This window comes from Carassius auratus, chromosome 13 (genome assembly GCF_003368295.1).
Source record: "Carassius auratus strain Wakin chromosome 13, ASM336829v1, whole genome shotgun sequence".
Classification (NCBI taxonomy): Eukaryota; Metazoa; Chordata; class Actinopteri; order Cypriniformes; family Cyprinidae; genus Carassius; species Carassius auratus.
In genome coordinates, this window is record NC_039255.1 from 12505347 (window position 1) to 12648229 (window position 142883).

The window sequence follows — 142883 nt, forward strand, 5'->3', positions numbered from 1 at the left end:
CAGGGGTAATTGTTTAAATATTAAGATACTGTCATTTTTTACTTCTCGTGTTGTAATAATCCCGAATGACTAAAACATTTTGATAATATGCAGAATGACAGCCTTCAGTTACGGTTCACTTTTATCGAATGTAAAAAAAAAAAAAACACTGAAAATAAATAATGATCAAGGCTGACAGTTCTTCACTGTCTGCTTCATGTCTCAGATTGTGCTCCACGGAAGAAAGTAAGTCATAGAGTTTTGGTAAAACATGAGAGTGAGTAAATGATGACAGAATGTGATGTAGTACTATCCCTTTAAGAGGCGGGTCAAGTGATTATTGACAGATTATACAGCCAACCGATTCCTCGAGAGGCCGAACTGTTTCCTTGTGATTGACACTCCGGTTATCAAACCAGGGGTACGTATTTGCCCTTTCTAACCAATATTAAAGTTTCTTGGGCGGGACCGTCTTTGTGAAGGTAAGGTTTAATGAGACTCCATTGGGTTGTAATCAGTGTCATGTCGGATTCATGTAAACTACAACATTGTAACAAAATGGCGTCTGTTTAGTAACGCGAACGGGCAAAGCGGCGAAGTCACCTGATCTGTCCAGCGTGTTAAAGCGTCCAGAAAACAAGGTTAGCGAGACCGTGGGTTAATTGATTTGTTGACTTTGTCATCATAAATTATAGATAGTCATCTGTCGGAAGTAGTCATAAAGCATAACCTAATTTAGCCAGCTTTAGCTTAGCGTGCTAGACTTGAGCTCCGGGGCTGTTTATAAAGCCGATGCTGGAGATATAAGACGCTGAATGCTTTTGAGATTCGCCTGACTTTAGCTCACTATATCGGCTTTAATAAGAGGACTCGAGCTGAAGTACGAATGTCAGGACGAGTTTGTGATACGTTGTTTTATTTTAGCTGTCAGCATTGCAGATGATGTTGCTAGACTCTTAATGTGAAATGTCATGGCCAAGTCGTAGTTTGTGACCAAAACTAGGAGAGTGTTTACGTTAGACGAGGTTTAAAATGGATTAAATAAGTGTCAAATCTTAAACAGCGCTGTATGTTTAGTTTTTAAGTTTGTTGAACACCCAAGATGAGTCAGTTGATAAATGAGACTTTGTTTTACCATCAGTTGTCTTGTTTCTGTATGTTCTTCTAACACTCTGTGTGTTGTCAGTTAAACTCGAGTTATTTGGTGGTTATTTAGCTGGCTAACCGAGTTGCGTCGTTCAGTTATTTACCGTAGTGTTTCTTGGATCTGTTTAGGCCGGATTTAATGTCTCAGAGGAATGGGTCAAGTGTTCCCCTTTGAATGTGTTAGAGGGTTTTTATGTAACAATATTATGGCAGATAAGTTGTGGTTGTTTACACGGCTGCTGCTGGGGAGCGGAGGGATTCTTGAGAACTTGTTCACTGCGTGTCACCTGCTGGCTGCTCGCAGCACTGTTCTTCCCTGCTTTTTACACCATCATAAATCAATGAGCTTAATGCAACGTTATGTTATCCATGGTGTACTGTTTTAGCTAAGAGCTAAATGCAAAATATATATATATACATACATACATACATACATACATACATACATACACATATATATATATATATATATATATTATGAAAAGTATGTGTTTTGAGATGAATGAATGTCAATGTAGTGAGCTCCTTAGCTAGACTGCATACATGGGCATCAGTAACACATGCAGTATTTTTGCTGTCAAGTTAAGGAAGGATTTGAGTAAATTGGCTTGCATTTGATCATAATGTGAATTAACATGTTCATTTTAATATCATGGTTGGGCTGGTTTGTCTGGTTTGGACTGGTGATTTCCTTTTATGGAATGTGTGCACCCAACAACAAAGTCACATGTTCTATTTATAAGAATATATATAATAAATAAATTGTATGCTATATAAGGGGCACTGTAGTGTTTAAATAAGCCAATACACACACACACACACACACGCGCGCATGCATGCATGCATACATACATGTATGCTTGTGTGTGTGAGAGACTCTGGACCACAAAACCAGTCATAAGTAGCATGGGTGTAATTGTATCAATAGCCAAAAATACATTGAATGGTCAAAATTATAGGTTGTTCTTTGAAAATGTTATGTATATATATATATTAGCATTGCTACTTCAGTTGGCCACCTTTTTTCTTTTTTGGCACTCTCAGATTCCAGAATTTCAAATAGTTGTATATCAGCCAAATATTGTCTTATCGTAAGTTAACCATACTCTGATGCAAAGCTTATTTATTAAGCTTTCATATGATTTATAAATCTCAATAAAAAATAAAAAAATGACCCTTTGACTTATGTTTTGTAGTACATGGTTATATATACAAACACGCACATACATACGCACAATAATTTATATATTCATATATCAGATGTATAGTATTGGTGTATAGAAGAACCTTTTTAACCTATTTTACATTGTACTTGTGTAAAACAGTATGACTAAAGTAAAGGAGTGGTAGTGTTGGTTAGCCTAACCCCTTGGATCACACAGCCATGCCTATGTAACTAGTTCTGGAGTGGCTCTGGAGAGAGCGTTTGTTTTGTTGCAAAGTAACGTGTATTTTCTGTTTTTCTTTCCTAACACCCACAGGTGTAACACAAAAGGATTTTTCAGCGAGTCTTCTGACTTTGGATTTACAACCACAAGGGATTTTTCTTTTTTTTCTGACAAAAGGGAAAATAAATGAATAGCCAGTCTGATCTTTGAGGAGTTACATCAGTCCTGTATCCTGTTTGGCATAATGTACTAATGGCTGGCTTTTGTTTGTGGATGCGTTTTGTTCGCTCTTAAAAGGAAAGGAATGTATTCATGGATCACACCTTAATGAAACAACTTATTTCACCATGGTGAAACTGGCCAATCCCCTGTACACAGAGTGGATTCTTGAGGCTATTCAGAAGATCAAAAGGCAGAAGCAGCGGCCTTCGGAGGAACGGATTTGCCATGCCGTCTCAACCTCACATGGACTAGACAAGGGCGTCGTACTCCAGCAGCTGGAGCTCTCTGTGAAGGATGGATCCATCCTTAAGGTTACCAGCAAAGGATGCGCTTCATACAAAGACCCGGATAACCCGGGAAGGATTGGGGCTTTCAAGCTGGGAGGCTCTAGCCCGGTCTCACTTGGATCTGTGATACCTGCAGGAGATCTGCGTCATGTGGATTGGAATAAAATCCTTAGGAGGGCTATCGAAGGTCTGGGCGTCCCGGCTGGCTCCTCTCTAAGGAACATCGAGAGATTCCTTAGAAGCCAGGGCGACCTGGTGAATGTTGTGGCGAACCCCAGGTTTCAGCAGAGGCTGAGGCTAGCTGCTAAGCGAGCGGTTAACAATGGGCGGCTGCTCAAGGATGGGCCACTCTACAGGATGAACAGTGGTGGGCTGGGAGGCAAGGCTTGCTTCAGGAGCGTGGGGGTCTTTGGTGTTGACCTCCCACCTGTGACACTACTTCCTCACGAGAGAGACCAGGTACTTTTTGTATCCAATCAGGCTCTGTGTGCTTGTCTGAAAAGCTGTGAATGTAATAACTTGCTTTATGGTTTTTGCAAATTCAAAGTCGCACAACTTATTTAAAGCTCTGTTACCAGTTTTTAACCATAAAAAGTTTTGGGAACTTATGGTTGTTAGGGAACCTCTTCATTCACTACCAAGCAGATTTGTGGCATTTTCCAAACCGTTTAGCTTGTTAGCTTCGAATGTTGTTTTGAGACCTCGGCACGGTTTTTAAATCTAGTGAACAAAACAAGTGTCAGGAACAGAAATACTCGTATGTTGACATGCGTACTGGAGCCACCAGTGTCATTTAGAGGTTGTAACAACTAGGAAGTCAGTAGTTTAAGTCCAGTGTTTGTAGCTTTTCAGGGTCTAACTATACAAAAGTGGTTGTCCTGTTGTCCTGAATTGTTGAAATATCTTGAAACCATAGCCTAACTCATTGTTTAGGTAAAGGGTTTCTTCCCAATTCAACCCAAACCGCTGTCATCCACATGAGAGAACTTGGGATTGATTTTTAACATTGTGTGATTTGAAATGTTGTGTGAAAAATGAGTAGACCATACTTTATTCCTAAATCATCTTTGGTTTTCTCCAAGATAGTTTTCTAAATGAGGGCATGATGCTCTGCAGATGTTGGAGTTGCTGTGCGTTATTGAATGGAGGAATTTTTTTTTTTTTATGCAGTTACTGTGTTTGTGTGTTCTGTGTACTGAAGCTTCATCATCCAGACCTTGCTGGGTTGATTTCCATATTTAAAAATCTTAATTAAACACAAAACAACACAGGGCTCCAAACAAAAAAATGGACTTAGGAGCCATTGGCTCCTATAAGAACAAAACGTAGGCGCCAAATGATTTTTTTAGGTGCCCCAAAATAAACATGTTTTATGTGTTTTATTTAAATTTATTTTACATTTTAACTTTTTAATCATACTGACGTATTTATGTATCATCTTTTGTTGACTTTATCAGAATTTTAATCCATCTTGTAGATGACCTGGGAATGAAGGTTCACTTAAAGTGGGAGCTAAATGTCTTTTCCAACTTGAAATATAGTGTCATGCGTTATTACACACAATCTGTACCAATATCATGGATCATAAGCATCACTTGGCCCCTAAGTATAGTTTGGGGTCCTCCTCAATGCATCCTGTAAATGTTGTCATACTCTCTTAAAAATAAAGGTGCTTCATGATACCATCGAATAACCTTAAGTTTTTTTCCTGTCTAAATGGTTTCATAAAGAACCTTTAACATTTGAAGACAATAACAGATTATGAAAAGGTCAGAAAGAGATTGTTCTTCAAAGAGCCTATGACTGAATGGTTCTTTGTGGAACCAAAATTGTTCTGTGAAGAACCTTTTAAGCTCCTTTATTTTTAGGACTGCATGTCTTTCTAACTTTCAGTCTGTTTTTCTTAATTAGTAAAATAAAATTTTATAGGAGGAGTTGAATCATTTAGACAACAGGTTAAATAAAAATAAAAAAATTCAATAGCTCATAAATATAGCAAAATGCTCCTTTATATTTATTTTTCTAGCTGACTGATGATGGACACCGAAATGTTACTGAGGTTAATATTACGTAGCAATGTTAACAAGCTTTACAGGTTTTCCGCAGTTTGAAAGTGTTGTACTGTATAATCTCTTATAAAATAGTCTACCCTTTGATGTTAATTCATGTTCATTATGTACTCTATTAGTAAAGAGCAAGGTATGATAGGTTCACGAGGTGCTTGAACTGAGGTACTACTCGCGATCGCGCCTGCCGCATTAGGGACCATTCACATGTCAAGTCTTTTGCGCGCTAAAGTTCGTTATTTCAAATGTAGTGGTATGCATGCGTGCTCATAATGGAAGCGACGCGGTCATTTTTTTTCCAGGCTCGCCCGCACCCCATTGAGTTAAAAACATCTCAACTTAACTTCAGAATCCCGCAAGCGCGCACCGCAGGTCATGTGACAAGAACCAACCAATCAGCTTCATCCTTTCCAGTACCAAAGTTGAAAACTCAGCCAAGATGAAGGAAGAGCTGATCATAGCTGTATGTGGATAGCCATTTAAAAAAAAAAATTAGTAACAGAGCTACTGCAAGCAATTTTTAGTGCTGCAAATCCATTTATCCTTTGCAGAAATTTACGCGTCTTCATGGAGAGAGCACGTCATGGTAGCTTAGCAAAGGCCGACGCCTCAGGAGCGCTTCTGCCCGAGCGCTTTGGAAAGGAGAAAGCGGCCTGCCTAGCGTTTTCCACACGTTTTTAGTCGCAATATGTGAACGGCCCCTTAAAGAGCACTAAAACTGTATTTATTGTTTGAATTTTATGAATTTGGAATAATTTTAAAGCTGATACTTTGTAAATTAAAAAGTAACAAAGCACAAAGCGATTACTGGACTGCAAGTGCACTTCAAATAATTAAGTTCATGCATTAACAGAACACAGCATGGACTAAGATCTTTTTAAGAACAAGCCTTATGATTATAAATGAGAACTGTTAACGATATTGCTTTACTTGTAGTTTGTTCAAGTTATGAACGAAATAGACGCTGTTTTTCTGCACTTTCTCTTCAAGTCTCCATCATTTCTCTCTCTCGCGCGTTTATCAGGTGTGTGTCAGCGCTGCTGCGCGGTAGAAGAGGACTGTTTAAAACGCTTTCCCACTAAAACTTCGATGCGCATTCACTCAATTCGCGAACATAAAAGGTGTGAATGCAAAACAATCAGGAAAAAAGGCATTACATGCAATTTTTTAAAAGATAACATGTAAATACATAGGCCTAGTCGCCAGTGGCGACCTCAGCAAAAACTTCACTCGCATTTTAATATTTATGTTTTAGTCGCAGTTTGGAGCCCTGCAACATTTACAACCCATTCCACATCTGTAGTGTAAAACATTTGAAGTAGATTTAATCGGTGAAAATTTAGGTTTTGAACTAAATGTATAATTTAGAAAATGTTTGGATTGTGAAATGTGCCTATTCATAGTTTTCATGTGACGTGACGTCACACCCCACAGGAATGTTCACATGGAGGGCAAAACAAGGCTTTCCTCCATTGACTGCCATTATTTATACAAGGTGTACATTAAAGGGGTGGTTCACTGGCTTATTTCTAGGCTTGATTGTGTTTATGGGCTACAGTCTAACATGTGTTAATGTTTAGTTTAAAAAAAAAATTCATTTTTCACATTTACCTTCATTCCTCATTGCTCTTTCCCTTCTCCAATTCACACGCTGATAATTTCCTTCTTTTATGAAGCCCCTTCCTTAGAAATAGGTGATGGACACTGAATAAGAGAGAGATGCAGAGCATGTGCAGAGCAGGAAGACGTGAGGAACAGGATTAATAACCGCTGCTTTAGAAGATTGATTTTGAAACTTGTGAATCCATAATATTTGTTTCAAGACAATCGCAATACAAATATGAATAGATTTGTACCTGCACCTCTAGTTTTCTCTATACTTGTTCCGATTCCGATACTAGTGGTAGTACAGGAACCCATATACTGATCCAATGGGGGTTGGAGGAGCGGATAGCGTGTTTCATTTTGTTTCATATTGTCTCACCACCATGCTAGTGGATCTGCCATGCAATTGGTAAATCTTGGAGATAGTGGGTTAACTCCGTGTCAGCGCGCGCTCTGATCGGTAAAGGGGCAGAGATTTCAGACCTCCGTTTATTAAGGAGATCGGTCACAAAACTCATCATCCGAGCCAACGTTTTTGGAGCAAATTTCAAAGCCGCACCCGCCCGCCATCCGCTGTTAGTTTGCGGTCTATGGCCATGCAATGCTTTGCTGATGCGAGTCGCAAAAAAAATGCCATTGTCTGTTCTGGAAAGGATGCAGCAAAAATATTTAATGCTAGAGTATGAGGCATAGGCCTACGCTAGGTTTCATTTGCGATGAGATGCGCTCTAGTTCACAGTGCAGTGCAAGTGAACGCGGCACGCTGGTGCTTCCATGTCACGGTTATCATTGTCTGCTATATTTGCTTTTTATTTATTAAAATACACGCAATTGGTTGATGAAACATTTATTAAAATTAAGACAAAATTTTTACAAAACGAAATTCGTTCTTAAGAAAGGTTTTCTACAAAGCAAAATTTTATGAAGTGGTAAATATCATGTCTGACGATTTACAAAACTTCATTAAGTGGTAAAAACCATGTCTCCCGATATATTGCGCATCTTATGATCCTATCTAAAAAATGTTTGTAAAAAATATTTTAATGACACGGTCTCACGGTTATATACGAACCGTCACACCCCTAGTTCAAATATGCAAAGATGCTGGAAAACTGAAGAATCTGCAGGACCTTAAAGATTTTTCTGAAGAACACTGCTCAGTTTAACTGTTCAGAACAAACAAGGGACTCATGCACAACCATCCCAAAACAGAAAGACAGTCGAGGATCATCAGGTAACAGAACACAGTACTAAGAACCAAGGGTTCCCAAACTTTTGAGTGGGGTTATTTTAATAATTTCAGCATTTTTTTTGTCTTGTGGACTGAATGTTAATATCTTATGTACAATATCTTACTCAGGACAGTACTAAATAAAACATAACATTCATTTAGTATGATCTATCTTATTTTTTTTAAATTACTCATATTTTCATAGATTCTGTAAGGGGTGCCCAAACTTTCGAGCCCCACTGTAAATTTGTATAAATTAATAACAACGCTGTAAACTGTAAAACTGTTTGCACTATAAACCAGTGTGTTCATAATTAAGAGCTCGTGCAAACATCCACATCGCTGTAATCAGATGTGTTTTAGATTGCTGCTTTTACACTGCGGTAAGTTTTTGTTTATTTCGTTATTGAGATGAAAGCTTCAAGGTCGGCTCTGTTGCATTTGCTCTGTAGTGCTGTCTTCTTTTGAATTGCATTCATGCGGGCTGAATTACAGTCTTGTCACACTGGTCAAACCATGTTATTGCAGGCTCTTACAAAGATAAAACGACTACTCAACAATGTTTGTTGACAATTTTGATGTTGTTTAATGTCGACTAATAATTTCAGCCCTATTTGAAGGGTGATCTAAATATTTTTGGATTGGAACAAGATAGAAAATTTACGGGCTTGTGCTGCAGTTCTATGGATGTTTTGTCCGCAAGGTCTTTGAGCCGGTTATGTGACTGAAAACTATGAATTACGTGCCGAATGAAACTGGTCGGAGGAGATGGGTTGATTCAAAGTAAGAAGGTTTTGTGACATCAGCTGAAAAGTTTCAGAGGCTGAGCAATAGATGAAATATTACGAAGATAAACATAAATGATTTCCACCATTTACAAGGGTAGTCTGTGATTTAATTGCCGTCCAAATCCAGGATGTCGGTGTTTTTCTCTCACCTCCCCCGCAAAAATTCCGGCCAAATTACCTACTGTTACCTACCGAGGTCGTGTGGTAATTTAATTGCCATCCGAATCCACATCTCTTGATTTTACAAGAAGAAATCGATTCAAAATTCAGTGCTTAAACCTTTTTTGAGCACTCCCGAACACCGGAATGTACTGTTGTACTTCGGTGTAATTTGCTTGCATATTTATTTCTGAAATGCTGGAAAGTAATTAAAAGATGAAAAGATCAATTCATAACTGCTCACAGCGACTGGGAGCAGAAAGAGAAGAAAAGCACACAAACATTGGAAATGGGTTTTATTATGGCAGCAGCATTAGCAATACAGTTTTAAAATGTGTAAATTATAAACGGATATATAGGCTACATAACTATATTGCATAATATACAACTATAGCGTGTATTTTTAAACAGGGGAGATAAATAATCAAATAATAAATAGGATTATGTATTATAAAATATGCTTGGAATAATAAGAATAAATTTTACACAAGTATTTGAACAAAAAATTTGCACAATAAGAATATTGTGACTAGTGCCGAGAGCCGTGGGAACGGGGCGAGGCCGGTGGAGTTATTGAGAAATGAGCGACACCTGCTCCACCCACCGTTCTCAAGTCCTACGGAGGAGATGGAAGGATATAAAAACCAAACACAACTAAAACCCAGGCCTGGTCCTCTCTCGTCCTTCACTGTCGTCGCTCCTGTTTTATATCCTTCCATCTCCTCCGTGGGACTCGAGACCGGTGGGTCGAGCAGGTGCCGCTCATTTCTCAATCACTCCACCTGGCTTGCCCCGTTCCAACAGCTCTCGGCCCCGCCCCACTCGTCACAAAAACATTTGTAGATAAAATAAATTTTATTTTCAGCAGACAATCATGTGACTGGCCACGTGAGCAGCGCGTTCTCAGGTGCGTAGGATGATAGGATCACAGAACTCGCTCCTGCACCGTGAACAAATCGCCATCTGAATCCAGGAGTTTTATCACTGAGGTGATATGTAAATTTGTTTTTTACAGACATTTATATGAGAAACAGTTACTGTCCGAATCTGGCTTTAAGGTCCATGCTTTGTGGCTCTTAATGCTCTCTTTTCCTGCAGTGTTCTGCAAACAATCGGAGGTCGTTTGGTAATCAAATCTTGGAGCACATTCCCTTGTCCACTCTTTACTGAGTTGCTCTTTGAAAGCTAAAGCTTTTGGTTTCCATGCATTGGGGGCTTGACTGTTGCTAAGCAATGTGCTTCATTGACCCTAGGACATGATAGCATGGTGCCAGTCTTTTTTCACAATCACAGAGACGGTCTGCCGTCTTGCAGATGGTTCAGGGGGACTGCAGTGGTGGGCTGGCTGCTGATTAGCTCAATGCATTAAAGGGCTCTTTTGTTGTTAATTGTGTGCTTGGGGACTGGTCAGTCTGCAGCTGCTCCAGGCCTCTTTATCATATTCTGCGAGGGGTTAAATTATGAGAAAGGAGAGGGCCAAATCCAGCTTTCTTTTGTCCCATTAGCTGGCAGGATTCGATTTTGTGTTGAAGGTGTATTAGGTCTCATGGCTGGCCTCTCTTTTTGACGTTCTTGTAACTCTTGCTTAGTTTAAAATACAGTAATTCAATGAGGATCTGTTAAAGCTTTGCTGATTACATCTGTTCTTCAGTAATGGTGTTGAAACAGTACTAGACTGCTGTTTACCAGCTGTGGCTGATGCAATTTGCTCACTTTCTAGAAATTTCATTATGGTCTTAGCTGTGCATTTTTTACCTGAGTGAGTCTGCCTAAGAAACGGCAGATTGTTGCCATAAAAAAGTGACCAAATGTATATGAATAACATAAGATTAATCAAATAGTCCAGTTGAAACCATAGAGGGGGATTCCTAACCAGGAGGAGGAGGTGGTCTTGTAATCATTTCAGTTTTACTTTGATGAACGTTAACAGCAAGGTCTGTTAATAGATTCATCTAATTAATGATTCATTCAATTTGTTTTTGTTTCTTTTACCCACCATAGTGCTTTCTATTTATTTTATTTTTTTCTATAAAAATGTTATGTACATGTAACAACACAGATTTGCAATAAATATTTAATATTTAATCAATTTCTTACTGCTAAAAGGATTACATTTCTGATTGGTGTTTAAGCGGTATATCACCAAAGACATTTTTGCATTTGCATTTTTCCACTGGTTAGTCACAAGTTGATGTTCCTAGTTGTGGCTTTGCTAATAATGGTTACAAACATCATTTCACTGTCTTCACAAGTTCCTCTGCATTTCTAGAAAGTTGTTTGGGTCTGATAGGGTACACTAGTGTTTACTGATGTGGCTGTAGGAGTACAGAAGACCAAAAATGCAGAAAAAAATACCTCTGTGAACCTGCAGTTGGAAAATTACTTGATATGCATGATTAAGTCCGCTAACCCACATGGGTCAAATTTGTTTCTGTTCTTTTCAGTTGAAGACTGTTTGTTCAGCTCAGTGTGAAGTTTGTTGATGTAATCTCCATCCTCTGTGACTTCTGCTAAATGCTCCTTTCAAAGCAGTACCACTTTCTTTCGGTGTATCTAGTGTATTTTTAACTGTTCAGTCAGCATTATTGTTTGCACAGCAGTGTCAAAAAGCCTCCAGCTTATGTGAAGAAACTCATACTCGCTAATGTTTTTGAGATGCATATTAAAGCCCAAGTTGGACTAGGACAAGAGGGGAAAACAAGAATTGTTTTTGCTGGCCTGATCAAGCCTGGAGTTCAGATTTGTATTTGCTGTTTTGGGTTTAGTGGTTTCCTCTAAGTCACTATTGATAGGCTAAGATTGAGACCTCTGTAATTTTAGAAACCTGGATCAATTTTTGTTGCTATTGAACCTGTTTGCTGTGTGTTAACAAAGTCCCTAAGCATTAAGCCACTGCCACCACATATATGCATAATTAGTGAGGGTCAGACATGGAGATGGCTTCATTAGTGCTGGAGTAATTGTCACTTAGCTAACCAGAGTCTCCGATACCTGAGTGTGTGCCATGTTGCTGTTCCTCAGGCAGAATGACCTGAATGAAGTAATGGTAATGTAATAGCTCTGCCATCCTCGTTAAGTTCCTTGGCTTTAGAGGCCTGGATGAGCTAATAGAGCTGTTGGAAAATGTAATGGGACGAGTCACGGGTCAGCGTTAGAACAGATCTGTCCTACATTCCTCTTTCACACTGAAGCATGAGACGTCATCAAGCTTAAATAAAATCTTACTTCTTTCTCTCTGGCTCTATTTGGTCTCAAACCACTTGAAAGTTGATGGTGATGTGCATATCACTGGATTGGATCACAGAAACTGTGCCAAGAGAGAGATGATTTACATGTCAGTTACTGTCTGTGTCTAGTTATGGGATGAAGGCAGGGCATAACCGCATACACGCCACCATTCAAAAGTGATATGCCCCTACTTGTGGTTATCCAAGGTAAGATCTCAGGAAGCGTATGTAGATAAGAGGCACAGCAGTCACGTTTAATGCGGGAAGAAGCCCATGTTTGCTTTAAGTGATTTTATTTTATTTTTTCAACGATTATCATTACTCTGTATCTGTATGTAACAGATAATGGCTCACATAGCCTTAATGTTAGTTATGCATTGAAGTTTTGCATTTGACACATTTTGCGAAGCATCCTAGGCCTATATTACAGTTTGTCTTTCAGTTCATGCATTAATCATTTACAATAATTCTGCTATTTAGTTTTGTGCATACTAGTATTTTGACATTATTTCTAAACCAGTATTGATGTAGAAATAATGCCACTACCCTCACAATGTAGTTATAACTTTAATACATCATGTAAAAGGCTTATTGAATAACAAATGTTGAAGGATTCATTAAGGCAGTGACAAGCCACAGATTTAATTGATCTGTTTTCTGTTGGTTTGTAAGCTAATTCATTTCATGAGAACTACTTCACACTGTAGTTTCTTTTGGTTTTCATTAGTCCTGAGTTTAATAAAGTGAGGCCAGATGTATTTTTAGATTTCTTTTGAATTAATATAAACTGTCGTTCAGAATTTATTATGCCAATTATTATTATTATTATTATTATTATTATTATTATTAATTTAATTTCTATTTTTCACATGCCTCTCACTTTGAATATAGCCTCAGTAGCTAGCACAAACAGTAGACCTTGCACCTGTAGCACTTGCCTGTTCCCAGTGCAACCACTGCAGTCAGGAGGGATTCTCTGGCCTTTAATTCGGATCCAGACATGGCACAGGACTTTGTCATCAGTCTTGTGTAGGTGCACAATTTCTCCACTTAGTGGACAAAACAATTGAGAGAAGTATGTTTGTGGTGGAGCTTTGTGCTGTTACTTTAAATGGAAGGATATTGTTAATTAATGAGCGGAATGCTTCAGGTAAAAGTGCTTGTGTCTCTCAGTGAACTAGACCTGTCTCAGGGTAACACGCTATTATTAAGACACTTGTTTTGTTGCTAGGTTTGTGGACATTCAGTCAAATATGTAACCATAGCTAGGATTTGACTGGAATACTAAGGCTTATTGTAGGATAGGGTGAAGTGACGTCTACAAAATTGGCATTGGATGATGTCTACAGTGAAACATCACGATGGACAATGACATTGGGGGGAGAGGGGGATTTAAGGGTTATGTTCATAGCGTGAATCCGTATTCAGAAAAGCACGGAAAACAAATAATGATTGTTAACAGTTGCCTGTTAAATTACAGTAGCTACATAAAATTCCACTCTTCTTCAATGTACCATTATTTTTCTAGCATATGGAACTGACTAACTTCAGTGATTGTGTGTGATTTAGTAGCAAATTGAAGAAAAGATTTTGACTTTTTTTCTTCATACACAGTGTAAAATCAGATTTCTTGATGATTTTATATTTTATAATAGTGATTTTATAATTTCAAAATATAGAGAAAAGGTAGAACTGAATGACCAATAAGTGCTCCTCTGCTGCTGTCTACTGGTTATTGTATAATATTTTTTCTAACTGAAGTGTTTGTTTACCACAAAGTAGACTATATTTTGTTCTTCCCATTAAAAATAACATTCCAACCGGATCATCTTAGAGCCTTAAAGTGCTGGAAATAGTTGTGAAATGCTTGAAAATTTTTCTCTCTCAAAAAGTTGTACAAATCCTGAAATGAATGAATGATGTCACTATGGTTACAGTTAGCATTACCACTTCTGGTTTCCTGATGTGTGTCAGCGCTATTTATAACAGATTTCTGTGCAGAATTTGAATGATTCTCATTAGATCTCGCAGCAACCTTATTGTGTGGTGAATTCAAACGCTTCTCGCAGGATCTCGCAGCATTGTTGCATCTGTATAGTAACAGTGTCGCGAAATCCACTTTGGCTCCCGAGTAAAGCTGTTCTGAACTCGGACAAGTTTCTTAGCGTCGCAGTCCAAGCTTTGCAGCTGAAATGTAGCACGGTTTAGTTTAGCTTTTGTTTTGTTTGCCGTTTGTTTCTCAAATGCAACAGAAATGGAAGGGCTAATAGATGGGCAATGCGGTGGTTGCACCAGTGCGACAGCTCACAAAAATGAGTTGCACTGGCAGAACAAATGGTTGCAAAATGTCTGTCTGGAGCCCTGCATTGTTGCCACATGTCTCACAATTTAATTTAACAGTAAATGATGAGTCAAGAAAGTGGTTAAAAAATTATAACTGTCATAATGTCTGGTTAATCCAGCACACTGAATTGGAAAGTCTAGTCAGTGACAGTGCACTGTGGGTTACTGTATTCTTTTCAGTTACTTTGCTTTGAATCAGTTGCGGCCAGTTTAGTGTAAACACTGCAGCAGTCTTAAAAGAAGTGTGCTGATATTCTACATATCAAGTAGCTTGCATTCAGATCATATGTAACTCAATGTCAAACATGCCAGGCTTCCAAGTAGGTTTTTTTTTTTTTTTTTTTACTTTGTGCACGTGAACAACACACAATCTGTGTGAAGTAAGTAAATGTTTCATGTGCTGCTGAAATCCAGCGAGAGGCAGTGGAATTCTGCCATTGAAATCAATTTAGCGCTAATGTTATTGACTGATGTGATGTGTAGAGCTGGTTTATTTGTATTTATATGAGGCAGCAGTTCTTGTGCTTTTCCCCTCCTGTGCATGAATACAGATGTATTATTTGGAGGCAATTGAGGTCAAGCATTATGTGCATGGTGGGATTTTTGTAGTGTGTCATGATTGTTGCCCTCGGGGAGAGAAGCCCTTTATTGACATTGAGCACACATTTATTTTTGAGCGCTAACCAACTCATCATTTGTATGAAGAGCTGTACATATCTTTCACTGGCCATCGATTGGAGCCTTTCAGTTGGCACTTAAATGAAAACTTACAATGTTTATGAATAACCCATCTGCAAACTGATGGTCTGCCAAAATGATTAATAGGCTAGGGATTGATTGATTGCCTGTTGCATAAAACAATTAGTCTGGCATTACTCTCAACAGGTTTCTCACCAGAACAGACACTCAATATTTATCAACACGGCACAGCGGGAGCTCAGCCTGAAAGGCTCTCTTGAGATGGTACAGAGAACATACCCACTAGATGTAGTTTTACTCCGTCTTCTAATGCCCCATCTGCATCGAATATACACCATCCCCCAACAGAACGCACGGTCTCTTGCTGACAAGCCTTTTGGGAGAGAATCGAGCCGAATTGCTTGCTTGTTTACTCTCAAGTCCTACCAGTTCCTGTTCACAGGAGAATGCTGAGTTTTTTGAGCATCTGATGCTGAATCTAAGGACTTGGGCTTGAATGGACTTATGTAATCCGTACAGAGATTTAGACACAACTGTTTGGAGATGTAAAGGTGTGGTGGAAGACGTTCTCTGTGTAACCTTTTTCTGATCTCCACTGCACGACTCCTGCATGCAACAGGCTTTACTGGGAGGAAAGATACAGTCTTCTCTCGAGAGCTATTCACTGAGCCTGTTCGGTTCCATCTAATCTTATTTTGGCATCAGCACCTTGCGTTAACCTCTTTTAGAGGACACTGTCTACACCTCTCACAGTTGTATAACATCCCATTGCCAATATTTACACAGGCTCAGCATTGTGTATCACAGTGCTCGGTGATACGGCAAGCCGGGGTGTGTGTGATGACGTGCACACACATCCTGCTGGGCATCCTTTATCCTTCATCAGTAGTGCCAGATTTATTGCACGTATGTGTGATTGATGTTGTCTTTTAGAAGACTTCTATAAAAAGAATGTAAACATTACAGTAGTCTGTTGCAGCACACCTCCTTAGTTCAAAGGAGACATTTGGGTTGAATTTCCTGTTGTTTGTGATATCAGGTCTCATGGTTTCTGCATCTAGATTTGATCCTGATCTCCAGAGATCTTGGATACCTGAATGCTCGATACTGTTCAGTGTAAGAAACTACTATAGCAAGAACAATAACAACATGTATCCCTATTGATTATATTATGCTCACCAAGGCTGAATTTATTTGATCAAAACTGTTTTCTATTTAAATATATTGAAAAATGTAATTTATTCGTGTCATGGCAAAGCTGACTTTCCATTACTCCAGTCATGCCACATGATCCTTCAGAATTCATAAAATGCTGATTTGGTGCTCAAGAAACATTTCTAATCAATGTTAAAAACAATATTTTTGTGGAAATTGTTTTTTTTATATTTTTTTTACTTTTTGATTTAATTTTATCCCTGCTGATTAAAAATGTTAATTTCTTAAATCCTGCCAATATTCTAAGTTGCATAGTCTTTCTAAGTGAGAGCAATCGGGTTTTTTTTCTTTCTTTTAATTGTATTTATTGTTTTATTAATTTATATTTTATCGTTGTTTGGTTTAATTTGATATAATTGACAAGCATCACCACTATTAGGTTGTATTTACACTGCAATGCCAGGTTCACAGACCTGATCTGTTGGTTCAGCAGCCATTGTCAGTCAGACAGCAATACTAAACAAAGGCTGGTACTTTTCTTACGAATATCTTTATTTTCATATTGGTACATGGTACTAAAGCATCGGTAGACTACATCTACAGAGCAATTTGATATTTATTTGACTTGGTTTGGTACCCTTCTTTTGCCAGAAACTGCTTTATTTCTGGCACCGCATATCTGTCCTCTGTAATCACATGCTTAATAACTATCCGGCTCCCTGGGTTTGTAACCACCTGTCTAGTTTGACACCCGATATTCAAACAAAGCTAATCAAAACACATGCCAAATCTTTTATCTTCTAATCTGTACTCATGGTCGATGCCACTCATGTGCCTTGTTTAATAATAGTCGTACTGCGTTTCAAACCTTGGTGTGTGTGTGTGTGTGTACATATGATTTAAAGCACTGCACTCCTTCAGCTGTTGGAGGTTTAGTTGGAGTACATCTTTAGTGTTTTGTTTTGTCAAACATGTAGACCTTGTAAACCTTTTTTAAAGAACCTTTTGAAAGCACTTAGTTGCAAATTATATTCTAATCGGGTTGGGTATCATTTGATTTTTATCAATTTCGATTCTTATCGATTCCTAGTTTAGATTCCAATAAGAAAAAAAAAATCCAGTTTAGATGTCAAACATTTATTCTGGTTTTTTTTTTTTTTACAAAGCATTCTGTTGCAGCTGAATAACCACGAGCAAAAATCAGCAGCCTACAGAACACTGCAAAAGGAATTTTGTCTGTGCTTTTGAAAAAAATAATACAGCAGAAGCAACTAGATTAATATAAATTTAAAATATTAAAGTGTTAAAAGACAAGTAAACCGTCAGGAATAAAGTAGGAACAAATAAATTAATAGTATAAATACAACTCAATCAAATGTAGTTAAAATTTAAAAAAACATTGCGTAGTTTTTTTCATAAAATATAGATTAAATTTATTAAATATATTCAGTCAATATCTGTGAATGATTTTCTTTTGTTCTGTGATTAACCTTAATGACAGGCAGCGTGTTTATAGGCACACGACGCAAAAAATAATGTACATGCGTTTTCTTATCCATTTACGTTCACTTAAGATAAAAACACCTGTGTTTATGATAATATACTAATGTAGTTTTCTGCATACTGGTTGACATATATGAAAGAAGTAAATTTTTCGTCTGGAACAACCTTTTCTAAAGTGAAAATACATGTAATGGTCTTAGGACGGACACAAACCGGGAACCCACACCACGAGCGCTGACTGCTGTTCTCTGTTCACGCGCTCGCACTTCATGTGCACTGCATGAAGTTTTAAATCACATTTAAATGTGAACGCAGGAATCTTTAAGCAGAATCAAGTTTGCATGTTTCTTATCGAATGCCCGGTTATTGGAAATTTGGAACCGGTTTTCGATACCCAATCCTATATTCAAATGAATGTTTACATCAATTAAAAGCATGTTCTCTCTCTCTCTCTCTCTGTCTCTAGCCACGTGCTGATCCCATACCCATATGCAGTTTCTGTTTGGGCACAAAGGAGTCCAATCGAGACAAGAGGCCAGAGGAGCTGCTGTCCTGTGCTGACTGTGGGAGTAGCGGTAAGACCCATGTCTGAACTCTGTCTAAACACTGGCTATATATGGCCAGTGCATCATCTGAACGTCTGTGCCAAATAGCCGAAATCAAGTTATCATACAACTAGGAATGTTATTGGTTGAAGTGAATCAAACTTTGTAACTAACCATTTAGCTTTTACTAAACCAGCAATTTTTATTTTGGACACCTGCTCATAATTGTCGGTTGTGTTGAAATAATAGGAACACATTTTTAGCTTAAAGTATTTCTCTTTTTTTTTTTCTTTTTTTTTTTTCTTTTTTTTTTTTCTTTTTTTTTTTTACAGTACTGGTATTTCAGTTATCAGCAGTGTCAATTGATATCACATGGTCATGTGATTGAGTCAAATCCAGAAGGGAGTTTGTCAGAGGTAGTGTTGTGCCAAAATGAATGTTCTTGGCCAAAACAGAAACTGTACATTCTGGACAATTTGAATGAAAACCAAAACTTGGTTGTTTGGGACAACTATAAAGTTATGTATTTTTTTTTCACTAACTTCCTTCAATTGGTATCATCTTTCAATAACACAAAGGCTACTTTTGAAAATGTTGCTTAAATAACTGTTCAAAACAGAGATTTTACTTTTTAGTCTTTTTTATGTGTGTAAAATGTTAAATAACTGCCACACATTGTGCATGCACAATTAGGAAAAACAAATCTGAACAATGGATTTAGAATTTTTGAGTACAATATGCGTTCAGTATCTTGTTTAGGACTGATGTACAATAGTGTTTGTTGTCCATCTGCATTTATCTGTGCATCTTTTATCACGCATCAGAGCGGGTGTGTGCCAAGAACATACCTTCATTAGCCAGGCTTTGCATTAAATGTTTAAACCTGGATAATTTTATATGCAGACTGTTTTTTCCATTTCTAAATTTCTGTTGTTCAAGTCTACTTAATTTGGGGTTCATTTTATCAGCCCAGATTCAGTCAGTTTCCTTTTTGTCTTTGGCCATAAAACACCATTTTCAGTGAAGAAAATTGGTACATCGTAAGTCAGAGTGCAATGAGAATGATGTATAAATCTTTGAAACAGCCCAGGAAATGTCAAGACAGATGATTAGATGGGGGAAAAAATGGTCATCGGTAAATATTGAAATATTGACTTAAAAATGTTGAGAATATTGGCTATATATGAATGTATTGTGGAAAAAAAGAATTTATAGTTATAATGCAACTTGAGTAGTTATTGATGAATGTTTGAGAAATGTGGTAAAAAAAAAAGGCAAACAAAATAGTGTTGGGTTTTTTTTACTATAAAAATAGTCTATTCTGTAAAAGTATTGGCAGAAGGGTTTTACACAATCACAGATGGATTCAAGCTAAAAGGTGTGCAGTTTTTCTCCCCTGCTTCAAGTTTGCTTGCTTGTTTCTTTTAAACTAATTTATTTATTTTTCCCTCCTCCAGACAGAATTGCCATGTTCCTGTTAAATTACCTGCTCTTATGTTGTAATTTGTTTTGAACAGTGATTTTGAAATGCCACAAGGAATTGTTCTCCCGGTGACATTTTTATGACTGGGTTTGACTTAACAACGCAGAGGTGGTTTTCATTAAGTGTTCGTGAAAGTATAGAAAATGTGCTCCCACTGTAAACCGCAGCTGGTTCGCAGCCCTCAGGGACAGGAGTACATGCTTTTACATGACTATAACGGATCGACTGCCATTACGGTGTACGCGCATACCATTTCTGCCTCGTTAAGATCAAATTATCCTTAATTAGCCACTCAGAAGTGTTTTGATAATACAGTGCTTTTAGACTCCGATTTGGAAAGTCTTCACGCATGGCTTTTCGCATTGTTGATGCCACGTGTAAATATTTAACTGATCCACGGTCAGGGGAATCTTTCATTTGTTGCTTTTTGATGTTCTCTCTCCGCTTGATTAAGTCTCTGTTAACATTTATCCTGTAATATTTCAACAAGGGCTTTTTTGTTTCCTGCCAAACTTAAAGGATTAGGTAATGTCGCTCTTTTAATTGAGCGTGTTTGGAGACTCTCTCTAAAGCCTGTTTGTTTTATTCCACATTTCTCCTCAAAGGCCATCCATCATGCCTGAAGTTCTCCGCTGATTTGACTGCAAATGTCAAGGCCCTGCGATGGCAATGCATCGAATGCAAAACATGCAGTTCCTGTCAGATTCAGGGAAAGAATGCTGTAAGTCTCTTTTCAAATGCACTGATGGCATTGGCCCAGATCCTGCTGACATCTTTTATAGTGTCAGAGCGCTGCTTTTGTTCTGACACTTTTACTGCAGGATGTTGTTTACTTGTGTTGTGTAGATTGCATCTTATTTTTTGCTTGTCTGACATGTTTCTCTCTCTGTGTGTGTGTGTGTGTGTGTGTGGGTTTGTGGGTCCAGGACGAGATGCTCTTCTGCGACTCCTGTGACAGGGGTTTCCATATGGAGTGTTGTGACCCACCGCTCTCCAGAATGCCAAAAGGTACATTAGGCTTTTGTTTGCCTCTGTGGATTTTTCCATTCTCAAGGTGAAGCTGTTAAATGTGCCATTACACAAAGGCTTCTGGTTACATAATAGTAAGATGATATGTACTTTACGTCATGAACTATTTAGTGGCTGTCTCGCTCTCCCTCTCTTTCCAGTCTCTTTCTCATTGTTAATGATTTCGCCTCTGGCTTGCAAATGACTGTGCTTGTCCTTTTCCGTTAATGGCAGTTTGTCTGAAATGGGCATGTAAGTGCCAAGATAAAAAGAAAGCAGCACCATAAAGTGTTTCAACAGAGCAGAACAAGTTCATTTCACTTAATTTTACAGTAGCCTTCAGTGCTGAATGTCTGAAACTGCTGGAGGGAGGTGACATTCTGCCATGGGAAATCCCATCAAATTTCATTTGGGCTTTGTTATGGGTGAAAGAAAATGCTTTAACTAAAACTTGAATGTTAAGGATGTCAATTAATTTAGTGTGATTAATTATAGCAAAAATAACACTGTTAATCATAGCGACCCACAGAACAGCGAGACCAAAGATGTCTGTCTGCATTTCTGCAGTAAGAACGCTTCCTGTGAATGCCCCTGTGGGAGTATGTGACCGTCTACTGCAGACAAAATGACAAACTTGCAGTAGACCAGCAAAAGACGTTTTTAATTGTATGGAAAAAGCCAAACAGCATAATGACTAAGGCGATATTTCTAATATCAGGCCTCAAATAAATTAGTCTGTCTGAAAAGCTATTGATTTTTGGTTTTTTCAGTATAACATTTATCAAGATTTTGATTTGTGCTCTGTCAAGATCACAAGAATACAGAAACTTAATAATGCTTGGCCCCTGTCAGCTTCTGTATCTTTACATTTTTGCAATTCCATTTGGTCGCCACTGTGATTCTCACTGATGCTTATCTTGTGAACCAGTGCCACATACTTTTGCACAAGATATCTTGGAGCTTCGGATCTATACTAAACATTGATGAAAAATTAGCATTACTTTTAAAATTTGATAAACTAAAGTTCAATCATTCAGTTTGTTCATTTGCTATTTTGCTTTCTAAAGAGGATGAGAAGGCTGAAGCCATGTCAGGAAAAGAGCCCCCCACACAACTTCAAAGCCATTTATTCAGTGTTTCCTTGTTGGTATGTTACCTGTAGAAAGTTTGTTTTTCTTGGCTCAGTTTCTTTTCTTCTAAAGACAGTGGAAATGAAGGGAAAGGCACAGCGGGTCGTCTCTGCTCAGCACTATAAAGACATACCTGAAAAGTGTCACTGCTACAGACTTGATGAACCATCCTTGAAATGCTTCTCACTTTTTGTGCCTCTGTCTCTCTCTCTCTCTCTCTCTCTCTCTCTCTCTCTCTCTTTTTTTCCCTGGACCTCCCCCAGGAATGTGGATCTGCCAAGTATGCAGGCCAAAGGAGCAGGAGGGAAAACGGTTGCTACACAAGACAGCAGCCCAGATCAAAAGGCGATATGCAAAGCCAGGAAGACCAAGAAAAAATCTAGCACATCCAACAGTGTACGAGAACTCATTTCATCTATCTTGTTCATTATGCTTCAGGCTTAAGGTTACAGGTCTCACATCAGTATGTTGCCTAAACTGTAAACGCTCTTTTTGATGGCCTACTCTGATTTTTGTCCTTCACAATCTTGCCTTGAGAGTATATGTAGGTTTTCACACCCTCTCATCCAAAAGGTTTAAAATTAGCATGGCTTCTATGGTGTACCTTTCGCCTGGGGCATTCTTTGCTAGTCTATTTTTATCCTATGGCTGTGTAGTAAAGCTCAGTTGGAATGCTGTCAGTCGGACTGGGTGAGTCTGGGTCAGCAAGCTTTTAAATGTGCCGTACTTGAGGGATTATATCTTTCCTGAAGGCTTGATGAGCACTGATAGACACAGTGAAATGTGTTGCTGAAACTGTGAAATCAGGCTCGGGCTTAGTCACAGTCTAGATGATCACAGAGATTCTCATTCATTTTTGGCTCATGTTTTTAATGCAACCATTGTCTGCGTTCACAGGTCTGACAGTGGTGGTCCGGGATCCGTTGAGCTGTCTGAAAAAGCACGGCATGGTAGGGGTTCCATAAGCACTTTCTGTACCCCACCCTCATCAAGCACCTTTATACCCACCACAGATGCCAGGAGTCTCACAGACCCCCTCACATCCACACCCACCCTCACTACGTTACCCCCAATCAACAAGAAAACCAAAGGTCTCATTGACGGGCTTTCCAAATTTTTCACGCCATCACCCTTGGGTCGCCGGTTGCACGGTGGGACATCAGGCTCCTCAAATCAGCACAGGCAGAGGAAACGGGGCTATCGGAAATGCCATGCCAGCATGACGACGCCAGGTGTGAGGTTAAATGCCCCGTCTAGTGTTCTCCTTACCCCGTCCCCTTCACAAGGACACAGCCCCATCTCGCTGAACCCCGCCCAGTCATCCTCACCCTCCTCCGCCCACTCCCCCCACAGCTCCTCCTCCCAGTCTAGCGGCCCGTCCCTCAGTAGTCTCCCAGGCAACAACCAGCTGAAGGGACTCTTTGATGGACTGTCTCACATCTTTACCACTCAGGGACAGTCCCGGCAAAAGGGACTCCCCAGCTACGCACCACCCAAGCGAGCACGCCGCAGCCAGGACATTTCCACCTCACCCAAAATGTCCCTGCAGCTTCAAGGAAAGAAGTCTGTCAAGGGTTTCGGTAGTAAATTAGCATCCCTATCCGGTTCAGCCTCAGGATGGGCGCCCAAGCGGGGCCGGCCGTTTAAGTCAGCACTCCATTTCAAACGAACTCCCTTCTTGAGAAAGCACAAGCTGCTAGGCAGGATTAGGTTTAAGGCCTCCCCAAAGAGGGAGAACACCACACCAGGGAAGGGCAGATTGGCAGATGGAAGAGTAAAACCAGACCCAAACTATGGTAAGCACAGGGGCCTAAACCTCCGAACGACCGACTGGCTTTTTCATCTTCAACCGTTTTAATCATCTTCCTTATTTCGAAGCCAAATAACATGGATTTTTGTTTTTCAACTAATACTGCATCTCTACATTTTTGGTTGTAACCCTTTTATTCAGTATTTTTTGATTAATTCTGAAGCCACTAAAGCCTTAGATTTCTGCTCTTTGCTCACGTCCTCATGCTGCTCACACCTGCCTCTCAAACCAAAGTTATTAATGCTTTTTCCCTTTAGTAACAAGCGCTTTAATGTAAAGTGTTTGCATTTCAAATGACCCTTGCTCCTGGTTTGGTTCCCTCTCAACCTCTGCACAAATGGAGTATTTGTTTAGAGGGCACTGTTGCCTAGAAACAAACTGTGATGTGTGGTTAGAGGTTTGAGGTTAGTGTGTTGGCCAGCAATGTTGATATGAGCCTTTCCTATCAGCCTTCCTTTTCCATGACCGTAGAGATTTGCATGCCAGCAGTTGTGATTTTGAATGCCATGTTATCAAGTCTAAGGTTAGTGCTTGCTTGTATTAGCTTTGGGTTTTGTTGTGTCAGCATCTTTTCAGTTTTTTTGTACTATATTCTGCAAATATAGACTCTTAAAGGGCTTTTTTATGACCTCTCACAGCCTTTAATGCCAAGAGATGCCCAAGAAGAGAACAGCAGGAAGGAAGGATGACTTTACTCAATGACCATGTGGCTGAAGAGGATCTGAAATTGTTCAGACACATCAAGGAGATCACAGCAAAGGTGAGGGGAGTGAGCCACCTGTTGTCAACAGAAGATGTTTAAGAGCTCACTGCAATTTTTCACCTAAACAAAAGCTTGATAGTTCAAGAAATCAAGACCTAAATATTGCTAAATAATATAAAATAATGATATTTTTGCAATAGTATTATTTCATTTTGTTTACTGATTTTTAGGGGTGTAACGGTACGCAAAAATCACATTTTTATAGTCTAGGTTCCGTTCATTTTCGGTACAGTAAAGGAAAGAAATGCAAAAATTAAACAGCAGGTTGTTTATTACTATAAACTTTTAATAACAATTTGTTTACACTTTTTTTTAAAAAATACTTTTTAATAAAATATATATAAAATAAAAAAAATAATAATAAAAAAATTCTGCTGCAAAGTTATCCACTAAATAAAATACTCTGTCTCAAACCAATATCATATAATAAAATATAATGAAAAATATAAATAAATAACTATGATTACAGGGCAGCATTACCAAACCCAGCTTGTAGGTCTGCTAATATATATAAAAAATATATATATATATATATATATCTTTTCCAAAGTGTAAAGTGCAGCATCAGTTTCAGTTTTTAGACCTGCTCAGATTTTGTTATTGCATTGGACCGATCGGAATGAAGAGCAAAGGTCTGTTTAAATGCCGACGGGAGCTGCGTTTGAATTAAAATCATTTTTTCCCTAGTTGTAGTGATGTTCACACTCGCGTGATGCCTTTTGAAAACCTTAGGCCAGTGACACACTGGCATATTGCACCTGTCAAATAGTCTATTTTGCCGTCAATACTGTTGACGGTGTCCTTTATCAGTAGGCTTTATATTTATGCTCAGCTTGAAATATAGATATTGTTGTCGTGAAGACAAGATCCTGGTCTGTCGGCGGTCTCCCTCTGTCACCTATAGCAGCAGCAACGCGCCAGGCACGATTCTGGTGTGTAAAGACACAGAAAACGCAAGGCAGCAGAAACGCACGCTCATGCCATGCAGCCAGTGTGTCACATTAGAATCAACTGCAGTGCGGGATTTGCGCTGAACGCGGAGACTACCGCAACTTAATATGTTCGTTTGGAAACACGAAAATGTACTTATGTTCCGCGAACAAAATATTGCATTCATTCATTCGGTACACACATGCACCGTACCGAGAGCCCTGTACCGAAACGGTCCAGTACGAATACACGTACCGTTACACCCCTACGATTTTATTTGTATTACTATTATTCAACCTATGTTGTGCTACCCTATTACCTGGTCTCCCAGTCTGGTCTTTGGCTGGTTTTATAGAGGTTCTGTGTATTTTTCCTTCCGGGATTCCATCTTAAGTCACATTAGACCAGCAAAACAACCTTGGCTCGATTAGGTGGGTTTAATTAGAGCATTAATTCGGTTTCTAACTTATAATTTATTTCAAAAACAGAAAACTGGTGGTGATCAAGGACAATCCCCTCCTTTGATTGAGTTTGGGCAATATGAAATACAAACTTGGTATTCCTCGCCATACCCTCCAGAATACTCAAGGTAAGTCTAAAATTAAAAAAAAAAATTCCCATGCAGTTTTAAAAATGTTTGCCAGATACAGGCTTAAGCAAATGTAAACTAGTGTGTGATTTAGAGTTTCTCCCTGCTTTTGTAACTTATGCCACATTTTTCGTTATAATTAACTGCTGCTCACCTTCTCAGATTACCGAAGCTTTATCTCTGCGAGTTCTGCTTAAAGTATGTGAAAAGCCAGGACATTCTGCAGAGGCATTCAAAGAAATGTGGGTGGTTTCACCCTCCAGCTAATGAGATCTACAGGAAGGATAACCTCTCTGTGTTTGAGGTCAGTTTATGCTCTAAATTCTTGCACAAGGGGCACATGCACATCTTCATCCGCTTCCTAATTCATCATCTGCATTTGCAATTAAAACAAGAGCGGGTTATGTCCAGAGATTAAAGGCTATGAAGTGCGACGCTTGTTGAAAGACACATCTCAGAACTGGATTTTTGTGGATTAATCATGTCAGATTAAGCCAATTCCTCAAGGACTCTGTATCTTGTTTGTCTAGTGAACAGTAAATGCATCAAAAACCTAGTAGTCCTCCCAAAAGTGTTTTAAGTCCTTTCATTGCACTCCGTTTATGAATTGTGAACTTGACATGTAGATTTAATTGTTTTCTTTTTTGTCCTCTTTGCCCAGGTTGATGGAAATGTCAGCAAAATTTTCTGCCAAAACCTTTGTTTGCTTGCAAAACTTTTTCTGGACCACAAGACATTGTATTACGATGTGGAGCCTTTTCTCTTCTATGTTCTAACACAGAATGATGAGAAGGGTTGTCATCTTGTTGGATACTTCTCAAAGGTATTGCAACATTTAAATAGATGCAATATGAATTATATATGTAATCCTATGACAGTGAAGTACAGTAAGAGTAACAGTGGGTTATCTAGTGGGCTTCTGAAGAATTTCTTGTACGGTGCCTGTTTTGGATCTGAACCTTTTCTGAAATATGTTTGAAGGGTTTTGTGTGGTTGTTTGGTTCAGTTCAGGACAATGGCAGGTGCAGTGAATGCATGCGTTGGCAGTGTGCTGACACACTCTATCTTTCTCTCTTTCTCTCCCAAAGGAAAAGCTTTGCCAGCAGAAGTACAATGTCTCCTGCATAATGATCATGCCTCAGTACCAAAGGCAAGGATTTGGGAGGTTCCTCATTGATTTCAGTAAGTTATTCGTTAATTGGTTTGGAAGTTTTAGGAAATGTGAGCATTAAATTGTTTGCAACATGAAAGGTTGCTTCTTTGCATGAAAGCAAAAAGAGGATCTGTTCAGACTAGACAGTCATGATAGAAAGAATAGTGTACTTGGTTTGTATATCTTTTATATGCTGTTGAATGTACTACATGAGATCATTTGTTTGCTTGTGAATGTTTTGATTTGCTCTCTGTGTAGAATTAGCATACTTTAATGCAAAAGTCTTGGAAAAAATACTTGAAGTATAAGTAATTATCTAAATCTGACTTTGCTTAGTGCAGGATTAGCTCAAACTTTAACCAATAATTGCATAATTTGATATGTAAATTAATAACTCTTACGAGTCAGTGTACAATTTAAATTACAAATTTATATTTGTGTGCGTGTCTATCGGTACTTGGACTGGTTTGTAATGGTCTTCTCTATTTTTATCCATTAATAAAATACTGTACTGTAATACTGTTTTAATGTAACACTGACATCACAATAACTGAGGCAAGTCTTTAGCCATTAGAATCAAAACTATAATTGTTAAATTTCTTACAAATAACACCAATTTTGTTTTTTTTTTAAATATTATTTAATCCAAGCTTGTGAAATATTCCTCAAAACCTTAAGAAGCTGCGTAGAACCATCACTACTTGTCGTCATAAATTGTGATTGAGTTGTTTTATGTTTTGTCTGAGTGACACTCGATCCGATCTGACAACAATACTCATAAACAATCGTTTCTCATCTCCTCTCTTTGTGTCTTTTTCTGTCTTTCCAGGTTACTTACTTTCCAGGCTAGAGGGCCAGGCTGGCTCCCCAGAGAAGCCTCTATCAGATCTGGGTCGTCTGTCCTACTTGGCTTATTGGAAAAGTGTCATATTGGAGTACCTGCACAACCACCCAGATAAGAGTGTCAGCATCAGGGGAATGAGCCGAGCCACGGGCATGTGTCCACATGACATCGCTACCACACTTCAGCAGCTCAACATGATTGATTTCCAGGATGGCAGGTGGGTTTGACTGTGGTGGTATCGGTCAATCTCACATGCTTTCAGTGTACTGCGTTATCTCTGAAGACATTATTAGATTTCAATATATTTAATTAAAGCCACAATTATATCAATTTTTGCATGTGCATCAATACTGAATTATAGTTTTGCCTACTTGTTTCACAAAAACAGTTTTTAGTATTATATATAATGTTTAAAATGATATGTTTGTCTAGGTTTATAATCATCCGGAGACATCAGCTAATTGAGGAGCACATGGACAGACTGAGAATGAAGCCACGGCTTCATGAGGTTGACCCTGACTGCCTGAGCTGGACACCAGTTTCAGTCTGCAGAAGCCCACCAGGGGAGCTGAAGAGGGCTATAGCACAGGGCTAAAGGTCTATTCACTATTTGATCAGGGACTGAACACAACTGATTTTAGGGAACCCAGTTTTTATTTGTTTGTCTGTCCAAGTACAGAGTGCTCTAATACTTAAAGCCAAACTATCAAGGATTTTTCTTTGCTAAATTTCCCTTTATTGAGCCAGTACAAATAAATCGATAAGTGAAATCTGGTTAAAACCATATTTTTGTTTTACCCTGCAGTCGCTATGATGATCTTTTAATACTGATTTATATTCAGAGCTTTCAAGTTTGATTTGACAGAAAATCAGGCTTCTCTCATTCTTCTTTCTATTGACTTTGTCCACAGACAAAGAAAAAATCTATGGCAGTGTGCTACTTGATGTACTATTTGCTCAGATTACTTATTTTTTAATGCATATCTTGTAAGACTTTCTACTCCCTATCAGTGCTCTTGGTGTAGCTAATCACAGACACCTATATGTATACCTATATTGTTTCAAATGTCAAAAAAGCCCCCAGAAGTAGGCACTGTGCATTAATACTGTTTCTTAATCCATAGAGAATGAATCCTCTGCAACAAGCTTTATATAACTCTACAACAAATATCTAGGTGGTTTTCTTGACGCATACAGAGGCGTGATCAGTTCATTCCACAGGATGACTTGAAGTCCACACTACAATTACAGTCTCGCATTAAATCACTGTTTTGTCTGCATTATTAATGTTTGCAGATATCGCAGTGGAAACAGCAGATTTTGTTAAATGCCCCTTTATTGTTTCCTTTTATTGACACCACCTGACTCTCTTTGCATAATGCTGAACTCGACTCTTGTTGGTTAGATGATCAAAGACTGCTCTGGTGGCTGTCTAAAAGCAAAGCTTATGTTTTAAAATTCAAACCTATTCAATAAGCAGATCATGGTGATCACTCATTCCTTACTTGGCTCTGCATTATTAGCTAAAAGATGATGCCTGCATGAAAAGTGAGCTAAATTTATCCCATCGTTTGCCTTTCAGGAGTTCAGGGTGAGTTCACAGAGATAGCTGAAAGCACTTTCAACAGTAACCCAGCTTCCTGAGCGACCTAAATCAAAGCCCTGTATTATTAATGCCTCTGAATATCCCATGAAATGTAATCTTCCACAGCCGCTTAAAAATAAATGTTGCTGAGATCAACGGCTAATCAAGAGACAATCTCTGCACTGCAGGGGCGCTGCGGAAGCAAAATGGATAACTGAGATGTTATTTGTCTGCTTGGCTTCAGCCTGTACAGAGTGACTCAAACAAGCGCATGTTTGTGTTTTTGTGGCGTAACAGGCGGACCGTCGTGCGGGGTGTAGTGCGTCAACCAGGAATTTGACAATGGGGATGGGCTACAGTAGCACAAGACCTCCACTAACCAAATGCAAGAACGTCAGCAGAAGATACTCAGACCCACTGTTTGCCAACAGTGCTGGGAAAGATTTCAAAGTGAGTGAAGAAAGCAGTGATGATGATGACGATGATGAAGACAACGATGGTGAAGACAGTGCAATCAAATCCCAGTCGGGGCAGGGGCTCAAGCGAAAGGTAAAGATCAGAATCTTCTAGTTTTCTTTGCATCTACAATTGTTCACATTGAATTTCCTTCATCATTTGGGAGGCGTATTTAGTTGGATGGAAAAAGATCCAAAGCTATCCATTTGCCAGAAATTTCCATCAGTCCTTAAGTCCATAATTATAAGTAATATAGCTTTCATGATTTGTGTGGGAGATCTTGGTTCTGTATCACCAAGTAATACTGCAGATTATTTGCACTGGGGTACTGCTATCCCAGAAAGCCTGGGGGAGAATATGTTGTGAGGAACTTGCGGTCAGCTTGATTCTGCACACACTCATTTGGGGTTTTGGGCAGGCTAAGCTTTCCAAATGAATGGCCTGTGGTGTAGGCACTGAGGTCTAAATGATGGGCTTTTGCATTTAGATCTTGAAGCAAGCCATTCACAATGGAGCCACATTTCCCTATGTTTAGCATCACCCTTGACTATCTGTCTCCTCCAAACCTCTGCTTTTTGGATTAAAGGGCATATGGGACAATTTGACAAAAAAGTGGCAGTTGTTAAGTCTAACGGTCTTGGACATCTCACTGTATTTATTCCATTCTCAAACAAACATTAGTCAGTTCTCCGTTTAGTGAATAGCCCCCTTAAATTTGTTTGTTTGTGTTTCTTAGCATGCACCAACTCTTCGACGGAAGAGAGGGCGAAGGAGAACACGAATCAACAGCAGTGTCACAACCGAGACCATCTCAGAGAGAACAGAGGTGTTAGACGAGCCGTTCGAAAACTCTGATGTGGAAAGCCCTCTGCCGCAGCCCAGCAGGAGGGGTGGCAGCGAGGATGAGGAAGAGGAGAAGAGCCAGAGATTACACATGCGTCGGCCTGGAAGACCAAGGAGATATGAAGATGACAATCACTCCAATCAATCTAAAGAAGCAGGGAATGTGGAAGGTAAAACCATAAATGTTAATATTTACAACATACTGCTTTGTTTGCATATTTGAAAGAGAAGGTAACATGGGACATTTTTTTTTGGTGTTTCTGAAGCAGTGAAAAAGGACAATCCTCGACCTCTAAAACGGAAGAAAGGCTGGCCCAAAGGTGTCAAGAGAGGCCCTCCTAAATGGAGACTAAAGGAACGCAAAATGGGCTTTAAGCTCAACCTCTACACACCTCCTGAGACGCCAATGGTCACAGTGGAGCAGGAGCAAGAAGAGGAGCAGGATGCCAGCCCTGCTTCCTTCTCAGGACAATGCAAGTCGATTAGAAATCCCAGACCAGAGGACCCAGAGCTGGACCCCTGCGATTCAGAGCCCCACAGTCCTGAGCCATCTGAGTCTCACAAAGTAAATGAGAACGGGTCATCAGACAAATCTGACTCGGTGGAAAATTCACCCTGTGGTGATGAGACCAGTGAGAGAAAATCAGGTCCAATAGACGATGCTGAAGAGTCCTCTCAAAATACAGAGGAAGTCAAAGACCTGAAGCCAGAGGGTGAAGCAGAAGGCAGGGTTGGTAAGGGCTCAGGTAAACGAGATGAAGAAGAGGATGAAGACGAAGAGCCAGAACCATCTCATGTGGATGATCATGATGCGGATGATGAGGATGACAGCCATGAGCAGAGAATAGACAACCCGGTGCCACTACCAGAAAGAGACCTTATGGAAGACCCAGAGCCAGTTCCAACTCCTAGTAACAACAATAAAAATCCTGAATTGCAGCCGAGCCCTGTGGACCCACCGCCTCATTGCTTAGAGGAGCTTGGAACTGAAAGCACTCTCTTGAACTTGGACGTGCATCAGGGTGACACTGTGGACTCTGATCATCCTCCAGACTCAGAAACAGAGGAAGAGGATAACAGTCAGAGGCCTGAAGAAAAGCATATGGGCCCGTTGACCCCAGCAATAAAGGAGGACCATAACATTTGCCCTGAGCTTGACATGGAGACTGCCCAAGCAGTGCAGTCTCTGACTCAAGAGTCTGAGCAGGAGAGGCACTTTCAGGATTGTGTGGAAACTCAGGAGGCCTGCCACAGCCTACAGCGGTATGTTCATGTTGAGCAGAGCCCTCAGATGACTCCCGTGGATGACTGCCAGCAGTCTGATCACAGCAGTCCTCTGTCTTCTGTCCATTCTCACCCGAGCCAATCTGTACGATCAGTCAACAGTCCAGCAGTGTCCATTTTAGAAAGTGGTTACACACAGATCAGTCCTGATCAGGGCACTGTCTCCGTGCACTCGCTTCATAACAACATGGAGACTAGTCCAATTATGGATGTGCCCTCTGTGTCAGACCATTCTCAGCAGGTGGTGGACAGTGGCTTCAGTGACCTAGGTAGCATTGAGAGCACCACCGAGAATTATGAAAATCCCAGTAGTTACGACTCAACACTGGGTAACAGCATTTGTGGCACGGGAGCAGGAGCGGGCGCCTCCTCTCAGAGCAGCTGTTCCTATGGCAACCTCTCCTCCGGTGGCAGCCACAGTCAGAGCAGCTGTGCTGTGTCCCAGCAGATGGCCGGTCCTGTAGTGAACAATACTGGCTCTTGCAGCATGCTCCAGCAAGCCAGCATGAGCTCCCCTCAGGGATGCAGTGTGAAGTCTCCGCAAGGCTGCGTGCCGGAGAGGCAGCCCAGCCATCCACACGGCCATGGGCACGGGCATAGCCACAGTCACCACCACAGCCATCACCAGCACCATCCACACCATCAACATCACCAACACCCACAACACCAGTACCAGCAGCCTCTGTCGCACTGCTCCATGCCGCCCAGTTTCCCTCCACCCATGCAGCTGCCAGACATCCCAGAATCCAACAATCCCTCCAGCAACCTGGGCCTGTACGACCGAATGGGCCAGGGAGAGTATGGCGGTGGACACTATGGTCAGCACTCAGCTACGTTCAGCCTGCATAAGCTACAACAGCTCACGAATACTCTCATGGACCACTCTTTGCCCTTCAGCCATTCTGCCTCACACACCATCTCATCCTATGCAAACAACAACGGATCATTGTCCACACAACTCGGTCCTCACAATCCCTCGCTGGTGTCACTGTCGCAACCTGGTGGAGGTCCTCAGTCACAGGCTACTGTGACTCCTCCCCCCAACATGACACCGCCGCCCATGATGCTGCAGCGCAACATGGCTACACCCAACATGAACATGGCCCAGTCTCAGAGACTGCAAACGCAAATGGCCCCCAAGAATCACCACCACCACCCCGTGTCCATCCGCTCCAAATCGGCCCCTCTGCAGCCCCACCACCAGCAGCAGATGTACGGTAGGGGTCCTCAGACTGTAGCCATGCAGGCTCCTGGGCGGACGCTGGCTATGCCGCCGCGGATGAACATGGGAGTAAACCTCATGCCCGCCCCGGGTTACAATGTCAACTCGATGAACGTGAACGTCAATATGGCGATGAACACTTACAGAGTGACGCAGCCCATGATGAACGGAGGCTACCATGGCAATCCTACCTATATGAATCAATCTCCACAGTACTCTATGCAGATGGGCATGATGGGTACTCAGCCTTACCCACAGCAGCCCATGCAGGCTCCTCCTCATGGCAATATGATGTACAGCCCAGCAAGTCATCATGGTTATGTGAACACTGGCATGTCCAAACAACCCTTAAACGGGCCTTATATGAGACGATAATCAGCGACCTGAAAGTGAAGGGTCATGATGTTGCAAAGTCAGCTAGTTGACTTGAGTTATTTAGTTTGTTCTTATTTTCATAGTCAATGTTCGCTTTTATGGATCTTTCTGAAAGAACCAGCACTTGGTAAGAATGCAAAAAAAGTTTTGTTTATTGGCTAAATTTTAGCTTTTTTCCCCTGTTTAGGGGAAGCCTTACAGCATCAGATTTAAAATGTAACATTTATGTAAGCGTAAATCTCCCCCGAACTGCATTGCAGTTGAATGGAGGTTACATTTTCTTTAAGTTGGAACCTGCATTATGGAACCTTTAAATGTGCCTGCAATGTATGTTTTTGGACAAAAGAGCCTTTTCAATGTACCTTTAGCAATCGCAAGGTTATATATGTAAGTCTGTACTCATGCCTTCCTATTATTTAAATTATTGTAAATCTACTTTTATATTTTTTTAAATGTAAGGTTACACTTAGCATGCTATAATGTCTTTGTTAGTGACAGTGCATCAAAGTAGTACTGTACAGTGTTGTGCTTAAATAGCAAGCAATTTTATATTAAATGTATGGCCTTGGTTAGGTTTGCCTCATATGGAAGGACAAATTAAACTCTATTTTTGTTGATTCTAATACTGTAAAGATTTGAAAACATTGTCCCGTTTGGCTTGGAAGATTCTATTGCTAATTGTGTATAATTTGTTACTTTATAACAAGTTTCTTTACCTGAGGCAGCTTTCTGTTTTTATACAACTTAAAGCAATTTCTGTCCCAATAGCAAAGAACAGTCAGTGTCAGTATTTGTACATGTAGAAATCTAAATCAAAGGCGGAGGGTAAACGCAAACATTTCAAATGGGGCAGAGTTGCAAAGTGATTATGAGTGTCAATTTACTCCAAAGTTGGTCTTTTATGAAATGCCTTTAAACTTTCATTCCATCTGTAGATTTTTTTTTTAATCTTTATAAAACATCTGATTTATATTTTACTGAAATGTAGAGCAGTAGCCTTGTTGATAGACAAAACAGATGGCATGTAAAAAGGTAAATTGTATCTGTGTCTGTTTGTATAGCTTATTTTGTAGCCTTTGTACCTGTACAGAATGGCAGTTTGACGTAAGAGGGATATCCTGATTGTACTAATTAACAGAGCAACAGTCCTGTATTTATGAGTTACCTTTTTAGTTGGTCAATTAAATGCTGTACATTTTAGCAGAAAATAAATTATGATGAGCCACTGACAGACTTTAAAGTGTGTATGGGCTCCGTTTTCATCTCCTGCTCATTGTGACTCGTACTTTCTTTCTTGAAAGGATCCGTTACAGCCAACAGATTTTCAGATGTATTGTTATGGTTGGAAGCAATCTTGTAGAGTGCAAGGACTACTGAATAGAGAAACGAATGCTTTTCTCTGTAGATGGATTGATCAATTTAGCTAGAAATCACTAACATGTATCTAATGAAACAACACAACTGCCTTTGCATTAAAAATGAACCAGTAATGTCCTTGAGGACAAATAGAGCCAAAGGAAGTACCTCTTTATTATTTAGACCATTTTATCCTGCCATACAAACATTACAAATCATTAATTACACCCCAGAAAGTATCTGGCTGTGTGTCTGAAAGAAATTGCTGCATATTTCCTTATGTTTAATCAATAAACGAACCATTCCTTAAATCTTGAACTAACTTGACTTCAAGTCAAATGGCCTAAAAACTAAAGAACAGCAATAATAATCCAATTGAATTTGAGGTCTCCTTCCATTTTCCGTTGGGTTATAGTATCCATACACAAAAGAATGTATCTCAGTCACTGATATTAGTGCTGAGCATGCTAATAATCCATCAACAGAGCATCAGTTCGGCTGTTTGGGCAGCTCATTTAAATTCTATAGAGCTCACTTGATAGAGTCCTTGAATACCTGTTACTTCCCTCTTATCTAAAGAGATTTAACATGCCCCGTCTCTCTCTTTACTTACTTTCTGCTTTGCTGAGTGCATGGTCAATAAATGGAGCTCCAGGGTAGAGAAACTCTGAGAGGTTTAATGTAGCTAAGTCTTTTGTCTCCTCTCCAGTCCATAGTAATCAATGTTCAAGCCTAGGTAGCATTAGCAACGTTATTCCGTTTCCCCTCTGCTGCGATGAAACTGATGGCAATCTAGAGCTGTCTAACATCGAACCAGATACTTCAACCTCCCCAACTTAAACGTTTTACATAATCTATTTGACATAAGTGATGCTAGTAGCTTTAATATCTTTTTTCTAATTTAGACATTGACCAGATCTATGTATATTCTCCTGGCCATGCAGCTGAAATGCTCGTGTACAGTCACTTTTTTAAAATGAATTTGTACTAGTGTTAGTGTTCTTTATAGGCCATCTACTTTATTTCCTGTTGCTTAACATGTATTATTATGCCTTGGAGAGTAAGAAAAAAAAAGAACATGCAACATTTGTCTTCTAATTGTATGTTACAGTTTTAATGCAGCTAATAGGGGACCTGTAAAAGCTATCAATGCTGTTTTTGATTAGTTCAGCCTGAAAGCAAGCACTTTACTTATTATTTTCACAAGGCTTCTGTTTTCAGTGTCTTAAAACATTGTCATTGCGGGTATGCATGATTGATTACACAGATATAACAGTTGAAATGCTCTGTCAAAACAGATGTCAATTTGCAGTAGATTGTGCATTTTAAAAGCTAGTTGAAACCTGGCTTTCTATATTTAGGGGCTGGTTTACAGGGCCTGTATTGCCTGTGATCTGAACAATTGCTCTTCTCTCTTCAAAACATTCAAAAGATTGGATTTCCAAAGTACCACTTAGTATATCAGTGATCGTATGTGTAAAATTGAAAAAAGATTACATTTGTCCCCATAATGGTCTAGTTCTTGCCTCCAATATTAACAGCCTGGGGTGGTCTGTTTGTACCGACCAGACGCTGCATGTCTGCTTGGCCCAGAATAGCTTGCACATTTGAAATGATATTTTTAGCCTATTGATCTATGAGTTGTGACCTTAGCAAAATGCAGTGCAGGAGCTGATGAGGGGAGTGGCGCATTTGCGACCCCCGACTATAGACACAAATACAGCACCATGTATTCGGTCCAAAATTCTGTTTCCAGCAATGATAATAAATCGGCTTACTAGAATGATTTCTGAAGGATCATGTGGCACTGAAGACTGGAGTAATGATGCTGAAAACTCAGTTTTGCATCACAGAAATAAAATATATGTATCCAAAAGTTTCACACACACACACATATTTGAGCCCCTGCCCCTGAGGAACTATCTGCATCTCCCTGCTGTGGATCACTTTCTGCGTTCACACTGATCGTCCCCTCACAGCTGCTTGTTTGCATGAAGTTGAGCCTGTGTTGCCAACGCTCGCTGTCATGATTTCATGAGAAATTGGGTGTCCATCATCCATTAGGTATTATTTATACCAAGTACACACAAGTTACATTAAAATATACATATAGATACTATATAGTGCATACTAAAATTTGACTAATTTCTTGCACTAGATAAACTTAATAAATGAATAATTAAACCTCATTCATTGTAATAAGTGAAATTACATAATTACATTAAAGAAAGTTGTGAATACATGCAGGGTAAGTACAAATGTATATCAATTAAGCTAATCAGGCTTATCGAGTAATTGTAATAAGCTAACTAAAACAGACATTAATTGGCATAAATGGTATTTCTAGGAGAAGGTTGTTTTTGGAGGTTTTTTAGTGTTTTTTTTTAGAAAGTATTTATATTTGTGACACTATATTGCTTTATATTCCCATGTTTTTGGAATATTGAAGCAATGGGAAAAAAAAAAGATATTTGCCCTCCCTCAAATGTCTGTAGACATTAACCCTGTTCAAATTTATTTAGAACATGCCAAAACCAGAAATGTGAAAATGGTCCCTCACTGTGAGTATAAACCTTTGTTATGAACGGAAAGCTTGTTTGTATATCTCTGTGCAGCATGCTAGCTCCTGCTCAAACTTTTTATCAATAAGACACCCCTCAAACATTCCCCATAGCCTTGAGGAGTGGAATATCACATCATTATGCAAATATGAAAAAAAAATCATGTTCTCATCACAGATCGTGCTTGTGTTGTCATGTTTATGGTTCGTGACAGATACAAGGGAGGAAGATGGCAGCTTCAGTCAAAGGCCAGTGAATCTGACTTTTGTCCCAGAGGAGATGGTACAGCCAATTATTCCCTCCTTACACTGCCTGCTGCGAGCCCTCCTACAGGCAGCTGTCCTTCCTAGCGCCCAGTGACTACATTTGACAAAAATAGGAAATCTCTGTAGAGCTGTGCTTGTAATTTAATCCAAAAGGTGTTTCTTTTTTGAACCGAGTTTAACACAGTCTCTGTAATGCGAGCTTGGCTGCTGCAAATGGAATGGTAATTGCTTTTCGCTTCCCAGATATGTGAAAAGGACACATGAATCATCTCCGGAGAGGGATGGTTTTCAAAACCATCAGCACTGGATGTTTTTTTTCTCCACTCCTCTCATACTCAGTCACCACCATCACTCACCTTGACAGGGAAGTCATTAAATTGGTGATGTTGAATTCCTTTTACTGTTTTGTCAGGTTCACTTATTTCTTCAACCTTGAAATCTTATTTTTTTTCCACAAAAGCAGCTGTATTACTGTGAGACGAGGTCTTAATTTTCATGAATTTCAAATCATTCCAGCACGTTCCAAAAAAAAAAAAAACTTAGTCTCTAGCTACATTTCCGTTAGACATTGTTTTATATACATCTTTAAAGTATGTTATAGCATATGTGTGAAATGCAGAAAATGTAAAGAAATATGTGCTCAGTATGTGGGGAGTGACGTTCATTCTTCATGCCCGAGATAGCAGCACAATGATCTTCTAAATATTTATAGCTTCTCTCTGTTGAAACAGCATTACAGCCACACTACATTACAGCAGTTCATCTTCCATGAAAGTTGATTCATAATTTGATATGGAGCTAAATTACTGCATACATAAAATCATTAAAAGATCTTACCAACCCCAAATTTTTGAGCATTTTTTTGTTTTGATTGTTCAGTGCTTTTGTTCACATTAAAAGGGTGTCACCAAAATGTCATCATATTTACTTTCTCATATCACTCCAGACTTATATGACTTTCTTAAAAATTAAAATTATATATATATATATATATATATATATATATATATATATATATATATATATATATATATATATATATATCCTGTACACTTTTTCTAAACTTTCTTTAATAATTAAATTAAATGAATGCATTTAGCAGACGCTTTTATCCAAAGTGACTTACAGAGCATTCAGGCTATCAATTTTTACCTATCATGTATTCCCGGGGAAATCGAACCCCCAACCTCGTTAACGCAATGCTCTACCACTTGAGCTACAGGAACACAAGTAAATGACAGAAGCTTCATTTTTGAGAGAATTATCTCTTTAAATTGTTCTCCAAAGTTCTCAGCTGCTCTAGAAAGCCTGAGTTGGGACAGATGTCTCTGTTCAGCCTGACAGCAATGATGGCGTCCGTAAGAGTGAGGTTCTCGCACATCATGAGGAAGGCCAGGACCAAGGCTCCGGAGCGACTGACTCCCATTGCACAGTGAACCAGCACTTTGCCTGCAGCACACAAATAACTTCCTAACTCATTCAGCATCTCTGACACTGGTTACCATTTACATATTTCACTTATTAAAATGACTGTATTGCCGCTGACCTTGCACTGTTACATTTATTCTTTTGCTCGGCTAATTTTAATTTCTATGCAATCACTGACAAAATTAGCCTGAAAAAGGTCAAGGAAGTAAGACTTGCCATTTTGAGTGAGTGCGGCTTTAATGAAGGATGCAGTGGAGCAGAAATACTGGCTCAAATCAAACTGTGGGTGATCTGAAGCCTCCACTCCACAGTAACTTATTCTCATGTCTGAGTAGAACTGGGCACCCGTGTTGATGCGATGTGGCCCGTCGGCACAGTTTACAACATGAGTGATTCCCAGATCAGCGAGGAGTCCTTTATCACGAGCCGTTGACCTGAAATGAGTGGCTGTTTAACACGTCTTTGTGTTTTTAATTAGGCCTACATCATTTACATACACAGAATAAACTGCAGACACAGGCAGCTATAGTTTAAGGCTGTGACTGCTCAGTACTTACTCATCTCCGATGTACAGGCCGGGCCAGATAAGACTGACAGGTCCGAAAGTCTGTCTGTCTGTCAGCAGCAGACTCCGCAGATCTGATATAGATGGCGCCTCATACACTGCCTGCATTTGAGAGGCCGACGGTTTGTCTTTAGGAGCTTTCCTGTCAAAAAAAAAAAAAAAAAAAAAAAGAGTTAGAAATCTCTGGAATCAGTGATAGCCTTATATTCTGTTAATTCAGTGCATGTGTTCTGAGTAGAATGACCAGTGCACATTTTCATGGGATAGTGTCATTTATTTCCATTGTCAACAAGAAAAGATATATTTCAGATGGAACAGTGTGACATTTTTGGTCTGTTCCACTGGTCAGAGAAATTGTAATTCTTTTATCACGTTGTTTGGTCACCAATTTCATAAAAAAAAAAAAAAAAGGTGGGTTACAATACAGTGGATTTGACCAGAAACCATAAATATGTTGACGCATATGATACCCATTAGAAACTCACAACAGGGGACCGACCCTTTAGTCATGTAGCCATGAATTCATCTTCCCATAATAAAAAGCAAGCCACAACGTTTCATTTCCTTCCAGAAAAAAAAATAAACTTAACAAACACGCTTGCTGAAATATAACTCATCTGAAAGAAATGTAAAAACCTGTCATTTATTTCGCGACCCTGCTACCCTTCAGTTTTGCTTTTTGATACCCACTTTGCCATTGCACTACAATGGATATAAGCAAACAAGATCTGGCCCAATAGAACTGGGTCAAGGCCATGGGGAAGGAGGCCCTTAAGGGATGTGCGCTTGAAATGGGATTCATCACATTGTTACCAAGCTTTCAGTTACAATTTGTAAGCTTCCAGTTTTTTCTTCCTTTCTCGGACGAGGCTCATGTCAAGATGTCGAAGCTGGTTGAGAAAGCCAGGATTGGGACAGATGTCCCTGTGTTGCCGTACAGCTTTAATGGCCTCCATTAGTGTAAGATCCTCACAGATCATGAGGAAGGCCAGCACCAGGGTGGCAGAGCGGCTCACTCCCATCAGACAATGGACAAATACTCTTCCTGAAGAGCAGAACAGAATCATTGCATGATATCTTTACTGTACAAATGCGTCCTTTTAGTATAGGCTATAGCCAAAAGAATGCTTCAGTGCCATTAGACATGATGTTTTTTTACATACCTGTACAGTTAATTACATTTGTCATTTCTGAAGACAACTACAACTATTTGAAAAGGAGTAAATAAAAATAGAGAAACATGGAAACATGCCATTTTTTTTTATTAAAAAGGGCAATGTTCGTTGTGTTGTGGAAGTCGTAGTGCACGACTTGGGTGGGAAAATAAAGCATTCCCCAAGCAGGGGAATTTTTTTATATTGTCCATAGTTACAGACTTGCCAGTGATATGGTATTGAATATTGCATTAAGAATGTCCATGAGAATGTTTCCTCCAATTTATCTCACCGTTTTTCGACAACGCTGCTCGTATAAACCTTGCTGTGGGATAGAAAAGCACTCTTATGATGAAATCCGGGGAATCATCAGCCTCCACTCCATAGTAATCAATATCCATGTCTCTGTAAAAGCGGGCTCCAGTGTTTACATGAGGGGGTCCACTAGCAGCATTCACGATGTGTGTGATCCTCATATTATACAACATGGACTTGTCTCGTGCCGCAACCCTGAGAAAACACAAACGCAGCGAACATCCGTAGTTCTGTACGTTTTCATTCAATTTCCATTTGAACAGAAAACATAATACATACTCATTGCCAATGTACACATTAGGCCACACTTGGTTGACATGTCCAGTGGGCCGTCTGTCAGTCAACAGGAAGTTCTGCATTTCGGCAACGGATGGTGTTTCATAGGCACACAGCTCCTTGAGAGACATCCTGGCCCAAAAATATTTTAATAGTACATTTTATTATTTAAAAATTGCAGTAAGGATTTGGATATTATCACGTTGGCTTTCTCCAGTAGCCCATCAAACTAGCTGAGCCCACCTGAGGCCATCGCTCATGAAATCTTCTTGTTGCTAAGAGGCTGAGAGCACATTGACACTCCACTTCAGCTCTTAACATCATTCAAATGAATACTGAGGGCTTTTTATGGAATATCATTCCACTTAGGATTTCTTGACTGTTGGGGCAAATGTGTTTACAGCTCAGGTGTGGGAAAGAAAACGTGCGAAGCCAGAGCCGTGAGCGATTCAGTGAGGTTAGCTTCCATAATAGCTGTCCAAAACACCAAAATGCTACATTCTAAAAGCCTCTAAAATCTCCTTTCCTTTTGTGAACTTACATTTAGCAGCCGGTGGCCCTTTTTTTTCCCCTCGTTCTCAGATTGCCTGCTCTTCTCTCCTTGGTCAGGGACGCTGTAGACAGCCAGTCCACAGATATGTCTCTGGAGGCTGTTTCTTTTTTTAAATGGTGTATAATTATAAACCTCCCTGGATACAAAGATCTCTTCCAGGTCTTAGTGGGCGGTCAGGTTTGCTTTTAGAAGACATGTCTTTCCCTAGACAATGATCTTTTGAGCATGTTCTGCACAAAATGTGTATATCTTGGATGGACTCCCAATATTGTAAATCACTCTTGCAGTGCAGATGATGGTAAAGGTGGGTCATCAGTGGCTTTCATTGCATGCATCTTTATCATGAGTCATTGTGCAGGGAAATACACATAATCTCACGAGGCCTCGCCAGCTGCTAGGTTAAACAATCTTGAAATCCAGATGTTCCTTTCATTTGCCTTGAGGGCGAGTCTTTGATAAACGGTGAGATCTTTGGACATGCAAGTGCAGTGACATGTTTGTAATTGGAGCGTGTCAGATACCCCTCTCAAAGCTCCGCTGTCTTCTTTGCACTCCAGCTGAAAGTGTTTAGTTAGTGCTCAAATGCTTCGGTAAATTGTGTAAAACAGGAAAAGACTTAACTAAGAGTTGTTCTTTCCATGCCAGTAAAATAAGCTTTGAGCCCCGTAGTAATTATGGTTTTATGAAGCTAATAAAAAGGAATTAATGGCCTGGGTGTGAAAGCCACATACACCTGTTCCTCCTCAAGAGGTGATTATTACTTACTATTATCGAAACCTCATACTGTATCACAAAAACACACAGTAGTATGTTTCATGGATTTCAATACACCTTTCTGTATCTTTCTTTATCTTTTCTCAAGTCCTTGTCCTGGTGAATCAAATAATACCCTGAAGTGCATTACAGTGAGTACTCTTGGCTTTCTTTAATATTTATTTGGAAAAGCAGTGTATATCATTTGTATTGAGTGGTCCAAATTTGCCAATTTCGAAATACTGTGGTAGATCCAGTTTTTAAAGTTATGGAGACTTCCGGATTTCAAAGTAAATCATCATACAATGACATGAACTCTACTGTTTAAAAGTTTTAAAGGGAGGATGCATTCAATTGATAAGTGACCACAAAGACTTATAATTTCATTTAAAATAACATTTTATCAGTCTAATATCAAATAATATTAGACAACACAACTGTTTTCAACATTGATAATAATAAAAACTGTTTCTTGAGCACCAAATTAGTATATGAGAATGATTTCTGAAAGATCATGTGACACTAACAAATTACATCATAAGACTAAATTGCATTGTAAAATGTATTAAAATAGAAAACAGTTTTATTTGTAATAGTATTTTTAATTTAAAAAATGCAGTCTTGTCAAGCATAACAGACATTTAAATAGTTCAATTTATGTATTTAGCTATGCTTTACTATTGCTATTTCTTTAAAACAGTTTGTTTTAGCCAAAACATATGCTGCTGCTAGGCTGATTTGTTTGTTTGTTCTTTTTATCCATGATATCTTAGGCTTGACAGTCTTCCCTGAGAAAACACTGACACAATGTCATCATGTACAGATGCATCTGCTTTCCAGAGCACTTGTGTGACACTAATGTGGTCATCAACGTCACCCCCTCTGTGCCTCTGGTTTTTCCACAGTCAAATCTGGAGATGACTTGGCTTAGATGGAAATATATACGCACACTTTGGCATAGCTGCTCACATCTGTTCACTTTTCTCTTCTCAACTGCTTTCATGATTTATCATCGTTCAGTGTATGCCAAGCAGCTAATCAGGAAGCAAAGTAGTGTCTTAATTGAATGTTCTCTGAAAGCGATGTGTGTCCGGGGACTGGTGTTTGTCCTGCTTCCTCTGACTGCACAGCTGCAGGTCACGCTGTCAGGGTGACGACAGGAAGAGCCAGTCCTGGAGAATTACTTGTTTCCTCGTGGTTTTTTGTGGGTTAATGCAGTTAATGCTGTTAGAGTTTTGGTAGGTCGTGTTATGGGGACCTTCAAGTACATCTGCATGAAGAAATGTCATTGACAATGTCATTTTCTTTGAATGTGGTTGAACTTAAAAGAAGAGCGTGTTAATGTAGCATATGAAGGATATCAGATGTCAAGAAAGAAAAATATATTATGGAAGGATACTCAGCATAAAAAACAGCACGATTTTAATTCATCTAATTACACTGTTGGAAGAATACCTTGTGTGCAAACATTTCATGGCACAGCACTGCTCCCTGCTGGACACAGTCAGAAGCACAAGGGAAAATAAAGCAAGACTACAGAAATAATATTGTATTATAGACAGGGTCATTTACAGTTTATATACACCTACACATACATTAAGTTATATTATTTGCAGTGGGAGGAGCATGTCGCTTTCCATAGAATATCTATCTGAAAGCGAAATAAATCAATAGAAATATATTACATACCATAAAACTTTTTTTAATTGTAGAAATTGGATTTAGTTTGTTCACAACTATTATGAGAATACAAGTATATATAAAAAAGAACTTCCACTTTTATTTTATTTGACACATACATATGAATAATCAGTATATTTGGCACCTTGTTTCTATGAAACATCTGAATGTAAATCCACTATTGCAGTTACACTTTCAGAAATACTTAACATAGGCCAACATATATCTAACAGTAAAACAAATTCAATATTAATCCTGCTCATGGTTAATTGAGTATAATGTGCAATTAAATGTAAGTATACAGTAGTACATTGAACAAAACTGTGCATTTATTCACCATAAAATATCCTCCAATATAATTCTGTGAATCAACAAGCTGAATGAAACATTATTCTGCTATTGAAACAAAAAGGTGCACTAAAATTAAAACAGCGAATGGTGCTCAGTCATTTAAACAAGGCTTTTAGGATCGAGTCAACAGAAGAGTGTTGTGCTTGGCCTGCATATTTCTCCAAATGCCACTGCCAAAAGCAATGTAAAAGCTAATACTGCTCACAGTGTGGGTTTTCTCTGCAGCTGAATAATAAACCATAATTCAATAATTTAATACTGCTTAATTTGGCATGCTATGCTGAATGCTGACTCCACTGTTAAATATTATTGGAGCATGTGGCACTTGTTTGCTGTCGGTCATATACAGTATCTGCAACTTTAATATAAACAAACATTCTCATTTACTTTATTTACACTACATTGAACATCAAAGTCGCCCATGTTAATATAAAGATGAAAACATTTCACATGTCAGTTAAGTTAAACATTTCTTAAGTCAATATTTAAAGCTTTCATTGAATATTAAAGTGTTTTATAGGTAAATTCTTAAACTATTTAATAAAATTCAATATATAGCTATATATATATGTATATATATATATATATATATATATACATATATATATCGTATTTTACGGACTATAAGTTGCACTTTTTTTTCATAGTTTGGCTGGTCCTGCAACTTATAGTCAGGTGCGACTTATTTATCAAAATTAATTTGACATGAACCAAGAGAAATGAACTAAGAGACATGAACCAAGAGAAAACATTACCGTCTACAGCCGCGAGAGGGCGCCCTCTCGCGGCTTTAGACGATAATGTTTTCTCTTGGTTCTAAATAAATGTGACTTATAGTCCAGTGCGACTTAAATATGTTTTTTTCCTCATCATGACATATTTTTGGACTGATGCGACTTATACTCAGGCGCGACTTATAGTCCGAAAAAAAAAAAAAAAATATATATATATATATATATATATATATATATATATATATATATATATATATATATATATACACACATACATACATACATACGCGCACACACACACACACACACACATGCCACTTTTATTAGTTACACCTGTTCAATTGCTTGGTAAAACAAATTGCTAATCAGCCAATCACATGGCAGCAACTTATCGCATTTAAGCATCTAGATGTGGTGAAGATGTTTAAAACCGTTCAAGTTCAAACCGAGCATCAGAAATGGGGTAGAAAGGGGATTTAATTAACTTTGAACGTGGTATGGTTGTTGGTGCCAGATTGTTGGTCTGAGTATTTCAAAAACTGCTGATCTAATGGAATTTTCACACACAACAAACTCTAGGGTTTACAGAGAATGGTCCAAAAGAGAAAATATCCAGTGAGCGGCAGTTGTGTGGATTACAGTGTACCCATCCTCTGATGGCTACTTCCAGCAGAATAATGCACCATATCCCAAAGTTCAAGTCATCTCAGACTGGTTTCTTGAACATGACAATGAGTATACTTTACTAAAATAGCTTCCACAGTCACCAGATCTCAATCCAATAGAGCAACTTTGGGATGTTGAGGAATGGGAGATTTGCATCATGGATCTCCCATTCCTCCACAAATCTGCAGCAACTACGTGATGCTAAGACCAAACTCTCTGAGGAATATTTCCAACACCTTGTTGATCTATTTCACGAAGAATTAAAGCAAAGGGGGGTCCAACCTGGTACTAGCAAGGTGTACCTAATAAAGTGGCCTGTGTGTGTGTGTGTGTGTGTGTGTGTGTGTGTGTGTATGTATATATATATATATATATATATATATATATATATATACACAAATAAGTAATGTAAACATACCTCCTCACCCTTTAGTTATATAAAATAAATGCATGTGCGTTTGTGTGTTCATGACATATGTTTTTCTGTCAGAGAATAGGACACAGCATTCGCTTTCTCTGTAGCTGTATGTCCAAATCCAAGAGAAGGCTCAAAAAGTTCCTGTTAGGATAGACTGCTCGTCGCAGTACAACTGTTTGGATGGCAGTGCGGAGAGTAAGACGCCGATGCAGCATAAGGTATGCTAGAACCAGAGTGGCAGAACGACTCATTCCCATGATGCAATGAACAAGCACTTTTCCTATGGATAAAAAGACACGGTAACTGTCAGAAGCTGTTAATATTAAACCATTTAATTTTTCTGAAATATGGATTTCTCCATTATAATTCATTTTCTTAGAGTATTAACAACAGAATGTCTTTTTTTTTCAAAATAATGTAAAAAAAAAAAAAAAACTTGTTGCATAACAACAATTTTAGTACAAAACCTGTAAACTGATGGTTTTGTTGTCATATGGGTTAGTTGTAAAAATACTTATTGACTATTAATACGAATCAGTGTAGTAGTTTCAGAGTGGACTTCAGAATACTCCACATGCATAGATTCCCATTTGTATTTTAGCATTACATTAATATCACTGACTGTGGTCACTTACCGTTCTTCTTCTTCAAGGCTTTGTGGATGAAATCAGCAGCCGGTTTAAAGTACACACTCAGATCAAATGATGAAGAGTCTTCTGCTGGGATGCCATAATACACAATTGTATTGCCGTAATAACTCTGGTCCCCAATGCTCCCTTGCTTGGAATGGGCAGCATTTAAGACATGAGTGATACCCATTTTCATCAAAGCATTTCTGTTTTGAGCAATAGCCCTATAGAAAAGTGAAAGATGTGTTATGTAATGTAACAGGGCAACCACTATGGCAGTCATTAATAGTGATTTAACTGCAGGATCAAGTTCACTGGAGGGAGTGTATGAATGATTCTCAAACGATTAAGTTACTTTGGTAGAACAGCTTATTTTAAAATAAAAATAATGTAATAAAAGTACATATAAACAACACAGACATTGCTCGCGTGCTATTAAACTTTAAAGAAGCGTCATTTGCATACGCTACAACACCACATGATGAGATTTTATGTAGTAATACGTACACGTTTCCGATGTACAAATTCGGCCAGACCTCGTCGACTGGATTCAGATCAAGTTTACATGTGTCCAGAATATTCTCTAACTCTTTGATAGCCAGGAGTCCGTGTTTATTTTTCTGAGCTGCCATTCTTCTGACGCAGATCAGACTAATATGCCGTTGAAGACGTGTTTCTGCTGGTTTCGCGAGGTTTCAGTACACATAACGGGTTTGGCACGTCGTGAATGATCCACACAAACAGGTGCTCTTTGTCAGAGTATGTTAGGTCACTAGACACAGCTGGGTCGTACTATGTTTACCTCCTCCAGGGGGCGCCTGTTGACTCAGAAAGTCAATAACATCAAGAACACTTTTTTCTTAATGGATATATTTTTACGCGAAAAATGTAAAATATACCAAACCCAATTCATGGTATCAGACAGCAAATTCAAATACATTACAACATTGCTATTATTAAATAAAATGTCTGAGCCAGTAATCACAAATTACTCTAATTAATTAGATATGACTAGCGAGTGATGTGTTTCATCGTCGTCGGGTTTACCATAAACAATAACATCGAAACCTTTAATAACTGATAGCCTACTGTAAAGCGCTCACATTTGTTCCTTATTATTTACACACTTACACAGCCTATTTTTAGATGCATTTGATGTTAATTTCCATTCTAGCGTAGTCCATTTCTGTGGTAGGACACTTTGGTTTGTTCCACAAATCAAGTTTGGAGATGATTCATCCGATGACGAGAGAACAGAACAATAAGAAACAATTGTGTTGCTGAACATCAGTGAACATTTGGAGTATTGTACTACAAAGTGGAACATAGAGGGAAACAGAGTAACATTGTTTGCTGATCAGCTTGGTTTGAATAAATTAGCATAAGGCCTACTTTAGTTCAGTTTAAGATTCAAATCCTTGAAAGATTACAGTCCTTAACCTTTTTCTGAGAGTTTCAGTTTTGATAACTGACATGAAACATACAAATGACTTTAAGGTTTAATTGCCCGATGTTGTGAGGTATTCAGTAGTTAAATATTGTTTAGGATCAAATAAAAATAAAATAAAGAACTAAGTCATAAATTTATTAGTTAATACGTAGGCCTACACTGACTACTTTGGACTACTTACATATTTTATTGAATTAAGTTTAGAGAAGTATGACACAAAGGTGTTTTTATAAATAAGATCAAATGTTTATAATACTGTTAATTGTGGTTGTTGATCCTGCGGTTTAAATGCAGATGTTATTTTTATTTTACAGATTTCTAAATTGCATGTTTAAAAAAAAAATCAGTTACTTTGACTGCACCTTGTAGTTTAATTAACTGTTGAGTGTTATAAACTCCATCTGAAACCCTCGGTTTGGAAAAATCCATCTTTTTTCTTTCACTTTCAAGATGGCATCCACATACTGCCTGTTGTGCTGAGAGCATCATGTGCTGAACGGTAGAAAAATGATGAAATATCAAATTAGGCAGGTCATTTGCCGGCACACCATTGTACTTTACGGTTGTCCCATAAAAATCATTACCTCCTTTGCAACACATTTTACCATGTGCAGCATTTAAAACATGAGTCATACCCAGTCTCCATCGGCCACACTGTATCTGTGTATTGATTATACAACGAGTTCATGAGCACGGGCTGTGAAGGGACAATATCAGTGGTTGAAAAAAATAACAATAATTGAAAAAATATGAAAGTATTGTATCAACCTAATAAAAGGCTTCTCAAGGTATTCATGAAAAACGATGAAATTGTAAATGATCAAGATTAATCACAAAATAATGCACTAGTAATTTAACATCTGTAACATCTGGAATCTGTTTATTACTTTCTTCCCTTGAAATCAAAGTACTCCAAAGTCATATTGCAATACAGCAGTAATAGAAAGAAATAAGTGAATCCAAGTGCCCAACCAAAGAGAATGCTAATCACTGTGATTTGCTTTGTTCTCTCAAATATTTCAGTTGTATTGAAGAAAACGAGTGAATGCAACTATTGAAAGATAACTGCAGACATGGAGGAAATGGGTGAAAAGTTTATTAAAACTCTTTTTGTTTTCTTCTTCTGTTGGTTTGTTGTACATTAGCAACAGGCACTGCTGCCACTCACTGGCTTATTAATGTCATTGTTTCTTTGGCTACTAAATATTTCAAGTGTCAAAAAAAAAAAAACTAAGTAAATTGTTTTATTTGCCTTGAAAGAAGCTGCAACTTAATAAAACCGAGTAAGTATAACAACTAAATAAAGATAACTAAATCTAAGTGGAAAATACCTTAAGTCCTCTTGCTCTTAAGTACTATTCAATAAAGTTGTTTTGTAGTAACTATTGCATCTACCTGAAAGTTCACATAACACAGTGTAATTAAGTAAATTCAACAAATTTAAAAATAAGTTATGTTTAATTGTTTTTCTTAAGTAGATTCCATGATTACTTTTTACAGTGTATTTGTGTAAATTATTAATTAGAAAATATGATCAATCAATTAGGTGCAAAAAAAATCAAAATATTGAGAGAATCGCCTTTAATAGTTGTCCAAAATAAGTTCTTACTGTACCAAAGCATATTACTGAAATAATTGTATCCATTTTGAATATATCAAAAGTTATATATTCATGATATAAAAGTTTTGATATATTCATGGTTTTACAAAATATCTTAATATTTTTGGCATAGATTTTTTTTAATTAACATTAGTGGAAATTTATGAATCTATGCAAACTTGTGTTGTGACAATACAATTGAAGGAGGAAGAATCTGAGACCGTAATGTCCAACCGAAATCAATTCATTCACTTTAGCAAACATTTTTGGGGAGTTTGTTAAAAACTGTCCAAATATGTTTCACTCAACCAACATAAGGATATTTGTTTCAAGCAACTCATTTAAATATGGACAGTGGTTCTATCCAATTAGTTCTACTTTAACTCAGTGTTTTCTTTTTAAAGTTACTGCCCACATGAAAGTGTTTTTTTTTTCTTTTGCATGTGATTGTCTTGTAATGAGTTATAAAAAATATGATGTGTCACAAGTGATCAAAATGTACTTGTTTAGCAACAGTTAAATGCAGTTGAAACCACATTACAAAATGGAATTACACATAAATAGCAGAGATTTCTAATTATTGTCACTTTCTACTTGATTACTCAGAAATTCCTGTGTATTTACTTCATAGCATTTATCAAAACAACAAACAAAAAATACTCACCATATACTCTGTAGTAAGGATCTTCATTTAGGTAGTTAAATGTCATCAGTCTAAAGATACAAATTTGGCCTTTACTTTTTCTTCTAAAATAACACATTAAAAAAGTCTGTCGTTCTTCTATTATTACTCTGCCAAACCATTCCATTCTAAGTAGCACTGTTATCAGCATTACAGTGGAAAAATAAACCATATCAGTACTGTCTGGGCCAAAATAAAACGGGGAGCCACTGTACTGCAAAGTTTAGCAATAATACCAAATCAAACACAGCTGAGGCCCGTTTTAATAAGGAGGTTCAACCAACTGAGTTAACTTACAGAGGTGAATTAAATAAAGTGGAATTAATTCAGCAGAACAATTAATACATAAAAATCTTCATATGTAAAAAATGCTAGGCATTGTGGTTTGATGTCTTTTATTACTTTATTACTTTTATATTTTTTCATGACCAAAACAACATATTCACAGAGATGTTACAACACATTACAAGAACAGAACAATAAAAACACAACTTTCAATTATTTTTATAAATAGATTTATGCTTAACCACAGATTCGAACCTGAAGTCACAGGATCTGACATCATGACAATCATGCACACTAACCACTCCTTCAAGTCACACTTTATATTGTCTAATATAATTCATGCATTTTAATATATCAATTCAGTCTGCTTTATCAATGTTTCTAACATTTGTTAATGGACACCGGATATCATTACATATGCTAATATTTGAAATAATTGGAATATAATTGGAATATTGCATAGGAAGTCTCAGAAGCAGAGAACTCTCTGTCCAAAGAGGAAGTGTCTGGAGCAACTGGCAGCAGTTAACCCTGTTGGCACCATGATCTGTACAAGACATGCAATTAGGAGGAGAGTATATAATGTTAAAGGACCAAATCATCTCCGGTAATTATTACAATGACATTAGTAAGTATCAGTCACATTTTGTTTTTATCATGCCAGTTTGAACATATCCTTCTCCTTACTTTATTTTATCAGTTATTTAATCACTTTATGCATCACAAATGGCCCTGGGCCACAAAACCAGTCATAAGGTCAATTTGTTTAAAAATTGAGATTCATATCATCTGAAAGCTGAATAAATAATCTCTCCATTGATGTATGGTTTGTTAGGACAATATTTGTCTGAGATACAACTATTTGAACATCTGGAATCTGGGGATGTAAAAAAAAATCTAAATATTGAGAATATCGCCTTTAAAGTTGTCCAAATGAAGTTCTGCATATCTAATCTAACTCAAAAATCCATCAACTAATCAAAAAAAAATGAAGTTTTTATATATTTACGGTAGGAAATTTACAAAATATCTAATGGAACATGATCTTTAATGATTTTTGGCACAAAATAAAAATGGATAATTTTGATCAATACGATATATTGTTGGCTATTGCTACAAATAACTGTGCTACTTGTGACTGTTTTTGTGCTCCTGCATGGTCACAAATTACTTTATTAGTAAAAAGGGCTGTGGTTTAGAATGAAATGAAATGAAAATGTTGGGAACATGAGTCAGACAAGTTTAGAAATTTTTGGAAGGATAGCAGAAGAAGAAGCCCATGAACGCTTATAAAAATGATTTTGTGGTGAAGTAAATACTACATAAAAACAAATGTAATTCCTATATTAAATAATTAAATTCAGGCAAGAATTTTAAAAATAAAGTAAATTCTATATTAATAATCAATTTAAGCTTGTAGAAATTAAAGTTTGAAATTATAAGCATATTTTACTTGGAATTGTTTGCTATGTTTACAAGGAGTTATAATGTTAGGACTTGCTTGATTATTGTTGATTATTGTTGCTTGCATGATTATTTACATGTTTGTAGATAAATTATGTGCTTAACAGCATGATTGTCTCCAGTGTCATCTTGATGGAATAATAACTGAGAGTAATGTATTTAAGGAATGCATTCATTTGCGTATTAAACGAAGTAACTAAAAAAAGAAAAAAGTTTATAAGCCGTCATTATTTTTACTACTCAAAACGGTTTGGAATAGTAATAGCCCAACATAGAGGAGTGCAAAATCAGAAACGCTGAAATACAGATTCTGCTCGGAGTGAACCAAGTGATTTGGTCCTGGTCCCCCGGGGACAAATGAGAGGGCAATGGCAACACCCACAATACACTGATGCTTCTCATCATGACTGTAAGTTCAGTGCTTACTCAGATGCAGGATGAGTAGGAATGTGTAATTGCTTATGCCAGTCATGTTGTCACTCGGTCAGAAAATAAATGGTCAACTTATGACCATGAACTTTGGGCTGTGGTGTGTTCTGGTTGACATTTCAGACATTTCTTGTCAGGGGGCCTCATTCAAGATTATCATTGTTAAATATAAAAGGCAGCAGCTGATAATGATCCGACTGGTAGAAGAGTACATTCAATATTTGAAATGGATATGTATGACTCTACCATTCTGCACAGGAAAGAGTAATTTTTTTTGCTGAAGTGCCACTGGTTTGTGGAGATCTTCCTGATGCGAGTCCAACATTTTCTGTTGATTTTGCTAAATTACAAGCTCAGTAAAAGGCTGACCTTTATCTTAGTACTGGCAGGGACTGGAAAGACACTGGATATCGAATTAAGATCACCATTAGGCAGACTGAAATGTTCCCCTGCCACACTGAGGAAACTCTGGCCAAAAAAGAACAAACGTAAAAGTTTAAAGATTTTGTTTGTTTATTATGTGCATATTGGTTGTCTTTACACTGTGCTGGCACTGAACTTGCACTGGAATATGAAGGAAAATGGATATCCTGAAACAGCATTGGGCACCCCTAATGTATTATGTGCCTTTTATAGAAATAGTAATGTATTTTTTACAGCTTATTTTGCTAAATATAATAACATTTTTCGGTCGGTCTCTCTCGCGCACTCTCGATCTCTCTCGGACGCACTCGGACTCTCTCGCGCACTCTCGATCTCCTCGACCCTCGGACTCTCTCGCGCACTCTCGATCTCTCTCGGACTCTCTCGCGCACTCTCGATCTCACTCGGATACTCTCGCGCACTGTCGGCCTCTCTCGCTCACTCTCGATCTCACTCGGACTCTCTCGCGCACTCTCGATCTCACTCGGATACTCTCGCGCACTGTCGGCCTCTCTCGCGCACTGTCGGCCTCTCTCGCTCACTCTCGATCTCACTCGGACTCTCTCGCGCACTGTCGGTCTCTCTCGCGCACTCTTCATCTCACTCGGACGCAATCGGTCTCTCTCGGACGCACTCGGTCTCTCGCGCAATGTGTATCTTTCTCTCTCTCTCTCTCTCTCTCGGCGTTCGCTTCACTTTTGTCCAGTCCGATGCCCCATATTATTTCCCCAATCGGGCACGCGCTTCGAGTCTTCCAGCGAGCGACATCTTCGAGAAGTTAGTCACAAGAGACCCGAGCAACCGTTGGTCAAGGCGCGACAAACACCCCCCTGAACACCGTGAGCAGTGTCCACTGGCCTGCTGGTGTTCTATGGCTTGGCTGGCTAAGCTGTAAAACACACCCCTCCCGAATAGACTGAGCACGGTCAGGAGTTTGGTCATCAGCATCCGCTCTGCATTTTTACGGTGTAACGTTACTAGCTGCCTATCCGCCTCCACCCCTATGGATTTTTATGTCGTTTTTTTATTTTTAAAACGACATTTTTGATTACTCGATGCTTGTTTGACTAGGAGGCTGTATTTTCTATTTATTTTACGGGGCGGTAAATACAGAAGATGACACACATGTACGTTAGCCGTTGTGAAGCTAGCTGAGGAAGTGGACTGTTACTTTTCCATCCCTGTATGAAGGAGTCGCCTTGATGATTCACTCTTATGGAGACGCGACATGCCACATGAAGACTGATCTCTGCCACTTTCAGGGAGACTAATATCATTGCCATCATTCACAGGATTGCTTGGAGCTGTCTGCAAATGTATAGTTAAGTGAGTTAGCTGGGGGGATCGATCATCCACAGCTAGCCCATTAGCCAACTCCCCAAGCGATTCGTTTAGTACAGTATTAACAGTTTATGTCGTGTCATTCACTTTGTTTTTACCGATAGTCATTCAGATTGCGTTTAGAAAATGTCCTTTTTCAATTTTCGGAAGATATTTAAGCTGGGCACGGAGAAAAAGAAGAAACAGTATGAGCACGTTCACAGAGATGTCAACCCAGAGGAGGTGTGGGAGATCGTGGGGGAACTCGGGGATGGAGCCTTCGGGAAAGTCTACAAGGTAAATATCATCCAGTAACGTTAGTTGATTGTGTCACCTGAGTGTATTTGTATTTTTACAAGACTGATTAATCCTAAAGGTTCACTCCGAAATGTAATTTATGTCATTATTCTTATTATTCTTATTATAATTTTACCTTTATGTCTTTTCAAACCTGTTTGAGTGTAAAACAGTATGACTGACAGCCCCCCCCCCCCCCGTCTCCATTCAGTTGCATCTGTGTTCCATACAATGAAAGTCAATGGTGACTGGGAGTCATTTTGACTAACATCTAATTTTGTGTTCCATAGATTTTACTTTAATATTAAACTATTCGATTTCAGCTCTGTTCTTATGGTTCATTGTCATATGATGTTATCATGAACAGCACTGACACTTTCTTTAAAACAGGGTAACACATATATATGTGTTACCCTGTTTTAAAGAAAGTGTCAGCCTGTTGACTTTTGCCGTCTATCTAAGGTGATTTTGGAAGTTTCTTTAAATATTTGTTTCTTATTTAATTATTTGCACATTGTTTGCTAATTTTACTTTATTTAAACTTAGTGTCATTCATTTTATTTGACATCAAGGTATATGCCGTGCCTCCAAGCTTTCTTACTCATTTTGCTAATAAACGTTCTACATTTCTTATTTATTTGGTTATATATATTATGCATGTTGACTAATTTCCAGTTTGTTTTGTATACCTATTAAAACTTTTATATTAGGCAATGTTTGCCCCATAGCATGGTGTAGTTTTATTTGTTTTAATATGGGCTAAAGTGAGTCTGACATTGTATTTTGTTATTGTACTCAAGCAACAAACGCCAAATTGATGCTAATTCAGAAGTTAGATGTGCTTTTAAGCTATTTAAAAGTGAAGGAAAGCGAACTTAAAATGAACGGCCAAATTGCCGCTATTTGAAAGTGAAAGTAAAAGGTGCACGCCACTTTTACAAGCCATTTAAAAGCCAAGGAAAGTGAGGAGAAGAGGGAACTTACCCGCCCCAACTGCGATACCGGCATTACTCGTGTTATCACACGTCAATTAACCAGTGCAAAAGTCTCTTCACTGTCACATCCTTACTTCACGGTAGTTTAAATAACTGTAGAAAATATGGTATTTTCTCAGAAACCATTTTTGATATGGTAAACATTTTAAAAAGGGCGGTAAAGAAGTGAAGGATGATATGTTGTGCAACTTCATCATACAATGCATATATATTAAACCTAATGACATGACCTTCTTAACTGAACATGAACAAGAGTCAAACTTATTAGGTTCTTAGTTCATGTGTTTTTTGCTGATGTTGTAGGACCAGTTGTAGTCAATTAAATCACACACAATTCAAACCATTAGCTTCAGGCTTTAATCTCTTTGAAATATTTCCATACTGCTCCCGTTTATGGAATGCATTGTGTTTCTGACACCATAAGTTGGGCGTGACATACTAAATATATTGTATAACATACTAAAACACACATCGAGATATCGTTAGTGACAGATAATCTGCTGCTTGTTATGCAAAACCTTTTGCAAAATATAGTCAGTGTTCTCAGTTTATGGACATCTTATTCTAAATTAGTGAGGAAACATGAGTCATGTAAATGCATTGTCCAAAGAGAAAGTAGCACTGTATGTGAATTAGGGGTGGACAATATGGCCAAAAAATTATCATGATAATATCTGTCAATATTGATAATTATCAGAATAAATGTCAAATCTTTATTTCTTTCCAGTTTAAAGCCAGATTTTTGCTCCGAAGTGAAAGTTGTAGAAACCAGACCCATTCATTTTCTAATAATCTAATGTAATCTAATAATCTAATGAGTGATATTGTTTAAAATCAAGAAACCGGTTTGGGTTGCCTAATAATATTAATAGTAGCCACTTTTTTGTCTCTTAAAAAATGCACCTCGAGTTAGGATGCAGCGGTAAAATTTTGTTCATTATCGAAATCAGTAACATCTGTACAAATTGTAGCAACCTATGGTTAAATGTATTCTGAACAAGGTTTTTTTTTTATTATTATTGAGCATTGGTCTCCCATAGTAGCATACATTTTAATTATGATAAACACAGTTAAAACATATAGCACCTCAATACCATGGTAAAAATATAACTATATAAACTGCATAACTTTTTTTTAGGTAGCCTATTTGTCTTAATCACAAATGTGGCATGTTTGGCATGTGTGTTCATTGCTGAATTCAAGTACTGGATCTACAGCGCTGTTTAGTGCTCTTCATATCGTTTAATCGAGGAAAATTATAAAGCAATAATTATCGTTATCGAATTATCGCCCAGCCCTAATCTGAATGAATGAATGTTGATCTAGAGAGTGAATCAGCAGTGTCTTCCTGCCTCTGTTTAGCAGCCATGCAGTGATGCTAGTGGTGTGGGACACCGCGATAAACATCTGTTACTTGTGTGGTTTGCCAGAGGTTCACTTCTGTTTCTTGATCTTTTCTCTGTTTTTCCTCACCTCTCTCTTGCCTGTAGTGAGATGTACAGTGTGCTGTATCTTGTGCCTGTTCAAAACATATTCAAAGCATTAATGTACATTCAAGGTCAGCGAAAGATTCATCAGTGAATGTTATTCCATAATGGAAAAGCAGTTGTTTGTCTTAGCAATCATTAATCCGAATACAATAACAACTTTCCTTATCCAGTGACATCGTTTAGAACCATGCTGGCTATTGGATACATTAATCAATAGACAAATGGGTATTCTGGCTGTGTTTATAGTAAACCCGCATTCAACACGGCTCAATTCTGGTATCTCACGCCCACCATTCACTCATTTCCAGATGGATAAAATCAAGCCCCATCCTACATGTTTTCTTTGACAAGTTTAGTATGTGGATTTCTGAGAAGAGAACTGATTGGTTGATTTGCTTCAAGTAAGCACGAAATGACAATTCCCCTTATCTATTTTGCCATAGCATGTGCCATAGCATCAAGGCATGTTTGTTTTTTATTTATTTATTTGACCCCTAAATTGTCATCACTGGATCTTTCAGTGAAAACAGCTGACTTGTTTCTGGTGATGCAGGCAGGAATTCTCCACTCATTTGGTCAGCTTAATCCCTGCCCCGCCATAGTCCAATGCGAGCTGCAATCTCAAAATATAAACAACAACCAATAAACAGAGCTGCCACCCCATATTTTTCTTTTTGTATAATGTATTACAAATATGTACATCACAGTACACAAGAAAAGTTGTGTTGTTACCTTGTTATATTGTGAATTTAAGATTTGCTTGACTGGTGTATGACCTGAATTTGTTATTTAGTTTCATTGACCAGTCTTTTGTCTTTCTTTAAACAATGAGATAGGCTTGCAAGCGACCTGTCAGTGTTTGTTCTTGTGTCTATTATTACAATAGTTATTTACTCTTCTGATGAAGTATGACAAGAGTGACCTGCCCAGACTCACTGGTTATGTGGAGCAACAATAGAAACCAAATGAATCCTACTTTTGTAGTTGTTTCAGATATACAGATGCTGTGTTAATGTCCTGTTGGTCTGAGGATAGAACAGGTGTGAAGTAGTGCAAAGTGAAATGGCAAGAGAAGACTTTTTTTGTTACAATATACTCTGATCCACCCGCACACTTCACCGTAAACTTGACCCTTTCCTTTCTCTGTCTGCTCCTCTGTGTTTTTGTCTAGCTGTAAACACTGAGATTGATTCCAGAATAGAGACAGTGTTCCTTGGCATAGATGGAAGGAGTTTGAATGGAATAACCCGTTACACCCGCCATTATTCATTTCCATTTTGAATAGAATATTCTGGAACGGTTAGCTAATCCAGACACTTAACACAACTGTAAGGGGTTTAATTGTTTTCGTATTGTAGCTTCTAGGGATGACCTCAAAGCCTCATTGAGATGTGTATTTCCTCAAACAGCCTCTGGCACGCCTCTAGATGAGGTAACCATTCTTCTTCTGCTTTTTTAAAGGAAAGATGGTGTTTTGCTGATGTGTCAGTTGCAGATTTACAGGGTGGGGCTAATCTTTTACAAAATGTTTCCATTTCTTGTTATCATAGATCTATATCTCATGTTCATTATTCCATGAATTTCATAAAACTGTTACAAATGTGTTATTGGCTTTTTGCTCAATCATGTAGTATTGTAATAAATGAATTTTGAAGAAAGGCCGGTGTGCTTTGATGGTTATGGGTCTCAATCTGAATGTCTCTCCTGTTGGAGTAAAGCTGTGAATAAGTGCTTTTGTAACAAAGTGGGTCAAAGGCAATAGACTAATCTCAGGGTACATTCAGGAATTTGTTTCTTTCTCAGTAATTTTAGCTCTAAATTACATGTTGTACACTGAAGTTCCTTCTATTTATTGATGGTTTTATTTTATTTTTACCACAAAGCGATACTGATCTTACCTATCATGCCATTAAGGTAATACCTGTTTAAAATAAAGTGATAAATTAGTACAAAGCAAGATATGTCAGACAGTTCACAGTGTATTTTATTTTTTAAAATAAATCCAGTGTTTAGTGTTTCATGTGAGGCGTAATATCTATTGTTAGCCACTGGCCAATTAAATACTTAGATTTTACTTGCCAGTGTGTGAGTTGGAGGCTAATATCAAGTTTAGCATGGATATATTTTCACTCATTACTGAACACTGACTGAGCGCTTCAGAGTTTAAAACGATCTGTGCTATTTTTCAGTTAATATCAATGGATGCGCATTGTACCTATGACGTACTGTAATGTGAAGGCACACAACTCGCTGTTGCTTTGCTGAAGGCACCGTTTCTCACACATGCAAAGAGAGTGAGAGAGTCTACATATCATGCTGAACTGATGCGCTACGTGAAAATGATATTCTTTGTTGTATCTGTGTTCATTTGGATTTCTTAAGCTTTTAAGAACAACCATAAGATACTGACGGTTTCTCTGGTCGTGGGCGAAGCTAATGCGCAAAAAGCAATATCATTGGCTGGCGCTCACTTATTATTGTCCCTGTTTTGATTTCAGCAAATCAGAACAGCAAATCATTATTTCATTTATTTATTTTTTTAAACAGAAAAACTGAATGACCAAAAATATCTTAAGAACCACCACAAGTTCAGTTAAAATGACAAATATGCACATTGTTACCAAGTTTTGATTCTAATTAATAAAGATCTATCATTAAATAATGATTGATTATAATAATATCATATTATATATTTATATATATTATATATATATAAAGCTTATGTTTGTGAAATGGCACGTCTTTTTAAATTATTGTTTCTAGATTATTGTTAGTGATGAGATGCATTTTAAATAATTGCTAAAATATTAATTAGCCCAAAAATTAATTTTAAACTGTTTTTTAAATCCTGACACAAAATGACCAGCTAACATTAATTTGACTAATCATATCATCAGCACAAGTGAAAGTGTGAATGAGTACTACTCAAGTTAATCACTTTCATACTTATTTGATTGTAAGAGCAGACTGATTGCTATAAAAGGAGGTAAGAAGAGCTTCCAAACATTTTGTTCTTGTTAGCAGTGGTTACCTCAAAGAAACACATGCAGCCATCATCGCTTTGCATCAAAATGGCTTCACATGAAAGGAAATTGCTACAAAAAATATTGCACCTGAAAGAACTATTTACCAGATCATCAAGAACTTCAAGAAGAGAGGTTTGGCTGCAGTGAAGAAGTCTTCAGGACGTCCAAGAGTGTCCAGCAAGCAGCAGGACCGTCTTCTCCAGAGGAGTCAGCCACAGAATCGTGTCTCCAGCAGTGCAGAGCTTGCTCAGGAATGGCAACAGGTTTGTGTGAGAGCAAGACTTTTGGACAACGGCCTGGTGTCAAGTTATTTTCTCTGATGAAGCTTCCGACTGTTTGGAACATCTAGAAAAATTTATTTTTTAGAGAAGAAAAAGTGAACGCTACCATGAGTCCTGTGACGTGCCAACTGTGAAGCATCCTAAGACCATCCATGTGTGGAGTTGTTTTTCAACCAAGGGAGTGAGCTTGCTCATAATTCTGCCCAAAAACACTGCCATGAATAAAGAATGGTATCAAAACATCCTGCAAGAGTGACTTTGTCCAACGATCCAAGCATGCATTTTCCAGCATGATCGAGCACTATGTTACAAAGCAAGAATGATGAAGAAGTGACTCAAACATCATAACATCAAAATTTTGGATCCGTTGCCAAGCAAATCCCTGGATCTCAGTCCCATAGAGAACCTGAGGTCAGTCCTCAAAAGTTGAGTGGACAAGCAAAAGCCCACAAATCGTGATCAACTCCAAGAATAACGCAAGAATGGATCGCCATCAGTCAGGATTAGGCACAGAAGCTAATTTACAGTGTGCGTACAGTATGAGTGAATTACAGAGGTTATGAAGAACAAGGGGCAACACTGTAAATATTGACTCATTATATTTTTTGCCAATAAAAGCCTTTAAAACTTAATATATGCTTAATATTGTTTTTCAGTATACCATAGAAATGTGAAAAAATTATCTAAAAATACTGAAGCAGCAAACCTTTAAAAACACAATATTTATGTCACTGCCAAAACTTTTGGCCATGACTGTATATATCAGTCTAGCAAGTAAACAAAAAAAATTCTATAGCCAAGGTGTGCATAAAGGGTTTATGCATCAAACATTTAGGGAATGCTGTGTGGGCCGAAATTGAGCTTCAAATTATTATTGTGTCTGATTGGGTGGCATTATACAGAGGCACACCATAGCAGTGGCGAGGCCAGAAATGTTAAAGTGAATGGACCTTGGTAAAATAGGGCAAACTTATTCTCAAAGAGAAAGAGAAATAGGTTTTAAAAATACGACACAAAATATATATATATCCCTAGCAGGATACAAGAAGTATGACTTGCAATGGCATTAACAGTTATTACAGCTTAGATGAATATTTGTTAAAGAATGAAGAAAAAGGCCCTGTCATTTTCAATAAACCACTGCATGAGCTGCTGTTTGAATGCCAGGCTTGTAAAACATCGTCGCATCAAGCCTTTGTATGCTTTTGCTACCTGTTGAATGTTTCCCACTGGTTGCTTTTATCACAGGCTCAAAACAAACAGACCGGGATCCTGGCTGCTGCTAAAGTGATCGATACCAAAACAGAAGAGGAGCTGGAGGACTACATGGTAGAGATCGACATCCTCGCCTCCTGTGACCATCAGTATATAGTCAAACTGCTGGATGCTTTCTATTATGAGAGCAAACTCTGGGTGAGTGACTCTTCTCAGGAGGGGTTTGGTTACATCAGCTGACATCAGACACACACACACACACACACACACACACAGTGACCTCTGTAGGAGGAGGAGGAGTGAGTGCACACTTCACTCTCGCCTTACTCATCGAAGAGTAGCACTATCTGTTGGTTAAGAAGTGTTTGTACACAAATCAGTTTTCCTCTTTTACTTACAGGCTATTAAAGAAGAATAATGTTCATTCTGGGCTTTGTTTTTTTTTATTTTATTAATTCTTTCTCCACAGCAACATAAAAAAATGCATCACATGATTTATTTTAACAATTCATAAACCTGCTGATTTAATGTTTCATAATTTAATACTGAATAATGACAATGGCAAGGCATAACAGCTCCATATTAGTCTGCAATAATACCTCTCTATTCATCCCTGTCTAAAGGGTGGCAGTGGATCCTGTTTTTCTTCCATAGAGCTCCCAGGATAATTACGGCAGGATGGTTTCATATGATCCTCCTCTCTGCGGTTGGCATGTATAGAAGGATAATGGCCTATTTTAAATGACCAGAGAAAGTACTCATGAATTAATTAGATGCAAGTCCAGTCTGCTTAGCCTGGCTGCTAATAAAGAGATATGGATGCATAGATCATAGCAGCACAAGCATGCTTCTTAATGCGCAGAGAGATCGTTCCTACAATCAGTGTCAGCTGAGTAAAACATTCATAGAAAGCTGCCTAAAATCTCCACAGCAGTCAATTGTTTGCCACGTAATTCTAGCCTCCTGTAAGTGTTCATAGTGAGTTGAGACACAGTATGAGTCAACATTGTTTGGAAGAGCTGAAGCTCTCTAGCCTAGTGAAGAGGTGTGTTTAATAAACTGTAAGTTCTCTGGGTTTGTGATGATGGGTGATGGGTTTGTTCTACTCTTGTCTCATGGGTGATAGCATGATATAAGGTTTGTATTGATTTTCCTTCAGCACCTGTTACCTTAGGTGGTGTATTAATGACCAGCTGCTGTGGTCAGTGTATTATGATGGTGTTCACTTACATAATGCCTTTATCATTTCACTCAGAGTTTTATGTTTCTTACATGACTCCTGTTGGATACCATCCAATATACCAAAAAATAAGTGAATGCTTGGGTAATCTAATAAAACCAGTAATTATGTTAGCAATTTCACATAATGCTCTCATCTCATCATCGGTTGTTCTTATGATGCCTGAGAGGGGCATTGACAAAGACCTCTGAACAGGTTTGTAAGGGAAGTCATTTTAAACATTATAGCCATGAGAAAATATATATTTTTATATAATTTACTCATCTTTGAGTGCCTTGGTTTTGCAAGGTTTTTAGGAAGTCATTACTGCTTTGAATAGAAGCTAGAAAGAAACCATGAATATGCCCATACTGTACCCAAATATTGTGGTAGATATATTTGCGCTGCTGTTGGTGTGCAGAATTTCTTATGTTATGTACATGGGGAGCAACAACAAAACATGGAGGAATTTAAAAATACAGAGTGGTCCATGCCCCCAAAAATGTCATTATGTTCCACATACAAAGCAGAGTTTTGGTTATGATTGAGGCCCATTCACACCAATGACAATAATTACAATAGTTACTATAACTAATCATTGTAAATCTATGAGAATAAGGTCAACATCACAACAGTAATCATTAAAAAACAGGAAAATGTACAAACACTTAATGTGATATGTTAAACTGTTACCATTATACTGTACATATTTACTTATAAAGTAAACAGTGTAATCTGTGGCATCAGTGTATTGATCTCTGTCTTTCAACTCCTTTTTTAGATTCTCATTGAGTTTTGTGCTGGAGGAGCGGTAGACGCTGTGATGTTGGGTAAGTTTTATGGTCTTTGTTTAATTGAAGGAAATAGAAGGCACTGTGGTCGTCTGAGTCTGTTTTACCATCCGATGATGTTCCATTCCTCCAGACCTCACTGGCACACCAGCACACTGTGCTCATTTTTGCCACTGGAATGGGCCATATAATTATCAAAGTCAGACATGAAGGAGTGGTTAGGCTCTTTTTTAAGCTACTCAGCCCTTTTCTGTGTTGGTTGGAAGCGTTGTTGAAATGTCCCCACACGGATCAGATCTTTTCAGTGACATGCCATGCCAAAAGTAGATTTTACAAGTTTTTCATGGCTCTCAGTGGTATTAATTCAGCCAAAAAAAATGCATTAATGCCTAACAAATGGTCCCTTTTCCCCAGTTTTTGTACAGTGTCATCTGTACCATTTACAAAAGTGGTTTCCAATCACAAATCACCATAGCTGATGGAAAAACCATTTCACAACTGTAAACAATGTCCTGTAAGAATAAAACCTCTTTCTTATGACTGTTTAGTCTGCTGTGATGAAAATCTGGCCTCTTCTACATTTAGCCTGTAAGAGAGGTGTTTCTGTGGGAGGTGTTTGGGTGAGAAGGTGTTCTTATGATGCAAAAGCTTTTGTTGACTCACTGTTTGTGCTGTTATGACTCCCTCTGTTGCCTTCTGTCTGTTCTGTGACGGCCTATCCCAGCAGTGCTGGGACAACAACAGAGAATAATTCAACAGTCTGTTCATATGAGCCATAGCCCTTTGTAACTGTTACATTGTAGTTTATTTGCCTAGATTAACTTAAATACACATCACTGCAAATAAAAAGAGCTGATAAAGTGTGCTTGCTTAGTGGTGACTCTTTTGCATGTATGTGTGTGTGTGTGTCTGCAGAGCTGGAGCGGCCATTGACAGAGCCTCAGATCCGGGTTGTGTGTAAACAGACGCTGGAGGCGCTGACTTACCTCCATGAGAATAAGATTATACACCGGGACCTGAAGGCTGGAAATATTCTCCTAACCTCAGATGGAGATGTGAAATTAGGTAATAGCTTCATGAAGTTTAATTAAAAACTTTTTTATTTTAAACTTAATTATTCATTTCTTTAATAATATAATGTGTATATATATTTTAGTATATATGTATATTATTTCAGTTTATTTAACTATTTTTATTTGTTAAATTTTCTTTTTAAAATTTTCTCTGTAATTAAATTTTTTTACATTTTTGTCCAGAAACCTGAAAAATCTGTAAAGGTCACGGAAATGTCCTTTGGTCAAAAAGAATCAGAAATGTATCTTTACCAGTTAATATGGTATTAAAGAAAACTGAGATTTTAATTTTAGCTTTTAAGTTTGTTTATTAATCAATGTAAAATTGTTTATGAATGTCAGCCCTATTGTATGTCACTATCACTGTTTCTTCTCAGCTGACTTTGGAGTGTCTGCAAAGAATACAAAGACCATTCAGAGAAGAGACTCTTTCATTGGAACACCATACTGGTTAGTCACTCAGTTATTAAATCTTGCATTGAATCATGAGATCTGTCACTACATAAGAACAGAGCTGTGAATATGGCACATAATAAGCTCCTTTATTCTCAGTTGCTGACAATTCCCTCCCTCCCTCAATCTCTTTAATGTAAGGATGGCACCCGAGGTGGTGATGTGTGAGACGTCGAAGGACAGACCGTATGACTACAAAGCAGACATCTGGTCCCTGGGGGTGACTCTGATCGAGCTGGCACAGATCGAGCCACCCAACCACGAGATGAACCCAATGAGAGTCCTGCTAAAAATAGCAAAGTCTGAGCCCCCCACACTCTTAACTCCATCACGATGGTGAGAGTTATGACTCACAGTGCCATGATCTTCCACAATACTGAAGTAAACTGCGAATAATATAAGCAATGTTGATTGTTTCTGAGGACAGAATATTTCAGTGAGTTAAGTTAAAGGGTTGTACTTGGAAATGTTTTGACTGATATGATACATCGCCACCCAATTGAAAGACTATAAATTCAGGCTGGAGGCTACTGAGCTGAAGAATCATATAAAGCAGTCGCCCACTCTGAGTCACAACACATGATCAGCCTGGAAATGCATAGCCTGTTGCTTAATAGTTATGACTGTAATACTCTAAATTTAAAGCCCCTTCACATGCAACACAGGCTTTATATTTGTTCTTCCGCTGTTTTAAACAGGTCTCCTGAGTTCAGTGATTTCCTGCGGAAAGCACTGGATAAGAATGTAGACAACAGGTGGAATGCATTGCAGCTCTTACAGGTTAGGCCATCTTGTATTTCTTGCAATTCAGTTGAAATGATTAAATTAAATTGAGCAAGATAGTAATCAGCCATGGTCTACTTTCAGCATCCATTTGTTTCGAATGTGATGGATAACAAACCACTGCGAGAGCTGATTGCGGAGGCTAAAGCCGAAGTGTTTGAGGAGATTGAAGAAGGAAAAGAGGAAGAGGAGGAAGAAGAGCCAGAGTCCCAGCCGGTATGAACATAAGCCACTTTAAAAACATAGAAACCCATTCAGAGAATGTGAAATTGTCTTGATAATATGGTGCCTTTGTTTCCATGCTTAATTCTTTGATTATCCGCTTGCACAGCACACAGTATTTTGATGCTTCAGACATTTTTTATCTTCATTTGGTATATGTAGGTGGTGCCTGGACACAAACGTGCATTATCGGACACCAGCTTTGGCAGCTTGGAGGATGAGAGGCAGTGTCAGAATATGCCAGCTCTTGAGTCTGTCACAGAGAAGGCTGAACCTGAAAGAAAACCCAGTTCAGACAATCAAGTCAGTGAAAAGATCTCCGACATGGTGGTAGACACCAGCGAATCCATCCATGTTGAGGATGAGAAGATGAATGAAGCCAGTCCATCAGATACTAGCAATGAGGAATCACCTTCAGGTGAGGAAGCCATACCTAAACATGACGAATCTCACACACCTGTGACCATTGAAGGAGAGATTACTGGTCAGCCAAACCCTCCAGTATCAGATGACACTGTCCTCCAAGAGATTGTAACCGTCAGTGAGGAAACTGGGGAGGAAGAGAAGAAGGAAGTGAAGGTGGAAGAGCCACCACAGCAGACAAAAGAAGAGTATAAAGAACCACAGCAGGAAGCCAAAACACAAACCACCGAAGATGAAGAAGAGGAACCTACCCAACCTTCAGATATAGCTGCACCGGAGAACAAATCTGTTGGTGTTACTGAAGAAGCCATCACTGAATCAAATGAGGTTGCAGAAATAACTGAAGACAAAATTGAGACAGAAGAAGTAATGAATAAAAAGGAACCAGTGGAAGATGAGAGAACGGTACCCTCACCACATGTCCCAACAGAAGAGTTAAAGGAGGAGCAAACTGAAACTTCACCATATGTTTCTACACAAGAGATAAAGGAGGGTCTTCCTCCAGTGGCAATAGAAGACCAAGAAAAAGCTGGAGATAAGGGGGAGGGTTCAGAACCCAAAGACGATATTGCAACCAAGGGGGTAGATGTAGAAGAGAACAACTCTGTGAATGAATTCCCTGTTGTTGTCATCAATGGTGCAAAAGTAGAGGAGGTCAGCTCAACAGAGGAACCTCAAGAAGCCCACGAAGACAGACCAGAGATCCAGGAAGCACCTACTGTGCCTGAGAGTGACCAGAATTCAGAGGTGACGAAACCTGATGCTGAAAAGGAGAAAGACTCTGACTCAGGCAGCAGTTCTGCTGCAGATACTAACAGCATTGACATTAATCTGTCAATCTCCAGCTTCCTCTCCAAAAACAAAGAAGGATCTCTTTCAATACAGGTATATATATTACTGTGCCCATATATATATATATATATATATATATATATATATATATATATATATATATATATATATATATATATATATATATATAATATATATAAAATATTGTCACTAAACTTTATTCAATCCCACAGGACAACAGGCGCCAAAAGAAAACTCTGAAAAAGACCCGCAAGTTTATGGTCGACGGGGTGGAAGTCAGTGTCACCACATCCAAGATTGTCAATGACAATGACACCAAGAGTGAGGAACTGAGATTTTTGAGGTATATAAGCTGACATCAGTTACTGTTTCTAGTTAAATTAGCGAAATGATAATATATCTTGTTAATGCATAAATCATATTTTATATTGTTTGTTGTTCTGTAGGCGTCAGGAGCTAAGAGAACTGAGGCTGCTGCAAAAAGAGGAGCAAAGAGCTCAACAGCAGCTCAGCAATAAACTGCAGCAGCAGAAAGAGCAGCTCTTCAGACGCTTCGAGCAGGAAATGGCGGTCAGCACCCTCATTCCCTCACTAGTTTTCTTTACATTCAAAATTGTAATCCAATGTCATCCACTGTTTATTGTATACTCTTATGTTTTGTCCTTAAACGCTGAAAGAACTGTTTTAGTTTTCTTTACTAGACTCAGATGTAGCATGATTCAGGGACACAACAAGATTGATTCATATAAACCATCTCTCTCATGTTAATCTGAGATTTTGTCCTAACCGACCACCACTGAAACGAACAATGCCTGGTTTCTGTTTTTGTAATATTGTGATCTATAGCTCCACCCATTCAAATATGGTCCAATATCTGTTTTCAAATAGCTTTTTATTGAACGCCATGTAGTGGGCTGTGTGCGATATCATGATTTTTGATTGCAGGCGATTAAAATGTCTCAATGATCTTCTTATGAAGAAATATTGTAGTATCGCGCTGCAGCGCAGTTTTGTCGCCTTCGTCTCAATATACTGTACAACCCGACATACATCAAATGTTAACTCGGCGCAAGATTTACACTCACGGGACACTGCACTTTTTCACAATCACATAAGTACATTATTTGTATGTGCTTTAAAGCCTTGCCAGTTAAATATTTCATCTGTATGCTGTTCTGATATTCGCTTTTTCTGATCGTGTACACTTAAAAGCCCTTCAAACAGCGCCTGTTTACTGGTTATCTTTCGTGTCTGTTTGCACTAATACTGTCAAAAACACAAAAGGTTTACATAAACACAACTGGTTATGTCTAAAGCAAAAGTAAACAGTTGAGAGAAAAACACACGTGTCTTTATATTGGATGCATGCAGGTCTTAAAACAACTTAAAGTAATAAACATCCTGCAACTTAAAAGTAGAGTTCACCCAAAAATTTTAATTCAGTCATTATTTACTTACTCTCATGTTTTCACAAACCTGTATTAATTTATTTATTGTGCTGAACACATAAGTACATATTTTGAAGAATGTGGGTAACCAAACAGTTGCTGGTCCACATTGACTTTGATAGTAGAAAAAAATACTTTGGAAGTCACTGGGGACCAGTAACTGTTTGGTTAACAACATTAACAAAAATTAGTTTGGCTGTACTGCTCAAGCAACTTGCAAAATAGTAAAACCAACATGACAAAGTATCATGATAAAATCGTCAATCATGATTTTCCTGAATATTTTTTTCCATATCTCCCACACCTGACATCATGTATGTTCTGATTGAAAGCAAAATGACAGCCATCAACAGCAGAAAGATTAGCTCCAAACTCATTGAATTTGGTAACTTAATTGAAGCCTTTGTTTATTTTGGTTGGGCTGCTCACTGTTAGCTCAGGTTTAACAGCTTGTTGATGTTTCAGAGGGACACAAGGACAAAGCTCAGGTTGCTTGACATGCATTCATGGTCATTTACAGTAATACTGTATTCCTCTTTCTAACTCTGTCTCCAGGGAAAGAAACGTCAGTATGACCAAGAGGTGGAGAACCTTGAGAAACAGCAGAAACAGACCATAGAGCGTCTGGAGCAGGACCACACCAACCGGCTGAGAGATGAGGCCAAGAGGATCAAAGCAGAGCAGGACAAGGAGCTCTCGAAGTTCCAGAACATGCTGAAGAACCGCAAAAAAGAGGTAACCGAGAAAGAGAGATGCAGACTCTGATGCACTGTACTTGCTTTGCATGTATTTGTTCATCAGACCGTGACCTGTTAATTGTTGGTTCTAAGGATGAGCATTTACAGTAATTTAATAGCAAAGTACCCTAACAGTTTAAAAAAAAATAACAGTAGTAATTGCTTACACAAATTTACATGAAAAATTCAATTTTCACTAATGTTAAGCTTTATCATAATATGGTGTAGAAAAAATATCTTTAACAACCTATGCTTTTTTTGGAGGGGCAGTTTTTTTTTTACATTTGCAAAGGTGACAGTCTATTTGTGAGTAGTGTTTGCTAGTCAACGAGTTAGGAGAATGAGTACTTGACTGTTGGATTACTCATGCTCATCCCTAATTAGTATGGTTTTAGCAGCTTTTTTTTTCATTCTTGTTTTCTGGGAATGCAAAAGCCAAACAGACACTCTTGCGTTTGGCTAATGTACATTGGCAGCTTTGCTTCTGATTCACAACGCAGCTGCAAATGGAATTGATTTTTTCTCATCTGTCCTCTTAAGGCTGGTTCACACGGCAGGATAATTAGGCCGATTTTAGCCCCGATTCACCCCTTCCGACAATCTTAGGATGCTCCGATTATCGTAAAATAATCTGATGAAATATTCCTGCCGTGTGTGGTGTGTTAAGACTGCTCTCCTCTGCTCGGAAGAATGTCGGGACCGCTCCGATCTCAAATCGGGGATATCCAACATGTTGGATTTATTTGGCCCGATTTCTTCTCGTGTGTGGTGTCCCCCGAGGACAAACAATCACGCAGCCTGTGGACTGTGGCGTGTAGCCAATCAGAAAGCGAGGTGACGAGGCGGCGAGCAAGTACCGGGAAACAAAATCAAAACAGCCGGCCTATATAATATAACAAATATAACAAATACAAATAAAGTCGATGGGCATAACTACATCCACAACTGCAGTCCACCAGAGTACATGGAAACGAATATATGAACGTTATTTCAACGGTTATTAATCTGTGTAGTACGTAACAACATTTCTATGAGATAAAACAACAAATATCATGATGTAGCAAGTATAGTCCATGCTCGCGTTGTCTCCACCCTTTTTGACCATCGCCTTTTCTTGTTTTTCTTTTGTTGTTTTTTTCTGTTAAAAACAAAGCACAAACTATGGCCACTGCACCCTCTTCTTCCGCCATGATTGTTTACTCTGAAGTCACGTTTGATCTCGAGGGATTTTGCGAGATTTCCCGTCTGACCTTGGAATGCTCGGGAGTCAATTCGGTTCGTGTGTGATGTGTTGATTTTGCCGTGTGGCTGCACACCACACACTGAACGACCAAAACTGTTAGACCGGTGATTTTTTATCGCCGTGTGTGGGGTCTCTCAGGTTTGGAAAATCGGCCGACAATTTTAAAATCGTCCCGTGTGAACCAGGCCTTAGACACATCTCAGCAGTGTCTCTTGCTTTGTATTCAGACTTGTAAATGCAAAGCTGTTCTTTTCTTATCACGTTATGTTTGCCGAACAAAACCCTGGCTTTCACATTCAGTTACCTCCATCCTCAGAGAGGCTGCAGAGACAGCTTTAAAGGTTAATTGGGTGCTAAGCAATGGCTTAAATGCAAAATAAAGGCTCTTTTCAGTTCATCTCATCTTCCTCCTGCTGGTGTTTTCAAGTGTTGCTCATGCATGAAGGGATTTCAGTGCATGCATGGCTTCAGGGAAACAGAGTTTAGTTTAGTTGGTCTTATTTGCTTTAAGGTAGTGATGCATGATGCATGTGCTTTCATAGTCAGTAACATCATCATAATAAATCACATTTTTGCTGTCTCTTGTTGCAGCATGATTATCAGCCAGCATGATACATGCTTAGAGCGAGTGGCAAACTGTATTAGCACTATTAGAGTCTCTCTTAAGTTCTTTCTTTTTAAAGTTTAACTTTTTCTTTGACACTTTTACCAGACAGCTTGTTCCTCTCTAATGCTGTCATATGCATGAACAAAGTGCCTTAATGGATTCAGATAAGGCAATGTTTCATTTCTCTCCCTCTCTTTCTCCCTTTCATGACACACTGTTCAAAGATTTCTTGATATTTATTATTTGTACCTATGAAGTAATAACATAAGTGAATGTAAAATGACATGTTTTTGATATTATGTTTTTGTAACTGTCACTAATTATGTTGCCTGTGTGAGTGTGTTGTAATGAGTGGAGATCAGTGCTGTGGTGAAGGGCCTCTTCTCTTAACAGGAACGCACTGTATTTATAGACTGACTATGTACTAGGATAGTTTCCATTCATTTAAAAAAAATACTGCTAAAATTGACCTTCATTGCAAGATGTACACCTCTATTGCTGAGCAGCAGATAAAGTAATATATGCAGTACTGTTCAAAAGGTTGGGGTTAGTATGATTTTTTTTTTCTTTATACTTCTTTATTAAAACAAACTTATGCTTAAGCAAGGATTCATAAAATGTATCAAAACTGACAGTGAAGACATTTGTTATAAATATTTTTATTTCAAATAAATGCTGCTTTTGAACTGAATCCTGAAATGTAACATGATGTCCACAAAATTATGAGCAGCACAGCTGTTTTTAAAAATTTGATAAATAATAGTAATAATAGTAAAGATATTTATTGAGCAGCAATTCAGCATGTTATAATGATTTCTGAAGAATCATGTGACACTGAAGACTGGTGTAATGACTGCTGAAAATTCAACTTTGCCATATTAAAATTACAATTAAAACTGTAATCATATTTTAATGTAAAACTGTATTTTTGATCAAGTATACAGTATGCACTCTCTGTGAGCATAAGAGACTTATTTCTAAAACACACAAAAAAAACTTACTGACCCCAAACTTTTAACGGTAGTGTATATTAAATTATAACATATTTACTTTTAGAATAGTAAATCTTACTCTATTTGTATAATATTTATAAAAAATTCACACATAAATTGTGACAAAAAGCAAGTGTTAATATTTTCGGTAAGACATTGACTGGCATTTTTGCGAACAAAGATATTCTAGGTTCAGTTCAACGGTTTTGACCCCGCAGGGAAATGTCTCTGTTTCCTGACATCTTGACACTTGACTTCTCATGCTGATCTGCTGAAAACATTGACCTGCTGACACATTTCAGCTTCCTTCACAAAACAATAATTGTCAGCAATATAGAAGTGTGCATCTTTTAGAGATTACTTTGAAGGGATCTATATTCTGATGGCTGTAATGGTTGTGGAGGTAAAAGAGGGATCTATATTAGCAGCTGTTAGTGGGCTTTCACTGTTCTTCGGCTTCTGAACAACTCTTATCGGTAGTAGCTGATCATGGGCTGTTGGAATCATCTCTATATTAACTGCTAACCCAGTCGGACATCATCAATGGTTTGTGGATGATTACCTCTCAAATACTAAACCGTAAATTAACCCTTCCTGGCAGACTTTGCATGACATTCTTCGACTAATGAATTCCATAATCAGTCCCTACGCAAGTAAAGCCTTCATTCCCAACAGTCTGCATGCTCACACTGTAGGTCAAACAAGAAGTCGGAATGTCCCCTAAACACATAAGAAAAGAGCTCATGAAACGCTTGAAGGAAGACCTAGCAGTCATTGAACATGAAGAGGTAATTTAGTTATCAGTTATTACACACACACACACACACACACACACACACACACTTCCACTTCTGTTTTCTGCCCATCAATGTTCCCATGTTATAAGCGGCCCAGACTCAGAGCAGATCCAGAGATGAGTTCATGAGTTCAAACCAAGACACTGAAAACATCAGATCGTGAGCTGCTCATGTGTAAAAGAACACAGTGCTGTGCTTTACTCTGAAACATACAGCTCAGTGATTTTATGCACCTGTTAGAAATGTGTGTTGCTTAAAAGTAGCTAAAGTGATAAAAAAGGGAGGGATATCCACATATGGCCACATTGGATGTTGCATCAAATTCAAGGATTAAACCTAAAAGACTAATATTGACTGCTTCATCTCATCACGCATGTGAAGGACAACAGCTGCGCTAACTGATCATGGTCCTTCAGATTCACCAGCTGCTAAACCCGCTCTCCGTCCATCGTCTGGAAGAACTGATTTCACTGCACGTGACCCAGGAAACTAACAGATTAGTGCAATGAGAAGCCTGGATGATACTGTGATGTGTGTCTGGTTTGCGTGCGATACGCTTGAGTGCTGGTGTGTGTCCCCTGTTCCTCACATGGTGGAGTTGGCTGTGTTTTACTCCACAGGGTGTGGCCCAGGTTATGATACAGTCTTTTCAGTTGTCCTCATGTGCTCTGTTCAACGCTCAGATGCAGGATGTAAGTCTCCACTCTCCTTGTGACTCAACCCTCTCACATGTGCCTGTCCCTCACGCACGAAACAGAGCAGATGCACACACAAATGCACATTCACAGTGTAACCGCTGTAGTTTAGTGATTAAAATTGTATTAGCTTACAAACTTTAAAACAGGAGAAAATAGACCAGAAAATGATGTACAGTCTAGTATGAAAATGAAAGTCGTCAGCACATCTCTTTGGAAGTTCATGTGAGCCTCCCTGGAATCAGTACACTGTTGTCACATCTGAATTAGTGTATATTTGCTGAGTGACACTAGCAGAACTGATTTGATTATGTTGTACACGATTCCACTGAAGCATGTCTCTTTGTTACAGTGCAGTAGTGTTTAATGTGATGTGGACGGCACATGCGGGCAGGAAGGTTCTCTGTTGTTCTGGAGTGCTCAGTGCTGTCGCTGTGTTGCTGCAGTGTCTCAGTATCTCTTCTATCCGCTCACTCTCTCATACTGTTACTGAAACTCTAGTCAAGTTTATGTGCGTCACGTGCTGCTTTTTTTTCTATGTGCCACCAAAGGCCAAGTTCAAAGCAGGAGCTGAAGATCAGGGTGACATTTGAAATGTTTTATGATGATGATGATCATTATTATTATTGTATTAGCTTATACATTATGTTTGTATTAACAATATTGCTCCGGTGAAGTCATATTTCAATGTTATTATATGTCTTTTAGGCAGGCCCACATGGATATGACAGAATTAGAATGCATGTAATTTATAAAATTCTACAAATACTTACACTACCATTCAAAAGTTTGAAGGTAAATATGTTTGTTTGAAGAAATTAATACTTTTTATTCAGGCAAGGATGCGTTGAACCGAAATGCATTTAATAGGAGCTATTTTAAATTGTAATATTTTACAATAGTTCTTTTCACTATATTTTTGATCAAACAAATGTAGCTTTGGTGAGCGTAACAGACTTGTTTTAAAAAGGCAGCCCAAGTCTTTTGAACGGTAGTGTACAACCTTTTTGCATTTATTAAATTGTTTGTATATTTCATTTAGCTTTGAGCAACCAGTTAAGTTTAAGTTTTAATACACATTTTACCATGTTTTAATCCATCCTGATGACTCTTCTCGCTACCGCCCCTAAATCAGCAAAGAAAATATAATATAAAACGTCAGTCTGGGCCTACTTTTAGGTTGTTACGCTGTACTGTGACTTTTTATGTATTGTTAATCTATTCTCTAGTTCCTTCCTTTCACAAATCTTTATCCATTTATCATAAATTATCAGTGTTTTCTCTATGTTAAATGGTTTAAGTGTAATGCAGTGTTATCAATGCTGTGGTCAAGTTCATGTGAACTTTGCTTCCCCTCGGAGCATGATCATGTACAGTCACTAATTTACAACACCCCTGTTCTTTCTGTACCCGATTCTTCCTCCTTCCTTTCGTCCTCTCTCTTGTTCTTTCTTCACCCGTCTCTTAGGAGCAAGAGTTTCTCCAGAGGCAGCAGCTGGAGCTGGATGGAGCTCTGAAGAAGATCATCCAGCAGCACAAACTAGAGATCGCCACTATAGAGAGAGACTGTCTCAACCACAAGCAGCAGTTCATGAGAGGTCAGCCATAGGCCTGTATAAAGAAATTATTGCGATAGATGATAATATTGTCGTTCTAAGACCAGTTTCAACTAATATAATGATAATGGCATAATAACCCAGGCATAGCTTTTCAAAGATCAATACACTTTTATTTTATTTTATGCCAGATTTTGAGCAAGAAATGCCAACATGTCGACTCTGTGTGGCTTAAAATGTATTAATTTTGTATGTTTGTATATTATATTATGTTTATATGCAAGTTAGGGAAGCTCATATTGACCGTTTAACCGTTAACCGAAAGTAAATATTTTGACCGATGAAGGGGCCGTTCACAAATCACGTCTTTTGGGCGCTCATGTTCGTTATTTCAAATGCAGACGCGCGGTATGCGCTCTCATAATGGAAGCGAAGTGGTGCTCGTTTTTTCCAGGCCTGTCCGCTCCACATCCAATTAAAAACATCTCAGCTTTTCAGAATGACGCAAGCGCACCAGGTCCAACTCAATCAGCTCACTTCGAGGTGAAATTCCACGTTGTTTTTGAAAAATGGGGTGCACCCGAACACTACAGAGTTTTTTACTTTTCTTCGTAAATAAATCTTGTACCAGAGTTACAGCAAGGGTTTTTAGGTGGTGGAAATCCATTACTGAAATGTCCTTGTTGCCCGAGCGCTTGGAAAGGAGGACAAAACGACGCGCACGCTGTCTGTGTGTGTGTGTGTGTGTTTAACTCACTGGGCTCGTTGACACACGCAACCACACCGTAGTACACACAAGTAAAGGCGTTTCCCAAAGCTGGTCACTCGAGATGTTATCTCTTTATTCCCGGGACATCTGTGCCCTCGGAGAGTTTGTTTTCTACCGCGGGCTGTCCACAGACTGCGCTCCAGACTTACCCCAAATCATGATTTTTTATCGTGCGATTAATTGATTTATCGACTATCGTGACAGGCCTATAGTCAGTCACTCTATAAACAGAGGCCTCTGTAAAATTTTCTTGCATCAATAATAATGGAAAGCATGTTGAGTGTTTTTTGTTTGCCTGCAGTATGACCTCAAATAGTTTCAAACATCAGTTTGATGTTATGAGGAAGTCCTGTAGACCTTTTGTGTCAAATTGTGGTTATGTTCATTATAAATAAATTAGCTGCGCATATATGGTGATCGAGTTATCTAGGTCACACTTTCAACTCCAACCAGGGGAAGGAAACAAGCCAAACATGCTACCTGCTTCTACAGACAGTAAAGCGCTCTCTAAACTGCATGTTATTTTCAGACAGGGGTCCAATTATAAAGGCCAGCCATATGTCTCTTGGGGTGCGTCCCAGATCTCATTTGATGTGACGTGCGAGTGAAAATGATTCCAGTTGAGATTGGCCTTCTATGATTTGTAATGAACTGTATGACTTCATGTCTGCAAAACATGTCTAAACCTGCATGGAGTCAAATGGTCTGGTTCTAATGGCTGAGAATCACTCTATTTGCTCTTTTCTTTTGCTCACAAACCCACAGCTCGGGAGGCAGCCATGTGGGAGATGGAGGAGCGCCACCTGCAGGAGAAACACCAGTTGCTGAAGCAGCAGCTGAAGGATCAATACTTCATGCAGAGACATCAGCTTCTCAAAAGACATGAGAAGGTGAGACCTGTGAATCACAAGCGAATCAAAGCCTGGTATTTTTTGGAGCCACTCTCTAAATGTTTATTCCCACGCGGTGGGTCACCAGGAGAAGGAGCAGATGCAGGGTTACAACCAGCGGCTCATAGAGGAGATGAAGAACAGGCAGGCACAGGAAAAAACTCGGCTGCCCAAGATCCAGCGCAGTGAAGCCAAGACCCGCATGGCGATGTTTAAAAAGAGCCTGCGGATCACTGGCACAGGAACACCAGAGCAAGACCGAGAAAAGATCAAACAGGTCAGACCCTCTTTCAAAAAACTTTGTCAAGATCAGAGAAATCAGGCTTGTGTTAAGACCTAAGGGGGTTTTCTGCTTTATTTCGAGCAGTTTGCTTCTCAAGAGGACAAGAGACAGAGGAATGAGAGACTTCATCAGCATCAGAAACATGAGAACCAGATGAGAGACCTGCAGCTGCAGTGTGACTCCAACATCAGAGAGCTTCAACAGATGCAGGTCTGTAACACACACACACACAATCTCACTGTTGTCCTCCTTCCTTGGTGCTTGCATTTTCGTCACATTTACTTTTAAATGAAATTATTCTGCCCTCTATCTTTGATTGTAACATCTGATTTGTTTTCTTTTTTGCCATCAGAATGAGAAATGCCACCTTCTGATTGAGCATGAGACTCAGAAGCTGAAGGAGCTGGATGAGGAGGACAGTCAGGAGCTGAAAGACTGGAGGGAGAAGCTTCGGCCCAGGAAGAAGGTATTCACATTTCATTTCATTCACATTTCATTCATCCAGGTAAACCTGATAATTTCAAGTGCATATACGCTACATATAAACCCAATATATACAGTATAAAGCTGAATTTTAGCAGATGTTACTCAAGTTTTCAGTGCTGCTTAATATTTTGGGGAAACTTTTTTTCAGAAGAGATGTTCAAAAGAACAGCATTAATGAGCAAATATGAATTAGGTCACATTATTCTGGAATGCTCATATATTTTGAGTAGGACTGTTCATTGTAAGTACGCATACTGTATGATCCTCTCCTGCTCTCCCTTAGGCTCTGGAGGAAGAGTTCACACGTAAACTGCAGGAACAGGAAGTCTTCTTTAAGATGAGTGGAGAGTCCGAATGCCTCAATCCCACCACCCAGAGCAGAGTCTCTAAATTCTACCCCATTCCCAGTGTGCACTCCTCTGGCTCTTAATCATCACTGCGCTTTATCTAAAGTGAGGAAGAGCTGTTCCAGTCATTTAGCCTTTTAAAGGTATGAGATCAGAATAGATACATGGGGTTGAAATGAAATTCCAAAATACCTGAAAGTTGGAATCTAACAGTGATGAAGGACAAACCTCATGCATTACCTAGACATGCTTTTTTGCCACGTTTAATCCAATGGATTAACATTGTAGTTTTCTGTACGTTGTCTTCTGGTCATGTTAATTTGTGCTTGAGATGTTAGCACAAATTAGTAATGAATACACTCAGGCAATAACATCTTGTCTTTGTGGAATACATAAATAAGACCGCCTTAATGAGAGTCACATGATGTCCATAACAAACATAACATCACATGCAGAAAATACCACTAATAGGGTGAAAGGTTACATTTAAAAGAGCATGTGGACACTCTAGTCACTGTAACTCTCAATTCTCTAAACGTTGCAAAGCTAGTAAATGAAGCTTCAGTGCTGTTATATAGTCTCGATGCAGCTATTATATGTCGTTCTTTTTGAATACTCCTGTGAGTTTGCCCGCGCAAAGTTACTTTTTAAACAAACTACTAATTTTAACTCTTTCTTTTATTATCTAACTTAAGTTTTAATATATTTGTAGTCAAGGAATGTAACCCATAAGATGACATTGCACACGTTAAAGCAAAAAACATATGCAGTAGTGATCTTTTAGTGCATCAGGAAGGAAATATTGCCCAAATAATACAATGATGTCATTTCTCATTTGGCCAGAGTACCTAAGTTTATTTTTTTAATTGAGCAAATTAATTTCACATATTTGAAGAAAAATAGGGCAGTCTTGAATGTTTTATATATGGTGTTAAAAAGTTATTTATGGATTTAACTGAAGTCGAATGTTTTTATTGTTAGTTCTTTTTCCCTGTTTCAGTGATATACAAGGGGAATATGAACTTTCACGTGAGATTATCTTAAGTTCAGGTTTCCTTTTAATTGGAGGACATATCGTTTGATTGATGTAGAGCAGTGTTTAGTCCATTGCAGTCTGCAAAAGTGTTTCAGTGTGAAGACATGAACATTTCTCACTGTTGATGAGGACTTTTCATCTGTTTTAAGCTCTATTTTTGGTAACATGTTTTCTGCAAGAAATTACACGTCTGCAATCTTCTCCATAATATGACATGCTGTGCTTGTATGCTGTTGCATGCTGAAAGAAATCCCGAATGCTGTACTTTTCCAGAGAAGGGAACTTTTTGAAAAGACAATGCATTTTAAAATAGCTGGTTTTAAAAGTTGGTATTTGAAAAAAAAAAAAAAAAAAATCAAGATACTTGTTCAGAGACAGAAAGTCCCAGTCTCCTTCAGTTGAAGAGTGACCTTAATCGTCATTGGAATATCTGATGCATTTTTTGAGGTCAATTTCTGTATCTAAATGCTTGCATCCATTGGTATACTGTAATAATGGTGTAAATAAAACTCATTGTATTTTCTTTGATATTTTTTTGGTGTGTTTTTTTTTTTTTTTTTTTTTTTTTTGTAGTTCTGTGTTGAAACTATAAAATTACTATCGAAATCATATTCTATTCTTTTTTACATATTCAGTTTTTCTTTTTACTTAAAAATTGACTCCTAGCAAATAGTTTAAAAACTTTCATTAAGATCTCCGTTTTGTTTTGTTTAATATTTCATGTTACAATTTTTATTTTATTTTTTGCATTTACAATGCAAAACATCACCATAGACAAGAGTCATACAATACAAAAATAAAAATACAAAAAATAAAAACGCCCACAAGGGGTAAAAAAAAAAAAGTACCTTTCAAGTGCTATATTCAATGTTAGATAATGAAAACTAAGACTGTTGTCTTAAACCCATGCTTATAAAGCTGAAAATTGTTTGGAATGTATGGATTATAATATTTCATGCATTTGTTGTTTATAAAACTGTACACTGTGATAAAATAGAACCCAAACAAGCATCTGAGCTGTTACTTCATAAAAAGAGGCTAGTTCATGAATTTATCTTCTTAAAGATGTGTATTGTTTGTTTACAATGTCACTGCATCCAAAAAAGTGTGCTGCTGCAAATGCGGTTGTTCTTACACCCCATTGGTCCGAATCCATCTACCAGTCTGGAAATCACCTAAAGTTGAATATGGAGATACATGTCAGACTGACTGCTGGATCCAGCGCTCCCTTAAAATAAGTCATTATTTGATGATTTTTAGATGCTGGTTGATGATGATGAAAACATAAAAACCTTGAATATTATAACATTTTATGCTAGTATACAGTATAAAATGAGAAGCCAAGTATACAACTGATATATCGTTTTCTAACCTTTTTCACCCTTTTCTCCCGTTGGTCCCTCTGGTCCTCTTTGTCCCGGAAGGCCAGGTATCCCTGAGCTCCCCGTTTCCCCTGTGGATCAAATACAAGCATATTCACAGCTCGTCGCTTTGATTTGACTTCAAGCAGGCAGCACTTCAGTTCTCGATTCCTTGTCCAGTAGGGCTATATGACTTCTTATGAATGGTACCTTTTTCTCCTTTAGGTCCAGGGTATCCTCGGTCTCCTTTGGGTCCTTGCCTGCCAGGAGGCCCTGGGATGGTCCCATATGCTGAAAAGATAAATAATGTTTAGGAATAATGATACAAGACAAATATGCTGATTAAATATGTAATCAGTATGTGATAAAGTATGTGAGTTAAAGTGGACACTAACTTCTAAAGAAGTCCATTAAGTCAGCCGTCACATTTCCGTAGGCGGCAATCACACGGCTGTACCCGGGTGGCCCGGGAGGACCGGGAGGACCAGCGGGTCCTTGGATCCTTCCTGCTTGTGTTCTCCAGTATCCCTCTGTCAGGTCCTGCAGTATACCTTGATCTAAAGGAAACAAGCTAGATTAATTTTCTCATAAACACTGTGATGGACTGACCATCTGTCCACAGTGTTTCACTGACTATGGCCCAAGACACTTGGACTGGCTCCAGTCCCTCTGCATAGGATAAGTGATTTTGGAAAATGGATGGATTTGCTTGTTATTACTGTGCAACTTCTTTCTTTTAGACACAACACTGCCAGATACTCAGTACCAAACAAAGCCAAAGCAGAATCACACACACACAAACACACAATTAGTAGTGTTTTGTTCCTAAATGAGTCAGTGTTTTAGAACAAATTGATTGATTAGGTGAATGACTCAATGACTCACACAAAAAGATCATGGCTGCATCCAAATATGCATATTCCCCTACAACCCAGTCAAAGTCCCTTTAAAGTAGTTTATAGTCTTTGACCCAGTGGGCACTTTGATATCAATTTGACGTCAAATATTAGTCAAGATGCTGTGACAATTTTAATTTACATTTCTTCCTGTGGTACTTGGGTGAAAACAGGAGGTTAATTGCACATTGAAATTGGTTAAATGTACATGTTGGGCAATATGTTTGATATTTAATTTAAGTCAAATCAATTTCTTAATTCAATATTTGACTCAGGTTTTTTTCGTCAATTTGATTTCTTTTTAACATCATTTGCCCACTGTGTATATAGTTGACTAAAGAACAGTATGTGAATGACTGGTATATCCAAAGTCACAGTACTCATAAAACAATAAAAAGTCACAGAAGTCGAGCATGAATTCCAGAGCAGCACTTTTGTTTTAACTGTTTTAACATAAGTATATTTAATGTAACTATTTTATGCTAAAACTGTTTAACGATCATCAGTAATATTCAGTTATGCTAACTCAACAACTTTGTCAAATTTCTCGGTTTTGAATTGAAAAAACAGCCTATTGTGATTCACATAATTTATAACGGAATGTGAAAAGACAGAAAACATTATCATAGCTGTTTCTGCATAGTAAAATTGATTATTTAATATAAATTATATATGTAAATAAAAAAAGTTTAATGTATTTAGTCCAGAATACATTTATACTATATACTGTAGAACATACTCTTTTAACCTGACATAATTACTTTCTTAAAAGAAGTAACTACTTAGTGTATAGGAAAAAATGATTAAATTAATTTTTTTAGAGGCTCGCTTTAACTTGTTGAGGAAACCAAACCAAAAGCATACCTAAGACTATAACTGTTCTTTTGCTGCATTGCAAGTGCATTAAGTTAATTTTACTGTTTTATTATGAATATAACTGGTCCGTGGGCTTGAAAGAAACTGTACTCACTCTTAATGTAATCAGTCACTTTGAGTGCGACATTGGAGTAGTCTACCGGTTCACTGATCTCAGAGCCATAGCGGTGTTGGCTTCTAGCATTGTGATAACTGTGTCCAGGTTCACCACGTTCACCCTTCTGACCAGGCAGTCCGGGGGGCCCAGGGGGACCATGAATGTAGCGCCTCATAGTGTCACCTGAACAAATAAGAGACTATTTATTGATGCGCCAATCAACCACAGAGTGCTTCCAGAAATTGGTCAGACAAATCTAGGACACCGACAGATTAAAATCATGCATTCAACTTTGAAAATGTAAAATGGCATGAGATCACTTGTTAAAAATCAGTCAATGTCCACCGTTATAAAGTTACACTGAGGAGTCAGTTTCCAGAGTAGAGTGTGTGTGGTGAGTGACACTCACTGTTTAGGTAGTCATGGAGCTCAGCGCGGATCTGTTCTCGTGCAGAAGATCCTGAATATGATACAAGGCCACTAGTGTCTCCTGGAGGACCCTGGGGACCGGGTGGACCAGGTAGGCCTGGAGGTCCCCTAAAACCAGATTCTAAATAATAGAGAATCATATAATGAGTTTTTTGCAAAACTTTTGTATTAGTTTTTTTGTATTAGACAGTACAATAATGCTCATGAGAGGACTCACTCTGTAGGTAGAGCTGGATTTCCTCTAGTCTGTAACCTGTGACTGCAGAGGAGCCTCCTGGGATGCCAGGTGGACCAGGGGGTCCCTGTATTCCTTGAGGACCAGGGGGCCCAGGACGTCCAACGCTTCCACTAAGCCCTGACCCTTCAACCACATTGAAAGTGGAATATGAGGAAAAGAAACCCTTTACATGTTATCAAACAAAACATTACAGATCATTTTGAACAGAAACACATACTCTGAAGCAGAGCGGTTATGTCACTGTAGGAAGCACCTGGCTGGCCGGGTGGGCCGGGGGGGCCTGGTGGTCCACTTCTGCCTGTCATTCCCTGCTCTAAACACAAATTCACAAATACCATTAGAACGACAGAATTCAATCTATTGCAGCTTCAAAATAAGATTCAGATTAAAGACACACCGTTCATCATTCTGATGGCATAGTTTGCCACTTCCTGTGCATTAAAGGTACTAGCACTAATCCCAGGTGAACCCGGAGGTCCTGGAGGGCCAATCACATAACGCCTCACATCTTCTCCTGAGCATAAGAAAGTCACTGGGTCAACTCTCAGATTCAAGATTCAAAAGGCTATTTACAGTATACACAAGTGGGTCTGACATGGTTTACTCACTCTGTAAAAGGGAAATGATGTAGTCAGCACTTATACTTCCAGGTGGGCCAGGAGGTCCTTGAGGACCTTGGCTAACACTGTTACCACTAATTCCAGAGCCTGAATCAAAGTGATATTTTTTTTACCAGAAAAATGCAGCATGATGCAGAGACATTCATGAAACATTACTCAGCAGATCATAACGTACGCCGAATGTATGCGATAACCCGAGATGCCACGTCCTCTACAGACACTGATGGACCAGGTGGACCAGGTGGTCCCTGAATACCAGACAAATGCTGCCTCATGCTGTCACCTGTGGAGAGGATGTCACACATTCATGTGAATATGACCGTCAGGAGCAGCTGTGTGATAATTCAAATGAACAGGTACTCACTCTGCATATAATCCATGATGTAACGACGATAGTCTGCAGCAGAATGGGATCCCCCAGAATGACCTGGAGGACCGGGTGGACCAGGAGGTCCTGGAGGACCAGTCCGCCCTTGTGGCCCGACTGCAACTGCTCCTGATACTGACGGCAACAAGAAGTGGCACAAGAATTATGGTACTGTTTTGCTTTGGGAACCTCTTTTGAATCGTCAAATATGGGGCTGCATTAAATATTTAGTTCACCCCAAAAATTATAGGATTAGAGAACATGGGAAAAAAATGTATTGTTTTGAACAAAAGATGAACTAAAGTCTTATAGATTTGGGATGAGATGAGGAGTGTAATTTTTTGGTGAACACATACAGTACAACATTAATACTTACCTCTTGATTCTCCTTGGAATGCTGATGTACCTGGTACTCCAGGATCCCCTGGGAGATTATTTTAAAGATTACTGTACTGTAGATATTAATATAGTGGAATACAATGTCTCCCCATCGTTAGTCAAGGTTTTTACCTTTAAGACCATCTCGTCCAGGTGGTCCAGGAGGTCCTGGTGGACCTGGCTGACCTTGAGCCACACCGTACTCAGAGACTATATAGAGTAAAAAACGAATAATTAATTCCATACTATTTATTGTTTTATGAACACTGTAATCTCTTCACAAGTTTTTAATTAACACCACATTAAGTATTATATGGTATAAGTACCAAAAACTAATACCATAAACATAAACTAAACAAAGGCAAACAAAACATAATCAAAACTAATTTTTAAGCAGATCTGTTGCTTTAAGTGTCACAATGTTAATGAATTTGTCAAAAAAACAAAAAAAAAACTTACTAACTCTACCGGGACTTCCTGGAAGGCCAGGTTGACCTGGTTCCCCTAAAAATAATAAATTCACATATGATAAATAAAGCATAAAGCAAATAAACGTGTTTTACTGTTATCAATTCTTGTCGACCAATATGAAGTGTTGGCTGGTCAAGAGAGCCTCACCTTGGTATCCTCTTGGACCTTGGGCACCTGAAATTTAAATAAATGTATCATTAGATATCTGATCATAGTTAAATATTCTACTTTCTGACATCACATTTTCATAGTGCCTTCACTGATGATAGATTGGACTAAAGGTATCAATGAGTAGAATCAACTAAACATTAGTTCTGGGTAAGACTAACCTGTCACTCCCTTAGGCCCTTGGGGTCCTGGTGGCCCAGGTGGTCCGGCAAAAAATGTTCCTGTGCAGGCAGCATTTGTAAAATTGTGAGACTTAAAAAACCACAACACCCTTAGAACATAGATAGTATAATACTAGATATATGCTGTGATCAAACCTGAATTAGGCACAAAGTTTCCTGGTTCTCCCTTGTCTCCTTTAGGACCAGGTCTGCCATATCCTAAGAGACGGTAACAAAAGAGTTGAGAAGAGTATGCCACAATAGGCAGGTATGAATATGAGTTGATGTGCTGCAAAAATGAATAAAGATTTATCAAAGATTTGCTTTTTTGTGTTAACTACTCATTTTAATCTTACCTTGTGCACCCGGTTCACCAGGTGGTCCTGGTGGACCTGGCCTAGAATCACCTATAGGGTGAAAAAATTGATTAAATGCATTCAAATATAATCCACTCTAAAGTTAATTTTATTTTGTCATATATAAAGCTGAATAATAATAATAATAATAATAAATTCACTTTAAGAAATTTGGCAAAACATCAAATATTCAACAGATGTTGATCCTGAAACTTTTCATGGATAATTTTATTGTACCTGGACGTCCAGGAGGCCCTGGGGGACCAGGAGGTCCAGGTGGTCCAGTAACACCAACATGTGTAGCACCATACTGTCCTAAAAATGTCAGAAATACAAGTGTATATTAATGCATTTCTATAAGTCACTATTGTTCAAATTAGATCTCACTTTCTGACTCACTTTCTGCTCGCGTTGCAACCAAAGTCTCACCAGTGTTAACAACAACACCTGGTTCTCCTTGATCTCCCTTATCACCTTTAGGACCTGCACAAAAATCAAGGTGGATGGATGGATGCATGGAAGGTCAATTAGATATAATTTATATTCTACTAATATACAATAATACACTGCAACACCAGATGAAAAATGCACATTTACCAGGCTGACCAGGAAGTCCAGCAGGGCCAACGGGACCTAGCATCACAAGACATTTATACAATTATAAATATACTGTTGTACCCAAACAGTGTAATTAGTTAAAAGTTATGATTATTAAATAATGCAACATTCCTGGCACAGTGTATTTACTAGTAAATGGGAGATAGGTGTTTAGAGTTGGATGGATTTGTAATCTGTGTTTCTAACACTATGAAGATTATGAACATACAGTACCTGAGAGTCCTGGAGATCCAGGTGGGCCAGGAGGACCAGGGCTCCCAGGTGGTCCTGGGATTGCCACTGAGCTAGAACCTGCTGCAAAGTTAAAACTCTCAGTAAATTCACTGCGCAGTGAATGGTTAAATGTGTTTTAGTACTTCATGCAGTCTTACCTGCATTGATAACTCTTCCAGCCTCACCAGTCTCACCTGTGAACATTTTCAGATCAATTATTTAGACATTTATAGACACGGTTGCACACGATTCTAACATCCAAAAATAAGACAATATATAATACGTATTTTTCGGACTATAAGTCGCGCCTGAGCATAAGTTGCATCAGTCCAAAAATACGTCATGACGAAGAAAAAACATATATAAGTCGCACTGAACTATAAGTCGCATTTATTTTAGAACCAAGAACCAAGAGAAAACATTACAGTCTCCAGGCGCGAGAGGGCGCTCTATGCTGCTCAGTGAAAGCTACAGGAGAACTGAGCAGCATAGAGCGCCCTCTCGCGGCTGGAGGCGGTAATGTTTATCTTAGTTCATTTCTCTCGGTTCATGTCAAATTCATTTTTGATAAATAAGTCGCAGGACCAGCCAAACTATGAAAAAAAGTGCGACTTATAGTCCGGAAAATATGGTAGCTAAAAACTTCAAAAAGCAGCTAAGCATAGATCCTGTAGTTTATTTTACTAAAACACACAGCACCTTTAGTTCCAGGCTGACCAGGATTACCAGGTAGGCCTATAAGAAAAGAAAGCAAACATACTTTCATACATAGTTCAGATAAACTGTAAAAATATAAACTCCATAAAAATGTAACATATAAATCAGATAGAGAAAAGAATGCAGTTCAAGTGATAGGTTACCTGGAGGTCCTTGAATCCCTGGAGTTCCTGTTGTAAAGTAGACAGTAGAAAAAAAATCAATAGCATGCAGCTTGAGATCATTTTCTCAAAATGAGGATCATGTTTTTCTACATGCTTTTATACCTGGTTGCCCAGGATCGCCAGGTGGCCCTGGTGGTCCTCTGATTCCTGGTAAGCCAATTGAGCCTGGCTCACCTAGATATGATAAAAAATGACACAGAATGCAGACAAAGATTAAAATAAAGATGCAGAAATAGGTTAAAAACAAAACAAACAAACTAAAAATTGGTTTGGAATAATCAAATCTTAAAATGCCACTTACCTCGTTGGCCCTTTTCACCATCAGGTCCTTGAGGCCCTAGAATGAAATGACAAAATTACTCAAAGGGAATTTTTATACCAATTCAATATTTGGGTTAAAGAAGTCATGATAATAATAGAAATTTAATAGATTCCATGCACCAACTACGTAATCCAGTCTCGGAATATATAATATAGTAATATTATTTAGTGATATTGTTTAAAAAAAAATAGCATCAAACAAATTAATGGCACAAACATTTCACAAATTTCTGTCCATTTACCATCTGTTTAGATCTACTTTATTTACACTAACATTCAAATGGTTGGGGTCGGTAAGATTTTTTTAATGATTTTGAAAGAAGTATCTTATGCTCGCCAAGACTGCATCATCAAAACATAAATACAAAAATATTGTGAAAACTTATTACAATAAAAAGCTATATTCTATTTTATCTATTTTTTATTTTAACAGGTAATTTATTCCTGTAATGGAAAAGGAAATGTTCAACAGCCATTACTCCAGTATTCGATGTCCCTTCTGAAGTCATTCTGATATGCTGATTTGGTGGTCAATAAACATTTCTTATTATATTATTATCAGTGTTGAAAACAGTCATACTGCTTCATATTTCTGTGATAATTAAAAAAATATATATATTTTTTTCATTAATTGAAAATTAAAATGACAGCATTTATTTGAAACAGATTTTTTATATTTTTTGGGTGTTGATGGCCAACAAGTCATGGTTAGAAATATAGCTCTGTCTGTTGTTGAACTGTATGCATATAATGCTTATATACAGTATACAGTCAACCCGAATTGGACTCAAATTTCTGCGTTTTGGATTTGCGGATCCCCCTCCACACTCTTCTGCCTGTCACATGTCTGTTCTCTCCCTATTCTAACAATAAAATGGCAAAAAGCCCAAAATCTCAGGTTTGTGTCTGTTCCTACAGATGATTCACCTGCTGATCCTTTAGCTCCTTTCTCACCAGATGGCCCTTGTCGTCCTGCAGCACCAGGAACACCTGACAAAGGGTACAGTGATTTAACAATGAAGGAAATATTTGTAAACATGGCACAATTGAATAAAGTTCTTTGATATGGCTCAGTACAAACATACACACCTGGCAATCCATTTTCTCCTCTATCGCCATGATCACCTGATACAACACACATCATTTGACATGAATTCACATTGACTATACTAACGAAATGGATACTGTATTTCAGGCTGACATATAATTGGTTACAAACCTTTACTTCCAGGTGGACCGGAGAGACCTCTTTCACCTGGAAAGATTTTTTTTTTAAACGATAAACATTAGGATTTTGTTCTTATAATGCTTTTTGAAAACATACCAAGTCTTCATTGTGATACGCACCTTTAGGCCCGGCAGGACCTGGTTCACCTCTAAAACCTTGAGGGCCTTGTTCACCTGCACAGATTAAAAAAAAATATATATATATATTATATATTTTTGTTAATGTCATAAATTTATAACACAAAAATAACATGATTGCACTAAAATATTTTTTTGTAAAGAAAGAGTTGATTACCATGTAAACCACTAGCACCTGTTGAACAAACAAAAAGAGAACACAGATCAAACACATGCTAATATTGCATGACTGCTTAATTGTTATGTGACATTTATATATATTTATGCCCACGCATTTCATTTGCCAATCGAAATGAAAAACAATGATTCTGTACAGCTAATTTCACTGAATTATAATATATTGACCTTTAGGCCCAGGTGGACCAACAAGACCAGGAGAGCCAGGAGAACCAGGAATACCTGGAGAAAAAAACAGATACACAGACATTTATCTTGTGTATGAGAACCCTAAATTGTATTGATTGGAATACAAATTAAATGCTATCACTATCAAGAGCGATATTCTCCAAGTATGCAATATCATACCCCTTTCACCCTTCTCTCCGGCTCCTGAGGGCCCTGGCTCACCACGGGGTCCAGGCTGACCATCTCTTCCCCTGAAACCCGGTGGTCCTTCTGGACCATGTTCACCTGTCATATACATTTTAAAGTTTTAATGAGGCAACATCTGGAAAATGTCAATGTTTTTAGTAAGAGCATTAACATTACTGAGTCCAGTGTTCACAGAAGAGCTGTATCTATATAATGCAGGTAGGGATTAATCAGTCAGCTGGTTAATATGCATTGATTTTATTTTAATGTATTTGTTAGTGCAACAGCATTAGCACCTGTCAGCTGCAGCATTTATGGACTGTATCTCTAAACCTTAACCTTTTAGGCTTTTGGGGTAATGTTGATTAACTTTGTGATTTCCACAAACAACTGACCATAGTGAATGTTTTTCCACAAAATAAAAATATTGCATGTTTCAGGTACCTGCACTTCCTTTGTCTCCTTTTTGCCCTTCTCTTCCTGGATGTCCTGGCATTCCTGGTGGACCTAGATACGAACAAATAAATAAATAAATAAAACAAAAAACAATAAAAATCATTTAAGACTTCATTCTGTGCGTCTGTTCAAACTAACTCTACAAGAAGATCAAGCATTACTCTTACCTGGTAGGCCTGGAAAACCGTTATCACCTGAAAAACAGGTATACATTTTTACATTTTCATGTTTGAGACTGAAAGCATATAATATAAACAGTTCATCTAATTCACATGTTCACAGCTAGTTTTTAAATTTATACAAACCCTTCGTTCCTGGAGATCCGGTGTCACCTAAGAGTGGTGAAAAAAGCAAATGTGTGATTGATGTAGTGATGTAAAAGCAGGTTACTGACTACTAAATCTCCATAGAATGTAGGAATAAAGTTTTCTGTACTGGAAGTTCAGTAAAGACTGAATATCTGGTGTACCTTTAGGCCCTGGAAGTCCTCTTTCAGTTTTAACTGAAGAAGCAAGGAAGACTAAACACACACACACACAAAAATTTATATTATTATTTGTATTAAATGTATGCATATATATGCATGACATTTTATAAACAATGTACATGTCTAGTTGCAGGTCTTGTTTGTGTGTCTAAGCAGAACTGTGTTCTCATGTACCTTTCATGGCTTCAGACTGCAGCTCTGCTCTCAGTATTTGCTGTACATTTCTCTGCAGTACAGAACTGTCTGAATAAACTGCAGAATCCAGTGAATTAACATATGCCGCTTTACTTCCAGCATCTTTATATATGCTAGTGTCATCAATAGGAGAGGACAGACGACTCGTGTGGGATTTCATGGAGGAGGATATTTCTTCAAGAGCGCTGACACGAGACTTTAGATTCTTTACCTCCTCAGCTTCAAGGAAAAGAGATTAGCAACAGATTAGAAGGCAATATGCAATAGTGCATATATTTACGTTGTAAAGTCTTAAAACGAAGCTACAAGCGGTTTCAAATGTCTTAGCAATAATTGTTTCCCAACAGAAATAGTGAATAAATGTATCATGTCTTTCGTTAAAATGACAAGACTTACATAAAGCAATGAGTCCAAACAGAAGGCCGAGGAGCAGCAGAAGACTGAGCAAAAACCCCAGCAGCCACTTCCACCAGGAACAGCAGTTTGGCCCACATCCACAAAGACCCCCTCCGTACTTAGAGTCATCGCCATCAACAACCTTAGCCTTGTGAATCTCTGACAAGACACAAACGGCAGGAGACAGGTGAGCCACTCTTTTACAGCATTACTGTATACTATATTATGTGCTATGTTTTTTTTTTTTAAATAAAGGATTTACCTGCATATGTAGCCTTATCTTTTGTTGACACTGATGTAGACCCATCTATGGAGAGGTAAAAAAAAATGTTTTGTGATTTTTTTGAGACAAGCAGTGACATCTCTTAACCTAATATCCCTCATATCAAACATAAACATCAAGAGACATGAAAATGAATTCCCTTACAATATGCACCAGAGCTAGACTTCACAGGAGCCCTTTCAGAATAGCTGGTCGTTATAGTTTCCTTCTTCACTGAAACATCTGAATATGACCCTTCAAAGCAAAGATTGTGTATATTCAGTTAATAAGTTAGTGTTAGTGTAGGTCATTGCATTAATCATGTTATATTTTGAATCGCTTTCATTCAAACACCACAAATAATTCCCTTTGCAGCATCAAATACTACGGTGCCTGTGAGAGGACATGGTCGCTTCACTTAGTTTTGTCGTGGCCATGACATAATAACTCGTGGGAATGTCATATTATGTCATGGCCACGAGATCATTTTGTCGAGGTAACAACATCTTTATGTCGTGGCCTCGAGATGTCATGTTGAGGGAACGACATGTTTTTCTCGTGGCCACGAGTTTAATGCGTAAACAAACCTGCGTTACCATAGCAACCCTGGGATTATCAGAGATGTATTCATTCATATTTTATTTGGAATTACAAAATGATTATATTATTTATTATAGAAAATATTTCATTATTAAATTATTATAATAACCATTTGCCTTTATTACGTGTGATAGTCAGCATTCTAATGAAGTTTATCATGGATAAATAATAAATTGAATGAATAATTGTTATAATAATGAATGAATAAATAGATTTGCTTGTAAATGAAAACACAGCACGCTCATTTATCATCACATCATGTCAAAACTTTATTGGCATAATTGTCAGATAAGTGATAAATGAGCCTGTTGTGTTTTCATTTACAAATGACACAGCCCCATCAAGCACCCTCTTATATGTAATAAAGGCCGGTAGCCAAGGCATATGGTTACTATAATAATTTAATAATAAAATGTTTTCTATAAAAAATAATATATCCCACGAACTAATATCTCGTGGCCACGACAAAACTAAGTGAACCTACCATGTCTTCTCACGGGCACCATAAAATACAACACTTAGTGTCCTGTGTTTACCTCCTGTCCCATTGGGGGTGCTGTTGGTAAACTGCTTTCCACTGTCTTTGGTCAGGATAAGTTCTTCGGTTTCTCTCTTCGCTGGAATGTTCTCTTTCTCCAGTGTCAGGTATCTCTTTGACACATTCTCATTAAGGGTCCTTGTACCAGTTCCTAAATATGACACAAAGGCTTAATTTTTATAATGCCAAACTGAATATACCTTAGAGAACTACAGTAGCCATAAATCTTTTTTCCTGAGTGAGTATAACAAACACCTGAAGTAGAGACGCCTGTGCTAACAGCAAGTGTGCTGTTGGGACTTGAGGAATAGTTCTTCTGCACTCCATATCCTAAAAATACCCACATAACAAATAAACAATGATATCTGAATATCAAGTATATATCTGCCATTTAAAAGCATCATTGTCTACCTCTTTAAAGAAGTAAAGATAGTTCTGATTTTTACTTGCTTTAAGAACATTTTTACTGATCCAAACAGAACAAACAAAAGCATTAAATTAGCCAAAAGTGTGAGTAAATACATTTACCTTGTTTCAATCTATCAAACTTTCCACAAAAATTTTAAGCAGCACAACAGTTTTCAATATTGATAATCAGAGGATCAATAATCAGAAGAAATATTTCTTGAGCAGCAAATCAGCAAATTAGAACTTTTTCTGAAGGGTCATAAGACACTGAGATTTGATATTTATGATTATATTACATAAAAAAATATAATAAAATAAAAAATAATTCAATTTAAATTGTAATAATATTTCACAGTGTTACTGTTTTTACTGTATTTTGATCAAATAAATGCAGCCTAAGTGACTTCTTTCAAAATACCTTACCAACCCCTATTCATTGAACAATATTGTATTTATATAATATTATATTTATAATTTACATTAAATGTTAGGATTTTTAACACTTTTACTGCAAAACAATAAAATACAGTAAAAATTAATACTGATTTGTTGATCATATTCATTCCATTCTAACTGCTTCCTCTAAGCCTCTATTCATGCAATTTCGACAAAACCTAATTTATGTTAGCCATCTTTTCTAGACAATATTAACATTGTGACATTTAAACAGCAGAACACTGTTTACTACTTTGACAATCCAGCACTGGGCAACAGAGCAAGTGACGATTCTTATCAACTGTCCTGAACCTCTCTCACATTGAGCCCAGGCCATTTTTGTTGTTGAGCTCTGTTATGCAGAGTACAGTAAATATAACAAACACCTGCAGCGGAGACGCCTGTGCCAACACCAAGTGTGCTGCTGGGACTTGTCACATAATTCTTCTGGACACCATATCCTAAAAACAACCACATAAACATGCTTACAAGAAATATTATTAACCTGTCATTTTTCAAATCAATGTCATCACAATTATTTAATATTATAAAGCCTCAAAGGATACCTGATTGTGTGTTAACTCCACTGGTGGTTAGAACTCCACTAGCAGGAGCTAAATTGTTGTGGAAGCCATACACTGTAAGTCAAGAAAAAACATGGCTTATATATGTATTTTGGAGGACTGTGCCTTCAGCTGGATGTTTTGGTGTATTACCAGTTTTATTTATAATAACACCAGAAAATAGAGTATGATGTTGATGATGACTTGGTTAATAAAATGCAGAGGGAAGAATTCTCTTAGACAGAATAAATTCTCATTATTATCAGCTAACAGCTAAATCAGGGATCAACTCTGCAGACCTGATAAGGAGGATGGTGATGTGCTGTTAACAAGAGTAGCTCCCATTGATGTATTGTTGGTGCTGCTGTGGAAGGTGTACGCAGGACCAGTGGAGACTGTAGAGGGCAGGGTGGAGCTGTTCCATGTGTATGAAGCCAGCTCAGCGTCAAGAAGAGTGGTGTCATATTGCTCGACTGAAAAAATTTAAAGGAAGTCTTAACGCCTTGGAATTGAATGCAAGATCTCTATGCACAGATGAGCTGGGGAATTTGGACATTTTTGTGCTTGAATATAAATGGGCTTTGCACACCATAGGTGTGGTTAACTACTACAAAATCTGTACTAATATAAAAGCCTTACTAATAACACATGATTTGTGAACGGCCAGATCCAAGTTTTACCTTGCTTGGTGGAGATCTTGGTGTCTAAGGTTCTGGCCTTGCGAGGTACAGGGAGAGGGGAGGAAGAGGAAGATCGTGTGGGGCTGACGCTGGCTGAACGTGATCCCTTCAGCAGCTTCTTCACATCATCCAGCTCTGTCCCTGTAGCAACAGCACTCTATTAGCCACAACATCGTGTCTAAACTTGCCTTCATGTTCACTCTCACATGCTACTGTCTGCTGTGGTGTTAAACAAAACTAAACACAGCTTTTCCTTGAGCATTTGAGAAAAAAAAACACACACTAAAAAAACTAGATACACAGTGGCTGAGCTAGAGTTTTATAAATGGGGTGGCCAAGAACAATTCAGGTGGTCCATTGAACATGAGAGAAAGTCAGTGTATAACTCCAACCTGACATAAAAAAGCATGAATAAATCCTACAATTACTGATTATTTTACATTTAGGAAACCTAAAACTTCAGCTTACTTCAAACAGGAGTGCCAACATTTGCGTTCAGCCTGGAGTGAGAATTATTCAGCAATAATTAACAAGCTTGTGATTAAGTACATGTTATTTTTCTCTCAATTTTTCCAAACTAAACTATATGGGGAACCCTATTGTTAAGGTTAAAAGTTGATTTATATACAAGTTCATATTCGACCATTTTTATAGTAAAGTTATATCTATGAATTTTAATTATAATCAAAAAAGAGTAATTATACGAGTAAAAATATAACAAATGTAATTTTTTTTTAGCAAAATTACAATAGTTTAAAATAGTTTATGGACACTGAAGATATTTTCTAAGGTTATGTGACTGTTTTCAAGCTGCTCTCTTTCCGTGATTGAAACACTCCTTGAGAGATAACATGAGATGCTATACATTCAGTAACCTTGTAAAGTTGTAGTGTATCTTCCAACATGCCCTCGGATGTACATCCATGTTTATTCATCATTCATCCCCCACTGTAGGCCTACATTTGTTTACTTGCTTCCTCAAATTATAACAGGGCTGTTTAAACATTTCTCATCATATTAGTATCAGTTGTTTAATAATAATTTTTTCGTTAAGTTCTACACAGTACTGTACCTATATTTATTTTATTTATGTGATTTTCTAAGACAACTGAATTAGACAGAAAGAGGGATAACGTACATCTAGTGGAGGGTGATGCGCTCTGTAGCCTGGTCCTGATTTCCGTCTCTAAAACAAACACAGAAAGACAGAGCTAGAGAAAAAACACTTTAACTAAAAATTATCTCGTTCTTATTTCAACACCATTTAGCACATACAGTATATTAAAATATGTAACTGATCAGTAATGTCCAGGAACCACGAAGTGCTACAAACATGGAACACAGCATGGCAATGTTTACTTTCTGATATTGTAGACGTACCATACACTTTCCAGTTTATTCCACTACTACTTTTCAAATTCCATGGATATTGAATTTTGAATTGAGTAGAAATTATTTTATTAATTACCAGAAAAGAACTTAGGAAATGAACAGGAACACAGCTGTGTAGGGAACAATTCTCCGCGATAGCTCTCTGTTACAGTGAGTTGTAATAGACAATGGTATTTTTTCAGAAATTCTAGAAAGCTGAAAGTTTCGGGTTACGAATAAGAATCAAGTAGTGGTGTAATATATTTCTGACAAAGAAACAGGCCTGAGCTAAAGGTGTGTCTGGAGAGCGGCCCACCGTTTTTAGCCAGTCAGAAACACTCTGTGTGAATTACTGCATGTTTGGGTTTGCGGGAATGGATTTTGTGGGCGGGGTTTTGGAGAAAGTGTTCAAAGTAAAAATAATTGTAAGCATTATATCATTGGACAATAAGGATGATTATTATATGCAAAGTAATTCATACACTAGCTGCATTAGTGTAAATAATAATCTCACCTCTGCTTTGACTCCTTCCTCTTGAACCTGCAATTGAAACAAAAGGTGATACAGTATTTCTTGTTTCTATTCATTTTTTACTGAGGAAGGCCTGGTGCCAAAACTTTTGATGATCCTGATTTTCCATTTGTGTTTTTTTGTACAATAAATATCTAAAAAAAGTGTGGATCCTGATTTCTTCATTTGTCTCTATCATAAAAACTATGTTAAAGTTTTTTTTTTTTTTTTTTCAGCTGAGAGTCTTACCATAGTCTTTTCTTTTTATTTCTGGGGATGAATTGTCGCTTGAACTTTCTGTTGAAGTAAAAAATAATAATACATGCTAGTGTAATTATGAGGAACTGACAAAACAAATGCTTAATAAAGTATTTATTTGTTTATTAAAGTTTTCTCAGCTGTGACTAACCATCATAACGACGTGAATGAGTAGTTTTGCTTTTCCTCTCCACAAACAAAGGGGAGTCTTGTGTTCTTCTCATGCCATCAGTGGAGCTGGATCTCACCCTCGACCCTGTTCCCGATCCAGAGGAACCACCTGTCTTCCTGCTCACAGTTGTCTCCTCTGCCAGATATTCCCCTGATCCAGATCCTAGCCCACCTGCACTCACACCCACAGAGGCTGAGACACAGGAGCAGGGACAGTTTTAGCCATTTACGAGTTTATTTTAAATATTAAACATATAATACACAGTATAAAACCATAAAATCTGAAACTAACTATTGTGTAACTCTTAAAAAATAATGTTAGATTGGCTTACAGGATGAGAAAAAAGAACTGCTGTTGCTCGGAGTCAAAATGTTCTTCTCCAGGCCAGGAGACCTAGAGGTGCTTGACATGCCCTTGTTGGTCGATGCACTGAAGCCTCCTGCGGGTTAAAAACAGTCAATTACAGCATTGTCCTCTTTAATGTCATATTGAAAAAGATGCTCAAGTTACAGCCACAGTTTGACAGTCGAGGAAGAAGACATTGAATATGAATAAATCAGACAGTGAGAAGAAATCAAATGATCACGGGAAAGTGAACAGAGGTAACTTACGTGGAGGTAAAGATGTAATTCTAGTAGTAGAAATTGTTGTTTCTGTGATGCCTGTTTTCATAAAAAATGTGTTATAAAAGTGAAAATCTTGCTTTAAAATTCACAAAGATATAGCTGAATAAAACTTTTCCACTACGTCAATATAATAATCAAGCTTTTTAGTAATGTTACAGAACCAGGTCTTCAATGAAAAGATCTTCACAAAAGAGTTCAGGTTCATAGCAAACTGATAAACTCAAGCGAATCAAACACACTCACCTCTCTCTCCTGAACTTCCTCCTGAATAGTTTCTTTGCTGTCTTAAATCATCCATTCCATACTAAATAAATGCAGCAAAAGATCATTAATTATTATTGGTGTGACACAAAGCAGAATCAGTCTAGATCTACTCAAACAGAGCTTTAAGGTGTTTCTATAACAGTTGAACTGTGGGATAGTACTTGATGAGAAGAGCTGCAATAAACATTATGCGTAATAGACATTAACTTATTTAGTCAATTATACTTCATTTGTGATATATTCCTGTATGAAATTGCAGAATAACTTGTTTCCACAAGATGACGTGTTTTGTCCCTCACAGCAACACGTTTTTACAAGAAATGTTAAATGCATGCACACTGATAAACAAAAGGATTTCTTCTCTTTCCTGGCAGCTTCTACTCAGATTTCAAGGCAAGAATATTTTAGAAAGGGACCAAGACTATTCCACACCATATCCAAAAGGTAATTACATATGAAACATATACCCATATTCAACTTTAATGAAAAATACTGCCTAAAGAAAATTCTTTACTCCAACAAAAGACTAGCAAGTACAACCATAGTCTCATATTTACAGTGGAGAGAGTTAAGCAATTTATCACCACCCCACCCTCCTCACATCTTCAGTTTCAAACGCAAGACCAGCTACTGTTTCCCTACAAACCACAATACATGAAAAAGCTAAAAACAGTGAAAGGTCCCCCACAGACAAATAATGCCTTTATTTGCTATAAAGGTGATTGTCTGTGCAGGGCTTTGAACCCAACAAGGAAACATTAAAAACCTCTCATAATTAATGAAATGGACCCAGAATTATTTATCATTAAAATCACAAAGGTGTTTTGGTTTCTACTGTTTCAGTCTGGGTTCTAGTCTTTGGTGCAGAAACAAAATACAAAGAAATCTGATTGTTCACTTTTACACATAAATATTTCAAGAGAGCAGTGAGCTGATAGCACCATATAAAAAGCAACGATTATGAATAAATAAGAAGGAATATATTTGCATAGCCTAACTGAAGCACAAATGTATTGCTATTAATTTCTCTTTTCTCGTGATTAAAAAAAAAAAAGGTTAGAACCCAAAATCATTAATAAAATGTATTACCTTTGATCCTTGATAATCTGAAGAGGAAGGGATTTTAGATAAAGTCCACTTAACAGTCGCCTGTGAACTTCACCTGTGCAGTATGAATGTTGTTACCTGATTCTGCTGTTTTCTTTCTGATATATTCTCTCTTCTTTGACCGGCAAGTCTCCACAGGAGTTCTGGGTAGGATTTTATACCAAGCCACTCCCCTGTCTTTTGGCAGGTACACAGACAGATTTATTTTTTTTAAAAGACAATACCCTCGGGAATCACAATTTTATTCTTTATGTTGGAGCAAACTAAAGCTTTAAGACATGTGCAGTTGAACACAGGTGTGGCTGGATGTATTATCTGTGCGTCAGGACTTTGCCTGGACTGACACACACACAAAAAAAGTTTGATCTACTACTGTTGGCATAGCAGCATAAGCATGACTGAAAATGCATGTTGTTCAGCTTGAAGCAGTTAATCTAAAATATTTTTTTATTAATTATGTAAGCTATTGTATAATAATGTTCCATGTAAGAAGTTAGGTATTAAAGACTTTGATTACATAGCCAACCTTACATTTGGGAGGCTCATGCTTGTCTCTTATTAAAATACACTACAGAAGTGCTTTATGAGCAACATACAGTACATATTGCATTTCAGATATACATTCTCAAGGAAAAAAGGTACAAAGCTGTCTCTTGTACAAAAGCGGAACATATTAAAGGTACCCATTAGTACTTTAATAGTACCGTCCTATTTGATTAGCTCATATGTTTCCTGGGAATCAAATCATGTTTAAATACATTTCAAATCACTACAAAGAAAGCATGCATCTTTAAATAAACTGCAGGATCATGAATATAATAATTTAACTTTAGCTAAATATGTCAGATGATTACAAACAGAACATGATTTGGGGTCATATGAGGATATGTCCGGCTTTAAGAGTTTAACAGACTTACATCTTTACAGAATGTTCATGAATACCATTTTAGCCAATCCTATGTGATACATATTAAGTAATTATATTACTCATTAATCATTAATCTCAGTGAATAATCCGAAGACAGCTGGATCAAAGAACAATACAAATGTTCAAAATGTAATTCAGGCACATACAAGTTTTCTAAGGGAACAGGGTGTTGCTTCTCTTGGGATTTAAAGGCCGTTTTCTATGGATACATTTTTTTCCTAGTGGGCACACCCTGTTGATACAAAATGCACATTAGTCACAAAATGTTTAACTCCACCCCATATGCATCTTTCTGTCTCTTTGCAGCGTGAATTAGACCCCATACACATTTACCCAGAAACGTGAGAAAGCATGGTTGCATGACTATACAGCTATTAAACAATTTTACAAGTTATAACAAGACAGAAAAGATTAGCAGTAGAACAGTAACAGGCTTTAAAAAAAAAAAGAACATGAATGAACTGAACACCAATGTAATCATCTTAATATGAAAAGAGAGGGTTTTTTTCTTAACTACTGTTTTTGCAGTGGTTTTGTGCAATATGCTTATATAAGCTACATTATTAATGGATCCATCATTATAATGATTCAGAGTTTGATTCATTTAGTTCGACATCTTTTATTTTGATTTTAAAAGTTGGTTCATTCAAACTGTGTCACCAATTTCACCTCTGATTCAGCTTTGGATTCCTTTTAGTCCCGTTCATCTGCAAGACAAGAAGGCTGAAGAAATATGTTTGATCATATGTTGCTATTCTTTATGTATGGACATCTATATACTTTTCAATTGATATGGCTGATTGATATAACAGATATATAGCCAAAATATAGTCAAAAGATGTTTGTTATTTTGTGATTGAAAAATAATAGGTGCTGCATTGTAAGTTTTAACCAAATAATTCTCCTTCAACCATGTTGTCTACCTATACAGTTAGTTTAAGATAATATGGGTTTATTAATTTGTAACATTTTCATTTTTATTTAAGTCCTAACTGTGAATGGTGCAAAATATTCTATGGTAAAAATGGACTACAAAAAATATACAAAACAAATTCTATTATTTTAATAACTTACAAAGTATATTATTCTATTCTATTCATCTGCTAAATTATAAAACTTATTTTAGACTATGTTTCCCATGATTCATGATAATGACAATGACATATAGACATCTGGAAATGACGATGAAATGTCTCTCGCACCAATCTGAAAACACGCCAAGGAAGACAATTTTCAAACGTCAGAGTGCCTACTGATAACCTAACAGCTGTCAAGATCGGATTCATCTTGAGTTGCTTCCGATTGTATTTTTACGCCAGAAGAAACGTAAACAGTGCCCTGCCATTTTTGAGTTGTGTAACTGTTAGCCGTTTTCTCTTCTTTATAGCAAATTCATATGATGTGAATCATGGAGGCAACCCCGTTAAAATGAAATGAAGATGACGATCAACCACAGGCCTCACAACTGGGAGACACTAACCACAGTTTGATCGACGGCAGAGACCCTGACACTGATGTCAATCAGAATGATATGAGGAAGAACACAGATTGTTCACTTCACACAGCTGAGCCTGCACAAAAATACTTGATTGAGCAATATGAAGAGCTAAGAAAAGCAGTGAAGGAGAAATCAGAAACCTTGAGAAGATTAAAGATGTTTAGGATGTATAGAAAAAAAGGTAAACATTTATTTCTTAATTAAGTAGCCATTAATGAGAAGGATAACGTTCTTGAAGTTTTCTGTGAACTGACCCAGCTGAAGAAGCTCACAGATAAGTGGAGATCCTGTGCTAGGGGTCTACAGAGTTACAGTTATTTGATATGGAAGGGAGTTATTGCTAATAAGATTAGTTCACCCAAAAAGGCAGATTTGACATCACTGATGCCAAGCAACCATCGGTTTTCACATTTACTGTGACAGACTTTGAGATGGCAACTTTGAATATACCTGACTGCAAAAAATAAGTTAATGGATGGTTTCAGGTGATTTATAGCATATGTACTGTATAGTTATAGTAATATAGTGAATGTGCTACATGTGCATTTTGTAAGCACGACAGTGAAAAACTACATAATTGTGAGTGTACTATCCCTGTTAGTTGTGATCAAAGTCATAGCTTTCTGTATTTCTCTTTCTACTCACTGAGCTCCTTTGCTTTTTTTTTCAACTCTTTGAAGACCTTCCTCTCTTCTTCTGTCCATTATACTTCAGGTTTAGACATGTACTCAGGCTGAGGTACAGTACTTCCTGTAGGTTAATCATAACTTAAATGTTACTTTTATTTTTTAACCTTTATCTTTTTATGTGGTAAATAAGTGTTTGCATTCCAGTAAGAATCATTCAGCCACCTCACCATCTTCAGCACGTCCTCTTTTTTAAGTTCAAGTACTCCACCCATCATAACACTGAGTGCTTGATCTCTCATGTTGTCACACTGCAATGAAAATTTGTGCATCTACACTACAGCATGAGACAAACTGAACTATCCACATTACAGTTTTTGCCAATATAAGACAGTTTTCATATTCCAGTTCATTGTATTATACTACATTGCTGTTCAAATGTTTGGGGTTAGTTAGATTGGTAGGGTTGGTAAGACATTACAATTTAAAATATTTTTTTTTATTTTAATAACAGGGAAAATAATAGGAAAGCTAAATTTCAGCAGCCATTACTTCAGTCTTTGGTGTCACATGATCCTTCTATGAAGAAGCTATGAAGAATATTTATATTATTTGTCAAATTTTGTGAAATAACAGAAACAGTAACATGTGAGGCTTTGGTCGCTATGGAGGAATCCATTCCAACAGCTGACTCATTATTGTTTGAGGAACACTGTACACTCACTGTTCATCTGCCTCATGGTCTCAACCCTCTGAAGCTCTTCACGTTCTTTTGAAGTGCGTACCTTCATGGGGGTAGTTCTCCACCTTATTTTCAGCATGAAAGGCCTGGAGGCAACAAAATGCACACAAAGACACTGACACTTGGCTAACGTATAATATTTCTAGTTCCAGGTAAGCCAGGTGAAATTGATGGATGTGGATATTACTACTGTTTTTTCCCCTACATAAAATCTACTTTCTTTGTAGACTAGAGACCTTAATGGCTCTCCCTTTGACTTGCATGGAATCTCAGCATTCTTTCTTCAGGATCTTCCTCTGATACAGTAGCACTTAGTATTCTCCATCTCACTCTCTTCCCTCACCTTAAACAGTATGAATACACATCTAAAAAAATCTAATAAACTGAAAAGCTTGTTTATTTAAAAGATATCTGATTCTGTAAATAGTCATGTTTACCCTGGTTACTTCCTGTTTTCCCTTGAGCCGCAGCCTCTGTTGTTCTTCCACATCCAGGTTAAATTCCTGGTGCTCAAGGTTTTCCATGTCTGGCAGACTCTTATTCTCCTCCATCATTGCTTTGATCTGGAGTGATGCAGAGACAATTAGGATTAACCTTTCAACTGTGTGTGTATGGAAACAATAATATGAAAGAGAAAAAAAGGTGGACGATTCTTTCTCTTACTGTGTCACGATGAACTTTGATGTTTTTTCTTAGGTTCCTCTTTGTCTCTTCATACTGCTGGGTCTCCTCTTGGAAAACCTGTTTGGAAACCACTAGAGTTATGATCTTATTATTCATGTATTATCTTTGAATTATTCTATTTGTCACTAATACATATATACAATGCTTGATGTTTGTGGAAACCAGTTATTATAATAACCTTTCAAGTTTGGGGTTGGGTAAGATTTTTTTGATTTTTTTTTACCTTTTTGACATAAATCTCTTTCATTTGATTAAAAAAAATAAAAATACTGAACACCAGAAATATTGTGAAATAACATTACAATTAAATAACTATCTATTTTAATATATTTCAAAATGTACTTTATTCATGTGATGGCAAAGCTGAATTTTCAACAGCCATTACATCAGTCTTCAGTGTCACATGAAATCATTACAATATGCTGATTTGGTGCAAAAAGGAACATTTGTAACAAAACATATTTTGTCATTTTTACTGTCACTTTTGATCAATAACTGCATGCTGAATAAAGTATTAATTTATTTAAAAAATGTATATAATAAAAAACACAATATGTGTGCTGGCAACAAATAATGCTATATTATATTGAGAACAATAACAAGGCAATTTTATATTAATTATACAGTGGCACATAAATAAATTCAGACACCAACCACGTCTTATTTTCCATCAAGCCATGTAGAACTGGTTGGAGACACAAAATACTTTTCCTCTTGTTCAGCTTCATGACTCATCTTTCCCTGCAGGAAGAATTTAATGACAGCTTATATTATGTGTCCCAAGGAACAGAACATCTCCCCAGTAAAACTGCTTAAACAGGTACAATATTGTGCATAAATATTATTTAAACATTAGAAAACAATGTGTTTCTGTACTTCTCCTGTATGAAATGAGGAACATCTGGTCACAGATTGCATGTGGATCCCAGTCAGTCATTCTGGAGGGGACAGTGTTTTCTGAGTATACAACTGACTCAAAAGAATCAGCAATTGACTGAGCATACTGGGCAGCTTCACTTGCTTTTCCAGCCCCAGAATGACTAAACCTGTCAAATTTAAATGCATGTAAAAACAAAGATGCTTCAGGTCCAGCTTCAAGAGCATTTTGTAACCAGATCAAACCATTGTAATATTTGTCAATTTGATGTTTTATGAGCTCACCTGCGCCTGCTCAGGCCCGTGGTGATGAGGGTCTGACTGTCTGGTGTGAAACAAACAGATCCGACTCCACCCTGCCAACATGAGTGGCTCTGCAGCTGTACATACCTGTCCTGCATTTTAAAAGTACACACATTTACATAACATCCCATATTTGGTCAGTTTCCGAGAAACATGTTTTTCCTAGCCCTGTACTCATGGATGATCTTGTAGACATTGGTTTTAACAAACAATACCATTGCTGAGATCTCACAGATCAGTCCATCCCCACCACCTGTAGCCAGCCAGGTTTGATGTGGGGAGAGCTGCAGAAACTGGCTCCCTGCCTCCTTCTCTAGTATCAAGTGAACTGCTTTCTGTGCATTAGAGGTCTTTTCTCCACTCCGTATATCACATGAGAAGAGGAGCAGTGCCAAAAACACAAAATAAAATTGTCATCAGACTACAGGTGCTGGTCATATAATTAGAATATCATCAAAAAGTTGATTTATTTCTCTAATTCCATTCAAAAAGGAAAACTTTTATATGGTTTTTATACATTACACACAGACTGATATGTTTCAAATGTTTATTTATTTTAATTTTGATGTTTATAACTGACAACTAGAGAACATCCACACAGTCTTTTGAGTCTGAAAGTGGCACAGAAGGAGTGCAGATTTTTTTTGTCTGAATGTTTATCATCTGTCCTCCTATTTTTTGAGAACACACCTGTAAGCTGCTGCCCAAACAACGTCATTAGCAGAAGCACATATCCCTCATTGATTTCGCTCTCTGTCTTGTTGCATAGCACCAGCACTTCAACCTGTTTACTTTCCTTGTGGTTCAGAGTGGAAAGGCTTACAATGGAACCTAGAGCCTCTGAAAAAAAAAAAAAAAAAGTAAAAGGACTCATTTGAAATTATTTAAAAAAAAAAAAAGTAATTTAATATAATATAATATTATATATATATATATATATATATATATATATATATATATATATATATATATATATATACAGATCAAAATTTGGGGGTCAGTTAGATTTTTTTATGTTTTTGAAATAATCCTGCTCACAAAGGTTGCATTTATTTGAGTAATATAATGAAATGTTATTACAATCAAACATTTGTGCTTTTTGTGAAACCCAATATAAATTTATTTCAGGATTTTTTAATAAAGAGTAAATCTTACCGTCAGAGGAACTGTCAGAGGAACAGAATATATTCGAGGCTACATTATCCAAAGCCCAAGTCTGCACCAACTCCAATTTGTATGTTTCGTAAAATGCCTTCCTGTATTTGATTTGGAAATGCTCTTGAATCAGACTGAAATTATTTCTCACTTGAAAAGAGATTCATTTGTAGTTTCAGGGTTCATATTAGGGTGATGAACAATAAAATTTCTTACCATTTCTGCAGCAAAAAAAAAAAAAAAAGCAAAAAAAAACAAGAAATTAGTCTTGCAGTACTTAGCTCAGGAAGCCGCCTTCCTGCAGGGATGTTTCACTGTCATCTGTGATGTAAAATTACAGCAACTGCAATTAAAATAAGCTCTCAAGAAGACAAGGAACTAAATTAAGTCTAGAATTCAAACTTGTTAAAAAAACATTTAAATATCAAATCCTGAAATGTTCTGATTTGATATGTATCAAGTATGAATTTACCTGTAGGGGTTAATTCAGATTGAGGTTTATACTGTATAGGACAGAGACAAGCAAAGTGTCAGGATTCACACACAGCAGGAATCCTTTCTTGGAACCTACACGGGTCAGAAGAATTTGACCAGCAGATGGCACATGGACTCTGCAGAGTGTTTCTCGTCTGAGTTTACACATTGAGGAAAACAATGAAATTCCCGCAGGTGTAGCATGTTGTTTTCTTGTCAACAAATCTAAATGTTCATAGTTGAATCCTTGAACCCACCTTATAGCTAAATAGTAATACAAATAATAGTAGCAGCATTATTTACATTTTATTTTGTATGCACTCTTATCGTAGCACGGAATACATTATTTGTTCATATTTTATTTGTTTTTATATAGTTTGTTTTTTAAGTTTTTTTTCTTCAGATTTTGATATCAGTATGTTGAAAATGCATTTTACTTTATATGAAGACAATATTCTTTTATTACAATTATTACTATTATTTTTGTTGTTGTTAATTGGCTAGTTAGGATGTTTATTTTAATGGCTTTTCATGTAATTTCAACCCTTTTTATCCTAGCAAGAAAAAAAAGATATATAAAAATAAAGAAAAAGAAAAAAGGTACTGGTGACTTTTATTTTGAAGGCGTGTTTTAAGGCAGATTTTGAAAGGGAAATCCATATCAGTATATCGGATTAACAAAGCATTTCAGTGGGAACCTTCAAATTTACAATGCTGGGCACGGCGTCTTGAGTAATAAAGTAATGTCCAGCAAAAGCCAAAGGACACCATTCTCCATTAACTAATCGAATGATCGGTAAATGCCTTTCGTATATGTCGTTTAACTTGTCGTTTTGTCAGAAGATTTGCTTGCATTTCAAATAATCAGCTTAGTTAGCCATCCGCTGGCGTTGGTTAGCTTGAATTTTGTCTTGTGTAGGTGCTACGATGGCTTCTGAGATGTTTAGATCACGTGAATGACTGTAACGAATGTTTTAGCACGTGTCCAGAAAGATTACGGTTATTCATATCAGTTTGTGCCACACTGTAACGTTACAGTAGTACGTGCGAGTCAGCACTTCATTTGAGGAAGTAGCTAGCCGACATAGCCAGGACAGGGGATGGAGAGGCTGTGTTATAAAAAGCCACCGAGTTCCCTATCTAGAGAACATGAAAAAAAAAAAACGCATGATACCGAGCCAGACCGCAATTCCTGGTCACAAAATTCCAAGTTTCCCTAAAATAGCTAAAGGGGTCCATGCAGCTCTTACTAATACATGCACGATGTGACCATAAGAATGTATGTGTATTGTTAATTTGCATTAGGGAAACATTACTTCCGCGTGTAGTGGGCTCTGTGGGTGGCTCTAATGGACTTTGAAAACCTGTTATCTCAAGTTTGCTGTGCAGCTCTCCAGAGATAATTAAAATTGTTCGTGGGATCAGTTGAGGAAGGTTATGCTGCACAGGCTGATCTGCTTATGTGTTTGCACTCAGGGCCCTAGCGTTTTTTATAAGCTGATCTGTTGTCACCCAAACTGACCGTTTACCCTAAGGGTCAGCTCAGCTTTCCATTTTGCAAAATTGTCTCTATGCAGGTGAGTGCTGGCTAAAGGAAAATGGCACACGTTGGGGCAGTAGTTGCAGCGATGGCAGGTGTAATGGCCATTCTGCTTCATTCTTCCATTCACAAGATTGAAGAAGGACACTTAGCTGTGTATTACAGGTGAGTATAAGAAAGTTGCATTAAACATATGTACAGGTTTTATGCTGCGTTTGTTAATAATGCCTAAAATACCTGTAATTTAGTTGTAGGTTGGGGGAAAGGCTAGATCAGTTCAAATTGTGTTTAACACAATGTTTGAAAATTGTCATTTGGCCAAGCCTGTATGACTTTTGTCTTCTGTGGAACATAAAATAATATATTTCACGAAAAATAATAAAGAAAACATTCTTTCCCCCATATAATGGATGTCATTGGTCGCCTATTGATCTGGGGCTGGCTTCATGAAACATTCTTAAGAATACATTTTTTACTTGATTTTTGAGAAGATTCTTTTCAAGAATTTGAATTCTTCTTAGGTTTTGTCTTAACAATCTTAAGAAAAAAGACAATTTTAAGAAACAAGTTAAGAATATTTTGTATTCCCTAAAAAATCATCTTAAGAATATTCTTATCTTTTTTCTTAAGATTGTTCTGAAGACAAAACCTAAGAATTCAAATTTTTGAAAATAATCTTCTTAAAAATCATCGTAAATAACTACTTAATTTTAGGACAGCACCAGACTTGTCTTAAATCCCAAACAAAAATAATTATTTAATGAATTTATTTGGTTATTTCAAATTAATTGTTATATTTAAGCATTAAAACAACAGCTACATATAATACATAGAAGAACTAGGGATGTGCATGAGTTTTCTGAAGGCACAGTGATGACTGTTAATGTAAACATGTTCGCTCATGCCTTTGTGTGACACTGCTTTTTGCTGACTTCAAAACTCATTAGCTACTCTAAAATGAGTCAGATAGGGAGCTTTAATGGAAAGCCGTTAATTTTAGCTTATAAATACATAATCTTTGGCAGTATTCAGTGCATATGAATGCACAGGACACATTTGTTGTATAAGCGCGGACTCAAATACTGGAGAGTTCACTTGGATGAGAGCGCAAAAACATTAGGGTAATCTACCAGAAGCGCAAAAAGACAATAGTGTGAGTTTAGCAGTGCGTCATGTATTCATTCAGTTAATGGCTGAGATTTTCTTTAGAATTAAGATGTTCTTAAGAATATATTTGAGAACTTAAGAATTTTTCAAGAATTACACTTAAGAACATTCTTACGAACTTCGTGGATTTTATCTTAAGAAATTTCTGAAGAAGATTTTTGTGAATCCGGCCCCTGATTATCAACATCCTTTAAAAATGTTCCTTTGTAGAAGAATGTAGGTTTGAAATGCCATGAGGTAGAGTAAATGGTGGCTGAATTTTCATTTCATTACTGTCTCTTTATAGTAACAGAAGTTGTAATATTATTTTTACACAAATTAAATCAATGGCATTTTTTTATCATTCTCATAATTCATTTTCTTTATGATCCTGGTTCATGTTTTTTCCCCTTTTTTTTTCAGAGGAGGAGCTTTGTTGACCGGTCCTAATGGCCCGGGTTACCATATAATGCTGCCTTTTATCACCTCATATAGATCAGTGCAGGTACAAATACCATGTGTTTACAGTTGGCCCAATACAAAAAAGAATTATTGTTTTATTACAGCTGTACATATTATATATAATTTATTATGATCTTTTTCTAAGACTTTTGTAACATGAGTGGATTTTTGAGGTTCTTGAATATTAAGCATTTCAATTTATGCATTTAACAGAAGTTTTTATTAGAAACCTAGTCAAGAACTTCAACAAGAATTTTGTTAAAGACGCTGATTTGTTTTTTTCCCTTCACGTTTGCTTCATGTTTATAGACAACCCTTCAAACAGATGAAATAAAAAATGTGCCTTGTGGAACCAGGTAATCTTTCGTGGTGTTGTTATTCCATCAAGTATGTCCTGAAAAACGACTTAAAATGGATCATTTTTGGTCTTCATTAAACTGTATTAGATATTTTCTGGGGTTCCTGAATGAAAGTAGTCATTTCTGTGTTCCACAGTGGGGGTGTCATGATCTATTTTGACAGAATTGAAGTGGTCAACATGTTGGTTCCATCAGCAGGTAAGAGCCTTAATAAAGGGACCGTTCACCCAAAAATAAAGGTTCTGTCTTCATTTAGTCACCCTCAATCCTTTTTCAAACATGTGTGACTGACCTTCTTCCAGTGGTGGACATAGTGAAGAACTACACTGCAGATTATGACAAGACTCTAATCTTTAACAAAATTCACCATGAGTTGAACCAGTTCTGCAGTGTGCACACACTACAGGAAGTCTACATTGAACTGTTCGGTAAGTCACTGATTTGTCAAACAGTTTATGCAGTCAAGTATTTCATCTTTGGTGTCTTCTCACTTCAAAAACATTTGTCTTGGACTTGCATTCGTGTCATTTTTGTTTGACAGATATAATTGATGAGAACTTAAAGACTGCGCTGCAGAAGGACTTGAATGTTATGGCTCCTGGTCTCACAATTCAGGTGTGTTTTTTATCTCTATGGTTTTGTTTCTGTGGTTTCAGTTTTGACTTCCATGATTTTTTTTGTAGGCTGTGCGAGTCACCAAACCTAAAATTCCTGAGGCAATCAGAAGAAACTATGAGCTAATGTGAGTGAATATATTATTCTGTACAATTTGATTTGATGTCTTTCAGGGTATCTCCATATTGTGTCCTTATGTTGATTTACAATGCTAATTTTTTGAATCCTTGAGCAGTTGTTTTTTGTTTTTACTTTTTTCGCAAATTACTTTTTTCACCAATTTTTTTCAAAAGCAGTAGAAACAGAAATGTTGTTTCATTTTCATTTCATTTTCTATTCTATTTTCTAAAATGTATTTTCTCCTTGTGATTACAAAGCTGAGTTTTCAGTAGCCAGTATTCCAGTCTCCAGTGTCACATGATGCTACAGAAATGAAGGGGAAGTTTGAGGGGAAGTCGTGGCCTAATGGTTAGAGGGTTGGACTCCCAATCGAAGGGTTGTGAGTTCTAGTCTCGGGCCGGATGGAATTGTGGGTGGGGGGAGTGCATGAACAGCTCTCTCTCCACCTTCAATACCATGACTGAGGTGCCCTTGAGCAAGGCATTGAACCCCAAACTGCTCCCAGGGCGCCGCAGCATAAATGGCTGCCCACTGCTCCGGGTGTGTGCTCACAGTGTGTGTGTGTGTGGGTTCACTGCTCTGTGTGTGTGCATTTCGGATGGGTTAAATTCTGAGTATGGGTCACCATACTTGGCTGAATGTCACTTCACTTTCACTTTCAAATCATTCTTATATGCTGATTTGCTGCTCCAGGAACATTTATTATTATTGTCAATGTTGAAATTAGTTGTGCTGCTTAATATTTTTGTGAATTTTTTAAAATATTGTTTTGCTGAAAAATAGACAGTTCAAAAGAACAGGATTTGCGAAAGACTGTTACGAAAGATAACAGTCGTTTGTAACATTCTAAATTGCCCTTAGATGCATCTATCAATGGTTTTAATCAAATATTCCCTTGCTTTCCTCATCTGAAGGGAAGCAGAGAAGACCAGGCTGCTCATCACCGCTCAGACACAGAGAGTGGTGGAGAAAGAGGCTGAAACTGAGAGAAAGAAGGCTATCATTGGTGAGTCTAAACTTCCAAATATAATGTTGATTATGAAAAGAGAGATGGTTGTGTCCTCATTCATCTTACCCGTTTCTCTCATGGCAGAGGCTCAGAAAGTGGCTCAGGTGGCGGAGATTCATTTCCAGCAAAAAGTGATGGAGAAGGAAACTGAGAAAAAGATCTCAGAAATTGAAGGTCTGGTTTATCTACTGAGAATTTTCATAGCACGTGTCACGCAGAGTATGATATTCATCAGACACATTTAATTGATTGTAACAGATGCTGCTTTCCTGGCAAGAGAGAAGGCAAGAGCAGATGCAGAATACTACACAGCTGCGAAATTTGCAGAAGCCAACAGGGTAAAAAAACAAACAACAACACTTTACATTTTCAGATTTATGTGTAATTTTAATTAAAAAAAAAAAAATTCTTTTTAAAATTGTTTTAATTTTCAGTGTAATTTTTTTAACCTTTTAAATTAAGAAAATATGACATATTGGTGTATGGCTCAGTGCGCTTTGAACATAAACCTTAAATACTTTTTTTCAATAACTTTTTAGAGAAATCCTTAGAGGAGCCCGTTTGTAAAGTAAAAGAAAAATTGTATATGGTGCATTTACAACATGTTAAACCTACAAGTTTAAAGGAATAGTTAATTTGCTGAAAATTTACTAATTTATCCAAGATTTAGATGGGTTTGCTTTTTCATCAGAACCGATTTTGAGAAATGTAACATTACCAGCTCACCAGCACATCATTGCATCCTCTGCAGCGATTGGGTGCCGTCAGAATGAGTTTAAACAACTGATTAAAAACATCACAATAGTCCACACGTAATCCACACGACTCCAGTCCATAAATTAACATCTTGTGAAATGAAAAGCTGGGTGTTTGTGATAAAAAAATTCATCAAGACATTTACTTCAAACTTTTGCTTCTGGCTAAAAGAATACAAAATTTCTCCAAATCTGTTTTAATGAAAAAACTACCTTGGATGAAATGTTATAGTGGTACTAGTGTCATGTCAATTATCACATCACTGTCTCTCTCATCCACAGCTGAAGCTGACACCCGAGTATCTGGATCTGATGAAATACCAGGCCATTGCTGCAAACAGCAAGATCTACTTTGGTCAAGACATCCCAAACATGTTTGTAGACAACAGTGCCTCCCATCCGACCGCAGGCCGGGGTGAAGCAGACTCGGCGGAGCAGCTGGAGGCCTTGAGTATGAAAGAGAGTCTTAAGAAAGCGTCCAAGCCCAAAACCACAGAACGCCACTGAGGGGCCTGAGAGCTGTCCACCCCCTCTTCCTCTGCTGTTTCTCTCTCTCTCTCTCTCTCTCTCTCTTTCTTTGTGGGGCATGGGTGCTTGTGAGGCATGCTGACATAGATACTTTTCTCTCAGCTTCTGCAGTGGGTTTGGGTGCTTGGCTAACTATGGGGTGAGTCAGTCAGCTGAGGAGACTGACATACTGAGCCTGTGGTTTTCCAGCAGTCGTTTGTGGATTAAAAATGTCCAGGAACTGTACTACTGAGTATTGCCAGGTTAAATTGGTGCGATCCAAATCTGAATCCACTCCCTGGCTAACATCAGCATGCTTTTCCCCTTTTTTACTTTTAATTTTTGCTTCTCTTTTACAAATCAATGCTAATCATTTGTTAGATGCAGATGCATCTATGTGAAGTATGTGAACACTTCAAGGTTTACCTTTGTGTTGTCCTTTACATAACTGGAATAATAAGGCATCACACAAATTGAGATTAAAGGCAGTGGCCTATGTAGCTACAATCTGTTAAACTCATTTTGTAGCCAAAATTTGTCATCTAGTTTTCCTTCATATGTTGTTGAAGGGATACTTCAGAGTTTAAATTCTTTCATTATTTATTCGTCCTCACGTCATTCCAAATCTGTATGGTTATCTTTCTTCTGTGGAAATATATCTTTTGTGTTCTACCGAAGAAATAAAGTCATGTGGGTTTGGAACGTCATGAGGGTAACGGAGTAACTGATGGCAGAATTTTTATTTTTTAGGTAAACCATCATTGTAGTCATCATTTCCATTATCACTAAAATCTTAATTTAGCCCAGCCACAACTGCAGAGGTCAGTCTCTTTTACATTGGTATGTAAGAATTCAATTTGTTTTATCAAAAAAAAATCAATCTCTGCTTGTTTCTCATTGATCCTAATGATTGAGAATTTTTCAACGACATTGACACCTGAATCATTGGTGTGAATTTAATTTCATGTAATGTCAGAAATAGTGGGTTTGGTGTAGTCTTGTGTAGTGTGTTAGTTTGTTGGTGCCCTGTGCGCTGTTTTTGATTTGTTGGTTCTTAGAAGGTGTAACACTTAACTTGGGTATGTGGATTTAGGGAAGTTTCGCAAGACGTTAAAGTTTTTATCTGGGGGTCTAGCCTTTGATAAACTATGAGATGGACAGCTAATAGATTCTATAAGGTTGAGTCTTTTCCTCTATAACTGAAAATGCCTTTATGACATTAGTTAAGCTTGCTTGTTTTGTCATTACTGGAAGGAGTTAGTTTCAAAGGGAATTCAGTTACAATTAGGGCTGCTGTATTATTAAGCAGTATTATTTTTTAGCATGAATGGGTGAATGCATTAATGATCAGACGTTCTAACTACTTATTATTGCATGCTGAGAGCCAGGTGATGATTTCCTGAAGCCTCAAAAACTTCAGCAGAGTATCGCCAGTAGGGGAAGCCAGTGATCTTTTAGAATCTAAAGATTGGCAACAAAGACCTATGTGACTCAAAGATTTTGTAAAAAGTGTCCAAGTCTGCCTAAGTTGCTTTCATATGCCAATAATAACAATTAATTGACGTTTAATCAAATCATCCAAATAAGGCTTTGAATAGTGTCTACTAGTACCATCTCTCAGGAAAAGAGACCCGAGTGTTAACTTGAATGACCTGGAGTTTTTTTTCATACCCTATATTAAGCAGATATCAAATGTAAGGTCATGTCTGTGTAAATCTGTCACAGCACATACATTTACATCTACATATTTTCCATTAAAGAGACAAGCATTCAATACAGTTAGTTCCCACTACAACCAGAGGCTTCTTCCATCCTAAATTGACAATAATTTTTTTCCTTTATGGTGTATGTTTAAGTGTCTCAAAATCAAGTCTCAAATATTTTTCTGTTCATAAGATCCCTGTGATTCTAATGGCTGATTAAATTGACTCTCGAATAAACACACTCTGTGAATGTCACTTTTTTTAATGTCAGCATGATTTAAGATCCTAATTTTAAAACCTTTATATGCAAAATTTATTAAATTTTGACTGTTCAATTCTGTTAAATAAAACTTATTTTGATACCATAAAAGGACTTGTTTTCTTGGTGTTGCAGTTGTATGATCAAACTGTTCTTGTCTTGCACTTTAAGGAAGTCTCCATCATGTCCTAATATGGAAGTTTCGCAAAGATTGTGTCATGAATTAAGTGTGTTTAGTTTAATATCAATTGGATACATTTATGAGAAATGAGGAACAGAAACTTCTTATGCATGTAAGAACCACATTTTTCAATCTAATGCACAAGTGCATGCAAAGCTTGCCACCATGATGCTAATACAGTAGGGTATTAAGGGTGCCTCTCTTATTCACATATTCAGGTCTTCAGGTGTGGCTTTGATTGCTCCTTCAATGTATGTCTTTAATCTTACAACTTTGTCATGTTTTTCAGACTTTATTGGGAATAATCGGATAGCCATACAGTTATTCTCAAAAATAATTTAATGAATACAAACAGGCATTTATGACCCATTTATCTGGGTTTGCTTTGGAAATAAATTCACAGTGTCTCAGTCAGTGGTATTTATCCAAGTTCAGGAAATGTTAAAAACTCTCCAAGTAACAAATGAGCCTGATTCAACTTTTTGATGCAGGACTCAGATTTACTAACAGTGCATGAATGGAAGAAGGACAAAAGAAGGAAACGGTCACTCCAGGAAGTGGGCAAAAAGGTCCTTGTCACCAGCTGACCTTAAAGAGAGAACTGAAGCCTGGGGACCTCCTGAGTAAATATCAACCATCAGACAATCCCCAGACACAGAAAATTTCCTGTTCCTAATACAGAAAAATGATGAATTTAGCATTAAGACTTTTGATAAAGTTTGATAAAGGGAATGGTGTTCCTTCAACAGAAGTGTCTTGTTCAGAAAATCAGTTTGTATAGGTTAAAATGTGCTTGTGCATCCAGGATGTACCACACTTTCCTTCCTCCACTACTCATGAATGAGATAAAGGAAGTGGTTCCGCCAAAACCAAAGGTGCGAGTTGAAAAGAGCACAGTTTTTGATTGTGGTTGTTTTGTCAGGCCAACAGATTCCATTAATAATCCTTAAGTATGATTTGATTTAAACAATGTTCACTCGTGAAATGGACATTTTTATTAACTAGACAGAACTGAATCTGAAGACATGTTGAACAATGTTCACAAGAGAACAAGATTTTAATGACTCCCAAATGACTTATGCAGAGGATACATCACTTACACAGGAACCGTGGCCAACTTTTCTTTCCATAGCTCATTTAAATGGAATGAAAATAAGCCACATGTGCACTTTAGATGGAATATCCAGTAAACCCTTTTATTTATTTTTACTAGGAAAACTAGGCCATCATCCTAGCAGGACACATGCTAATGCTATTTTTTTTTTCTGTTTTTGTAGAGCTGATGGCAAATCTGTGTCCTGTCTACAACCATTGCAGGAAGGGCAGTGCCCAGGTTTTGCAGTGGTTTGGAGGGACTCTGGCGTAAGAGACAGTCCTGTTCCCATGACAATTATGATGAGATTTATAAATTACGAGCAGCAGCCTGAACAATTGTGTTTTGTGTTGAGTCTGCCTCATCACCCTTCTCCATCCCCTGAAACGTAGCGCTGCCGGAATTTACCAAGGAGTCATGAGGCTGCTTCTGTTAGGACATGATAGATGATAAGCCTGGCTTCTCTCAGCCTCTGATTAGCTCAATAATGCAGGTCATTCTAAGGGGATTTCCACATGCCCAAATCTGATTTTGCCACACATGACATGAAGTTGAGGTTTTAACACAATAAATATAGCAAATTGTAGATAGTGACTTGAAATAATTCTGACTGGTTATGAAACTTTATTTTGCATTATATACACACACAGTACCATGGGGTCAGTACTTTTTTTCTTTTTAAGAAATGAATACTTTTATTCAGCAAGAATGCGTTAAATTGCATTAGGGTGACATTAAGTATTTATGATGTAGTAACATAATAGATAATATTTCAATTTTATATATATATATATATATATATATATATATATATATATATATATATATATATATATATATATATATATATATGTTGTTCTTTTCAACTTTCTATTCATCAAACAGTAAAAAAAAAAAAAAGATTTCAACCAAAAATATTAGGCACCACAAATGTTTCTAATATTGATAGTAATATTGATAGTTTATTTTGCATCAACGGACATTTTAGAATGATTTAATTTCTTTAAAACTTTTATTTATAAAATATCCATCTGAGCAAAATCTATTTTTTGGATAAAAGCATGAGAAAAGCAATACTAGCACATTGCAGTTTTGTTATATAAATTATATGGGTCAGTGATTCTGAAATTGTTGATATTTGATATTGATATTGTTAATATTAGAATGATTTCTGAGGGATCACATGATACTGGAATAATGACTACTGAAAATCCAGCTTGGCCGTACTACAATTTTGACTTGTATCTGGCATTTGGCAAGTGTTGGTGTGCATATGTGTGGGGTTCTCTTATCTTGCCAAGGGAAGGAACAGTTATCTTACTGCTTGCACAACCCTTTATTCATCCGGACTCAGTGCAGGTCTGTTTTTAAGAGGGGAGATTTGGAGGCAATGCTTTGAGGTTTGTTTTACCCCTGGGTGTGTCACAGGGTTAACATCTCTCTCTGATAATACCTGGCTGAAACCTGAGTTTATCTCTCACTCTGTTTTTAACTTTTTCAAGATTGTTCCCATGCTTGTCATCATTTTTTTCCTGGACTAGTTCATTTTGACACCGTCTTTTAAACTTAACGAAACTTAAATTAGGCCATCTTCAATCCTGCAACTGCCATGTCTAGAACAGTAATCAGTAAAGTATTTGTTTTTATTGTATCATCCAGGATGCATATCATTTAGTCTAATAGATATTCACTGATGAATCATGTTTCTGATGACAGCAGACAGCTTGTTTACAGATTACACAGGCGAAAAGTTCAATAGAGCTCACAGATTGTGTTATGTGAACATCTGACGATGCAAAGGAAGCATCCATGCAAATCAATTCCAAATTTCTTTCATGGATCTCTTTCCCATCCTCAGTGATCCTATGAGAAATGTAGTGACTGTATGGTGGAAAACACAACAAACATGCCAATTACCTGATATTTTATTTACAGAATGTTTTCTTAGATATTTTTTAGTCAGTTTGATTACCATGTGGTTTTCATTGCATTATACGAACTCGACCCTCATTAATCTTCCAAGAGTCATTTAAACAACATAAAAGAAAGAAAGGCTTCAGACAGTCATGTCTTAGTCTGAACAGAAACAGATGTACTGGGATAGTAATCAAGGCTATCCCTTACATCTAAACTCTGGCAAACAAATATTTTTTCTTCACTGGAACTGTACCATCACATTTTTATGAATTTACTCTGTAGTGTCATGCATTAAGTTTTGTTTGTTTTTACTGTGTGCAAAACAAAACAACAATATTGTCATGCCATTTTAGACGTCTTTACTTGACGTGAGGATCTCAACCTTCCAAATGCTGATAAATTGCCATAATGAACACTTAGGTTGAATGTCTGTGCAGCTGAACCCCAAAAAGCGGTGAAGTCTGAGGATTACAGGCCTACAGTACTATTATCCAAGGCTCTTAAAGGAATATTCTGCATTCACACATATTGTACATTACAATACTCACTGTTTCAATAGTATGGCTATATAGCAATAAGCAATAAGCATATTAGCATTATTTTAGTGCTACAAAAAATGTTTGCCTACCAAAGTCATATCCAGTTGATTTAAAACAACATAGGATCTTGAATAATATTTATGTATTAATTAGCTTTAATAAGATTACAAGCTTTGACTCTCCAAAAAAATTTCTACTTTCATTGCAAGTGCCTTACCACAGCTTTGATTCTTGTTTATTTTTAATAAATGTTTGATAAAGTTATCAATATTCAATAATCAATCAGTTCCTTTTGAATGAGCTCAGTGTTTGAATATTCTGAACCCAGAATATTTCAAATTAAAAATAACTGGAAAAACATACAACCTAAAAACAAATAAAACATTTGAGGACCAGATTTCTTTGAAGTGTAAGCACTAAAACACTTGAAACTGAGAGTAGTGAAGTAAATGCTTTCATTTGAAGACTTTTGAACAATCATGGAACCCCTGCCCTTTCCAACCTGCCCGCCTGAAGAAGAGTATCTGCAGGACTTTAGTTTACTTTTTCTCTGTTGGATTGGTCCTTTTGTAAATGGTCTTTAAAGTCAGACATTGTTATAGACCAGAGAGACAGTGGGAGTACCACACTCATTCTGTCTTTATGAGAAAAACTCCTGTTTCAGACATTCTCAATGTGCTTCATAATGTCGTCTTCATGCTGAGGGGCTCAGGCATGCTTTTGACTGTAATTCAGTCTGACTCAGAGAGCTTTAATGCAGCATTACCACCCAAAGATCCAACCCCCAAGTCTCTTTGCAAGAGTTCAGCTTGAGTCATCAGGGGGCTCTGAGAACTTTATGGACACATGTGAAATACTCCGCTTATCAGCTTCTTGTATTTATTTTCCATATGAAACATATCTATTTTTTAGGATATATATTCAGTCAATTATAAGAAATCATTCGTAATTCATAATCTCTTTCATGTAGACTGAAAGATTTTTCCGTTCTCAGCTTTGCTTCAGAACTGTTTACATTTGGTCTGAGGTTTCCTCATGGGGCTTGATGTAAGCATAAACACATTTCTCATGAGAGACACAAAATGATTGCAAATACTGTTTCAAAAAGTCTTTGTGAACTCTTCTGGCAAAAAAAAAAAAAAAATGAGAGAGGATGAGCTGCTGTGACCCTGCTGGAGCCAAATCTGCTATGTCGAAGGAAAACCCCAAATTACAGGCCTCCCCTCTGATGACTTTATGATAAAGAATAGCTTGAGGTGAAAATAGGGAGCTGTTTACGGCCACCCAGGAAAATATAGAGAATGTTACGTGTTAGTACCCTTGCACACACTGCATAGACACTTGGGGGGAAGTGAATCTATGACTGCTTGCACTGGCATGGGCAACTGCGGCGGGCTGACAAGCCTTCTTCAGTGGACCTTTCAGTGCCCTTTATACATCTTTTGAAAAGCTGGCTGAGCGAAAATGAAAAAAATCACTTGATAAATTGTGTCTAAAAATATATATATTGTGTCAGCAACACAATCTGACATGCATATGCAAGTTTACGACTTGACATCAACAATTTTGTCTGAATGAGTCAGTTTCGACGCTGACATCAGAATAAATTCCATTTAAATGCAAACTCTACTTTCAGTCTCACATCAACCACAAACATGGCAGATCACAATACTTTTCTTATGAAATCTTATTCTTATGACACCTAATAATGAAGTCAGATGACTTACGAACAATGTAGAATGCTCAGATATATAAAAAAAATACAGTGAAGACTAATTTTTTTAAAATTTTTATTAAGTTCTAAGATAAAATAAAAATCTAAGTGATAACATATAATATTCAATAATTCTACATGAAATGAAAACACTGTCATAGTAATTGCATTTACTGTTCGGTGTAAACTAAACCATCCGCAGAAATTATGAAATGTCCCCAGGAATAAAGACTTTACTGCCAAAGTCTGGTGGGCTCCAGTGTAAGGAATACACTGCTGTAGATGGTCTCAGCTGATATAATATATTATTGGCATCAGTGCTTCTATTCAGAGTGTCAACTATCACAGGTCAGAAAACAGGTGAGGAAAATTAGATGATTTCATATGGACAATAGACCAGCTCTCTGTAAGAGTTTATTAAGGTTCTTAAGTGCATATAGTATGTACTTCCTGAAATAAAATTCCTGATGATGACTCTGTATTTTAATAATGAGATCATGAGTTATGTGCCTTATATCGCTCTAAGTGCTTTGTCAAGTCCTCGATGCGTAGATCCTTAAGATGCACAAGATGCTCCAATCGGTCTACCTTAATCTGTAAAATCTGTAAAAGTAAAATATTTACTGTATGTGATATGTGATTTTCAACAGCGGTTTTAAGTTTATGGTATAATACATGCAAACCAAGGGCTTTACAGGGGCACAAAATAACAAAATAAAGTTTTCTGTCACAATCATCCTGTAGCATTTCCTTCCATAGAAACTTTGAGGACTATTTGATGCAGATCAGTTAAAATAGTCCAGTTTCTGATTATCTTTTTCTTTGAATTGAAATGCAAACTGTTAAAATGATTAATCTTCAAGCATCTAAATATATTACTGGAACCTTAAAATTGTTTTACTGACCGTCAAGTGACAAATATCACAGCTGCTGAACTCACAGTGACTCATTTGACAACCTTGCAATTTTTTTAACCACATTTGCAAGAGTAACAGGAAACATGTCAGAGAATGTGACCCGCAACCCTTGACCATTTCCAGAAAGAAAAGCACAGGAAGACCAATTTCCTTTTGTGACACAAATGCATCTCTCTCTCACCAGCTGGCATTTTTTGCTAAAGGTTTTAAACACATTCACAATCACATTTTTAAAAAACATCTGCATTTTTAAAAGATCTCATGCAAAAGAAAAAAAAATTGGAATGAATTTATACAAATTTTTAGGCACATTACAGTCACAATTAAACAGAAGAATCAACAGAGCATTTGTTCTGTATTGTGATGTACATCCGAGTGTAACACATTATAAGAAAAAAAAGATGTAGGATGGGGACATGGTACTATTGATTGTTGTTGATGTAGATTAATGCAAGCTTGCAGGAGATTTACTCTAAATGGACTAAATGATTGGAAATATCCGGCATTCATCCATGAGAGAAGGCTGTCGTTTCACAAAAAAGATTTGAGTGTTGATATTTTGTTTTACTACAAAAGAATTGTATTTTTGTATTATTACAAAATAATACAAAATAACATGCATTAAAGAATTGTTCACAATAAGATAAATAACAATGCATTTATAAAACAGAAGATTTAATTACATGCCAATTTTAAAGGTGCAGTGTTTTGAAATTGTAAAAATAATGACTGAATACTGAATGACTGAAATGCAATGCAGAAAACATCAGATAGCAACGGTGCTTACACTTTATGGGAACTCAACCAATAAATTTGTCTCTGCATGTTAAATTGTTAAAGGAAAAAGTATTTTAGCATCAAAACCTTACCTCAACAGTCTCCTGTAAAGCCAAAATGGCTTGCTCCTTTTCCTCCAAGAGCAAACGGACAGCTGGATCCACATTTGGTCCCAAGGCTACAGCAGGACTACACAAGATTTCCAAAAAGTCCATTAAAAATGTATATTTTTTTCCATAGGCCTACATAAAAGACTTCATGAACCTCAGAAAGTTCATTTCACATCACAATTAATCACTCTTTACCTTACATTGCCTATCTTCTTCACAGTGGCTGGATTGGTGTGAGTGGCCTCAATAACTAGAATCAGAAATATCAGAAAGTTGGGCAAACAGAGAAAGGGATAAAGAGATTTAAAAAATATATATTGTAATAATTTTCAAACAAATGGCTTTCACAGACAGGTAAACATGCTAATGTACAAATGTGTCTTAGGCGACAGCGACAGTGCATTCAGGATCCCTCCAGGCTAAGTTTGGGCACTGAGACTTTACCCTCACGATAACCTGAATCAATTTCCTCTAGCTAAGTGGTACTCCCCCATACTTTAAGATGTTTAAGCTCATGAGAATTGCTTAGCCAGGAAGGCTAAACTAATTAGACTCCATTTGAACCCATTAAACACAATAAGGTCAAAAAAGAGCATTGACGGCACCAGACTGTGACTACGGAGCGGGAGTGTTTTATTTGGCTCTGAGCTCTGAATCATCAACACCAGCTGTGCTTCACCTTATAAACATTCCATTAACACATAAAATAACAACTTAAAATTGAACATCACCTATACAGGGAAAATAAAAGTAAAAAGCACAGGACTCCTGTTTCCTTAATAGAAATGCTCTGCACTTCGATAACATGATATATCAGAAACCATCTAGCCTCTCTGGTCTCATAATAGACTCAATAATCTACTGTTTGCTTGTGTTTTCTATGGGTGAAAAGGGCTTTTAGCCAAATTTGAGCCTGTTGGAAGTGATAAGGGCTATCTGGTGAATGAGTTGATGGACGCGAGACCTTTTCTATCACGAAAAGAGGGAGTTGGACCTGAAACCAAATTATGTCACAATTAAGATTTCATGATGGTGAGGTATGGGAAATGGAGAGTAAAGGTATGGGAAATGGAAAGAAATTACCTATCTGGACCCCTTCTATGTAATGTTAAGAGTGCTGAAAATGCAGTGCATTTTTTTTTTTCAAACACAGCTTTTGTAAGTCTATTTTAATATGCATAGAGAAAAACAGTTCAAGCTAAAATTTTAACAGAAGCACACAAAATGGTGGTTGGTGGTAAAGAGGTCTTTTTCAGGAGATACCTTTATGCGCAAACATTGCAAGCAATGTCATAGCCTGATAAAGGCATCAAGGTAAAAAGTCAGCTGCCTTAGCTTTTGGATGAAGCCATTGATTTTTAATGTGCATTTTATTTTTTTGTCCAAACAATGACATTTTGTGCGATCCATTGGGGTTTTGTTCATTGTATGGGCAAAAGCAGTTGAAACATTCTTCAAAATATCTTCATTTGTATCCCGAGAAGAAATAAAATCATATAGCATATAAAGTGAGTAAATGATGACAGGAATGTTGCTTTTGCGTGAACTAACCAGAAGGTGTGACACAAAACCTCAAATGACCATCAAAAGATCATCAAATGACCATCAGAACACACAAAGGAAACTCATCCTCTTTGTACATAAAAGGGCATCCTTTATACTTGCAACACTTAATTTGCTATTTTAGGTTACAGTAATTGAGGCAAGGGCAGTGTTTTCTGAGTACTGTGACAATCAGTCTATCTTTGACCACAGATCTCATGAATACTAAGCTTCCTTAAAATCTAATGGTGTCACATTTCCAAGAATTCAGATACAGCTGATGAGCTGACTAGGCAGTTTAATTATATTACCATTCTTACTAGCATTAACAAGAATCACCACAAATTCATATGAGGAGACAGCCATCACAAATCTAGTTTATATCTTCACCCTTGACAGACAACAGTTGTTCTGCTGTGGGAATTCTGCTACATGGCTACTATCTTCTTCTTCTGATTTCATTTGTGTGGGTAGTTATTGAGGCTAGCACTGTGAATCATTTTGAGTATGTAATAAAAGCTGTTCAAAATTAGATTCATTCATTTCCTTCCTGTGTAAAGATGATGTGTCAATTGTGTTTATGTTTTGTACCAGTAATGATGTAGATCTTTGTCTTTGTGTCTACTGTACATGTCAAAGGCTATGTTTACACTAGTGCATTTTTTGTTTTAAAACACATAACGTTTGCTAAAGTTATGCCTGTTGTTTACACTACTCCGGTGATTTCGACCCTCGAAAACTGAGACTTTCCAAAACGCTGCAGACCCCTTTTTAGTTTTGAAAACTCTGGGGTTGCGTTTCAGTGTAAACGGACTAAAACTGAGAAATGTTGTAGTGGCTGCCAACATTCACTCTGCGTATCATTGATGATCATGTAAATAATAACATCATGCTCATTGTTGCATCTGCATGAATAGTCATGTGACATGAGTTTTTTCAGTTGTGTGGACTGAGATCATTTCTGAAACACAGTGAAAACGCAAGTGTAGACAAGGATCATTTTCATTTTAAAATGACATTTTAAAAAGAAAACACACAAGCTGAAAGAGACAGTTTACCTCCCAAAAACTGTCACAAAAGGAGTGTGTTTTTGGTTGCCAGGGCAAGACAACCCTGCACAGATTACCAAAAGAGAAACAGCATTAAGGGACCAGTGGATGGAGTTTATTTTTACAGAGCATCAACGGAGTTGTGCAAGTGTTTGTGTTTGTTCCCTGCATTACGAAGATGCTTGTTCTACAAACAAGGCCCAGTTTGACGACGGATTTGCGTATCGTTTATTTCTTAAGGATGATGCAATCCCAACGAAAAAGGGTCACGATCGTGTGTTGGAACCGCAGGCGGTGAGTAAAACTGCTTCAAATATCTCTGCCTCCTTGTTAGTGCGTCCCCTCCCATGCCGAAGACCCGGGTTCGAGCGCCGCTCGGAGCGAGTCGTTGCTGCTGCTGCTTTCGTTCAGTTTCAGCCTCTGGATCTGATTCTGGATCATAAATAAACGGCTGAATCTGACTGTTAGCCATGGTTTGTTTTGGATGATGGGTTTTCCCTCCCAGTAATGTCACAGCTTCCACATGCTCTCAACGCAAAAGCCTATTCGCGCTCGTGATTCTTTAGCTCCGCCCACACGTCACGCCTCCAGCCGGTCATGTTTTTCTGGGAAAAATCGGTACAGACTATCTTTCTCTTATGAATATAATAAAACTAAAGACTTTTTGGATTTATGAAGGATGCAGTACTACTCTATATGTACTCAAGATTAACAGGATATTGAGTGAAAACGAGCATTTCACCCCCCCTTTAAAAACCACAATTTCTAGCCTCCACTAACTGTTGTAAACGCATACAAGTAAGAGGCATTCCAGCAGATAACATAGGCGTAGCATACGCTCCAGTGAGAATATCATAGTCTCACGAGAACCAAGTTTTGTTCAAAGCAAAGGAAAACTAGTCTACTTTTGGGTTATATTGAAATCATCCGACATTTTTTCTTTACAAATCCTTATTTTGTACTTCTAATATGTGATCAGTGTTTTGTTTTGCTCTTTTACTGCGCTCACGTGTTCACTTCTCACCAGAGTTTACGCCTACGTCATCACTGGAACACCACTCGCTCAACACTTTTTTTAATATAAATAGGATTGTATTTGTGTGACAGAAGAAAGGAAAGTCATATACTCTTAGGATGGCTTGAGTGTGACTAAATCATGGAGTTATTTTCATTTTTGGGTGAACTATCCCTTTAATAAACCTAGACCCAAAGCCAGAGTCAATGCGTATTCTTCTACAGCAGACCACAGCCCCGTGGGTCTTCACCAGGCTCTCCCCCAGCCGCTACTGGGTCATGGCCTCATTAAAGATGACCTTCATTGCCCTACTGTAGCTTATAAACAATGGGAAGCTAAATCCACATTTCTGTTTTACAGTATTTACCTGATCTGGGTTGTCCATTTATAGTACTGTAATATTCCAAGTCCTATAAAAAAGATTAAGTCAGGGTTAGACTACTGTTCATTTAACCATTGTAAAGAAAGAGGAAGTGGTATGACAAGAAAGATCCTGTAGCTATGCAAATGCAAATACACACACAGACCCACCTGAGTGCCATCTAATTGTTTTCCTGCTTGTTTTTCCTCTATCTTCTCTCTCAGAGAGCAAAGGACTAGTTCGATGCAGCCCGCTGTGCTGACTACAATTTTTTCATCGTCTCCTCGGGTACATGGAAATTCAGCTTAGAGAAAACTTTTCTGAAATTAGAACATGAAGGAGTTGTTTGTTATCCAATTCTAGACAAACATAAAAGACAGGAATCTGAGTTACATAAAAAAAAATGTCCTGGCTCTTCCAATCTTCCAACATAGACAACATCATTTATTTCAATTCAAGAAGTAGTTGCATTTTCTTACTGTTCAATTGTCTCTTTTAACATAATACAACAGTAAACTAAAACATATAAAAACAAACAAAATTACACATACAAAAACCTAATAATAATAACAATAATAACAATAAAATAATAACAATAATAACAAAAGTTTTACAACTTGGGTGAGGGCAAATGTATAGTAAATGTTCCAAATATATGTTGAGGGTGTTAATTATGAGTTCTTAGTCCATGGTAGAGAATATGGAAGAAATCACTCTATAGTTTCCAATTTGTAATAGGGAAGAGTTACAGGGAAGATTACAATGACATTCTTAATTTAAAGAGTAATTTGCTCCATACCTCCACAAAGTCTGGTCATAACGGCCTTACATATTCCACCAACTTGGACCAGAATTTAATGAACATATTTTTCTGAAGACGGAGGGAAAAAGTGATTCTTTCCATAAAATATATATCATTTACTATGTCCATCCACTCTCGTATTTGTGGGGGGTTCAGGAAGCAACCAACACCTTGTTAATGCTTTTTTTACCAGCAGATGTTAAAATGCCAAATAGATATTCATCCTGCCATCTTGCCTTTAAATACACATTTCCTAAAAACATTGTGTAAAAAGTTCAAGGGAATGGTAGTGTTAAGAATGTTTTTGTAATGCTTTATGAAGCTCTGCCCAGAAAGGTTTTATCACTGGGCACTCCCAGAATATGTGCCAGTGACTGGCTTCCTGGATCCCACACTGTCTCCAACATTTGGTGTGTCCCCCTTCAATATGTGCTTTCTGTTTCGGGGTAATAAAAAATCGGACAAGCCACTTCCACCCGAACTCCTGCCATATACAGTACAGACCAAAAGTTTGGACACACCTTCCCATTCAAAGAGTTTTCTTTATTTTCATGACTATGAAAATTGTAGAGTCACACTGAAGGCATCAAGGGCTATTTGACCAAGAAGGAGAGTGATGGGGTGCTGCGCCAGATAACCTGGCCTCCACAGTCACCGGACCTGAACCCAATCGAGATGGTTTGGGGTGAGCTGGACCGCAGAATGAAGGCGAAAGGGCCAACAAGTGTTAAGCACCTATCGGGGAACTCCTTCAAGACTGTTGGAAGACCATTTCAGGTGACTACCTCTTGAAGCTCATCAAGAGAATGCCAAGAGTGTGCAAAGCAGTAATCAAAGCAAAAGGTGGCTACTTTGAAGAACCTACAATATGACATATTTTCAGTTGTTTCACACTTTTTTTGTAATGTATATAATTCAATATATAATTCCACATGTGTTAATTCATAGTTTTGATGCCATCAGTGTGAATCTACAATTTTCATAGTCATGAAAATAAAAAAAAAACTCTTTGAATGAGGTGTGTCCAAACTTTTGGTCTGTACTGTATGAGAATAAGTGCATTTCCAGGGGAATTTACACATCTCAAGCCACTCCTCCTTTGATATTGACAAATTACCTTCTTTTTCCCATTTTTCTCTAATATACTCTGTGGAATTATTTATTTTTGTTCTGAGGCCTTTATAAAATCTAGATATATCACCCTTATTTAAATCGTTCTGGTAGGCACCCATGAATATTCTAAATATTGGGTCATCTAAGTCCGTTTAATTTTTAATATTATGTTTAAAATGATGACGTATTTGGAGGTATCTATAAAAATCTGATTTCTCAAGGCAATGTTCTTTCTTTAAGTTTTCTAAATCTTTTAGGTGTCCCTTTTCTGTAAGGGAATAGAATGTTGTTATTCCCTTTGAGATCCAACACTTGAATCTATGATCCATTCTATTAGGTTTGAATTCAGGATCATAAGCACACCATTGAATTATTTGTGGTTCAGTTTATATTCTTCTCTTATCATATAATTTTTTTTTTTAAACTGGGCTTTAATCCATAGATTTTGCACCTTATCTATAAATCTTCCCAAGTAATTATGTGTTAATAGTGCCTGAATTGGGGGGTCATTTATTATTGAAAGTTCAATATCTTTCCACCTAGCATGATATTTTGTATTACATATGTTAATTAAAGGTTTACTTTGGGCTGAATGAAAATAGTTCCTAAAATGAGACAATGCCATACCACCTTCCTCTGTTGTGAGCTGTAATGTTTTAAATTTAATCCTGGGTTTTTTCCCTTGCCAAATATATCTGGAAATTATCTTATCCAATTCAGAACATTGTTTTGAAGAAATTTCTTGAAATAAATAAAGATAACGCGGAAGGATGTTCATCTTTACAGAATTAATTCTTTGACTAAGGCGGCTCTTTCAATCTTTATAATGGCAGTAAACAGGTGTCGAGATTTTGAAGCCCAATAAAGTGCATCCATCTATCTTAAAAAGCACTCCACACTTAATAGGAAAACTGCTGTCTATTCCCCCTCTAGCTCTACATATGATGCCCAGATATGCTGTCTCGGTAGGCAACTCACTTTTAGAACCAGCCAGTGTTAAAAGTTCAACTGGAGATCCCAGTGTTGTTGCTGAGGTGTCATGTCACATTCCTGCAATCCTCCAGGGAATGTGTCAAGCGGTACTCAGGGGTCTGATAAGCAATGCGGTGTTTGCATTACTCTCTGCGTGGAGAACAAATAAATATACTTGCCTGTTCAGGGTGCTCCAGTTACTCAGCTTCTGTTGCGTGGAATGCGCGGCCGTGTAGTTGTGCAGATCCACCAGTTTAGGGAAGAAATGCTTCACTACTTCTGCGGCCATAACTGCTTATGGAAACCGTTCAAATACTCACTGACAATACTGAACTGAATAAAATACTATATAGCTAATTAAATTGTTATAAGTAAAACAAGCATTCTTATTATATTCCTTTAATCTATTCTAAATATATTTATCTAGTCAAATGCAGGGCAACACTTCTAAAAATGTCAACAAACATCATACATAGTTAATTAGCTAGGTTAGCGGGTTTAATTTGTTTTTTGAAGGAATGAAATACCTCCATCGCTAAAATCTCTAGTAATATTCCGTTTGGGTCTGGAGAGCGGTATCTTGTCTATCCACGCGTAGAGGTCTTGCAAAGCTTCTTCGTTTAACTGTTTAAGCCCGTCCATAATTTTAATCAAGGTTCTGCGTGACTAAAACCCGCAACTAACGTTATCTCGGAGGTACAGGTATTAGTATGGTTGTTTGAATCGTTACTAGGCAACGAAAATACAGGACGCTGTAGAGGTCATGTCGTTACACGTGCGAAGGCGATTTCAAATGTTTGGAAACAAACCAAATAAACCGATTAAAAGAGTAATGTGAAAAACTTTATTATAGTACACAAATAAAAACATTCTCATATTTAAAGAGTAAAATCAGACCAGCTGAGATCATTGCACGTTTGGATTTTAAATATTAGCTGGGCAAAAAACAGCGAATGTTCGCCTTTGTCTGAGTGCAAAAACCACAAGTATCACAAGAGGGAAAAAAACTTATAAATAAGGAAAAATGCGAACGTAAGCAAATCACTAAAGTAAGGACAGATTATGTTTCAGAAAGGGTATATGACACAAGACTTTACCCTCTTGTAATTTCATAGGGTAAATAACAAGGAATTCTACATAAAATAATGAAAAAATAAAGTCCCAATTACAAGATATAAAATTGCAAACACAGAACAGCTGCAGAAACAGGACTGAATGCACCATAATGCACTGGGGAAAAAAATTATATATCAGAGACCCTTAGGCATGTGAAGGAGAAACTCTGTGGACTTGCATAGTGACACAATCTGAACTGACTGTAAACAGTGGCAAATCATTATTTTTAAATTGAAAGAAAAAGAAAGCCAAAATACAATAAAAGAGATTACAAATAAGACGTACCAACAGTGTAAAGCGATTTCGACAGTACACATTTTTCATTCCATTTTACCATTTCCCTAACTTCATTTTATTATTCAGAGAGATTTTACAAAAAACATCAATCTTCATTCAGCTCGTAAACTGAGGCCCATGTTTTGTATACCAAGGTCCTTCTGAAGCTTCCAATGATTCAGAGAAACTCATCTGAAACTCAGATCATCTGGGCCTGACGGGAGGTTTCAGTGCAACTTTCTGGATTACCTACAGTGAACGTAAAAGAGCTTTTAAAATACTGACATTCATTTATACAGCTTGAATAAATAAATAAATCTGCATTAACAATCCAATTTTTCGGATTATTGAAAGTGCTTTTTATAGTTTAAATGTGAACTGCTAAATGCAAAGCAGAAAAACATTACAACACCTGAGGTGGAATGAATGCTGGCTGCATCCCAGTGGGTTTCACAGGAGGCACTGGAGGTGCTTTTGACTCCTATCAGAACAAAACAAAGAGCGGTTAATAGTATTGAACTCTCTTTGTGTCAGTAGGATGGGGAGCTATTTTTTTATTTAATTATTCAAACGTAAATGTTGAAAAATGGACTCTTACAGGTTTATATGCCAGTGGTGGTAATGGTCTTGATGGAGGAAGAGGTTTCGTTCGTGGAGGTAGGGGTTTTACCTGAAACAAAGTTTTAGACATGACCTAATGCTCTTTAGTCTCACTGCATTTTCACATCATCTGTTTTATGTTACATCTGTAAAAAGCTTAAAGTCATTAAAAGTAACCAATATTACTGGATAATCCTTAATTATCCAGTATGTACGCTAGTTAAGAAGTTTTGGGTGGGTACATTTTGTAGTCTCTTATACTTAACATAGGCTTCATTTATTTAATAAAAAATACAGCAAAAAACAGTAATATTATGAATATTATTAAAATGTAAAACAACTTAATGACCCCAAACTTTTGAATGGTAGTTAAAATTGAGACAATCCGGGCCTCACCTGAACAGGATGAATGTTTCTGGAAATACCAGGAGGTAGGATGGAAGGTTTCTCAAACTAATAAGATAGGGACATAAATTTTCATTTTTATTAAAACAATTTTAGCCTAGAATATTTGTAAATAATTACATGCATTTGTAGAGAAGATAAACTACCTGTTCTGTCCTAGTTTGTAGTGCAGTCTTTGGAGGCTGTGCATAATAAGAAATAAGTGATAGAAAGATGATGAATTTCATCCTAAAATTGACTTTTTGTTAGCAAAAATTAAACTGGGCTTTCAAGGCTAAATGAAAGACTTTACCAATGGTGCTTGTCTAGAGGGCATAGCTCTAGAATAGAGAGGTTTGCAGGCCAGAGCAGTGGACGACTCCAGGAAAGTTGGTTGACTTATGCGTGGTTGTGTGCATCTGGGGCTGTTCTTTGCACTTCCTGGTTGGAATGCAGGGTTACACTGGCCTGAGGAAGTGTGGATGTCCTTCAAAGACCTTTTAGAACAGAATGTCCTTCATTAATAGAACAATAATTGAAATTATAACAGAAATTGATAGTTCATGATTGTCATTTGCATAACCGATCCTACCTTTTCTTTCTAAATTCTTTTATTTTGTTCTTGTGACAGACCAGTGCACCAATAATAATGATCAATCCAAGAACGACTACAGACACAGTCACACCAATTATGACAGATTCTTTTCTCACTGTAAAGGCACATGTGACATGGTACAGAATTAGATTTGTTCAGTCAATGATTGAATTTCATGGAGTAGTACAGATATGATAAGGATGTAATTGGTTTACTTTTTTGAAGCTCTGAGAATTTAACATCACAGTAGGGTGGTGCCCATCCTGGATCACAGTGACATTTCCTCTCGTGGTTACACACCTTTAAAATAGAAGTCAGAAATATGATTACATGTGTTTATGCTTTTATATGATCTGTCTCTAAGGCAAATTCAAAATGGATCTGAATGACTAAATGGAAATATTGAATGACTTTTACAGCATCACAGAATGACAAACACTGCATGCAATAATGCTTTTTTTAATAAAAAAAATAGAAACATAAAAGAAATGGGAAAATAGAAATAAAAAAATAAATCACACACCCCACGATTGTTGCATTTATCAGAGCAGTTCTCAGAGCCGTATATGCTAATGTTTTGACAAAGGTTGTTGTAACACACCTGTTGATTGAAAAAAAAATCAAATAATAATAATAACATATATATAAATATATATATACTAACTAATTAACGGTTTCATACACATTGTATTTTGTGCAAGGAAATATACATTCATTATTCACTTGCCTTATTAATGCCACATTTGGTGCCTGCTGGAACCATCCCTAAGTCATCTGTGGGTGAGGTATCTACAGCCTTATAGCAGGTTCTTGACTGAATAGTTACAAAAGATTTTCTATTGGTTATGGGATATTCATTCCCACCATAACAGAATATTTTCCCACACATCATGTGCCTGTAGGATTCAGAATAATGTTGTGCCATTAGAAAATAATGTACAAAATAATACTATTTTTAGTCTTCAGCCATCAAAGAAAAGTTAAGTTAACACTTACTCAACACTCTTGGAGGTTCTGTCAATAACATTATATTGAAAGCAACTGTCAACATCCACTTCAGCATCTAAACATGTAAAAGATTGATTTTATATAAAATTATATATTATATAATATAAAATATTCATATATATATATATATATATATATATATATATATATATATATATATATATATATATATATATATATATATATATATATATATATATATATATATAGTTATAATTTTCCTCAATTTCTATATGAAACTTTATTTTACAAAAAAAATTAATAATAATAATTGAACAAAAAAAAACTGTAAGGCTTTGTGCTAAATTGTAAAAACATCAAAGAGCATCCAAAGAAATGGCTCAGTGAGAATAGTACCTGATCCCCACAACATCTTGCAGTGTTCCTTATGTGTTGGACATTGTCCATTATAACAGTAGCCCTGATTATAATTGCAAGGAAGTCCATTCATCTTATATTCATCTTCCGGACAGAAGGCTGACACTCCTGTACAGTACTCGTCCAAATCACAGTCATGAGCACTCTTTCTGCACAGGCTATTGGGCTGTTTCAGCTACAAGGGAGGATTAACAAAACAAATTAAGACAATAATCTACTTTTACATGTATTTACAGTCCAATAACAACTTTAATATGGTCTTCCTGTGGAGCTTGGTGGGAAGCTTTGTGGATACCTGGCAATTGTGGCAGCACTCTCCATGTGCACAATGGGCACCTTCTGTAAGTCGACAGGTGGTGGCATTGCAGCAGGGATTGTTACATTCCTAAAATAAAAATAAAAAATTATTGTGGTAAAAAAACAAACAAAAAAAAACATTTTTTTTTTCCAGAATACACTAGCATTAAAAAGTTTGGGGGAAGTATTCTGGCATGCAACCAATGTTTTGTTTTTGAAAAACTATAATTAGGATCAGTAAGATTTTTTTTTAAAGAAACTGATTGTTTTTTTCAGCAAGGAAACATTAAATTGATCAAAAGTGAAGAAACAATAAAGACATAACTTTCTATTCATCAAAGAATACTGAAAAACTTATCACATTTTCCAAAAAAAAAAAAAAAAATTTGATTGATTGATAATAATAAGAATTTTTTTTAGCAGTAAATCAGTATAGTAGAATGATTTCTCAAGGATCATTGAGAAACTATGAAAATTCATCTTTGCCATCAAAGGAATAAATTACATTTTATAACATAATAAAATAGCAAACTTATTTTAAATTGTAATTATGGTTATTTTAAATTGAAATATTTCGCAACAAATTATAATAATATTTCAGTATAGTATTGTTTTTATTGTATTCTTACAGACCCCAAAACTTTTAACGATAGTGGATAAATAGTCAAATACACAGGTCTATTCTCAGGTCTATTCATATATTAACTGACAAACCAAAATTGTGTTAATTTTATAAAACAACATGTCACACCTCAACAGTTCCACAGTCACACTCCTCGTCTTTTTCAACAAAAGCGTTTCCACAAACTGGGCCTCCATATATTTCACCATCAATTGGCATGTCTAGTAAACAGCTGGTGTCATATCTCTGCAAAAACGCTTTTAAGGATGATTGACTGCAAGTACTGAAGGAATCAGGGTAAACATACCTGTTGGAAAATATTTTTTTTTAAATTATGGTCTGTGAAAACAGTAAACCACAAAAAAACATTTCATAGCTGCCTATCTCTTGTGCCATTACATAAATGCATTCAAATCAAAAGTATTTTCAATTAGCCTCACCCAATGGTGTCGGACATAACACAGCCCTTGTCAGAGGAGCATCCACAGTTTGGATTATCATGTGACATACCCAGATTATGTCCCATTTCATGGGCAATGGTAGAAGCCAGTGCAATGGGATTTTTATTATGGTCCTTTGTAAAGAAGAAAACATCTTATGTCATTAACATTATGCACCACATCCAAAGCTTTCTTTCAAACATTCGGAAAGTACTATGCCGTTTCTTAATCTGTTCATTTACATATATAAACATATGCTCATAATTATACCTCATTCACAGCACCAGAGGATGGAGAGCACATAGCATACATTGTGGCCAACCCAACTGTAGATCCTTCAAAATCTACAGCACTGATTAAAAAGAGAGAGAGAATTTAAGGCATTAAAAATTTTTTTGTTGTTCAGTACTATTTAAAAAAATAAAAATAAACGTTTTAAAGCTTTCAGTAATACACTTTTTAAAGGGAAGTGTTTAGTTTGAGTTAAAATGTGGCATTCAAAGCACAGAAACTAATTAAGATGAGCAGTCAGTGACTCACGTGATAAAATGGGCATTGTCATGTTTCTTCCTCTTGAGCAGGCTATCCTGACGCCATTGTAAAAATCGTTCCAGAGTGAGATTTGGCATACTGTGGACATCAATCAAGTCTCTTTGAGACCAAACCTCGAGTCCAACCAACCTGACACGTATGTTTAATGGCCGGTAAAGCTGAACATGAGCAAAATAATATCTATAAACATTATTTTGAAAATCATATTGTAATCACCATGCATAACCTGTTAATTATTTAAGACCAGTTGAAAGTTGTATGATACCTTGTCCACGTGATTTGCAACCAACATCATTCTTTCTTGAATCTTTTTAAAACTTCCAAACTTGTTGTACTGAAGAAAAACGTGTAGATATATTTTAACAGTATAAACACAACACATCAGGATAAGATATTTTTTCCATTAAACCAAATTCATACATACCTCCGTATGATCAACAACCAAAACCATCTCAACAATCCGCTGTCCGTCTCTGGGGGCCTTGTTTTTCTGAAGATTATAAATTGAAGTAAAGATATTGTCATAAAGCTGTTAATGGTAAACACATCATAAAGAGGCTTTTGAGGTAAAAATTAAACATGCTGCATAATAATGAAATAGGTAGAAAGTAGAAATGTTGGAAACCAACTCTAAATATATGGTTAAATATATGACACTAAATATATGTCTCATATAATAAGCTTCAATTCAACAAGAGATTAAGAGATGTTACTTGCTTTAATATGTCATTAATTCACTGCAATGATTCTGCAGTATGGACATTGCTTTGACATAGTCACCTCAAACTACTTTTCACTGTAATATATCTCCTGTAAAGCTGCTTTGAAACAATATGTATTCTAAAAAGGACTATACAAATAAACATGAACTGAAATGAATCATTAGAATATCATTACCATATTTGTGCCTTTATACAGCCCACTAGACTTTGGAGCAAGGTTATAGACTGTGTCATTGATGTATCCAAAGGCCCCTTGCTTGGTCCTTAAATGCTCTTGCTTATAAATAGCATGGTCACCATCCAAAGACTCTTCTAGGGGCTCAATCAAGTAAACTTGATTTTTGACCCTCAGAAACCCTCTGAAGGATGAAGAAGATACAATATTTAAAAGATGGAGAAGTGGAGGAGGGAAAAGTGGAGGAAATATTTGCGGGCCATTTAGTAAACATTGGACACTATCCAAATAAACTTATTAAAGGCACAATCTAAAAACTAATTGAACTGAAATATATTTTAACTGTACACAAAGCAGACTCAGTGTGTATGTATATATATTCATTTAACATTCAATCATGCCTGTAAAATGTTCTTACTCCATTCCAGAGCAAAGTCCAACACTGACTGAAGAGTCTTCAAAATCATGGACGTGTCCCTGATAGTAGCAATGATCCTGAATTCAAGAATGGAATGTGCACAGTTAACTAGTATTATATTCATTCACATTCATAGAAATAAGCTATTTTACTGTTTAAACATACAATACTGTCTGAAGACTTTGTCTCTGAAATCCCATCCTCTGTATAATGTGAGAGGGTGTAATCTTTTCCTAAAAGCTCCCTGTTGAATAAATTTTTTTTGGGCTTGGTATGAATACAAGGCCTCCACATATTGTTTAGACTTTAAAACTTTAAAACTTAATTGTTATGCATTTCTATATAGTCACATTCTCACCTATTTTTGTGCAAAGAAATTGTGAAGTTCCTCCCATCTACAGCCAAATCATATTCAAGTTGTTCAGGATATGTCTAAACGGGTGAAAGCAAGCACGCATGAATAAAAAGTCAAATGCAGCATCCCAAAAGATTACAATAATGTTTCGATTAACAAAACTAAACTGGACCTTCAGAGAAGGGGCGCTCCTCTTCGCTCGCTCGTTCAGTGCCTGAGGTCGGAGTCGGATCACATCATAGCGCATCACATGAGGCAAAGCTGGACTCGCTGCCTCAAGACTCTCTAAAGCAACAGTGAATAAACAAATCAGTATGTGTAATCAGTAAATTAAAATCACATCACCCACTGTGACATGATTCGCGTTGTAAAATGATTCTCATAATTCTTGGCGCTCACCCCATGTATAAACAAACGAAAGCAGTGAAATAAATAATCCAGTGTAACGCATGGTTCACTCGCTCCGGGACTCGTGGGCTTCTGTGGGAACTCGGCTACTTGAAAGTAAAGCTCCGCCTCGGTTATCCGGTATATTAGCATGAAGAGACCACGACCTCCTCATCCGGTAACAGCAACAAACCAGTCACTAACTGAGTCACATACATCAGTAAATGTGTCAGGATTTTTTCGAGACACAAAAAATAAATAAACCTTTTGTATTGTATTTTTATAAGCGAGTTTTCTAGGCTATATACATCACAGAATGGTAGCTTGTAGTTTTTGTATCTTTTCAACTTTTCAACTGTAACCGAAGTGAATATGCTTGTGTAATTCTGTTCAAATTAATGCCTCAAAACCTCACAGAATCCACTGCTAGTAAGATAAGATGGGGAGAGATACACCCCTAAGTAGAATGTGCATTTACTTTTAAACTAACATATTAAGAAAGTTTAGCCTCTACAGGATGATGAGGCTGTGATATTAAGGGACATTGTAAGGGTGTCTTAGAACAAAATGTAAAATTATTCATAGAGGCCCACAACCAGGGTAAGATGTCACCTTGCGTGGGGCAAGAAACCTGTGCTAAACCTTCGCAGAATGTATAAATTACTTTTGATATAATTCCATTTTATTTTATAGATAGATAACTTTTTAAGTGACATTAATATGAAAATGCTAAATTAACTATTCTATTTAAATGGTGTTTTGACAATTTAGTTAAATAGTTAAATAACCAATAACAGAAACAATAAAAAAAAGAGTAAAAGAGATCATCTGAAGGCTAAATTTATTCTATGACTTGCATCTGAATATATATATATATATATATATATATATATATATATATATATATATATATATATATATATATATATATATATATATATAAAAGATATATATTAAAAAATCTAATTTTAATTGAGCATGCCATATGGTGCATATCTTAACCCTATTTTTGTGCCACTTTCCAAACACAAATTATGTCATCTCCTGGAAGATGATGTCATTGAGGAACTAGGTTTTGTTCGTTATTACAAAACGGATATTACAAAAAAATAAAAAAATAAATATTAATAATAATATAATTTGAGGACACAGAAAAAAAATACATGAAAAGATTACCATTTAAAACAACATATACCAGATAAAATGCAGGCTTGTTTTAATATTTTGATTAGAAAAAAAAGGAAACTAAAAGAATCACTTGGAATATCAGTTATTAATGATGCATTAATATCGCCAAAGACACGAAGCACTAATAATGAAACAATAAAAAAAAAAACAGTTGTTCACTTGATTGTGATTATCGCGTAAGAGAATATCATTTCAAATGTTAGTTTGTTGTCAGTAATATTTTAACCAGTATATCAATATATTAATATTAATGTGTGACAAGATGGTTGGATGGATGAAAAGCATAACTGGAATAATGACTCTGCTGACATCCTGTGGTTATATTCTGCAGGTGCAGTTTTGACAGTTTTGCTTTTAGTTTCTTAGACTTTTTTCTTCTTATTTACAGTGTAGCCACTGTCTTTTAGACTTATATAAAAGGCCATAAAACAAACATCTTTTTCATTAGATTATACTTTGTTTTGTACCAAAACTAAATAACACGTTTCTAATGCAATCGTGCTCCCTGCGTTCCCTCATCTGGCTTTAGTTTGAGGGCTTTTGTTTTGACACGGAATCGCAAACGGGTTATACATGGAGCATGTTGATAATGCTGCAGCCTGGATTAAAACTATTGAGGTCAACCACCACAAGTTATTGCCGAAAAGATACCGGTAATTGAAAATAGGGAATCCGAGTGGCATTATTTACAACAAATTGTTTTGGATTCAGATTAGATTTTAGTATTATTATTGAGTAATGTCACTGTAGGTCAAGTGCTGGAGAACCTAGACCAAATTTACTGATGACCTCACTTGGATGAGTGGTGAAAACATTTTGAGCAACATCCTCTTAATGTGCCTCTAATTTCTCAACCCTCTTCCCAGTATCTCTGAGGTCATGTCACACTGTTGGATGCAGGCAGTTATTTGACATGTTGGAAGGGTATGAATACAGCTACAATTCATTACATCTAAATGTGTGTTCCAACTGCAAGCGCTCATTTCCATTAAACCGACTGCTGAAGATGCACATCTTGGAGTGGCATGACTCCCTTTTCCAGATCATGGCGGAGAAACAATGCATGGTAATTAGTAATTGTAATAGATGTTATAGGAGTGTAGTGAGTAAAATTGGACATGTTGCTGTTACTGGTTGTAAGAGGTTGTGTGATCACTTTCAGTGGTATTTGTAGGACTATATGCATACTAGATTTAGTTTTATTTTACACAGTTTAATTAAGTTGTTAAGAATTGCAGTGTCAGTCCAGGCAGTCTGTCATGAATTATTTGGGTATTTGCTTGCCATATAGGAATAGCAGCTATAAAAACTATTGAACGATAGAACAAAAACAGTTTTTCATAGTGCATGCTAACCACTTATACATCTGATGTTTTTATATTACTTTCTCAGTGGAAATACTGCATAAACTATATTATACATTTGCACAAAAGTGTATACATCAAATTAAATGAGAGCAAAGATCTTTTTTTATGTAGCGAAATGCTGCCACCTACTGGTTTCAACGGAAAGTTGCGTCAAATGCAGTGCGTGTTTTGTAGTAGCTTGAAACATTGAAACACTGAATTTAATGGCATATAAATACCTGAAACAAAAAATTTATGAATATACATTTCCTCCTCCAAAAATACTCTGTTTAAACAAGCAAATATTTTTTTCAGCTTTGTTAATTTCTATATATTTATTTATTTATTTGTTTTTTGCTGATTGTGTCTTGTTAATATTGATTTTCAGTATGAGTTTTTTGTGTAAGGATGTGGACTGAGATTCAAAACAAGCAAAGAGAGGAAAGATCATCTTATCAGAACACATGGCTATCCTGCAGATTTCAGATCTGACAAAGCCAAAATGAGCAGAAGGTTTGATAGTCATTTTGATTATAGAATTTCTACTTTTTCTTTCATTATCTAGTAATTTCAATATTTCAGCTAAACAGCATTATATAATTACCTTTATTGCTATTTGATCACTAAAGTTTTTTTTTTTTAAATCATAATCTTATGCAAATCAATAGAAAACAAGTAAAAAAAAACTCAACAGAAGGATGCACATACAGGAGGTCTCTGAAACAACAACCATTCAACAAGAAAGTGAGTCAATGGACTTCTCCTTGACCCCAGAGTCAGAAAGCACAAAGACTGTAGAAACCGAAGCAATGCAGGCAGCTAATCTAAAGACACAATATTCATGTGGGTGGATTCATGGTCATAGATAGATTCATATAAATGCTTGATTAAGTTTCATATCTGATGACTCAATGATCAGAACTATGTGTTGATTATTATCTTTCCTCCAGAGTTACATCATCCATTTGCTTTGGTCAAGGCTCAGTCAGAGGAAGGAAGAAGTAGGCCAAAGTTTTTATCGAATGCAAACAATTTATGACGTTAAACATTTGTCTCAGCAGAGCAGGATTTTTGTAATAAATGTATAAAACTTATGATAGCAATCTTTAAAAAGATGTATTCTATATGGTTGAGATTAATAATCAGATGTAAAACTGTTCACTTGGTTGTGGCGAGAAGTTTGAAAGTCTAATGTCAAGTAAAATATATTAAAATATATTCAATATTTAACTCTTTAAATATGTATTACATGTTCCAATAAATGTAAGCTTTTCGATATCTAAAGTGACTTTCAACTAATGCCACAAACATCTCGCTGGATGTTTCATACACAAATCCATGTAATGATGGCGTGTGAAACTCACGCAAGAACTAATAGTACAAAAAAAAAAAAAACGAAGACGCGTTGCAACTGTTTTCTTCAGTCGGTTTCACGGAAATTTGAATTTTATAACACTAATTAGGCTACCGTGGTTACCTGAAGGGCTAATACCTGGAATGTACTTCAGGATCATGTATTTTTATTTTGGTATTGAATGTTCAACGTAAAAACGTCTAACCTTTTTATATTAATTATGTTTTATTTTGATTCTTATTGTAATATTTTTATTTCTTAATAGTTTATTTATAATTACTAGCATCTTCGCGTTTCTAGGAAATTATTGTTACCTTTCAGCGCTATTAGCCTTAAACCTGCAATATAATCAGTCTATGAAAGAATTTAATAGCTATATGCTAGCCTATGGAACAGTTGTTAAAAATCTCATAAGCGAGTTGCATAGCGCATTGATTTTTATTTTTCTTCACATTTTGGTTCAAGTAAGATATCAAATAAGCCTAGAAAAAAAGTCTAGAGGATTATTTAATTAAAACTTTGTATTTTTGAATTTATAAATAACGACATTGTACACGTCAGTCTCCATGAGATTTATTTTTTTATGAAAAGTTTATTTTTCTAATTTGTATATACATATAAAATATACAATAATTTACAGAAGATAAATGTAAACACAGTGCATAAATATCAGCAATCCAATTTGTAATTTATTCAAAAAAGGGAATGCAAAATCTGTAATATAGGCCCTGTATTTACAATAATACAAATCTAGACATTAATCTTTCAAACTAACATACATGTAGGTAGTCTACTGAAGGGATTATGGCTAAACAGGCGAAAAATCAATAAACGGGCCAAAAAAATCCTCCGGATCCAACAGCATGTAAAACTTGCGGAAGGAAAAGTTTAGTAAAAGTAGCCTATGGTATAATGGACGATGCTGGTTGTCTCTGCATCTAGATCCTCTTCAGTAAAGACTAACAGAATAAATCACGTGTTTCAACAT

The 142883-nt window shown here is 37.2% G+C and overlaps 8 protein-coding genes, 1 long non-coding RNA gene and 2 pseudogenes across 18 annotated transcripts in view; 4 read left to right on the plus strand and 7 right to left on the minus strand.

Annotated features, from left to right (window-relative positions):
- The first annotated feature begins 473 nt into the window (after window positions 1-473).
- Window positions 474-35086, plus strand: LOC113112704 (histone acetyltransferase KAT6B-like). 2 transcript variants are annotated; one of them, XM_026278480.1, is made up of 17 exons: window positions 474-620; window positions 2607-3481; window positions 18265-18373; window positions 20432-20547; window positions 20753-20834; window positions 22228-22360; window positions 22862-23760; window positions 24413-24534; window positions 25956-26056; window positions 26219-26360; window positions 26718-26879; window positions 27145-27238; window positions 28039-28270; window positions 28486-28642; window positions 29936-30187; window positions 30831-31107; window positions 31204-35086. In XM_026278480.1, exons 2-17 carry the CDS (start codon window positions 2861-2863, stop codon window positions 33816-33818), a joined length of 6114 nt encoding a protein of 2037 aa, XP_026134265.1. In that variant the 5' UTR covers window positions 474-620; window positions 2607-2860; the 3' UTR covers window positions 33819-35086. The 2 variants fall into 2 exon arrangements, with proteins under 2 accessions (XP_026134265.1, XP_026134266.1); XM_026278481.1 differs by having other exon boundaries at window positions 31207-35086.
- Window positions 35087-39153: 4067 nt separating this feature from the next.
- Window positions 39154-42390, minus strand: LOC113112705 (inactive dual specificity phosphatase 27). 3 transcript variants are annotated; one of them, XM_026278484.1, is made up of 8 exons: window positions 42281-42379; window positions 41983-42118; window positions 41743-41871; window positions 41441-41658; window positions 40823-41039; window positions 39987-40136; window positions 39646-39863; window positions 39154-39450 (listed from the first exon to the last, which is right to left on the minus strand). In XM_026278484.1, exons 2-8 carry the CDS (start codon window positions 41997-41999, stop codon window positions 39263-39265), a joined length of 1137 nt encoding a protein of 378 aa, XP_026134269.1. In that variant the 5' UTR covers window positions 42000-42118; window positions 42281-42379; the 3' UTR covers window positions 39154-39262. The 3 variants fall into 3 exon arrangements, with proteins under 3 accessions (XP_026134269.1, XP_026134267.1, XP_026134268.1); XM_026278482.1 differs by having other exon boundaries at window positions 41441-41871; XM_026278483.1 differs by lacking the exon at window positions 41983-42118 and having other exon boundaries at window positions 41441-41871; window positions 42281-42390.
- Window positions 42391-46909: 4519 nt separating this feature from the next.
- On the minus strand, window positions 46910-48700 carry LOC113112707 (dual specificity protein phosphatase 13-like). 2 transcript variants are annotated; one of them, XM_026278485.1, is made up of 4 exons: window positions 48655-48700; window positions 48031-48341; window positions 47530-47747; window positions 46910-47174 (listed from the first exon to the last, which is right to left on the minus strand). In XM_026278485.1, exons 2-4 carry the CDS (start codon window positions 48153-48155, stop codon window positions 46963-46965), a joined length of 555 nt encoding a protein of 184 aa, XP_026134270.1. In that variant the 5' UTR covers window positions 48156-48341; window positions 48655-48700; the 3' UTR covers window positions 46910-46962. The 2 variants fall into 2 exon arrangements, with proteins under 2 accessions (XP_026134270.1, XP_026134271.1); XM_026278486.1 differs by lacking the exon at window positions 48655-48700 and having other exon boundaries at window positions 48031-48410.
- A 5771-nt stretch (window positions 48701-54471) lies between these two features.
- LOC113112708 (STE20-like serine/threonine-protein kinase) lies at window positions 54472-80671 on the plus strand. Of its 3 annotated transcripts, none has more exons than XM_026278487.1 (19): window positions 54472-55473; window positions 62514-62678; window positions 64481-64529; window positions 65406-65555; window positions 65941-66013; window positions 66158-66352; window positions 66715-66796; window positions 66884-67015; window positions 67184-68329; window positions 68470-68600; window positions 68704-68827; window positions 70261-70440; window positions 73980-74072; window positions 76245-76374; window positions 77867-77991; window positions 78080-78268; window positions 78359-78484; window positions 78627-78740; window positions 79044-80671. In XM_026278487.1, exons 1-19 carry the CDS (start codon window positions 55324-55326, stop codon window positions 79188-79190), a joined length of 3501 nt encoding a protein of 1166 aa, XP_026134272.1. In that variant the 5' UTR covers window positions 54472-55323; the 3' UTR covers window positions 79191-80671. The 3 variants fall into 3 exon arrangements, with proteins under 3 accessions (XP_026134272.1, XP_026134273.1, XP_026134275.1); XM_026278488.1 differs by lacking the exon at window positions 73980-74072 and adding an exon at window positions 74702-74773 and having other exon boundaries at window positions 54473-55473; XM_026278490.1 differs by lacking the exon at window positions 73980-74072 and having other exon boundaries at window positions 54474-55473.
- A 200-nt stretch (window positions 80672-80871) lies between these two features.
- Window positions 80872-100238, minus strand: LOC113112709 (collagen alpha-1(XVII) chain-like). 4 transcript variants are annotated; one of them, XM_026278493.1, is made up of 57 exons: window positions 99802-100238; window positions 98692-98752; window positions 98434-98484; window positions 98154-98261; window positions 97802-98014; window positions 97642-97689; window positions 97396-97422; window positions 96649-96696; window positions 95511-95651; window positions 95130-95303; window positions 94834-94905; window positions 94654-94728; window positions 93680-93754; window positions 93423-93575; window positions 92452-92541; window positions 92287-92331; window positions 92025-92183; window positions 91608-91847; window positions 91416-91466; window positions 91252-91278; window positions 91114-91140; window positions 90935-90997; window positions 90485-90589; window positions 90305-90358; window positions 90117-90134; window positions 89942-89995; window positions 89814-89849; window positions 89684-89719; window positions 89522-89584; window positions 88575-88610; window positions 88376-88447; window positions 88253-88279; window positions 88092-88127; window positions 87551-87586; window positions 87393-87470; window positions 87159-87194; window positions 86961-87044; window positions 86799-86876; window positions 86562-86612; window positions 86362-86424; window positions 86206-86265; window positions 86024-86050; window positions 85865-85909; window positions 85538-85615; window positions 85404-85451; window positions 85025-85162; window positions 84836-84943; window positions 84649-84747; window positions 84438-84554; window positions 84258-84353; window positions 84020-84163; window positions 83783-83923; window positions 83371-83556; window positions 81900-82061; window positions 81715-81795; window positions 81516-81596; window positions 80872-81318 (listed from the first exon to the last, which is right to left on the minus strand). In XM_026278493.1, exons 2-57 carry the CDS (start codon window positions 98744-98746, stop codon window positions 81275-81277), a joined length of 4560 nt encoding a protein of 1519 aa, XP_026134278.1. In that variant the 5' UTR covers window positions 98747-98752; window positions 99802-100238; the 3' UTR covers window positions 80872-81274. The 4 variants fall into 4 exon arrangements, with proteins under 4 accessions (XP_026134278.1, XP_026134277.1, XP_026134276.1 ...); XM_026278492.1 differs by having other exon boundaries at window positions 87393-87473; window positions 99898-100237; XM_026278491.1 differs by having other exon boundaries at window positions 87393-87473; window positions 99802-100237.
- A 2316-nt stretch (window positions 100239-102554) lies between these two features.
- Window positions 102555-105909, minus strand: LOC113112711 (uncharacterized). The gene is made up of 7 exons (XR_003293467.1): window positions 105692-105909; window positions 105459-105568; window positions 105174-105343; window positions 104952-105038; window positions 104277-104354; window positions 104051-104176; window positions 102555-103699 (listed from the first exon to the last, which is right to left on the minus strand). It is a non-coding gene; the product is annotated as an uncharacterized LOC113112711 (long non-coding RNA).
- A 1815-nt stretch (window positions 105910-107724) lies between these two features.
- On the plus strand, window positions 107725-115691 carry LOC113112710 (erlin-1-like). Its single transcript, XM_026278495.1, has 12 exons — window positions 107725-107901; window positions 108683-108810; window positions 110215-110296; window positions 110563-110609; window positions 110749-110810; window positions 110915-111040; window positions 111154-111227; window positions 111296-111354; window positions 112262-112353; window positions 112441-112530; window positions 112615-112694; window positions 113394-115691. Exons 2-12 carry the CDS (start codon window positions 108704-108706, stop codon window positions 113616-113618), a joined length of 1044 nt encoding a protein of 347 aa, XP_026134280.1. The 5' UTR covers window positions 107725-107901; window positions 108683-108703; the 3' UTR covers window positions 113619-115691.
- Window positions 115692-121161: 5470 nt separating this feature from the next.
- Window positions 121162-130372, minus strand: LOC113112712 (sperm flagellar protein 1-like; annotated as a pseudogene).
- Window positions 130373-130503: 131 nt separating this feature from the next.
- On the minus strand, window positions 130504-138178 carry LOC113112713 (disintegrin and metalloproteinase domain-containing protein 8-like). Its single transcript, XM_026278496.1, has 25 exons — window positions 138020-138178; window positions 137793-137905; window positions 137624-137697; window positions 137431-137509; window positions 137266-137342; window positions 136848-137031; window positions 136375-136440; window positions 136216-136284; window positions 135939-136108; window positions 135669-135750; window positions 135399-135532; window positions 135088-135265; window positions 134335-134424; window positions 134019-134214; window positions 133650-133716; window positions 133381-133549; window positions 133177-133254; window positions 132869-132953; window positions 132651-132768; window positions 132372-132555; window positions 132226-132261; window positions 132071-132127; window positions 131673-131744; window positions 131487-131555; window positions 130504-131323 (listed from the first exon to the last, which is right to left on the minus strand). Exons 1-25 carry the CDS (start codon window positions 138069-138071, stop codon window positions 131279-131281), a joined length of 2544 nt encoding a protein of 847 aa, XP_026134281.1. The 5' UTR covers window positions 138072-138178; the 3' UTR covers window positions 130504-131278.
- Window positions 138179-138985: 807 nt separating this feature from the next.
- Window positions 138986-141546, plus strand: LOC113113252 (zinc finger protein 511-like; annotated as a pseudogene).
- Window positions 141547-142452: 906 nt separating this feature from the next.
- Window positions 142453-142883, minus strand: part of LOC113112715 (homeobox protein MSH-C) — a 2701-nt gene continuing 2270 nt past the window's right edge. The window contains exon 2 of the mRNA XM_026278497.1: window positions 142453-142883. This exon is cut by the window's right edge and continues 1176 nt beyond it. The gene's annotated coding sequence lies outside the window, so the exon portion shown is untranslated.

Excerpts from the sequence above, each read along its gene's own strand:
- LOC113112709 (XM_026278492.1), bottom strand. The coding sequence starts at position 98,746 with ATGGATGATTTAAGACAGCAAAGAAACTATTCAGGAGGAAGTTCAGGA. Across the intron at positions 89,720-89,813 it reads CGGTCCACCTGGAAGTAAAG|GTGATCATGGCGATAGAGGA; the intron begins GTTTGTAACCAA and ends GTGTTGTATCAG. Across the intron at positions 83,557-83,782 it reads GCTCCATGACTACCTAAACA|GTGACACTATGAGGCGCTAC; the intron begins GTGAGTGTCACT and ends TTATTTGTTCAG.
- LOC113112708 (XM_026278487.1), top strand. The coding sequence starts at position 55,324 with ATGTCCTTTTTCAATTTTCGGAAGATATTTAAGCTGGGCACGGAGAAA. Across the intron at positions 66,014-66,157 it reads TTCATTGGAACACCATACTG|GATGGCACCCGAGGTGGTGA; the intron begins GTTAGTCACTCA and ends CTTTAATGTAAG. Across the intron at positions 68,601-68,703 it reads GAGGAACTGAGATTTTTGAG|GCGTCAGGAGCTAAGAGAAC; the intron begins GTATATAAGCTG and ends GTTGTTCTGTAG.
- LOC113112707 (XM_026278485.1), bottom strand. The coding sequence starts at position 48,155 with ATGGCAGCTCAGAAAAATAAACACGGACTCCTGGCTATCAAAGAGTTA. Across the intron at positions 47,748-48,030 it reads AATTTGTACATCGGAAACGT|GGCTATTGCTCAAAACAGAA; the intron begins GTACGTATTACT and ends ACTTTTCTATAG. Across the intron at positions 47,175-47,529 it reads AGCCTTGAAGAAGAAGAACG|GAAAAGTGCTTGTTCATTGC; the intron begins GTAAGTGACCAC and ends TTTTATCCATAG.
- LOC113112705 (XM_026278482.1), bottom strand. Across the intron at positions 41,040-41,440 it reads AGCAGCGTTGTCGAAAAACG|GAAGAGTATTTGTCCATTGT; the intron begins GTGAGATAAATT and ends TCTGCTCTTCAG. Across the intron at positions 39,451-39,645 it reads AGCCGCACTCACTCAAAATG|GCAAAGTGCTGGTTCACTGT; the intron begins GCAAGTCTTACT and ends TGTGTGCTGCAG.
- LOC113112713 (XM_026278496.1), bottom strand. The coding sequence starts at position 138,071 with ATGCGTTACACTGGATTATTTATTTCACTGCTTTCGTTTGTTTATACA. Across the intron at positions 135,266-135,398 it reads GTTATGTCCGACACCATTGG|GTATGTTTACCCTGATTCCT; the intron begins GTGAGGCTAATT and ends ATTTTCCAACAG. Across the intron at positions 132,769-132,868 it reads ATTCTCAGAGCTTCAAAAAA|TGAGAAAAGAATCTGTCATA; the intron begins GTAAACCAATTA and ends GTGCCTTTACAG.
- LOC113112710 (XM_026278495.1), top strand. The coding sequence starts at position 108,704 with ATGGCACACGTTGGGGCAGTAGTTGCAGCGATGGCAGGTGTAATGGCC. Across the intron at positions 111,041-111,153 it reads AGTCTACATTGAACTGTTCG|ATATAATTGATGAGAACTTA; the intron begins GTAAGTCACTGA and ends TTTGTTTGACAG. Across the intron at positions 111,355-112,261 it reads AGAAGAAACTATGAGCTAAT|GGAAGCAGAGAAGACCAGGC; the intron begins GTGAGTGAATAT and ends CCTCATCTGAAG.
- LOC113112704 (XM_026278480.1), top strand. The coding sequence starts at position 2,861 with ATGGTGAAACTGGCCAATCCCCTGTACACAGAGTGGATTCTTGAGGCT. Across the intron at positions 28,643-29,935 it reads TGAAGAGGGCTATAGCACAG|GCGGACCGTCGTGCGGGGTG; the intron begins GGCTAAAGGTCT and ends GTGGCGTAACAG. Across the intron at positions 30,188-30,830 it reads GGCAGGGGCTCAAGCGAAAG|CATGCACCAACTCTTCGACG; the intron begins GTAAAGATCAGA and ends TGTGTTTCTTAG.